The 122794-nt window shown below is 41.7% G+C and overlaps 145 non-coding genes and 35 pseudogenes across 145 annotated transcripts; all 180 read left to right on the forward strand.

Moving 5' to 3' along the window:
* Window positions 1-27575: 27575 nt before the first annotated feature.
* LOC146054877 (5S ribosomal RNA) lies at window positions 27576-27694 on the forward strand. Its single transcript, XR_014468298.1, has one exon. It is a non-coding gene; the product is annotated as a 5S ribosomal RNA (ribosomal RNA).
* Window positions 27695-28040: 346 nt separating this feature from the next.
* LOC146055040 (5S ribosomal RNA) lies at window positions 28041-28159 on the forward strand. Its single transcript, XR_014468411.1, has one exon. It is a non-coding gene; the product is annotated as a 5S ribosomal RNA (ribosomal RNA).
* Window positions 28160-28504: 345 nt separating this feature from the next.
* LOC146055057 (5S ribosomal RNA) lies at window positions 28505-28623 on the forward strand. The gene has a single exon (XR_014468426.1). It is a non-coding gene; the product is annotated as a 5S ribosomal RNA (ribosomal RNA).
* A 345-nt stretch (window positions 28624-28968) lies between these two features.
* Window positions 28969-29087, forward strand: LOC146054933 (5S ribosomal RNA). Its single transcript, XR_014468349.1, has one exon. It is a non-coding gene; the product is annotated as a 5S ribosomal RNA (ribosomal RNA).
* A 346-nt stretch (window positions 29088-29433) lies between these two features.
* On the forward strand, window positions 29434-29552 carry LOC146055016 (5S ribosomal RNA; annotated as a pseudogene).
* Window positions 29553-29897: 345 nt separating this feature from the next.
* Window positions 29898-30016, forward strand: LOC146055041 (5S ribosomal RNA). Its single transcript, XR_014468412.1, has one exon. It is a non-coding gene; the product is annotated as a 5S ribosomal RNA (ribosomal RNA).
* Window positions 30017-30361: 345 nt separating this feature from the next.
* Window positions 30362-30480, forward strand: LOC146054973 (5S ribosomal RNA). Its single transcript, XR_014468385.1, has one exon. It is a non-coding gene; the product is annotated as a 5S ribosomal RNA (ribosomal RNA).
* Window positions 30481-30825: 345 nt separating this feature from the next.
* On the forward strand, window positions 30826-30944 carry LOC146055042 (5S ribosomal RNA). The gene has a single exon (XR_014468413.1). It is a non-coding gene; the product is annotated as a 5S ribosomal RNA (ribosomal RNA).
* Window positions 30945-31289: 345 nt separating this feature from the next.
* On the forward strand, window positions 31290-31408 carry LOC146055019 (5S ribosomal RNA; annotated as a pseudogene).
* A 345-nt stretch (window positions 31409-31753) lies between these two features.
* On the forward strand, window positions 31754-31862 carry LOC146055031 (5S ribosomal RNA; annotated as a pseudogene).
* A 346-nt stretch (window positions 31863-32208) lies between these two features.
* On the forward strand, window positions 32209-32327 carry LOC146054986 (5S ribosomal RNA). The gene has a single exon (XR_014468397.1). It is a non-coding gene; the product is annotated as a 5S ribosomal RNA (ribosomal RNA).
* A 345-nt stretch (window positions 32328-32672) lies between these two features.
* LOC146055043 (5S ribosomal RNA) lies at window positions 32673-32791 on the forward strand. Its single transcript, XR_014468414.1, has one exon. It is a non-coding gene; the product is annotated as a 5S ribosomal RNA (ribosomal RNA).
* Window positions 32792-33137: 346 nt separating this feature from the next.
* Window positions 33138-33256, forward strand: LOC146054893 (5S ribosomal RNA). Its single transcript, XR_014468312.1, has one exon. It is a non-coding gene; the product is annotated as a 5S ribosomal RNA (ribosomal RNA).
* Window positions 33257-33601: 345 nt separating this feature from the next.
* On the forward strand, window positions 33602-33720 carry LOC146055046 (5S ribosomal RNA). The gene has a single exon (XR_014468416.1). It is a non-coding gene; the product is annotated as a 5S ribosomal RNA (ribosomal RNA).
* A 345-nt stretch (window positions 33721-34065) lies between these two features.
* On the forward strand, window positions 34066-34184 carry LOC146055003 (5S ribosomal RNA; annotated as a pseudogene).
* A 346-nt stretch (window positions 34185-34530) lies between these two features.
* On the forward strand, window positions 34531-34649 carry LOC146054891 (5S ribosomal RNA). The gene has a single exon (XR_014468310.1). It is a non-coding gene; the product is annotated as a 5S ribosomal RNA (ribosomal RNA).
* Window positions 34650-34994: 345 nt separating this feature from the next.
* On the forward strand, window positions 34995-35113 carry LOC146055010 (5S ribosomal RNA; annotated as a pseudogene).
* A 346-nt stretch (window positions 35114-35459) lies between these two features.
* LOC146054902 (5S ribosomal RNA) lies at window positions 35460-35578 on the forward strand. Its single transcript, XR_014468320.1, has one exon. It is a non-coding gene; the product is annotated as a 5S ribosomal RNA (ribosomal RNA).
* A 345-nt stretch (window positions 35579-35923) lies between these two features.
* Window positions 35924-36042, forward strand: LOC146054976 (5S ribosomal RNA). The gene has a single exon (XR_014468388.1). It is a non-coding gene; the product is annotated as a 5S ribosomal RNA (ribosomal RNA).
* Window positions 36043-36387: 345 nt separating this feature from the next.
* LOC146055069 (5S ribosomal RNA) lies at window positions 36388-36506 on the forward strand. The gene has a single exon (XR_014468437.1). It is a non-coding gene; the product is annotated as a 5S ribosomal RNA (ribosomal RNA).
* A 346-nt stretch (window positions 36507-36852) lies between these two features.
* LOC146055047 (5S ribosomal RNA) lies at window positions 36853-36971 on the forward strand. The gene has a single exon (XR_014468417.1). It is a non-coding gene; the product is annotated as a 5S ribosomal RNA (ribosomal RNA).
* Window positions 36972-37317: 346 nt separating this feature from the next.
* Window positions 37318-37436, forward strand: LOC146054894 (5S ribosomal RNA). The gene has a single exon (XR_014468313.1). It is a non-coding gene; the product is annotated as a 5S ribosomal RNA (ribosomal RNA).
* A 345-nt stretch (window positions 37437-37781) lies between these two features.
* Window positions 37782-37900, forward strand: LOC146055048 (5S ribosomal RNA). The gene has a single exon (XR_014468418.1). It is a non-coding gene; the product is annotated as a 5S ribosomal RNA (ribosomal RNA).
* A 345-nt stretch (window positions 37901-38245) lies between these two features.
* Window positions 38246-38364, forward strand: LOC146055004 (5S ribosomal RNA; annotated as a pseudogene).
* Window positions 38365-38710: 346 nt separating this feature from the next.
* LOC146054884 (5S ribosomal RNA) lies at window positions 38711-38829 on the forward strand. The gene has a single exon (XR_014468304.1). It is a non-coding gene; the product is annotated as a 5S ribosomal RNA (ribosomal RNA).
* Window positions 38830-39174: 345 nt separating this feature from the next.
* On the forward strand, window positions 39175-39293 carry LOC146055012 (5S ribosomal RNA; annotated as a pseudogene).
* A 346-nt stretch (window positions 39294-39639) lies between these two features.
* On the forward strand, window positions 39640-39758 carry LOC146054903 (5S ribosomal RNA). Its single transcript, XR_014468321.1, has one exon. It is a non-coding gene; the product is annotated as a 5S ribosomal RNA (ribosomal RNA).
* A 345-nt stretch (window positions 39759-40103) lies between these two features.
* On the forward strand, window positions 40104-40222 carry LOC146054977 (5S ribosomal RNA). The gene has a single exon (XR_014468389.1). It is a non-coding gene; the product is annotated as a 5S ribosomal RNA (ribosomal RNA).
* A 345-nt stretch (window positions 40223-40567) lies between these two features.
* LOC146054896 (5S ribosomal RNA) lies at window positions 40568-40686 on the forward strand. Its single transcript, XR_014468315.1, has one exon. It is a non-coding gene; the product is annotated as a 5S ribosomal RNA (ribosomal RNA).
* A 346-nt stretch (window positions 40687-41032) lies between these two features.
* Window positions 41033-41151, forward strand: LOC146054908 (5S ribosomal RNA). The gene has a single exon (XR_014468326.1). It is a non-coding gene; the product is annotated as a 5S ribosomal RNA (ribosomal RNA).
* Window positions 41152-41497: 346 nt separating this feature from the next.
* On the forward strand, window positions 41498-41616 carry LOC146055049 (5S ribosomal RNA). Its single transcript, XR_014468419.1, has one exon. It is a non-coding gene; the product is annotated as a 5S ribosomal RNA (ribosomal RNA).
* Window positions 41617-41961: 345 nt separating this feature from the next.
* On the forward strand, window positions 41962-42080 carry LOC146054904 (5S ribosomal RNA). The gene has a single exon (XR_014468322.1). It is a non-coding gene; the product is annotated as a 5S ribosomal RNA (ribosomal RNA).
* Window positions 42081-42425: 345 nt separating this feature from the next.
* LOC146054979 (5S ribosomal RNA) lies at window positions 42426-42544 on the forward strand. The gene has a single exon (XR_014468390.1). It is a non-coding gene; the product is annotated as a 5S ribosomal RNA (ribosomal RNA).
* A 346-nt stretch (window positions 42545-42890) lies between these two features.
* LOC146054914 (5S ribosomal RNA) lies at window positions 42891-43009 on the forward strand. The gene has a single exon (XR_014468331.1). It is a non-coding gene; the product is annotated as a 5S ribosomal RNA (ribosomal RNA).
* A 345-nt stretch (window positions 43010-43354) lies between these two features.
* LOC146054920 (5S ribosomal RNA) lies at window positions 43355-43473 on the forward strand. Its single transcript, XR_014468337.1, has one exon. It is a non-coding gene; the product is annotated as a 5S ribosomal RNA (ribosomal RNA).
* Window positions 43474-43818: 345 nt separating this feature from the next.
* On the forward strand, window positions 43819-43937 carry LOC146055001 (5S ribosomal RNA; annotated as a pseudogene).
* A 346-nt stretch (window positions 43938-44283) lies between these two features.
* LOC146054895 (5S ribosomal RNA) lies at window positions 44284-44402 on the forward strand. The gene has a single exon (XR_014468314.1). It is a non-coding gene; the product is annotated as a 5S ribosomal RNA (ribosomal RNA).
* Window positions 44403-44747: 345 nt separating this feature from the next.
* On the forward strand, window positions 44748-44866 carry LOC146055050 (5S ribosomal RNA). Its single transcript, XR_014468420.1, has one exon. It is a non-coding gene; the product is annotated as a 5S ribosomal RNA (ribosomal RNA).
* Window positions 44867-45211: 345 nt separating this feature from the next.
* LOC146055005 (5S ribosomal RNA) lies at window positions 45212-45330 on the forward strand (annotated as a pseudogene).
* A 346-nt stretch (window positions 45331-45676) lies between these two features.
* Window positions 45677-45795, forward strand: LOC146054932 (5S ribosomal RNA). The gene has a single exon (XR_014468348.1). It is a non-coding gene; the product is annotated as a 5S ribosomal RNA (ribosomal RNA).
* Window positions 45796-46140: 345 nt separating this feature from the next.
* Window positions 46141-46259, forward strand: LOC146055013 (5S ribosomal RNA; annotated as a pseudogene).
* Window positions 46260-46605: 346 nt separating this feature from the next.
* On the forward strand, window positions 46606-46724 carry LOC146054905 (5S ribosomal RNA). The gene has a single exon (XR_014468323.1). It is a non-coding gene; the product is annotated as a 5S ribosomal RNA (ribosomal RNA).
* A 345-nt stretch (window positions 46725-47069) lies between these two features.
* Window positions 47070-47188, forward strand: LOC146054980 (5S ribosomal RNA). The gene has a single exon (XR_014468391.1). It is a non-coding gene; the product is annotated as a 5S ribosomal RNA (ribosomal RNA).
* A 345-nt stretch (window positions 47189-47533) lies between these two features.
* Window positions 47534-47652, forward strand: LOC146054944 (5S ribosomal RNA). The gene has a single exon (XR_014468359.1). It is a non-coding gene; the product is annotated as a 5S ribosomal RNA (ribosomal RNA).
* Window positions 47653-47998: 346 nt separating this feature from the next.
* Window positions 47999-48117, forward strand: LOC146054957 (5S ribosomal RNA). Its single transcript, XR_014468370.1, has one exon. It is a non-coding gene; the product is annotated as a 5S ribosomal RNA (ribosomal RNA).
* Window positions 48118-48463: 346 nt separating this feature from the next.
* On the forward strand, window positions 48464-48582 carry LOC146055051 (5S ribosomal RNA). Its single transcript, XR_014468421.1, has one exon. It is a non-coding gene; the product is annotated as a 5S ribosomal RNA (ribosomal RNA).
* Window positions 48583-48927: 345 nt separating this feature from the next.
* On the forward strand, window positions 48928-49046 carry LOC146054906 (5S ribosomal RNA). The gene has a single exon (XR_014468324.1). It is a non-coding gene; the product is annotated as a 5S ribosomal RNA (ribosomal RNA).
* A 345-nt stretch (window positions 49047-49391) lies between these two features.
* On the forward strand, window positions 49392-49510 carry LOC146054982 (5S ribosomal RNA). Its single transcript, XR_014468393.1, has one exon. It is a non-coding gene; the product is annotated as a 5S ribosomal RNA (ribosomal RNA).
* Window positions 49511-49856: 346 nt separating this feature from the next.
* Window positions 49857-49975, forward strand: LOC146054915 (5S ribosomal RNA). The gene has a single exon (XR_014468332.1). It is a non-coding gene; the product is annotated as a 5S ribosomal RNA (ribosomal RNA).
* A 345-nt stretch (window positions 49976-50320) lies between these two features.
* LOC146054969 (5S ribosomal RNA) lies at window positions 50321-50439 on the forward strand. Its single transcript, XR_014468381.1, has one exon. It is a non-coding gene; the product is annotated as a 5S ribosomal RNA (ribosomal RNA).
* A 345-nt stretch (window positions 50440-50784) lies between these two features.
* LOC146055002 (5S ribosomal RNA) lies at window positions 50785-50903 on the forward strand (annotated as a pseudogene).
* A 345-nt stretch (window positions 50904-51248) lies between these two features.
* On the forward strand, window positions 51249-51367 carry LOC146054965 (5S ribosomal RNA). Its single transcript, XR_014468378.1, has one exon. It is a non-coding gene; the product is annotated as a 5S ribosomal RNA (ribosomal RNA).
* A 345-nt stretch (window positions 51368-51712) lies between these two features.
* Window positions 51713-51831, forward strand: LOC146055052 (5S ribosomal RNA). Its single transcript, XR_014468422.1, has one exon. It is a non-coding gene; the product is annotated as a 5S ribosomal RNA (ribosomal RNA).
* Window positions 51832-52176: 345 nt separating this feature from the next.
* On the forward strand, window positions 52177-52295 carry LOC146054974 (5S ribosomal RNA). Its single transcript, XR_014468386.1, has one exon. It is a non-coding gene; the product is annotated as a 5S ribosomal RNA (ribosomal RNA).
* Window positions 52296-52640: 345 nt separating this feature from the next.
* Window positions 52641-52759, forward strand: LOC146054935 (5S ribosomal RNA). The gene has a single exon (XR_014468350.1). It is a non-coding gene; the product is annotated as a 5S ribosomal RNA (ribosomal RNA).
* Window positions 52760-53104: 345 nt separating this feature from the next.
* Window positions 53105-53223, forward strand: LOC146054997 (5S ribosomal RNA; annotated as a pseudogene).
* Window positions 53224-53569: 346 nt separating this feature from the next.
* On the forward strand, window positions 53570-53688 carry LOC146054931 (5S ribosomal RNA). Its single transcript, XR_014468347.1, has one exon. It is a non-coding gene; the product is annotated as a 5S ribosomal RNA (ribosomal RNA).
* A 345-nt stretch (window positions 53689-54033) lies between these two features.
* On the forward strand, window positions 54034-54152 carry LOC146055053 (5S ribosomal RNA). Its single transcript, XR_014468423.1, has one exon. It is a non-coding gene; the product is annotated as a 5S ribosomal RNA (ribosomal RNA).
* A 345-nt stretch (window positions 54153-54497) lies between these two features.
* LOC146054975 (5S ribosomal RNA) lies at window positions 54498-54616 on the forward strand. Its single transcript, XR_014468387.1, has one exon. It is a non-coding gene; the product is annotated as a 5S ribosomal RNA (ribosomal RNA).
* A 345-nt stretch (window positions 54617-54961) lies between these two features.
* On the forward strand, window positions 54962-55080 carry LOC146054948 (5S ribosomal RNA). The gene has a single exon (XR_014468362.1). It is a non-coding gene; the product is annotated as a 5S ribosomal RNA (ribosomal RNA).
* A 345-nt stretch (window positions 55081-55425) lies between these two features.
* LOC146054991 (5S ribosomal RNA) lies at window positions 55426-55544 on the forward strand. Its single transcript, XR_014468401.1, has one exon. It is a non-coding gene; the product is annotated as a 5S ribosomal RNA (ribosomal RNA).
* A 345-nt stretch (window positions 55545-55889) lies between these two features.
* Window positions 55890-56008, forward strand: LOC146054963 (5S ribosomal RNA). The gene has a single exon (XR_014468376.1). It is a non-coding gene; the product is annotated as a 5S ribosomal RNA (ribosomal RNA).
* A 345-nt stretch (window positions 56009-56353) lies between these two features.
* Window positions 56354-56472, forward strand: LOC146054998 (5S ribosomal RNA; annotated as a pseudogene).
* A 346-nt stretch (window positions 56473-56818) lies between these two features.
* LOC146054992 (5S ribosomal RNA) lies at window positions 56819-56937 on the forward strand. The gene has a single exon (XR_014468402.1). It is a non-coding gene; the product is annotated as a 5S ribosomal RNA (ribosomal RNA).
* A 345-nt stretch (window positions 56938-57282) lies between these two features.
* On the forward strand, window positions 57283-57401 carry LOC146055054 (5S ribosomal RNA). The gene has a single exon (XR_014468424.1). It is a non-coding gene; the product is annotated as a 5S ribosomal RNA (ribosomal RNA).
* Window positions 57402-57746: 345 nt separating this feature from the next.
* Window positions 57747-57865, forward strand: LOC146055017 (5S ribosomal RNA; annotated as a pseudogene).
* A 346-nt stretch (window positions 57866-58211) lies between these two features.
* On the forward strand, window positions 58212-58330 carry LOC146054981 (5S ribosomal RNA). Its single transcript, XR_014468392.1, has one exon. It is a non-coding gene; the product is annotated as a 5S ribosomal RNA (ribosomal RNA).
* A 345-nt stretch (window positions 58331-58675) lies between these two features.
* On the forward strand, window positions 58676-58794 carry LOC146055056 (5S ribosomal RNA). Its single transcript, XR_014468425.1, has one exon. It is a non-coding gene; the product is annotated as a 5S ribosomal RNA (ribosomal RNA).
* A 345-nt stretch (window positions 58795-59139) lies between these two features.
* On the forward strand, window positions 59140-59258 carry LOC146055007 (5S ribosomal RNA; annotated as a pseudogene).
* A 346-nt stretch (window positions 59259-59604) lies between these two features.
* Window positions 59605-59723, forward strand: LOC146054993 (5S ribosomal RNA). The gene has a single exon (XR_014468403.1). It is a non-coding gene; the product is annotated as a 5S ribosomal RNA (ribosomal RNA).
* Window positions 59724-60067: 344 nt separating this feature from the next.
* LOC146055058 (5S ribosomal RNA) lies at window positions 60068-60186 on the forward strand. Its single transcript, XR_014468427.1, has one exon. It is a non-coding gene; the product is annotated as a 5S ribosomal RNA (ribosomal RNA).
* Window positions 60187-60531: 345 nt separating this feature from the next.
* On the forward strand, window positions 60532-60650 carry LOC146055008 (5S ribosomal RNA; annotated as a pseudogene).
* Window positions 60651-60996: 346 nt separating this feature from the next.
* LOC146055006 (5S ribosomal RNA) lies at window positions 60997-61115 on the forward strand. The gene has a single exon (XR_014468405.1). It is a non-coding gene; the product is annotated as a 5S ribosomal RNA (ribosomal RNA).
* Window positions 61116-61459: 344 nt separating this feature from the next.
* LOC146055014 (5S ribosomal RNA) lies at window positions 61460-61578 on the forward strand (annotated as a pseudogene).
* Window positions 61579-61924: 346 nt separating this feature from the next.
* LOC146054907 (5S ribosomal RNA) lies at window positions 61925-62043 on the forward strand. The gene has a single exon (XR_014468325.1). It is a non-coding gene; the product is annotated as a 5S ribosomal RNA (ribosomal RNA).
* A 342-nt stretch (window positions 62044-62385) lies between these two features.
* LOC146055018 (5S ribosomal RNA) lies at window positions 62386-62504 on the forward strand. The gene has a single exon (XR_014468406.1). It is a non-coding gene; the product is annotated as a 5S ribosomal RNA (ribosomal RNA).
* A 345-nt stretch (window positions 62505-62849) lies between these two features.
* LOC146055030 (5S ribosomal RNA) lies at window positions 62850-62968 on the forward strand. Its single transcript, XR_014468407.1, has one exon. It is a non-coding gene; the product is annotated as a 5S ribosomal RNA (ribosomal RNA).
* Window positions 62969-63314: 346 nt separating this feature from the next.
* Window positions 63315-63433, forward strand: LOC146054964 (5S ribosomal RNA). Its single transcript, XR_014468377.1, has one exon. It is a non-coding gene; the product is annotated as a 5S ribosomal RNA (ribosomal RNA).
* Window positions 63434-63778: 345 nt separating this feature from the next.
* Window positions 63779-63897, forward strand: LOC146055059 (5S ribosomal RNA). Its single transcript, XR_014468428.1, has one exon. It is a non-coding gene; the product is annotated as a 5S ribosomal RNA (ribosomal RNA).
* Window positions 63898-64242: 345 nt separating this feature from the next.
* Window positions 64243-64361, forward strand: LOC146054899 (5S ribosomal RNA). Its single transcript, XR_014468318.1, has one exon. It is a non-coding gene; the product is annotated as a 5S ribosomal RNA (ribosomal RNA).
* A 345-nt stretch (window positions 64362-64706) lies between these two features.
* LOC146055009 (5S ribosomal RNA) lies at window positions 64707-64825 on the forward strand (annotated as a pseudogene).
* A 346-nt stretch (window positions 64826-65171) lies between these two features.
* LOC146054900 (5S ribosomal RNA) lies at window positions 65172-65290 on the forward strand. Its single transcript, XR_014468319.1, has one exon. It is a non-coding gene; the product is annotated as a 5S ribosomal RNA (ribosomal RNA).
* A 345-nt stretch (window positions 65291-65635) lies between these two features.
* On the forward strand, window positions 65636-65754 carry LOC146055015 (5S ribosomal RNA; annotated as a pseudogene).
* A 346-nt stretch (window positions 65755-66100) lies between these two features.
* On the forward strand, window positions 66101-66219 carry LOC146054909 (5S ribosomal RNA). Its single transcript, XR_014468327.1, has one exon. It is a non-coding gene; the product is annotated as a 5S ribosomal RNA (ribosomal RNA).
* A 345-nt stretch (window positions 66220-66564) lies between these two features.
* On the forward strand, window positions 66565-66683 carry LOC146054983 (5S ribosomal RNA). The gene has a single exon (XR_014468394.1). It is a non-coding gene; the product is annotated as a 5S ribosomal RNA (ribosomal RNA).
* A 345-nt stretch (window positions 66684-67028) lies between these two features.
* On the forward strand, window positions 67029-67147 carry LOC146055037 (5S ribosomal RNA). Its single transcript, XR_014468408.1, has one exon. It is a non-coding gene; the product is annotated as a 5S ribosomal RNA (ribosomal RNA).
* A 345-nt stretch (window positions 67148-67492) lies between these two features.
* LOC146054929 (5S ribosomal RNA) lies at window positions 67493-67611 on the forward strand. The gene has a single exon (XR_014468345.1). It is a non-coding gene; the product is annotated as a 5S ribosomal RNA (ribosomal RNA).
* A 346-nt stretch (window positions 67612-67957) lies between these two features.
* LOC146054889 (5S ribosomal RNA) lies at window positions 67958-68076 on the forward strand. Its single transcript, XR_014468309.1, has one exon. It is a non-coding gene; the product is annotated as a 5S ribosomal RNA (ribosomal RNA).
* Window positions 68077-68421: 345 nt separating this feature from the next.
* LOC146054910 (5S ribosomal RNA) lies at window positions 68422-68540 on the forward strand. Its single transcript, XR_014468328.1, has one exon. It is a non-coding gene; the product is annotated as a 5S ribosomal RNA (ribosomal RNA).
* Window positions 68541-68886: 346 nt separating this feature from the next.
* Window positions 68887-69005, forward strand: LOC146054911 (5S ribosomal RNA). The gene has a single exon (XR_014468329.1). It is a non-coding gene; the product is annotated as a 5S ribosomal RNA (ribosomal RNA).
* A 346-nt stretch (window positions 69006-69351) lies between these two features.
* Window positions 69352-69470, forward strand: LOC146055038 (5S ribosomal RNA). Its single transcript, XR_014468409.1, has one exon. It is a non-coding gene; the product is annotated as a 5S ribosomal RNA (ribosomal RNA).
* Window positions 69471-69815: 345 nt separating this feature from the next.
* LOC146055039 (5S ribosomal RNA) lies at window positions 69816-69934 on the forward strand. Its single transcript, XR_014468410.1, has one exon. It is a non-coding gene; the product is annotated as a 5S ribosomal RNA (ribosomal RNA).
* A 345-nt stretch (window positions 69935-70279) lies between these two features.
* On the forward strand, window positions 70280-70398 carry LOC146054996 (5S ribosomal RNA; annotated as a pseudogene).
* Window positions 70399-70743: 345 nt separating this feature from the next.
* LOC146054892 (5S ribosomal RNA) lies at window positions 70744-70862 on the forward strand. The gene has a single exon (XR_014468311.1). It is a non-coding gene; the product is annotated as a 5S ribosomal RNA (ribosomal RNA).
* A 345-nt stretch (window positions 70863-71207) lies between these two features.
* Window positions 71208-71326, forward strand: LOC146055060 (5S ribosomal RNA). The gene has a single exon (XR_014468429.1). It is a non-coding gene; the product is annotated as a 5S ribosomal RNA (ribosomal RNA).
* A 345-nt stretch (window positions 71327-71671) lies between these two features.
* On the forward strand, window positions 71672-71790 carry LOC146055061 (5S ribosomal RNA). The gene has a single exon (XR_014468430.1). It is a non-coding gene; the product is annotated as a 5S ribosomal RNA (ribosomal RNA).
* Window positions 71791-72135: 345 nt separating this feature from the next.
* LOC146055062 (5S ribosomal RNA) lies at window positions 72136-72254 on the forward strand. The gene has a single exon (XR_014468431.1). It is a non-coding gene; the product is annotated as a 5S ribosomal RNA (ribosomal RNA).
* A 345-nt stretch (window positions 72255-72599) lies between these two features.
* Window positions 72600-72718, forward strand: LOC146054924 (5S ribosomal RNA). Its single transcript, XR_014468340.1, has one exon. It is a non-coding gene; the product is annotated as a 5S ribosomal RNA (ribosomal RNA).
* Window positions 72719-73063: 345 nt separating this feature from the next.
* LOC146055063 (5S ribosomal RNA) lies at window positions 73064-73182 on the forward strand. The gene has a single exon (XR_014468432.1). It is a non-coding gene; the product is annotated as a 5S ribosomal RNA (ribosomal RNA).
* Window positions 73183-73527: 345 nt separating this feature from the next.
* Window positions 73528-73646, forward strand: LOC146054952 (5S ribosomal RNA). Its single transcript, XR_014468366.1, has one exon. It is a non-coding gene; the product is annotated as a 5S ribosomal RNA (ribosomal RNA).
* Window positions 73647-73991: 345 nt separating this feature from the next.
* On the forward strand, window positions 73992-74110 carry LOC146055064 (5S ribosomal RNA). Its single transcript, XR_014468433.1, has one exon. It is a non-coding gene; the product is annotated as a 5S ribosomal RNA (ribosomal RNA).
* Window positions 74111-74455: 345 nt separating this feature from the next.
* Window positions 74456-74574, forward strand: LOC146054970 (5S ribosomal RNA). Its single transcript, XR_014468382.1, has one exon. It is a non-coding gene; the product is annotated as a 5S ribosomal RNA (ribosomal RNA).
* A 345-nt stretch (window positions 74575-74919) lies between these two features.
* Window positions 74920-75038, forward strand: LOC146054939 (5S ribosomal RNA). The gene has a single exon (XR_014468354.1). It is a non-coding gene; the product is annotated as a 5S ribosomal RNA (ribosomal RNA).
* A 345-nt stretch (window positions 75039-75383) lies between these two features.
* On the forward strand, window positions 75384-75502 carry LOC146055065 (5S ribosomal RNA). Its single transcript, XR_014468434.1, has one exon. It is a non-coding gene; the product is annotated as a 5S ribosomal RNA (ribosomal RNA).
* Window positions 75503-75847: 345 nt separating this feature from the next.
* Window positions 75848-75966, forward strand: LOC146055067 (5S ribosomal RNA). Its single transcript, XR_014468435.1, has one exon. It is a non-coding gene; the product is annotated as a 5S ribosomal RNA (ribosomal RNA).
* Window positions 75967-76311: 345 nt separating this feature from the next.
* On the forward strand, window positions 76312-76430 carry LOC146054953 (5S ribosomal RNA). The gene has a single exon (XR_014468367.1). It is a non-coding gene; the product is annotated as a 5S ribosomal RNA (ribosomal RNA).
* Window positions 76431-76777: 347 nt separating this feature from the next.
* LOC146054916 (5S ribosomal RNA) lies at window positions 76778-76896 on the forward strand. Its single transcript, XR_014468333.1, has one exon. It is a non-coding gene; the product is annotated as a 5S ribosomal RNA (ribosomal RNA).
* Window positions 76897-77241: 345 nt separating this feature from the next.
* LOC146055023 (5S ribosomal RNA) lies at window positions 77242-77350 on the forward strand (annotated as a pseudogene).
* Window positions 77351-77695: 345 nt separating this feature from the next.
* LOC146054940 (5S ribosomal RNA) lies at window positions 77696-77814 on the forward strand. Its single transcript, XR_014468355.1, has one exon. It is a non-coding gene; the product is annotated as a 5S ribosomal RNA (ribosomal RNA).
* A 345-nt stretch (window positions 77815-78159) lies between these two features.
* LOC146054941 (5S ribosomal RNA) lies at window positions 78160-78278 on the forward strand. Its single transcript, XR_014468356.1, has one exon. It is a non-coding gene; the product is annotated as a 5S ribosomal RNA (ribosomal RNA).
* A 345-nt stretch (window positions 78279-78623) lies between these two features.
* On the forward strand, window positions 78624-78742 carry LOC146054961 (5S ribosomal RNA). Its single transcript, XR_014468374.1, has one exon. It is a non-coding gene; the product is annotated as a 5S ribosomal RNA (ribosomal RNA).
* A 345-nt stretch (window positions 78743-79087) lies between these two features.
* LOC146054917 (5S ribosomal RNA) lies at window positions 79088-79206 on the forward strand. The gene has a single exon (XR_014468334.1). It is a non-coding gene; the product is annotated as a 5S ribosomal RNA (ribosomal RNA).
* A 345-nt stretch (window positions 79207-79551) lies between these two features.
* Window positions 79552-79660, forward strand: LOC146055024 (5S ribosomal RNA; annotated as a pseudogene).
* A 345-nt stretch (window positions 79661-80005) lies between these two features.
* On the forward strand, window positions 80006-80114 carry LOC146055025 (5S ribosomal RNA; annotated as a pseudogene).
* A 345-nt stretch (window positions 80115-80459) lies between these two features.
* LOC146054942 (5S ribosomal RNA) lies at window positions 80460-80578 on the forward strand. Its single transcript, XR_014468357.1, has one exon. It is a non-coding gene; the product is annotated as a 5S ribosomal RNA (ribosomal RNA).
* Window positions 80579-80923: 345 nt separating this feature from the next.
* On the forward strand, window positions 80924-81042 carry LOC146055068 (5S ribosomal RNA). Its single transcript, XR_014468436.1, has one exon. It is a non-coding gene; the product is annotated as a 5S ribosomal RNA (ribosomal RNA).
* Window positions 81043-81387: 345 nt separating this feature from the next.
* Window positions 81388-81506, forward strand: LOC146055070 (5S ribosomal RNA). Its single transcript, XR_014468438.1, has one exon. It is a non-coding gene; the product is annotated as a 5S ribosomal RNA (ribosomal RNA).
* Window positions 81507-81851: 345 nt separating this feature from the next.
* Window positions 81852-81970, forward strand: LOC146054943 (5S ribosomal RNA). Its single transcript, XR_014468358.1, has one exon. It is a non-coding gene; the product is annotated as a 5S ribosomal RNA (ribosomal RNA).
* A 346-nt stretch (window positions 81971-82316) lies between these two features.
* Window positions 82317-82435, forward strand: LOC146054994 (5S ribosomal RNA; annotated as a pseudogene).
* Window positions 82436-82780: 345 nt separating this feature from the next.
* Window positions 82781-82899, forward strand: LOC146055071 (5S ribosomal RNA). The gene has a single exon (XR_014468439.1). It is a non-coding gene; the product is annotated as a 5S ribosomal RNA (ribosomal RNA).
* Window positions 82900-83244: 345 nt separating this feature from the next.
* On the forward strand, window positions 83245-83363 carry LOC146054925 (5S ribosomal RNA). The gene has a single exon (XR_014468341.1). It is a non-coding gene; the product is annotated as a 5S ribosomal RNA (ribosomal RNA).
* A 345-nt stretch (window positions 83364-83708) lies between these two features.
* On the forward strand, window positions 83709-83827 carry LOC146054962 (5S ribosomal RNA). Its single transcript, XR_014468375.1, has one exon. It is a non-coding gene; the product is annotated as a 5S ribosomal RNA (ribosomal RNA).
* A 345-nt stretch (window positions 83828-84172) lies between these two features.
* Window positions 84173-84291, forward strand: LOC146054918 (5S ribosomal RNA). The gene has a single exon (XR_014468335.1). It is a non-coding gene; the product is annotated as a 5S ribosomal RNA (ribosomal RNA).
* Window positions 84292-84636: 345 nt separating this feature from the next.
* On the forward strand, window positions 84637-84745 carry LOC146055026 (5S ribosomal RNA; annotated as a pseudogene).
* Window positions 84746-85090: 345 nt separating this feature from the next.
* LOC146055027 (5S ribosomal RNA) lies at window positions 85091-85199 on the forward strand (annotated as a pseudogene).
* Window positions 85200-85544: 345 nt separating this feature from the next.
* LOC146054946 (5S ribosomal RNA) lies at window positions 85545-85663 on the forward strand. The gene has a single exon (XR_014468360.1). It is a non-coding gene; the product is annotated as a 5S ribosomal RNA (ribosomal RNA).
* Window positions 85664-86008: 345 nt separating this feature from the next.
* Window positions 86009-86127, forward strand: LOC146055072 (5S ribosomal RNA). The gene has a single exon (XR_014468440.1). It is a non-coding gene; the product is annotated as a 5S ribosomal RNA (ribosomal RNA).
* A 345-nt stretch (window positions 86128-86472) lies between these two features.
* LOC146055073 (5S ribosomal RNA) lies at window positions 86473-86591 on the forward strand. Its single transcript, XR_014468441.1, has one exon. It is a non-coding gene; the product is annotated as a 5S ribosomal RNA (ribosomal RNA).
* Window positions 86592-86936: 345 nt separating this feature from the next.
* Window positions 86937-87055, forward strand: LOC146054947 (5S ribosomal RNA). Its single transcript, XR_014468361.1, has one exon. It is a non-coding gene; the product is annotated as a 5S ribosomal RNA (ribosomal RNA).
* Window positions 87056-87401: 346 nt separating this feature from the next.
* LOC146054930 (5S ribosomal RNA) lies at window positions 87402-87520 on the forward strand. Its single transcript, XR_014468346.1, has one exon. It is a non-coding gene; the product is annotated as a 5S ribosomal RNA (ribosomal RNA).
* A 345-nt stretch (window positions 87521-87865) lies between these two features.
* Window positions 87866-87984, forward strand: LOC146055074 (5S ribosomal RNA). The gene has a single exon (XR_014468442.1). It is a non-coding gene; the product is annotated as a 5S ribosomal RNA (ribosomal RNA).
* A 345-nt stretch (window positions 87985-88329) lies between these two features.
* LOC146054926 (5S ribosomal RNA) lies at window positions 88330-88448 on the forward strand. The gene has a single exon (XR_014468342.1). It is a non-coding gene; the product is annotated as a 5S ribosomal RNA (ribosomal RNA).
* A 345-nt stretch (window positions 88449-88793) lies between these two features.
* Window positions 88794-88912, forward strand: LOC146054878 (5S ribosomal RNA). The gene has a single exon (XR_014468299.1). It is a non-coding gene; the product is annotated as a 5S ribosomal RNA (ribosomal RNA).
* Window positions 88913-89257: 345 nt separating this feature from the next.
* LOC146054954 (5S ribosomal RNA) lies at window positions 89258-89376 on the forward strand. The gene has a single exon (XR_014468368.1). It is a non-coding gene; the product is annotated as a 5S ribosomal RNA (ribosomal RNA).
* Window positions 89377-89721: 345 nt separating this feature from the next.
* LOC146054880 (5S ribosomal RNA) lies at window positions 89722-89840 on the forward strand. Its single transcript, XR_014468300.1, has one exon. It is a non-coding gene; the product is annotated as a 5S ribosomal RNA (ribosomal RNA).
* Window positions 89841-90185: 345 nt separating this feature from the next.
* Window positions 90186-90304, forward strand: LOC146054949 (5S ribosomal RNA). Its single transcript, XR_014468363.1, has one exon. It is a non-coding gene; the product is annotated as a 5S ribosomal RNA (ribosomal RNA).
* Window positions 90305-90650: 346 nt separating this feature from the next.
* On the forward strand, window positions 90651-90769 carry LOC146054990 (5S ribosomal RNA). Its single transcript, XR_014468400.1, has one exon. It is a non-coding gene; the product is annotated as a 5S ribosomal RNA (ribosomal RNA).
* A 345-nt stretch (window positions 90770-91114) lies between these two features.
* LOC146054984 (5S ribosomal RNA) lies at window positions 91115-91233 on the forward strand. Its single transcript, XR_014468395.1, has one exon. It is a non-coding gene; the product is annotated as a 5S ribosomal RNA (ribosomal RNA).
* A 345-nt stretch (window positions 91234-91578) lies between these two features.
* LOC146054971 (5S ribosomal RNA) lies at window positions 91579-91697 on the forward strand. The gene has a single exon (XR_014468383.1). It is a non-coding gene; the product is annotated as a 5S ribosomal RNA (ribosomal RNA).
* A 346-nt stretch (window positions 91698-92043) lies between these two features.
* Window positions 92044-92162, forward strand: LOC146054960 (5S ribosomal RNA). Its single transcript, XR_014468373.1, has one exon. It is a non-coding gene; the product is annotated as a 5S ribosomal RNA (ribosomal RNA).
* A 344-nt stretch (window positions 92163-92506) lies between these two features.
* Window positions 92507-92625, forward strand: LOC146054881 (5S ribosomal RNA). The gene has a single exon (XR_014468301.1). It is a non-coding gene; the product is annotated as a 5S ribosomal RNA (ribosomal RNA).
* A 345-nt stretch (window positions 92626-92970) lies between these two features.
* Window positions 92971-93089, forward strand: LOC146054898 (5S ribosomal RNA). Its single transcript, XR_014468317.1, has one exon. It is a non-coding gene; the product is annotated as a 5S ribosomal RNA (ribosomal RNA).
* A 345-nt stretch (window positions 93090-93434) lies between these two features.
* LOC146054988 (5S ribosomal RNA) lies at window positions 93435-93553 on the forward strand. The gene has a single exon (XR_014468399.1). It is a non-coding gene; the product is annotated as a 5S ribosomal RNA (ribosomal RNA).
* A 345-nt stretch (window positions 93554-93898) lies between these two features.
* Window positions 93899-94017, forward strand: LOC146054999 (5S ribosomal RNA). Its single transcript, XR_014468404.1, has one exon. It is a non-coding gene; the product is annotated as a 5S ribosomal RNA (ribosomal RNA).
* A 346-nt stretch (window positions 94018-94363) lies between these two features.
* LOC146054919 (5S ribosomal RNA) lies at window positions 94364-94482 on the forward strand. The gene has a single exon (XR_014468336.1). It is a non-coding gene; the product is annotated as a 5S ribosomal RNA (ribosomal RNA).
* A 345-nt stretch (window positions 94483-94827) lies between these two features.
* LOC146055021 (5S ribosomal RNA) lies at window positions 94828-94936 on the forward strand (annotated as a pseudogene).
* A 345-nt stretch (window positions 94937-95281) lies between these two features.
* LOC146054882 (5S ribosomal RNA) lies at window positions 95282-95400 on the forward strand. Its single transcript, XR_014468302.1, has one exon. It is a non-coding gene; the product is annotated as a 5S ribosomal RNA (ribosomal RNA).
* Window positions 95401-95745: 345 nt separating this feature from the next.
* LOC146054968 (5S ribosomal RNA) lies at window positions 95746-95864 on the forward strand. Its single transcript, XR_014468380.1, has one exon. It is a non-coding gene; the product is annotated as a 5S ribosomal RNA (ribosomal RNA).
* Window positions 95865-96209: 345 nt separating this feature from the next.
* On the forward strand, window positions 96210-96328 carry LOC146054927 (5S ribosomal RNA). The gene has a single exon (XR_014468343.1). It is a non-coding gene; the product is annotated as a 5S ribosomal RNA (ribosomal RNA).
* Window positions 96329-96673: 345 nt separating this feature from the next.
* On the forward strand, window positions 96674-96792 carry LOC146054937 (5S ribosomal RNA). The gene has a single exon (XR_014468352.1). It is a non-coding gene; the product is annotated as a 5S ribosomal RNA (ribosomal RNA).
* A 346-nt stretch (window positions 96793-97138) lies between these two features.
* LOC146054951 (5S ribosomal RNA) lies at window positions 97139-97257 on the forward strand. Its single transcript, XR_014468365.1, has one exon. It is a non-coding gene; the product is annotated as a 5S ribosomal RNA (ribosomal RNA).
* A 345-nt stretch (window positions 97258-97602) lies between these two features.
* Window positions 97603-97721, forward strand: LOC146054883 (5S ribosomal RNA). The gene has a single exon (XR_014468303.1). It is a non-coding gene; the product is annotated as a 5S ribosomal RNA (ribosomal RNA).
* Window positions 97722-98066: 345 nt separating this feature from the next.
* LOC146054950 (5S ribosomal RNA) lies at window positions 98067-98185 on the forward strand. The gene has a single exon (XR_014468364.1). It is a non-coding gene; the product is annotated as a 5S ribosomal RNA (ribosomal RNA).
* A 345-nt stretch (window positions 98186-98530) lies between these two features.
* On the forward strand, window positions 98531-98649 carry LOC146054913 (5S ribosomal RNA). The gene has a single exon (XR_014468330.1). It is a non-coding gene; the product is annotated as a 5S ribosomal RNA (ribosomal RNA).
* Window positions 98650-98994: 345 nt separating this feature from the next.
* LOC146054885 (5S ribosomal RNA) lies at window positions 98995-99113 on the forward strand. Its single transcript, XR_014468305.1, has one exon. It is a non-coding gene; the product is annotated as a 5S ribosomal RNA (ribosomal RNA).
* Window positions 99114-99458: 345 nt separating this feature from the next.
* On the forward strand, window positions 99459-99577 carry LOC146054955 (5S ribosomal RNA). Its single transcript, XR_014468369.1, has one exon. It is a non-coding gene; the product is annotated as a 5S ribosomal RNA (ribosomal RNA).
* A 345-nt stretch (window positions 99578-99922) lies between these two features.
* On the forward strand, window positions 99923-100041 carry LOC146054972 (5S ribosomal RNA). Its single transcript, XR_014468384.1, has one exon. It is a non-coding gene; the product is annotated as a 5S ribosomal RNA (ribosomal RNA).
* A 346-nt stretch (window positions 100042-100387) lies between these two features.
* On the forward strand, window positions 100388-100506 carry LOC146054886 (5S ribosomal RNA). The gene has a single exon (XR_014468306.1). It is a non-coding gene; the product is annotated as a 5S ribosomal RNA (ribosomal RNA).
* A 346-nt stretch (window positions 100507-100852) lies between these two features.
* Window positions 100853-100971, forward strand: LOC146054921 (5S ribosomal RNA). The gene has a single exon (XR_014468338.1). It is a non-coding gene; the product is annotated as a 5S ribosomal RNA (ribosomal RNA).
* Window positions 100972-101316: 345 nt separating this feature from the next.
* Window positions 101317-101425, forward strand: LOC146055028 (5S ribosomal RNA; annotated as a pseudogene).
* Window positions 101426-101770: 345 nt separating this feature from the next.
* On the forward strand, window positions 101771-101889 carry LOC146054987 (5S ribosomal RNA). The gene has a single exon (XR_014468398.1). It is a non-coding gene; the product is annotated as a 5S ribosomal RNA (ribosomal RNA).
* A 346-nt stretch (window positions 101890-102235) lies between these two features.
* LOC146054887 (5S ribosomal RNA) lies at window positions 102236-102354 on the forward strand. The gene has a single exon (XR_014468307.1). It is a non-coding gene; the product is annotated as a 5S ribosomal RNA (ribosomal RNA).
* Window positions 102355-102700: 346 nt separating this feature from the next.
* Window positions 102701-102819, forward strand: LOC146054922 (5S ribosomal RNA). Its single transcript, XR_014468339.1, has one exon. It is a non-coding gene; the product is annotated as a 5S ribosomal RNA (ribosomal RNA).
* A 345-nt stretch (window positions 102820-103164) lies between these two features.
* On the forward strand, window positions 103165-103273 carry LOC146055029 (5S ribosomal RNA; annotated as a pseudogene).
* Window positions 103274-103618: 345 nt separating this feature from the next.
* LOC146054985 (5S ribosomal RNA) lies at window positions 103619-103737 on the forward strand. Its single transcript, XR_014468396.1, has one exon. It is a non-coding gene; the product is annotated as a 5S ribosomal RNA (ribosomal RNA).
* A 345-nt stretch (window positions 103738-104082) lies between these two features.
* LOC146054928 (5S ribosomal RNA) lies at window positions 104083-104201 on the forward strand. The gene has a single exon (XR_014468344.1). It is a non-coding gene; the product is annotated as a 5S ribosomal RNA (ribosomal RNA).
* Window positions 104202-104546: 345 nt separating this feature from the next.
* On the forward strand, window positions 104547-104665 carry LOC146054938 (5S ribosomal RNA). Its single transcript, XR_014468353.1, has one exon. It is a non-coding gene; the product is annotated as a 5S ribosomal RNA (ribosomal RNA).
* Window positions 104666-105011: 346 nt separating this feature from the next.
* On the forward strand, window positions 105012-105120 carry LOC146055034 (5S ribosomal RNA; annotated as a pseudogene).
* A 344-nt stretch (window positions 105121-105464) lies between these two features.
* LOC146054966 (5S ribosomal RNA) lies at window positions 105465-105583 on the forward strand. Its single transcript, XR_014468379.1, has one exon. It is a non-coding gene; the product is annotated as a 5S ribosomal RNA (ribosomal RNA).
* A 345-nt stretch (window positions 105584-105928) lies between these two features.
* On the forward strand, window positions 105929-106037 carry LOC146055035 (5S ribosomal RNA; annotated as a pseudogene).
* Window positions 106038-106381: 344 nt separating this feature from the next.
* On the forward strand, window positions 106382-106500 carry LOC146054959 (5S ribosomal RNA). Its single transcript, XR_014468372.1, has one exon. It is a non-coding gene; the product is annotated as a 5S ribosomal RNA (ribosomal RNA).
* Window positions 106501-106845: 345 nt separating this feature from the next.
* Window positions 106846-106954, forward strand: LOC146055032 (5S ribosomal RNA; annotated as a pseudogene).
* A 344-nt stretch (window positions 106955-107298) lies between these two features.
* Window positions 107299-107417, forward strand: LOC146054888 (5S ribosomal RNA). The gene has a single exon (XR_014468308.1). It is a non-coding gene; the product is annotated as a 5S ribosomal RNA (ribosomal RNA).
* Window positions 107418-107762: 345 nt separating this feature from the next.
* On the forward strand, window positions 107763-107881 carry LOC146054995 (5S ribosomal RNA; annotated as a pseudogene).
* A 346-nt stretch (window positions 107882-108227) lies between these two features.
* LOC146054958 (5S ribosomal RNA) lies at window positions 108228-108346 on the forward strand. The gene has a single exon (XR_014468371.1). It is a non-coding gene; the product is annotated as a 5S ribosomal RNA (ribosomal RNA).
* Window positions 108347-108691: 345 nt separating this feature from the next.
* On the forward strand, window positions 108692-108810 carry LOC146054936 (5S ribosomal RNA). Its single transcript, XR_014468351.1, has one exon. It is a non-coding gene; the product is annotated as a 5S ribosomal RNA (ribosomal RNA).
* Window positions 108811-109154: 344 nt separating this feature from the next.
* Window positions 109155-109273, forward strand: LOC146055045 (5S ribosomal RNA). Its single transcript, XR_014468415.1, has one exon. It is a non-coding gene; the product is annotated as a 5S ribosomal RNA (ribosomal RNA).
* A 345-nt stretch (window positions 109274-109618) lies between these two features.
* On the forward strand, window positions 109619-109725 carry LOC146055036 (5S ribosomal RNA; annotated as a pseudogene).
* Window positions 109726-110070: 345 nt separating this feature from the next.
* Window positions 110071-110189, forward strand: LOC146054897 (5S ribosomal RNA). The gene has a single exon (XR_014468316.1). It is a non-coding gene; the product is annotated as a 5S ribosomal RNA (ribosomal RNA).
* A 345-nt stretch (window positions 110190-110534) lies between these two features.
* LOC146055020 (5S ribosomal RNA) lies at window positions 110535-110653 on the forward strand (annotated as a pseudogene).
* The last annotated feature ends 12141 nt before the right edge of the window (window positions 110654-122794 follow it).

Raw genomic sequence — 122794 nt, forward strand, 5'->3', positions numbered from 1 at the left:
GTTGCCCCTGCAACCTCCAAAAATATTAGGACTTACTTCCACAATAACCTGCTAACTCACCCCTAAAATACATACTTATTCACCCTATTTTGTTCATTGGACTTATTTCTCATTTGAAATGCCCATTTTTGGGGGGCCAGAAATGTGCGTCTTTAAAAGGTGATTTCTACGATACCCCACTTTTGCGCGTCGGACCTCAACTTTTCCCGTAAACGCAGAAAAAACGCAATTTACAGGAGAAACGAGACAGACATCCCCTCCCTCTGCCACCCACCCGCCCAACTGAAAGCCAGCCATTAGACATGCACAGATAGTTCTGAGGGTCTGTCTGTGATGTCATAAAGGGCCCTCTAATCAATGGGCAGCTTTCTGATTGGCTGCTTTATTTGATTGACAGATGGAAGCTGGCAGCTGATTGGCTGTCTAGCCTAAAGTACTTTACACACCTCCCTGATGGTACCACTGGCTAAGACTCCACCTCAGCTCATTGGGTAATGAAAAATTTAGAACAATTGATGGATGAAAGCAGGCAGGCCATTTTGGGACGCTCAGTGGACTTGTTTAATGCAATGCACCTTTGTATATTCACATGCATTCGCTTCATGCTGTAACCACTGTGCATAAAAATTTGGAAACATGGCATACAGTGTATCATTTGGTGTCTAAGTCATGTTTCCCATATTTTCCCTTCCCAGATACAAGCCCGTTGGAGTGTTTGGGGCACTTTTTAGCTAAAATCCTCCTACGGGGCCTAACTGCATATGCTAAAGCCTGCCTATTTTGAATGGTGTAGTGGCCCCTGCAACCTCCAAAAATATCAGGACTTACTTCCCCAATAACCTGCTAACTCACCCCTGAATTACATACTTATTCACCCTATTTTGTTCATTGGACTCATTTCTCATTTGAAATGCCCATTTTTGGGGAGCCAGAAATGTGCGTCTTTAAAAGGTGATTTCTACGATACCCCACTTTTGCCCATCGGATCTCAACTTTTCCCGTAAACGCAGAAAAACCGCAATTTTCAGGAGAAACGAGACAGACATCCCCTCCCTCTGCCACCCACCCGCCCAACTGAAAGCCAGCCATTAGACATGCACAGATAGTTCTGAGGGTCTGTCTGTGATGTCATAAAGGGCCTGCTGATCAATGGGCAGCTTTCTGATTGGCTGCTGTATTTGATTGACAGATGGAAGCTGGCAGCTGATTGGCTGTCTAGCCTAAAGTGCTTTACACACCTCCCTGATGGTACCACTGGCTAAGACTCCACCTCAGCTCATTGGGTAATGAAAAATTTAGAACAATTGATGGATGAAAGCAGGCAGGCCGGCCATTTTGGGACGCTCAGTGGACTTGTTTAATGCAATGCACCTTTGTATATTCACATGCATTCGCTTCATGCTGTAACCACTGTGCATAAAAATTTGGAAACATGGCATACAGCGTATCATTTGGTGTTTAAGTAATGTTTCCCATATTTTCCCTTCCCAGATACAAGCCCGTTTGAGTGTTTGGGACACTTTTTAGCTAAAATCATCCTACAGGGCCTAACTGCATATGCTAAAGCCTGCCTATTTTGAATGGTGTAGTGGCCACTGCAACCTCCAAAAATATCAGGACTTACTTCCCCAATAACCTGCTAACTCACCCCTGAAATACATACTTATTCACCCTATTTTGTTCATTGGACTAATTTCTCATTTGAAATGCCCATTTTTGGGGAGCCAGAAATGTGCGTCTGTAAAAGGTGATTTCTACGATACCCCACTTTTGCGCGTCGGATCTCAACTTTTCCCGTAAACGCAGAAAAAACGCAATTTTCAGGAGAAACGAGACAGACATCCCCTCCCTCTGCCACCCACCCGCCCAACTGACAGCCAGCCATTAGACATGCACAGATAGTTCTGAGGGTCTGTCTGTGATGTCATAAAGGGCCTGCTGATCAATGGGCAGCTTTCTGATTGGCTGCTGTATTTGATTGACAGATGGAAGCTGGCAGCTGATTGGCTATCTAGCCTAAAGTGCTTTACACACCTCCCTGATGGTACCACTGGCTAAGACTCCACCTCAGCTCATTGGGTAATGAAAAATTTAGAACAATTGATGGATGAAAGCAGGCAGGCCGGCCATTTTGGGACGCTCAGTGGACTTGTTTAATGCAATACACCTTTGTATATTCACATGCATTCGCTTCATGCTGTAACCACTGTGCATAAAAATTTGGAAACATGGCATACAGCGTATCATTTGGTGTCTAAGTCATGTTTCCCATATTTTCCCTTCCCAGATACAAGCCCGTTTGAGTGTTTGGGACACTTTTTAGCTAAAATCATCCTACAGGGCCTAACTGCATATGCTAAAGCCTGCCTATTTTGAATGGTGTAGTGGCCCCTGCAACCTCCAAAAATATCAGGACTTACTTCCCCAATAACCTGCTAACTCACCCCTGAAATACATACTTATTCACCCTATTTGTTCATTGGACTCATTTCTCATTTGAAATGCCCATTTTTGGGGGGCCAGAAATGTGCGTCTTTAAAAGGTGATTTCTACGATACCCCACTTTTGCGCGTCAGACCTCAACTTTTCCCGTAAACGCAGAAAAAACGCAATTTTCAGGAGAAACGAGACAGACATCCCCTCCCTCTGCCACCCACCCGCCCAACTGACAGCCAGCCATTAGACATGCACAGATAGTTCTGAGGGTCTGTCTGTGATGTCATAAAGGGCCTGCTGATCAATGGGCAGCTTTCTGATTGGCTGCTGTATTTGATTGACAGATGGAAGCTGGCAGCTGATTGGCTGTCTAGCCTAAAGTGCTTTACACACCTCCCTGATGGTACCACTGGCTAAGACTCCACCTCAGCTCATTGAGTAATGAAAAATTTAGAACAATTGATGGATGAAAGCAGGCAGGCCGGCCATTTTGGGATGGTCAGTGGACTTGTTTAATGCAATGCACCTTTGTATATTCACATGCATTCGCTTCATGCTGTAACCACTGTGCATAAAAATTTGGAAACATGGCATACAGTGTATCATTTGGTGTCTAAGTCATGTTTCCCATATTTTCCCTTTCCAGATACAAGCCCGTTTGAGTGTTTGGGGCACTTTTTAGCTAAAATCATCCTACGGGGCCTAACTGCATATGCTAAAGCCTGCCTATTTTGAATGGTCTAGTGGCCCCTGCAACCTCCAAAAATATCAGGACTTACTTCCCCAATAACCTGCTAACTCACCCCTGAAATACATACTTATTCACCCTATTTTGTTAATTGGACTCATTTCTCATTTGAAATGCCCATTTTTGGGGGGCCAGAAATGTGCGTCTTTAAAAGGTGATTTCTACGATACCCCACTTTTGCGCGTCGGACCTCAACTTTTCCCGTAAACGCAGAAAAAACGCAATTTTCAGGAAAAACGAGACAGATATCCCCTCCCTCTGCCACCCACCCGCCCAACTGACAGCCAGCCATTAGACATGCACAGATAGTTCTGAGGGTCTGTCTGTGATGTCATAAAGGGCCTGCTGATCAATGGGCAGCTTTCTGATTGGCTGCTGTATTTGATTGACAGATGGAAGCTGGCAGCTGATTGGCTGTCTAGCCTAAAGTGGTTTACACACCTCCCTGATGGTACCACTGGCTAAGACTCCACCTCAGCTCATTGGGTAATGAAAAATTTAGAACAATTGATGGATGATAGCAGGCAGGCCGGCCATTTTGGGACGCTCATTGGACTTGTTTAATGCAATGCACCTTTGTATATTCACATGCATTCGCTTAATGCTGTAACCACTGTGCATAAAAATTTGGAAACATGGCATACAGTGTATCATTTGGTGTCTAAGTCATGTTTCCCATATTTTCCCTTCCCAGATACAAGCCCGTTTGAGTGTTTGGGACACTTTTTAGCTAAAATCATCCTACAGGGCCTAACTGCATATGCTAAAGCCTGCCTATTTTGAATGGTCTAGTGGCCCCTGCAACCTCCAAAAATATCAGGACTTACTTCCCCAATAACCTGCTAACTCACCCCTGAAATACATACTTATTCACCCTATTTTGTTCATTGGACTCATTTCTCATTTGAAATGCCCATTTTTGGGGAGCCAGAAATGTGCGTCTGTAAAACGTGATTTCTACGATACCCCACTTTTGCGCGTCGGATCTCAACTTTTCCCGTAAACGCAGAAAAACCGCAATTTTCAGGAGAAGCGAGACAGACATCCCCTCCCTCTGCCACCCACCCGCCCAACTGACAGCCAGCCATTAGACATGCACAGATAGTTCTGAGGGTCTGTCTGTGATGTCATAAAGGGCCTGCTGATCATTTGGCAGCTTTCTGATTGGCTGCTGTATTTGATTGACAGATGGAAGCTGGCAGCTGATTGGCTGTCTAGCCTAAAGTGCTTTACACACCTCCCTGATGGTACCACTGGCTAAGACTCCACCTCAGCTCATTGGGTAATGAAAAATTTAGAACAATTGATGGATGAAAGCAGGAAGGCCGGCCATTTTGGGACGCTCAGTGGACTTGTTTAATGCAATGCACCTTTGTATATTCACATGCATTCGCTTCATGCTGTAACCACTGTGCATACAAATTTGGAAACATGGCATACAGCGTATCATTTGGTGTCTAAGTCATGTTTCCCATATTTTCCCTTCCCAGATACAAGCCCGTTTGAGTGTTTGGGATACTTTTTAGCTAAAATCATCCTACAGGGCCTAACTGCATATGCTAAAGCCTGCCTATTTTGAATAGTCTAGTGGCCCCTGCAACCTCCAAAAATATCAGGACTTATATCCCCAATAACCTGCTAACTCACCCCTGAAATACATACTTATTCACCCTATTTGTTCATTGGACTCATTTCTCATTTGAAATGCCCATTTTTGGGGGGCCAGAAATGTGCGTCTTTAAAAGGTGATTTCTACGATACCCCACTTTTGCGCGTCAGACCTCAACTTTTCCCGTAAACGCAGAAAAAACGCAATTTTCAGGAGAAACGAGACAGACATCCCCTCCCTCTGCCACCCACCCGCCCAACTGACAGCCAGCCATTAGACATGCACAGATAGTTCTGAGGGTCTGTCTGTGATGTCATAAAGGGCCTGCTGATCAATGGGCAGCTTTCTGATTGGCTGCTGTATTTGATTGACAGATGGAAGCTGGCAGCTGATTGGCTGTCTAGCCTAAAGTGCTTTACACACCTCCCTGATGGTACCACTGGCTAAGACTCCACCTCAGCTCATTGGGTAATAAAAAATTTAGAACAATTGATGGATGAAAGCAGGCAGGCCGGCCATTTTGGGATGGTCAGTGGACTTGTTTAATGCAATGCACCTTTGTATATTCACATGCATTCGCTTCATGCTGTAACCACTGTGCATAAAAATTTGGAAACATGGCATACAGTGTATCATTTGGTGTCTAAGTCATGTTTCCCATATTTTCCCTTTCCAGATACAAGCCCGTTTGAGTGTTTGGGGCACTTTTTAGCTAAAATCATCCTACGGGGCCTAACTGCATATGCTAAAGCCTGCCTATTTTGAATGGTCTAGTGGCCCCTGCAACCTCCAAAAATATCAGGACTTACTTCCCCAATAACCTGCTAACTCACCCCTGAAATACATACTTATTCACCCTATTTTGTTAATTGGACTCATTTCTCATTTGAAATGCCCATTTTTGGGGGGCCAGAAATGTGCGTCTTTAAAAGGTGATTTCTACGATACCCCACTTTTGCGCGTCGGACCTCAACTTTTCCCGTAAACGCAGAAAAAACGCAATTTTCAGGAGAAACGAGACAGACATCCCCTCCCTCTACCACCCACCCGCCCAACTGACAGCCAGCCATTAGACATGCACAGATAGTTCTGAGGGTCTGTCTGTGATGTCATAAAGGGCCTGCTGATCAATGGGCAGCTTTCTGATTGGCTGCTGTATTTGATTGACAGATGGAAGCTGGCAGCTGATTGGCTGTCTAGCCTAAAGTGGTTTACACACCTCCCTGATGGTACCACTGGCTAAGACTCCACCTCAGCTCATTGGGTAATGAAAAATGTAGAACAATTGATGGATGAAAGCAGGCAGGCCGGCCATTTTGGGACGCTCATTGGACTTGTTTAATGCAATGCACCTTTGTATATTCACATGCATTCGCTTAATGCTGTAACCACTGTGCATAAAAATTTGGAAACATGGCATACAGTGTATCATTTGGTGTCTAAGTCATGTTTCCCATATTTTCCCTTTCCAGATACAAGCCCGTTTGAGTGTTTGGGACACTTTTTAGCTAAAATCATCCTACAGGGCCTAACTGCATATGCTAAAGCCTGCCTATTTTGAATGGTGTAGTGGCCACTGCAACCTCCAAAAATATCAGGACTTACTTCCCCAATAACCTGCTAACTCACCCCTGAAATACATACTTATTCACCCTATTTTGTTCATTGGACTAATTTCTCATTTGAAATGCCCATTTTTGGGGAGCCAGAAATGTGCGTCTGTAAAAGGTGATTTCTACGATACCCCACTTTTGCGCGTCGGATCTCAACTTTTCCCGTAAACGCAGAAAAACCGCAATTTTCAGGAGAAGCGAGACAGACATCCCCTCCCTCTGCCACCCACCCGCCCAACTGACAGCCAGCCATTAGACATGCACAGATAGTTCTGAGGGTCTGTCTGTGATGTCATAAAGGGCCTGCTGATCATTTGGCAGCTTTCTGATTGGCTGCTGTATTTGATTGACAGATGGAAGCTGGCAGCTGATTGGCTGTCAAGCCTAAAGTGCTTTACACACCTCCCTGATGGTACCACTGGCTAAGACTCCACCTCAGCTCATTGGGTAATGAAAAATTTAGAACAATTGATGGATGAAAGCAGGAAGGCCGGCCATTTTGGGACGCTCAGTGGACTTGTTTAATGCAATGCACCTTTGTATATTCACATGCATTCGCTTCATGCTGTAACCACTGTGCATACAAATTTGGAAACATGGCATACAGCGTATCATTTGGTGTCTAAGTCATGTTTCCCATATTTTCCCTTCCCAGATACAAGCCCGTTTGAGTGTTTGGGACACTTTTTAGCTAAAATCATCCTACAGGGCCTAACTGCATATGCTAAAGCCTGCCTATTTTGAATGGTCTAGTGGCCCCTGCAACCTCCAAAAATATCAGGACTTATATCCCCAATAACCTGCTAACTCACCCCTGAAATACATACTTATTCACCCTATTTGTTCATTGGACTCATTTCTCATTTGAAATGCCCATTTTTGGGGGGCAAGAAATGTGCGTCTTTAAAAGGTGATTTCTACGATACCCCACTTTTGCGCGTCAGACCTCAACTTTTCCCGTAAACGCAGAAAAACCGCAATTTTCAGGAGAAACGAGACAGACATCCCCTCCCTCTGCCACCCACCCGCCCAACTGACAGCCAGCCATTAGACATGCACAGATAGTTCTGAGGGTCTGTCTGTGATGTCATAAAGGGCCTGCTGATCAATGGGCAGCTTTCTGATTGGCTGCTGTATTTGATTGACAGATGGAAGCTGGCAGCTGATTGGCTGTCTAGCCTAAAGTGCTTTACACACCTCCCTGATGGTACCACTGGCTAAGACTCCACCTCAGCTCATTGGGTAATGAAAAATTTAGAACAATTGATGGATGAAAGCAGGCAGGCCGGCCATTTTGGGACACTCATTGGACTTGTTTAATGCAATGCACCTTTGTATATTCACATGCATTCGCTTCATGCTGTTACCACTGTGCATAAAAATTTGGAAACATGGCATACAGTGTATCATTTGGTGTCTAAGTTATGTTTCCCATATTTTCCCTTCCCAGATACAAGCCCGTTGGAGTGTTTGGGGCACTTTTTAGCTAAAATCATCCTACGGGGCCTAACTGCATATGCTAAAGCCTGCCTATTTTGAATGGTGTAGTGGCCCCTGCAACCTCCAAAAATATCAGGACTTACTTCCCCAATAACCTGCTAACTCACCCCTGAAATACATACTTAATCACCCTATTTTGTTCATTGGACTCATTTCTCATTTGAAATGCCCATTTTTGAGGCGCCAGAAATGTGCGTCTTTAAAAGGTGATTTCTACGATACCCCACTTTTGCGCGTCGGACCTCAACTTTTCCCGTAAACGCAGAAAAACCGCAATTTTCAGGAGAAACGAGACAGACATCCCCTCCCTCTGCCACCCACCCGCCCAACTGAAAGCCAGCCATTAGACATGCACAGATAGTTCTGAGAGTCTGTCTGTGATGTCATAAAGGGCCTGCTGATCAATGGGCAGCTTTCTGATTGGCTGCTGTATTTGATTGACAGATGGAAGCTGGCAGCTGATTGGCTGTCTAGCCTAAAGTGCTTTACACACCTCCCTGATGGTACCACTGGCTAAGACTCCACCTCAGCTCATTGGGTAATGAAAAATTTAGAACAATTGATGGATGAAAGCAGGCAGGCCGGCCATTTTGGGACGCTCAGTGGGCTTGTTTAATGCAATGCACCTTTGTATATTCACATGCATTTGCTTCATGCTGTAACCACTGTGCATAAAAATTTGGAAACATGGCATACAGTGTATCATTTGGTGTCAAAGTCATGTTTCCCATATTTTCCCTTCCCAGATACAAGCCCGTTTGGGACACTTTTTAGCTAAAATCATCCTACAGGGCCTAACTGCATATGCTAAAGCCTGCCTATTTTGAATGGTGTAGTGGCCCCTGCAACCTCCACAAATATCAGGACTTACTTCCCCAATAACCTGCTAACTCACCCCTGAAATACATACTTATTCACCTTATTTTGTTAATTGGACTCATTTCTCATTTGAAATGCCCATTTTTGGGGGGCCAGAAATGTGCGTCTTTAAAAGGTGATTTCTACGATACCCCACTTTTGCGCGTCGGACCTCAACTTTTCCCGTAAACGCAGAAAAAACGCAATTTTCAGGAGAAACGAGACAGACATCCCCTCCCTCTGCCACCCACCCGCCCAACTGACAGCCAGCCATTAGACATGCACAGATAGTTCTGAGGGTCTGTCTGTGATGTCATAAAGGGCCTGCTGATCAATGGGCAGCTTTCTGATTGGCTGCTGTATTTGATTGACAGATGGAAGCTGGCAGCTGATTGGCTGTCTAGCCTAAAGTGGTTTACACACCTCCCTGATGGTACCACTGGCTAAGACTCCACCTCAGCTCATTGGGTAATGAAAAATTTAGAACAATTGATGGATGAAAGCAGGCAGGCCGGCCATTTTGGGACGCTCATTGGACTTGTTTAATGCAATGCACCTTTGTATATTCACATGCATTCGCTTAATGCTGTAACCACTGTGCATAAAAATTTGGAAACATGGCATACAGTGTATCATTTGGTGTCTAAGTCATGTTTCCCATATTTTCCCTTTCCAGATACAAGCCCGTTTGAGTGTTTGGGACACTTTTTAGCTAAAATCATCCTACAGGGCCTAACTGCATATGCTAAAGCCTGCCTATTTTGAATGGTGTAGTGGCCACTGCAACCTCCAAAAATATCAGGACTTACTTCCCCAATAACCTGCTAACTCACCCCTGAAATACATACTTATTCACCCTATTTTGTTCATTGGACTAATTTCTCATTTGAAATGCCCATTTTTGGGGAGCCAGAAATGTGCGTCTGTAAAAGGTGATTTCTACGATACCCCACTTTTGCGCGTCGGATCTCAACTTTTCCCGTAAACGCAGAAAAACCGCAATTTCAGGAGAAGCGAGACAGACATCCCCTCCCTCTGCCACCCACCCGCCCAACTGACAGCCAGCCATTAGACATGCACAGATAGTTCTGAGGGTCTGTCTGTGATGTCATAAAGGGCCTGCTGATCATTTGGCAGCTTTCTGATTGGCTGCTGTATTTGATTGACAGATGGAAGCTGGCAGCTGATTGGCTGTCTAGCCTAAAGTGCTTTACACACCTCCCTGATGGTACCACTGGCTAAGACTCCACCTCAGCTCATTGGGTAATGAAAAATTTAGAACAATTGATGGATGAAAGCAGGAAGGCCGGCCATTTTGGGACGCTCAGTGGACTTGTTTAATGCAATGCACCTTTGTATATTCACATGCATTCGCTTCATGCTGTAACCACTGTGCATACAAATTTGGAAACATGGCATACAGCGTATCATTTGGTGTCTAAGTCATGTTTCCCATATTTTCCCTTCCCAGATACAAGCCCGTTTGAGTGTTTGGGACACTTTTTAGCTAAAATCATCCTACAGGGCCTAACTGCATATGCTAAAGCCTGCCTATTTTGAATGGTCTAGTGGCCCCTGCAACCTCCAAAAATATCAGGACTTATATCCCCAATAACCTGCTAACTCACCCCTGAAATACATACTTATTCACCCTATTTGTTCATTGGACTCATTTCTCATTTGAAATGCCCATTTTTGGGGGGCCAGAAATGTGCGTCTTTAAAAGGTGATTTCTACGATACCCCACTTTTGCGCGTCAGACCTCAACTTTTCCCGTAAACGCAGAAAAAACGCAATTTTCAGGAGAAACGAGACAGACATCCCCTCCCTCTGCCACCCACCCGCCCAACTGACAGCCAGCCATTAGACATGCACAGATAGTTCTGAGGGTCTGTCTGTGATGTCATAAAGGGCCTGCTGATCAATGGGCAGCTTTCTGATTGGCTGCTGTATTTGATTGACAGATGGAAGCTGGCAGCTGATTGGCTGTCTAGCCTAAAGTGCTTTACACACCTCCCTGATGGTACCACTGGCTAAGACTCCACCTCAGCTCATTGGGTAATAAAAAATTTAGAACAATTGATGGATGAAAGCAGGCAGGCCGGCCATTTTGGGATGGTCAGTGGACTTGTTTAATGCAATGCACCTTTGTATATTCACATGCATTCGCTTCATGCTGTAACCACTGTGCATAAAAATTTGGAAACATGGCATACAGTGTATCATTTGGTGTCTAAGTCATGTTTCCCATATTTTCCCTTTCCAGATACAAGCCCGTTTGAGTGTTTGGGGCACTTTTTAGCTAAAATCATCCTACGGGGCCTAACTGCATATGCTAAAGCCTGCCTATTTTGAATGGTCTAGTGGCCCCTGCAACCTCCAAAAATATCAGGACTTACTTCCCCAATAACCTGCTAACTCACCCCTGAAATACATACTTATTCACCCTATTTTGTTAATTGGACTCATTTCTCATTTGAAATGCCCATTTTTGGGGGGCCAGAAATGTGCGTCTTTAAAAGGTGATTTCTACGATACCCCACTTTTGCGCGTCGGACCTCAACTTTTCCCGTAAACGCAGAAAAAACGCAATTTTCAGGAGAAACGAGACAGACATCCCCTCCCTCTGCCACCCACCCGCCCAACTGACAGCCAGCCATTAGACATGCACAGATAGTTCTGAGGGTCTGTCTGTGATGTCATAAAGGGCCTGCTGATCAATGGGCAGCTTTCTGATTGGCTGCTGTATTTGATTGACAGATGGAAGCTGGCAGCTGATTGGCTGTCTAGCCTAAAGTGGTTTACACACCTCCCTGATGGTACCACTGGCTAAGACTCCACCTCAGCTCATTGGGTAATGAAAAATTTAGAACAATTGATGGATGAAAGCAGGCAGGCCGGCCATTTTGGGACGCTCATTGGACTTGTTTAATGCAATGCACCTTTGTATATTCACATGCATTCGCTTAATGCTGTAACCACTGTGCATAAAAATTTGGAAACATGGCATACAGTGTATCATTTGGTGTCTAAGTCATGTTTCCCATATTTTCCCTTTCCAGATACAAGCCCGTTTGAGTGTTTGGGACACTTTTTAGCTAAAATCATCCTACAGGGCCTAACTGCATATGCTAAAGCCTGCCTATTTTGAATGGTGTAGTGGCCACTGCAACCTCCAAAAATATCAGGACTTACTTCCCCAATAACCTGCTAACTCACCCCTGAAATACATACTTATTCACCCTATTTTGTTCATTGGACTAATTTCTCATTTGAAATGCCCATTTTTGGGGAGCCAGAAATGTGCGTCTGTAAAAGGTGATTTCTACGATACCCCACTTTTGCGCGTCGGATCTCAACTTTTCCCGTAAACGCAGAAAAACCGCAATTTTCAGGAGAAGCGAGACAGACATCCCCTCCCTCTGCCACCCACCCGCCCAACTGACAGCCAGCCATTAGACATGCACAGATAGTTCTGAGGGTCTGTCTGTGATGTCATAAAGGGCCTGCTGATCAATGGGCAGCTTTCTGATTGGCTACTGTATTTGATTGACAGATGGAAGCTGGCAGCTGATTGGCTGTTTAGCCTTTAGTGCGTTACACACCTCCCTGATGGTACCACTGGCTAAGACTCCACCTCAGCTCATTGGATAATGAAAAATTTAGAACAATTGATGGATGAAAGCAGGAAGGCCGGCCATTTTGGGACGCTCAGTGGACTTGTTTAATGCAATGCACCTTTGTATATTCACATGCATTCGCTTCATGCTGTAACCACTGTGCATACAAATTTGGAAACATGGCATACAGCGTATCATTTGGTGTCTAAGTCATGTTTCCCATATTTTCCCTTCCCAGATACAAGCCCGTTTGAGTGTTTGGGACACTTTTTAGCTAAAATCATCCTACAGGGCCTAACTGCATATGCTAAAGCCTGCCTATTTTGAATGGTCTAGTGGCCCCTGCAACCTCCAAAAATATCAGGACTTATATCCCCAATAACCTGCTAACTCACCCCTGAAATACATACTTATTCACCCTATTTGTTCATTGGACTCATTTCTCATTTGAAATGCCCATTTTTGGGGGGCCAGAAATGTGCGTCTTTAAAAGGTGATTTCTACGATACCCCACTTTTGCGCGTCAGACCTCAACTTTTCCCGTAAACGCAGAAAAACCGCAATTTTCAGGAGAAACAAGACAGACATCCCCTCCCTCTGCCACCCACCCGCCCAACTGACAGCCAGCCATTAGACATGCACAGATAGTTCTGAGGGTCTGTCTGTGATGTCATAAAGGGCCTGCTGATCAATGGGCAGCTTTCTAATTGGCTGCTGTATTTGATTGACAGATGGAAGCTGGCAGCTGATTGGCTGTCTAGCCTAAAGTGCTTTACACACCTCCCTGATGGTACCACTGGCTAAGACTCCACCTCAGCTCATTGAGTAATGAAAAATTTAGAACAATTGATGGATGAAAGCAGGCAGGCCGGCCATTTTGGGATGGTCAGTGGACTTGTTTAATGCAATGAAGCTTTGTATATTCACATGCATTCGCTTCATGCTGTAACCACTGTGCATAAAAATTTGGAAACATGGCATACAGTGTATCATTTGGTGTCTAAGTCATGTTTCCCATGTTTTTCCTTCCCAGATACTAGCCCGTTTGAGTGTTTGGGGCACTTTTTAGCTAAAATCATCCTACGGGGCCTAACTGCATATGGTAAAGCCTGCCTATTTTGAATGGTCTAGTGGCCCCCGCAACCTCCAAAAATATCAGGACTTACTTCCCCAATAACCTGCTAACTCACCCCTGAAATACATACTTATTCACCCTATTTTGTTCTTTGTACTCATTTCTCATTTGAAATGCCCATTTTTGGGGGGCCAGAAATGTGCGTCTTTAAAAGGTGGTTTCTACGATACCCCACTTTTGCGCGTCGGACCTCAACTTTTCCCATAAACGCAGAAAAACCGCAATTTTCAGGAGAAACGAGACAGACATCCCCTCCCTCTGCCACCCACCCGCCCAACTGACAGCCAGCCATTAGACATGCACAGATAGTTCTGAGGGTCTGTCTGTGATGTCATAAAGGGCCTGCTGATCAATGGGCAGCTTTCTGATTGGCTGCTGTATTTGATTGACAGATGGAAGCTGGCAGCTGATTGGCTGTCTAGCCTAAAGTGCTTTACACACCTCCCTGATGGTACCACTGGCTAAGACTCCACCTCAGCTCATTGGGTAATGAAAAATTTAGAACAATTGATGGATGAAAGCAGGCAGGCCGGCCATTTTGGGACACTCATTGGACTTGTTTAATGCAATGCACCTTTGTATATTCACATGCATTCGCTTCATGCTGTTACCATTGTGCATAAAAATTTGGAAACATGGCATACAGTGTATCATTTGGTGTCTAAGTCATGTTTCCCATATTTTCCCTTCCCAGATACAAGCCCGTTGGAGTGTTTGGGGCACTTTTTAGCTAAAATCATCCTACGGGGCCTAACTGCATATGCTAAAGCCTGCCTATTTTGAATGGTGTAGTGGCCCCTGCAACCTCCACAAATATCAGGACTTACTTCCCCAATAACCTGCTAACTCACCCCTGAAATACATACTTATTCACCCTATTTTGTTCATTGGACTAATTTCTCATTTGAAATGCCCATTTTTGGGGAGCCAGAAATGTGCGTCTTTAAAAGGTGATTTCTACGATACCCCACTTTTGCGCGACGGACCTCAACTTTTCCCGTAAACGCAGAAAAACCGCAATTTTCAGGAGAAACGAGACAGACATCCCCTCCCTCTGCCACCCACCCGCCCAACTGAAAGCCAGCCATTAGACATGCACAGATAGTTCTGAGGGTCTGTCTGTGATGTCATTAAGGGCCTGCTGATCAATGGGCAGCTTTCTGATTGGCTGCTGTATTTGATTGACAGATGGAAGCTGGCAGCTGATTGGCTGTCTAGCCTAAAGTGCTTTACACACCTCCCTGATGGTACCACTGGCTAAGACTCCACCTCAGCTCATTGGGTAATGAAAAATTTAGAACAATTGATGGATGAAAGCAGGCAGGCCGGCCATTTTGGGACGCTCAGTGGACTTGTTTAATGCAATGCACCTTTGTATATTCACATGCATTTGCTTCATGCTGTAACCACTGTGCATAAAAATTTGGAAACATGGCATACAGTGTATCATTTGGTGTCTAAGTCATGTTTCCCATATTTTCCCTTCCCAGATACAAGCCCGTTTGGGACACTTTTTAGCTAAAATCATCCTACAGGGCCTAACTGCATATGCTAAAGCCTGCCTATTTTGAATGGTGTAGTGGCCCCTGCAACCTCCAAAAATATCAGGACTTACTTCCCCAATAACCTGCTAACTCACCCCTGAAATACATACTTATTCACCCTATTTTGTTCATTGGACTAATTTCTCATTTGAAATGCCCATTTTTGGGGAGCCAGAAATGTGCGTCTTTAAAAGGTGATTTCTACGATACCCCACTTTTGCCCGTCGGATCTCAACTTTTCCCGTAAACGCAGAAAAAACGCAATTTTCAGGAGAAACGAGACAGACATCCCCTCCCTCTGCCACCCACCCGCCCAACTGAAAGCCAGCCATTAGACATGCACAGATAGTTCTGAGGGTCTGTCTGTGATGTCATAAAGGGCCTGCTGATCAATGGGCAGCTTTCTGATTGGCTGCTGTATTTGATTGACAGATGGAAGCTGGCAGCTGATTGGCTGTCTAGCCTAAAGTGCTTTACACACCTCCCTGATGGTACCACTGGCTAAGACTCCACCTCAGCTCATTGGGTAATGAAAAATTTAGAACAATTGATGGATGAAAGCAGGCAAGCCGGCCATTTTGGGACGCTCATTGGACTTGTTTCATGCAATGCACCTTTGTATTTTCACATGCATTCGCTTCATGCTGTAACCACTGTGCATAAAAATTTGGAAACATGGCATACAGTGTATCATTTGGTGTCTAAGTCATGTTTCCCATGTTTTTCCTTCCCAGATACAGTACTAGCCATTTGAGTGTTTGGGGCACTTTTTAGCTAAAATCATCCTACGGGGCCTAACTGCATATGCTAAAGCCTGCCTATTTTGAATGGTCTAGTGGCCCCTGCAACCTCCAAAAATATCAGGACTTACTTCCCCAATAACCTGCTAACTCACCCCTGAAATACATACTTATTCACCCTATTTTGTTAATTGGACTCATTTCTCATTTAAAATGCCAGTTTTTGGGGGGCCAGAAATGTGCGTCTTTAACCCCTTCCTGACACAGCCAGTTTTTGCCTTCCTGACAGAGCCCCTTTTTTTCAAATCTGACATGTATCACTTAAGTGGGGATAACTTTTTTTTGCTTTTACTTATCCCAGTGATTTTGAGATTATTTTCTCGTGACACATTGTACTTCAAGTTAGTGGTAAATTTGGGTCGATACAGTCTGTGTTTTTTTGTGAAAAATACCAAAATTTCGCAAAAAAATGGAAAATTTTGCAATTTGCAAAATGTTAAATTTTCTGCTTGTGAGACAAATAATCATACCACTCAAAATAGTTAATAACTAACATAGACCATATGTCTACTTTATGTTTCCATCATTATTTCAACTTCCTTTTAAATTTTTTGGACACTAGTAGGCTTAAAATATGAATAGCAAATTCTCAAATTTTCAAGAAAATTTTAAACACTGATTTTTTTAGGGACCAGTTCAGTTCTGATGAGACTTTGAGGGACTTGTATGTGAGACACCCCCATAAATGATGCCATTTCAAAAACTGCACCCCTCACAGTATTCAAAACAGCATTTTGGAAGTTTGTTAACCCTTTAGGTGTTTCACAGGAATTAAAACAAAGTGTAGGTGAAATTTCAAAATTTCATTTTTTTTGCAGATTTGCAATTTTAATACATTTTTCTAAGGAACACAATACATTTTACTAGAGAAATGTGACTAAAAATTGATTCCCCCAATTCTTTTGTTTTCATAAATATCCTATATGTGGCCCTAGTGTGCACGTTGACCAAACCACAGGCTTCATAATAGAAGGAGCACCTACTTGATTTTGGAGCCTCCTTTTTATGAGATTATTTTTTAGGCACCATGTAGGTTTCTAGGCACCATAAGATGCTAAAAGTTAGGAACCCCCCCACAAGTGACCCCATTTTGCAAACTACACCCCTCAGGGAATTCATCTAGGGGTATAATGTACATTTCAAATCCCCAGGGGTTTCACCAATTGTGGTACAACTGGGCAGTGAAAATGAAAAATTAAATTTTTTACACAAAAATGCAGTTCTGGCTCAAAATTTTTCATTTTCACAAGGAATGAAGGAGACAAAGCACCCCAAAATCTGTGCCAAAATTTCTACCGAGAACGGCAATGCCTCACATGTGACCAAAAAATACCATTTGGGTGCATGGCAGGACTCAGAAGGGAAGGAGTGATTTTTGTATTTTGCAGCTCAGATTCTGGTGGAATTTTGGTGGGTGCTATGTCGCATTAGCAAGACTCCCAAAGCACCAATACAGTGGAAGCCCCCCACAAGTGACCCCATTTTGCAAACTACACCCCTCAGGGAATTCATCTAGGGGTATAGTGTACATTTCAAACCCCCAGGGGTTTCACCAATTTTGATACAACTGGGCTGTGCAAATGAAAAATTACATTTTTTACACAAAAATGCAGTTCTGGCTCCAAATTTGTCATTTTCACAAGGAATGAAGGAGACAAAGCACCCCAAAATCTGTGCCCCAATTTCTCCCGAGTACGGCAATGCCTCACATGTGACCAAAAAATACCATTTGGGTGCATGGCAGGACTCAGAAGGGAAGGAGTGATTTTTGTATTTTGCAGCTCAGATTCTGGTGGAATTTTGGTGGGTGCTATGTCGCATTAGCAAGACCCCCAAAGCACCAATACAGTGGAAGCCCCCCACAAGTGACCCCATTTTGCAAACTACACCCCTCAGGGAATTCATCTAGGGGTATAGTGTACATTTCAAACCCCCAGGGGTTTCACCAATTTTGATACAACTGGGCTGTGCAAATGAAAAATTACATTTTTTTACACAAAAATGCAGTTCTGGCTCAAAATTTTTCATTTTCACAAGGAATGAAGGAGACAAAGCACCCCAAAATCTGTGCCCCAATTTCTCCCGAGTACGGCAATGCCTCACATGTGACCAAAAAATACCATTTGGGTGCATGGCAGGACTCAGAAGGGAAGGAGTGATTTTTGTATTTTGCAGCTCAGATTCTGGTGGAATTTTGGTGGGTGCTATGTCGCATTAGCAAGACCCCCAAAGCACCAATACAGTGGAAGCCCCCCACAAGTGACCCCATTTTGCAAACTACACCCCTCTGGGAATTCATCTAGGGGTATAATGTACATTTCAGACCCCCAGGGGTTTCACCAATTGTGGTACAACTGGGCAGTGAAAATGAAAAATTAAATTTTTTACACAAAAATGCAGTTCTGGCTCAAAATTTTTCATTTTCACAATTAATGAAGGAAACAAAGCACCCCAAAATCTGTGCCACAATTTCTCCCGAGTACGGCAATGCCTCACATGTGACCAAAAAATACCATTTGGGTGCATGGCAGGACTCAGAATGGAAGGAGTGATTTTTGTATTTTGCAGCTCAGATTCTGGTGGAATTTTGGTGGGTGCTATGTCGCATTAGCAAGACCCCCAAAGCACCAATACAGTGGAACCCCCCCACAAGTGACCCCATTTTGCAAACTACACCCCTCAGGGAATTCATCTAGGGGTATAGTGTACATTTCAAACCCCCAGGGGTTTCACCAATTTTGATACAACTGGGCTGTGCAAATAAAAAATTACATTTTTTTACGCAAAAATGCAGTTCTGGCTCAAAATTTTTCATTTTTATAAGGTATGAAGGAGAAAAAGCTCCCCTAAATCTGTGCCCCAATTTCTCCCGAGTACGGCAATGCTTCATGTGTGACCAAAAAATGGCAGGACTCAGAAGGGAAGGAGTGATATTTGGATTTTGCAGCACAGATTCTGGTGGAATTTTGGTGGGTGCTATGTCGCATTAGCAAGACCCCCAAAGCACCAATACAGTGGAACCCCCCCACAAGTGACCCCATTTTGCAAACTACACCCCTCAGGGAATTCATCTAGGGGTATAGTGTACATTTCAAACCCCCAGGGGTTTCACCAATTTTGATACAACTGGGCTGTGCAAATGAAAAATTACATTTTTTTACACAAAAATGCAGTTCTGGCTCAAAATTTTTCATTTTCATAAGGTATGAAGGAGAAAAAGCACCCCAAAATCTGTGCCCCAATTTCTCCCGAGTACGGCAATGTCTCACATGTGACCAAAAAATACCAGTTGGGTGCATGGCAGGACTCAGAAGGGAAGGAGTGATTTTTGGATTTTGCGGCTCAGATTCTGGTGGAATGAATGGTGGGTGCTATGTGGCATTAGCAAGACCCCCGAAGCACGGTGAAATGATGAACCTAATAATCCATAGAAGTGTGGTATATTTTAAAACACTCCTTTATACATAGGCCGGGTTTGTCGGGGCAAGTGTCACACTGGAAAATAGTTTGCTTTCTTATTCCCTTTTTATAGCAAACTTTGCACCTTTTTTGTGTCCTGCCCTTTTTTCCAGTGGAGGGGATTTCATCAGGAAAATGCTGCCCTGGTACAATACGGGGGCCAGTACTAGAAGTACTGGGGCCCTCTGCCTGCTGGTTCCCAAATATTAGGCTCTTTATGACTTCCTCTTGAAAGTGCATAAATGTCCCCCTCTGGCTGGTAGAACGGAATAGCACGTAAGCGTTATACAGTGCCATCTGGATGATATACACGGCCAGCTTCTTGTACCAGATTTTTGTTTTCCGCAGGGCACTGTACGGCTTCAGTACCTGATCTGAAAGATCCACTCCGCCCATGTACTTATTGTAATCCAGGATACAATTAGGTTTTGAGGTGTGGGTACTGGTACCTCGTACAGGGACGGAGGTGGTACTGTCTCCGTGAATTGTTGTCAGTATAAGGACATCCCTCTTGTCCTTATATTTGACCAACAACATATTTTCGGTGCATATTCCCCTGCTTTCACCCCTTCTCATTACTTGGGCAATGTGCGTTTTTGGGAGGCCTCTTTGGTTCTTGCGCACAGTACCGCAAGCTGCTGTACCTCTTGAACCAAGGGCCTTAAACAGGGGGATGCTAGTGTAAAAGTTATCCACATAGAGGTGATAACCTTTATCCAGGAAGGGGTGCACTAAATCCCAGACAATTTTTCCACTAACACCTACGAGGGAGGGGGGGCATTCTGGCGGTTCAATTCTTGAATCCTTCCCTTTATATACCCTAAACCTGTGAGTGTACCCTGAGGTGCTTTCACACAGCTTATACATTTTTATGCCATACCTTGCCCTCTTACTGGGAAGGTACTGGCGGAATTTAACCCTTCCTTTAAAATGTATAAGGGACTCGTCTATGCAAATGAATTTATCTGGGATGTACGTCTCTGGAAATTTGGCACTGAAATGATCAATGACCGGCCTGACTTTGAATAGCCGGTCAAAGGTGGGATCATCTCTGGGTGGGCACTGTGCATTATCGTTGTAATGCAAAAATTTAAGGATTAACTCAAAACGAGTCCGGGTCATGGCCATACGGTAGAGTGGGGTGCTGTACAGAACATCTGTACTCCAATATTGCCTAATTTCTGGCTTTTTTACTATGCCCATATGAAACACCAGACCCCAAAACGTCATCATCTCTACTGCATCTACAGGGGTCCACCTAGCAAATGATGACGTGGGGTTTTGAGCAATAAACTGCTGTGCATATAAATTAGTTTGGTCCACCATTAAATTTATAAAATCATCAGAGAAAAATAATTTGAAAAAGTCAATTTCTCTGAGACCTGTGGAATCAAATTGGATTCCTGGGATGGCCAAAAACTCAGGAACCTGGGGCTCAAAATTGTCTGGTGGTGGGGTCCATACGAGATCAATTATTGGGGGGGGGTCTCAGCTGCTCTACGGAGGCGTCTTTGAGGGGGTCCCTCATCACTAGAGGAGGAAGAGGAGCTTAAGATGAATCCTTCAAATTCCCCGCTTGCCTCACTGGCTGTGTCAGAGTCAGAGGCAAGCATGGCATATGCCTCCTCCGCTGAATACATTCTTCTGGATGACTGGGATGACATTTGGGATGACATTTGGGATGCCATTTTTATTTTTGTGTTTCTGGTAGTTAAATGTTTCAACACGTGTATAGTGTAGGGGGGGTACAAACTTTATTTCAACCCGGGGGGGTATGTAGTGTGTAGTGTGTATGTAGTGCAGAAAAAAAAAAAAAAAAAAGGTCCTGCGCCAAAAATTGAGCACAGATGTTGGTCAGTAACGTCCGTCACTGAACAGTGCTCAAAGGCAACAGGAAGTTGATAAAAAAAAAAAAAAAAATAGATCAACCCTGTGCCGAAAAAGCTGATCAGTGATGTACGTCACTGATCAGCGCACAGTGGCCACAGGACACCCACAAAATCACAGTGTGTGTAAAAAAAAAAATTAAAAAAAGACCCCACAGCACCCTCAAAAAAAAAAAAAAAGGTGATCAGTGATGCGACACTGATTACCAGTGAGGGGCAGCAGGTGCACAACCTTTGGTGCAACTGACAGTGCAACTGGCAGCAACTGACAGGTATATATAAAAAAAAAAAACCTGCACCCCCAAAAAGTTGCTGATCAGCACAGATATACTGATCAGCACAAAAGGGGGGGTAGCAGACACAAAATATAGCATTCTCTATCACTCTCTGTCACTATCTCTCTCTATCTCTCTATCTCTCACTATCTATCACTATCTATTACTCTATGACACTGCAGCAGCAGCACTGACAGTTATATATATATATAAAAAAAGCCCTTGCACCCCCAAAAAGTTGCTGTTCAGCACAGATATACTGATCAGCACAAAAGGGGGGTAGCAGACACAAAATATAGCACTCTCTATCACTCTCTGTCACTATCTCTCTCTATCTCTCTATCTCTCACTATCTATCACTCTATGGCACTGCAGCAGCAGCACTGCACCCCCAAAAAGTTGCTGATCAGTTCATTTATACTGATCAGCACAAAAGGGGGGGCAGCAGACACAAAATATAGCACTCTCTGTCACTATCTCTCTCTATCTCTCTCTATCTCTCTCTATCTCTCTATCTATAACTCTATCACAATGCAGCAGCAGCAGCACAACACAGGAAGTCACAAGAAGTCAGATCCAGGAAGCATCCAGCACGCTACAAGCAGTGATCAGGTGATCAGGTAAGTATTTGCAAGGATCAGGTCAGTATATCACGGCAGATAGGCACGGTGACCGCACTGCACGCAATTCCAGACCGGAATGGCGTCTGCAGTGCAGTCACCGTTAGTTTAAATCACCCTCCATGGCTGTGATTGGTCCGTCGGTCCGACAGACCAATCACGGCCTTTGGGGGCGGGTGGGGTGAGGTGGGGTGACACCAGTGTCACCCTTACACCCCGTGGTGATTGGTGCTGTACTTTACAGCACCAATCACCACCGATCCCTGTGTCACCGGCGAACGTTATTCGCCGGTACACAGAAAACGCTGTAATTGGCTGTTCACATTTGAACAGCCAATCACAGCGATCGCCGACGGGGGGGAGGCATCGCCACCCCCCCTGGGCATGCAGGGACATGTCTGCTGTCAGGGACAGCAGACATGTTTAAACTGTCACCGCGTCTATAGACGCGGTGACAGTTTAAAGCCATGACGTACATTTATGCCATGCGTCGGGAAGTACAACCCGGCCATGACGTAAATGTACGTCAAATGTCGGGAAGGGGTTAAAAGGTGATTTCTACGATACCCCACTTTTGCGCGTCGGACCTCAACTTTTCCCGTAAACGCAGAAAAAACGCAATTTTCAGGAGAAACGAGACAGACATCCCCTCCCTCTGCCACCCACCCGCCCAACTTACAGCCAGCCATTAGACATGCACAGATAGTTCTGAGGGTCTGTCTGTGATGTCATAAAGGGCCTGCTGATCAATGGGCAGCTTTCAAATTGGCTGCTGTATTTGATTGACAGATGGAAGCTGGCAGCTGATTGGCTGTCTAGCCTAAAGTGCTTTACACACCTCCCTGATGGTACCACTGGCTAAGACTCCACCTCAGCTCATTGGGTAATGAAAAATTTAGAACAATTGATGGATGAAAGCAGGCAGGCCGGCCATTTTGGGACGCTCATTGGACTTGTTTAATGCAATGCACCTTTGTATTTTCACATGCATTCGCTTCATGCTGTAACCACTGTGCATAAAAATTTGGAAACATGGCATACAGTGTATCATTTGGTGTCTAAATCATGTTTCCCATGTTTTTCCTTCCCAGATACTAGCCATTTGAGTGTTTGGAGCACTTTTTAGCTAAAATCCTCCTACGGGGCCTAACTGCATATGCTAAAGCCTGCCTATTTTGAATGGTCTAGTGGCCCCTGCAACCTCCAAAAATATCAGGACTTACTTCCCCAATAACCTGCTAACTCACCCCTGAAATACATACTTATTCACCCTATTTTGTTAATTGGACTCATTTCTCATTTAAAATGCCAGTTTTTGGGGGGCCAGAAATCTGCGTCTTTAAAAGGTGATTTCTACGATACCCCACTTTTGCGCGTTGGACCTCAACTTTTCCCGTAAACGCAGAAAAGCCGCAATTTTCAGGAGAAACGAGACAGACATCCCCTCCCTCTGCCACCCACCCGCCCACTTGACAGCCAGCCAATAGACATGCACAGATAGTTCTGAGGGTCTGTCTGTGATGTCATAAAGGGCCTGCTGATCAATGGCAGCTTTCTGATTGGCTGCTGTATTTGATTGACAGATGGAAGCTGGCAGCTGATTGGCTGTCTAGCCTAAAGTGCTTTACACACCTCCCTGATGGTACCACTGGCTAAGACTCCACCTCAGCTCATTGGGTAATGAAAAATTTAGAACAATTGATGGATGAAAGCAGGCAGGCCGGCCATTTTGGGACGCTCATTGGACTTGTTTAATGCAATGCACCTTTGTATATTCACATGCATTCGCTTCATGCTGTAACTACTGTGCATACAAATTTGGAAACATGGCATACAGTGTATCATTTGGTGTCTAAGTCATGTTTCCCATATTTTCCCTTCCCAGATACTAGCCCGTTTGAGTGTTTAGGGCACTTTTTAGCTAAAATCATCCTACGGGGCCTAACTGCATATGCTAAAGCCTGCCTATTTTGAATGGTGTAGTGGCCCCTGCAACCTCCAAAAATATCAGGACTTACTTCCCCAATAACCTGCTAACTCACCCCTGAAATACATACTTATTCACCCTATTTTGTTCATTGGACTCATTTCTCATTTGAAATGCCCATATTTGGGGGGCCAAAAATGTGCGTCTTTAAAAGGTGATTTCTACGATACCCCACTTTTGCGCGTCGGACCTCAACTTTTCCCGTAAACGCAGAAAAACCGCAATTTTCAGGAGAAACGAGACAGACATCCCCTCCCTCTGCCACCCACCCGCCCAACTGACAGCCAGCCATTAGACATGCACAGATAGTTCTGAGGGTCTGTCTGTGATGTCATAAAGGGCCTGCTGATCAATGGGCAGCTTTCAAATTGGCTGCTGTATTTGATTGACAGATGGAAGCTGGCAGCTGATTGGCTGTCTAGCCTAAAGTGCTTTACACACCTCCCTGATGATACCACTGGCTAAGACTCCACCTCAGCTCATTGGGTAATGAAAAATATAGAACAATTGATAGATGAAAGAAGGCAGGCCGGCCATTTTGGGACGCTCATTGGACTTGTTTAATGCAATGCACCTTTGTATTTTCACATGCATTCGCTTCATGCTGTAACCACTGTGCATAAAAATTTGGAAACATGGCATACAGTGTATCATTTGGTGTCTAAGTCATGTTTCCCATATTTTCCCTTCCCAGATACAAGCCCGTTTGAGTGTTTGGGGCACTTTTTAGCTAAAATCATTCTACGGGGCCTAACTGCATATGCTAAAGCCTTCCTTTTTTTGAATGGTGTAGTTGCCCCTGCAACCTCCAAAAATATTAGGACTTACTTCCACAATAACCTGCTAACTCACCCCTAAAATACATACTTATTCACCCTATTTTGTTCATTGGACTTATTTCTCATTTGAAATGCCCTTTTTTGGGGGGCCAGAAATGTGCGTCTTTAAAAGGTGATTTCTACGATACCCCACTTTTGCGCGTCGGACCTCAACTTTTCCCATAAACGCAGAAAAAACGCAATTTACAGGAGAAACGAGACAGACATCCCCTCCCTCTGCCACCCACCCGCCCAACTGAAAGCCAGCCATTAGACATGCACAGATAGTTCTGAGGGTCTGTCTGTGATGTCATAAAGGGCCCTCTAATCAATGGGCAGCTTTCTGATTGGCTGCTGTATTTGATTGACAGATGGAAGCTGGCAGCTGATTGGCTGTCTAGCCTAAAGTGCTTTACACACCTCCCTGATGGTACCACTGGCTAAGACTCCACCTCAGCTCATTGGGTAATGAAAAATTTAGAACAATTGATGGATGAAAGCAGGCAGGCCGGCCATTTTGGGACGCTCAGTGGACTTGTTTAATGCAATGCACCTTTGTATATTCACATGCATTCGCTTCATGCTGTAACCACTGTGCATAAAAATTTGGAAACATGGCATACAGCGTATCATTTGGTGTCTAAGTCATGTTTCCCATATTTTCCCTTCCCAGATACAAGCCCGTTTGAGTGTTTGGGACACTTTTTAGCTAAAATCATCCTACAGGGCCTAACTGCATATGCTAAAGCCTGCCTATTTTGAATGGTGTAGTGGCCCCTGCAACCTCCAAAAATATTAGGACTTACTTCCCCAATAACCTGCTAACTCACCCCTGAAATACATACTTATTCACCCTATTTGTTCATTGGACTCATTTCTCATTTGAAATGCCCATTTTTGGGGGGCCAGAAATGTGCGTCTTTAAAAGGTGATTTCTACGATACCCCACTTTTGCGCGTCAGACCTCAACTTTTCCCGTAAACGCAGAAAAAACGCAATTTTCAGGAGAAACGAGACAGACATCCCCTCCCTCTGCCACCCACCCGCCCAACTGACAGCCAGCCATTAGACATGCACAGATAGTTCTGAGGGTCTGTCTGTGATGTCATAAAGGGCCTGCTGATCAATGGGCAGCTTTCTGATTGGCTGCTGTATTCGATTGACAGATGGAAGCTGGCAGCTGATTGGCTGTCTAGCCTAAAGTGCTTTACACACCTCCCTGATGGTACCACTGGCTAAGACTCCACCTCAGCTCATTGAGTAATGAAAAATTTAGAACAATTGATGGATGAAAGCAGGAAGGCCATTTTGGGATGGTCAGTGGACTTGTTTAATGAAATGCACCTTTGTATATTCACATGCATTCGCTTCATGCTGTAACCACTGTGCATAAAAATTTGGAAACATGGCATACAGTGTATCATTTGGTGTCTAAGTCATGTTTCCCATGTTTTTCCTTCCCAGATACTAGCCCGTTTGAGTGTTTGGGGCACTTTTTAGCTAAAATCATCCTACGGGGCCTAACTGCATATGGTAAAGCCTGCCTATTTTGAATGGTCTAGTGGCCCCTGCAACCTCCAAAAATATCAGGACTTACTTCCCCAATAACCTGCTAACTCACCCCTGAATTACATACTTATTCACCCTATTTTGTTCATTGGACTCATTTCTCATTTGAAATGCCCATTTTTGGGGCGCCAGAAATGTGCGTCTTTAAAAGGTGATTTCTACGATACCCCAGTTTTGCGCGTCGGACCTCAACTTTTCCCGTAAACGCAGAAAAAACGCAATTTTCAGGAGAACGAGACAGACATCCCCTCCCTCTGCCACCCACCCGCCCAACTGACAGCCAGCCATTAGACATGCACAGATAGTTCTGAGGGTCTGTCTGTGATGTCATAAAGGGCCTGCTGATCAATGGGCAGCTTTCAAATTGCTGCTGTATTTGATTGACAGATGGAAGCTGGCAGCTGATTTGCTGTCTAGCCTAAAGTGCTTTACACACCTCCCTGATGGTACCACTGGCTAAGATTCCACCTCAGCTCATTGGGTAATGAAAAATATAGAACAATTGATGGATGAAAGCAGGCAGGCCGGCCATTTTGGGACGCTCATTGGACTTGTTTAATGCAATGTACTTTTGTTTATTCATATGCATTCGCTTCATGCTGTAACCACTGTGCATAAAAATTTGGAAACATGGCATACAGTGCTTTATTTGGTGTCTAAGTCATGTTTGCCATATTTTCCCTTCCCAGATACAAGCCTGTTTGAGTGTTTGGGGCACTTTTTAGCTAAAATCAACCTACAGGGCCTAACTGCATATGCTAAAGCCTGCCTATTTTGAATGGTGTAGTGGCCCCTGCAACCTCCAAAAATATCAGGACTTACTTCCCCAATAACCTGCTAACTCATGGAAGCTAAGCAGTGTTGGGCCTGGTTAGTACTTGGGTGGGAGACCACATGGAAACACCAGGTGCTGTAGGTTTTTTCACATTACTTGCAAATTGTTAATATCATGCTAATATCATGCTAATATCATGTCCTGTAGGTCTTTTTACATTACCAACACTTGATTTTTTTTAGTAATCCAATACAGTTAGGAAACTTTTTTATTAGCTTACCTGGTGATAGAAGCAGAAGAGGGCAAAAAAGTGCCTGTATCTCACCTACAGCCATACCACATTGGATAGGCCCAATCTCGTCTGATCTTGGAAGTTAAGCAGTGTTGGGCCTGGTTAGTACTTGGGTGGGAGACCACATGGGAACACCAGGTGCTGTAGGTTTTTTCACATTACTGGCAAATTGTTTTTATTCTCTAGCTATTTAAATTGGAAACTTTTTCTTTTTATTGCCAGCACTGACATTTGGAAGAGGTCAAACAGACACAATAGCCATCACCTAAAGACTTACCACACTGTTTAGGCCCAATTCCAACTGCTTTTGGCAGCTAAACAGTGTTGAGCCTCTTTAGTAGTTTAATTTAAGACCCCCTGCTAATATAATGTCCTGTAGGTCTTTTTACATTACCAACACATGATTTTTTTCATTAAGCCAATACAGTTAGGAAACTTTTTTAATTAGCTTACCTGGTGATAGAAGTAGAAGAGGGCAAAAAATTGCCTGTATCTCACCTACAGCCATACCACATTGGATAGGCCCAATCTCGTCTGATCTTGGAAGCTAAGCAGTGTTGGGCCTGGTTAGTACTTGGGTGGGAGACCACATGGGAACACCAGGTGCTGTAGGTTTTTTCACATTACAGGCAAATTGTTTTTATTCTCTAGCTATTTAAATTGGAAACTTTTTCTTTTTATTGCCAGTACAGACATTTGGAAGAGGTCAAACAGACACAATAGCCATCACCTAAAGACTTACCACACTGTTTAGGCCCAATTCCAACTGCTTTTGGCAGCTAAACAGTGTTGAGCCTGTTTAGTAGTTTAATTTAAGACCCCCTGCTAATATCATGTCCTGTAGGTCTTTTTACATTACCAACACATGATTTTTTTCAGTAAGCCAATACAGTTAGGAAACTTTTTTATTAGCTTACCTGGTGATAGAAGTAGAAGAGGGCAAAAAAGTGCCTGTATCTCACCTACAGCCATACCACATTGGATAGGCCCAATCTCGTCTGATCTTGGAAGCTAAGCAGTGTTGGGCCTGGTTAGTACTTGGGTGGGAGACCACCTGGGAACACCAGGTGCTGTAGGTTTTTTCACATTACTGGCAAATTGTTTTTATTCTCTAGCTATTTAAATTGGAAACTTTTTCTTTTTATTGCCAGCACAGACATTTGGAAGAGGTCAAACAGACACAATAGCCATCACCTAAAGACTTACCACACTGTTTAGGCTCAATTCCAACTGCTTTTGGCAGCTAAACAGTGTTGAGCCTCTTTTGTAGTTTCATTTAAGACCCCCTGCTAATATCATGTCCTGTAGGTCTTTTTACATTACCAACACATGATTTTTTTTAGTAAGCCAATACAGTTAGGAAACTTTTATATTAGCTTACCTGGTGATAGAAGTAGAAGAGGGCAAAAAAGTGCCTGTATCTCACCTACAGCCCTACCACATTGGATAGGCCCAATCTCGTCTGATCTTGGAAGCTAAGCAGTGTTGGGCCTGGTTAGTACTTGGGTGGGAGACCACATGGGAACACCAGGTGCTGTAGGTTTTTTCACATTACAGGCAAATTGTTTTTATTCTCTAGCTATTTATATTGGAAACTTTTTCGTTTTATTGCCAGCACAGACATTTGGAAGAGGTCAAACAGACACAATAGCCATAACCTAAAGACTTACCACACTGTTTAGGCTCAATTCCAACTGCTTTTGGCAGCTAAACAGTGTTGAGCCTGTTTAGTAGTTTAATTTAAGACCCCCTGCTAATATCATGTCCTGTAGGTCTTTTTACATTACCAACACATGATTTTTTTTAAGTAAGCCAATACAGTTAGGAAACTTTTTTATTAGCTTACCTTGTGATAGAAGTAGAAGAGGGCAAAAAAGTGCCTGTATCTCACCTACAGCCCTACCACATTGGATAGGCCCAATCTCGTCTGATCTTGGAAGCTAAGCAGTGTTGGGCCTGGTTAGTATTTGGGTGGCAGACCAACTGGGAACACCAGGTGCTGTAGGTTTTTTCACATTACTGGCAAATTGTTTTTATTCTCTAGCTATTTATATTGGACACTTTTTCTTTTTATTGCCAGCACAGACATTTGGAAGAGGTCAAACAGACACAATAGCCATCACCTAAAGACTTACCACACTGTTTAGGCTCAATTCCAACTGCTTTTGGCAGCTAAACAGTGTTGAGCCTCTTTTGTAGTTTAATTTAAGACCCCCTGCTAATATCATGTCCTGTAGGTCTTTTTACATTACCAACACATGATTTTTTTCAGTAAGCCAATACAGTTAGGAAACTTTTGTATTAGCTTACCTGGTGATAGAAGTAGAAGAGGGCAAAAAAGTGCCTGTATCTCACCTACAGCCATACCACATTGGATAGGCCCAATCTCGTCTGATCTTGGAAGCTAAGCAGTGTTGGGCCTGGTTAGTACTTGGGTGGGAGACCACATGGGAACACCAGGTGCTGTAGGTTTTTTCACATTATTGGCAAATTGTTTTTATTCTCTAGCTATTTATATTGGAAACTTTTTCTTTTTATTGCCAGCACAGACATTTGGAAGAGGTCAAACAGACACAATAGCCATCACCTAAAGACTTACCACACTGTTTAGGCTCAATTCCAACTGCTTTTGGCAGCTAAACAGTGTTGAGCCTCTTTTGTAGTTTAATTTAAGACCCCCTGCTAATATAATGTCCTGTAGGTCTTTTTACATTACCAACACATGATTTTTTTCAGTAAGCCAATACAGTTAGGAAACTTTTGTATTAGCTTAGCTGGTGATAGAAGTAGAAGAGGGCAAAAAAAAGCTTTTAACTCACCTACAGCCATACCACATTGGATAGGCCCAATCTCGTCTGATCTTGGAAGCTAAGCAGTGTTGGGCCTGGTTAGTACTTGGGTGGGAGAACACATGGGAACACCAGGTGCTGTAGGTTTTTTCACATTACTGGCAAATTGTTTTTATTCTCTAGCTATTTAAATTGGAAACGTTTTCTTTTTATTGCCAGTACAGACATTTGGAAGAGGTCAAACAGACACAATAGCCATCACCTTAAGACTTACCACACTGTTTAGGCCCAATTCCAACTGCTTTTGGCAGCTAAACAGTGTTGAGCCTCTTTAGTAGTTTAATTTAAGACCCCCTGCTAATATCATGTCCTGTAGGTCTTTTTACATTACCAACACATGATTTTTTTCAGTAAGCCAATACAGTTAGGAAACTTTTTTATTAGCTTACCTGGTGATAGAAGTAGAAGAGGGCAAAAAAGTGCCTATATCTCACCTACAGCCATACCACATTGGATAGGCCCAATCTCGTCTGATCTTGGAAGCTAAGCAGTGTTGGGCCTGGTTAGTACTTGGGTGGGAGACCACATGGGAACACCAGGTGCTGTAGGTTTTTTCACATTACAGGCAAATTGTTTTTATTCTCTAGCTATTTAAATTGGAAACTTTTTCTTTTTATTGCCAGTACAGACATTTGGAAGAGGTCAAACAGACACAATAGCCATCACCTAAAGACTTACCACACTGTTTAGGCCCAATTCCAACTGCTTTTGGCAGCTAAACAGTGTTGAGCCTGTTTAGTAGTTTAATTTAAGACCCCCTGCTAATATCATGTCCTGTAGGTCTTTTTACATTACCAACACATGATTTTTTTTAGTAAGCCAATACAGTTAGGAAACTTTTATATTAGCTTACCTGGTGATAGAAGTAGAAGAGGGCAAAAAAGTGCCTGTATCTCACCTACAGCCATACCTTATTGAATAGGCCCAATCTCGTCTGATCTTGGATGCTAAGCAGTGTTGGGCCTGGTTAGCACTTGGGTGGGAGACCAACTGGGAACACCAGGTGCTGTAGGTTTTTTCACATTACTGGCAAATTGTTTTTATTCTCTAGCTATTTATATTGGAAACTTTTTCTTTTTATTGCCAGCACAGACATTTGGAAGAGGTCAAACAGACACAATAGCCATCACCTAAAGACTTACCACACTGTTTAGGCTCAATTCCAACTGCTTTTGGCAGCTAAACAGTGTTGAGCCTCTTTTGTAGTTTAATTTAAGACCCCCTGCTAATATCATGTCATGTAGGTCTTTTTACATTACCAACACATGATTTTTTTCAGTAAGCCAATATAGTTAGGAAACTTTTGTATTAGCTTACCTGGTGATAGAAGTAGAAGAGGGCAAAAAAGTGCCTGTATCTCACCTACAGCCATACCACATTGGATAGGCCTGATCTTGGAAGCTAAGCAGTGTTGGGCCTGGTTAGTACTTGGGTGGAAGACCACATGGGAACACCAGGTGCTGTAGGTTTTTTCACATTACTGGCAAATTGTTTTTATTCTCTAGCTATTTAAATTGGAAACTTTTTCTTTTTATTGCCAGTACAGACATTTGGAAGAGGTCAAACAGACACAATAGCCATCACCTAAAGACTTACCACACTGTTTAGGCCCAATTCCAACTGCTTTTGGCAGCTAAACAGTGTTGAGCCTGTTTAGTAGTTTAATTTAAGACCCCCTGCTAATATCATGTCCTGTAGGTCTTTTTACATTACCAACACATGATTTTTTTTAAGTAAGCCAATACAGTTAGGAAACTTTTTTTTTAGCTTACCTTGTGATAGAAGTAGAAGAGGGCAAAAAAGTGCCTGTATCTCACCGACAGCCATACCACATTGGATAGGCCCAATCTCGTCTGATCTTGGAAGCTAAGCAGTGTTGGGCCTGGTTAGTACATGGGTGGGAGACCACCTGGGAACACCAGGTGCTGTAGGTTTTTTCACATTACTGGCAAATTGTTTTTATTCTCTAGCTATTTAAATTGGAAACTTTTTCTTTTTATTGCCAGCACAGACATTTGGAAGAGGTCAAACAGACACAATAGCCATCACCTAAAGACTTACCACACTGTTTAGGCTCAATTCCAACTGCTTTTGGCAGCTAAACAGTGTTGAGCCTCTTTTGTAGTTTAATTTAAGACCCCCTGCTAATATCATGTCCTGTAGGTCTTTTTACATTACCAACACATGATTTTTTTCAGTAAGCCAATACAGTTAGGAAACTTTTGTATTAGCTTACCTGGTGATAGAAGTAGAAGAGGGCAAAAAAGTGCCTTTAACTCACCTACAGCCATACCACATTGGATAGGCCCAATCTCGTCTGATCTTGGAAGCTAAGCAGTGTTGGGCCTGGTTAGTACTTGGGTGGGAGACCACATGGGAACACCAGGTGCTGTAGGTTTTTTCACATTACAGGCAAATTGTTTTTATTCTCTAGCTATTTAAATTGGAAAAATTTTCTTTTTATTGCCAGTACAGACATTTGGAAGAGGTCAAACAGACACAATAGCCATCACCTAAAGACTTACCACACTGTTTAGGCCCAATTCCAACTGCTTTTGGCAGCTAAACAGTGTTGAGCCTGTTTAGTAGTTTAATTTTAGACCCCCTGCTAATATCATGTCCTGTAGGTCTTTTTACATTACCAACACATGATTTTTTTTAAGTAAGCCAATACAGTTAGGAAACTTTTTTTTTAGCTTACCTTGTGATAGAAGTAGAAGAGGGCAAAAAAGTGCCTGTATCTCACCTACAGCAATACCACATTGGATAGGCCCAATCTCGTCTGATCTTGGAAGCTAAGCAGTGTTGGGCCTGGTTAGTACTTGGGTGGGAGACCACCTGGGAACACCAGGTGCTGTAGGTTTTTTCACATTACTGGCAAATTGTTTTTATTCTCTAGCTATTTAAATTGGAAACTTTTTCTTTTTATTGCCAGCACAGACATTTGGAAGAGGTCAAACAGACACAATAGCCATCACCTAAAGACTTACCACACTGTTTAGGCTCAATTCCAACTGCTTTTGGCAGCTAAACAGTGTTGAGCCTCTTTTGTAGTTTAATTTAAGACCCCCTGCTAATATCATGTCCTGTAGGTCTTTTTACATTACCAACACATGATTTTTTTCAGTAAGCCAATACAGTTAGGAAACTTTTGTATTAGCTTACCTGGTGATAGAAGTAGAAGAGGGCAAAAAAGTGCCTTTAACTCACCTACAGCCATACCACATTGGATAGGCCCAATCTCGTCTGATCTTGGAAGCTAAGCAGTGTTGGGCCTGGTTAGTACTTGGGTGGGAGACCACATGGGAACACCAGGTGCTGTAGGTTTTTTCATATTACAGGCAAATTGTTTTTATTCTCTAGCTATTTAAATTGGAAAAATTTTCTTTTTATTGCCAGTACAGACATTTGGAAGAGGTCAAACAGACACAATAGCCATCACCTAAAGACTTACCACACTGTTTAGGCCCAATTCCAACTGCTTTTGGCAGCTAAACAGTGTTGAGCCTCTTTAGTAGTTTAATTTAAGACCCCCTGCTAATATCATGTCCTGTAGGTCTTTTTACATTACCAACACATGATTTTTTTCAGTAAGCCAATACAGTTAGGAAACTTTTTTATTAGCTTACCTGGTGATAGAAGTAGAAGAGGGCAAAAAAGTGCCTGTATCTCACCTACAGCCATACCACATTGGATAGGCCCAATCTCGTCTGATCTTGGAAGCTAAGCAGTGTTGGGCCTGGTTAATACTTGGGTGGGAGACCACATGGGAACACCAGGTGCTGTAATTTTTTTCACATTACAGGCAAATTGTTTTTATTCTCTAGCTATTTAAATTGGAAACTTTTTCTTTTTCTTGCCAGTACAGACATTTGGAAGAGGTCAAACAGACACAATAGCCATCACCTAAAGACTTACCACACTGTTTAGGCCAAATTCCAACTGCTTTTGGCAGCTAAACAGTGTTAAGCCTGTTTAGTAGTTTAATTTAAGACCCCCTGCTAATATCATGTCCTGTAGGTCTTTTTACATTACCAACACATGATTTTTTTTAAGTAAGCCAATACAGTTAGGAAACTTTTTTATTAGCTTACCTGGTGATAGAAGTAGAAGAGGGCAAAAAAGTGCCTGTATCTCACCTACAGCCATACCACATTGGATAGGCCCAATCTCTTCTGATCTTGGAAGCTAAGCAGTGTTGGGCCTGGTTAGTACTTGGGTGGGAGACCACCTGGGAACACCAGGTGCTGTAGGTTTTTTCACATTACTGGCAAATTGTTTTTATTCTCTAGCTATTTATATTGGAAACTTTTTATTTTTATTGCCAGCACAGACATTTGGAAGAGGTCAAACAGACACAATAGCCATCACCTAAAGACTTACCACACTGTTTAGGCTCAATTCCAACTGCTTTTGGCAGCTAAACAGTGTTGAGCCTCTTTTGTAGTTTAATTTAAGACCCCCTGCTAATATCATGTACTGTAGGTCTTTTTACATTACCAACACATGATTTTTTTCAGTAAGCCAATACAGTTAGGAAACTTTTGTATTAGCTTACCTGGTGATAGAAGTAGAAGAGGGCAAAAAAGTGCCTTTAACTCACCTACATCCATACCACATTGGATAGGCCCAATCTCGTCTGATCTTGGAAGCTAAGCAGTGTTGGGCCTGGTTAGTACTTGGGTGGGAGACCACATGGGATCACCAGGTGCTGTAGGTTTTTTCACATTACTGGCAAATTGTTTTTATTCTCTAGCTATTTAAATTGGAAGCTTTTTCTTTTTATTGCCAGTACAGACATTTGGAAGAGGTCAAACAGACACAATAGCCATCACCTAAAGACTTACCACACTGTTTAGGCCCAATTCCAACTGCTTTTGGCAGCTAAACAGTGTTGAGCCTCTTTAGTAGTTTAATTTAAGACCCCCTGCTAATATCATGTCCTGTAGGTCTTTTTACATTACCAACACATGATTTTTTTTAAGTAAGCCAATACAGTTAGGAAACTTTTTTATTAGCTTACCTGGTGATAGAAGTAGAAGAGGGCAAAAAAGTGCCTGTATCTCACCTACAGCCATACCACATTGGATAGTCCCAATCTCGTCTGATCTTGGAAGCTAAGCAGTGTTGGGCTTGGTTAGTACTTGGGTGGGAGACCACATGGGAACACCAGGTGCTGTAGGTTTTTTCACATTACAGGCAAATTGTTTTTATTCTCTAGCTATTTAAATTGTAAACTTTTTCTTTTTATTGCCAGTACAGACATTTGGAAGAGGTCAAACAGACACAATAGCCATCACCTAAAGACTTACCACACTGTTTAGGCCCAATTCCAACTGCTTCTGGCAGCTAAACAGTATTGAGCCTCTTTAGTAGTTTAATTTAAGACCCCCTGCTAATATCATGTCCTGTAGGTCTTTTTACATTACCAACACATGATTTTTTTCAGTAAGCCAATACAGTTAGGAAACTTTTTTATTAGCTTACCTGGTGATAGAAGTAGAAGAGGGCAAAAAAGTGCCTGTATCTCACCTACAGCCATACCACATTGGATAGGCCCAATCTCGTCTGATCTTGGAAGCTAAGCAGTGTTGGGACTGGTTAGTACTTGGGTGGGAGACCACATGGGAACACCAGGTGCTGTAGGTTTTTTCACATTACAGGCAAATTGTTTTTATTCTCTAGCTATTTAAATTGGAAACTTTTTCTTTTTATTGCCAGTACAGACATTTGGAAGAGGTCAAACAGACACAATAGCCATCACCTAAAGACTTACCACACTGTTTAGGCCCAATTCCAACTGCTTTTGGCAGCTAAACAGTGTTGAGCCTCTTTTGTAGTTTAATTTAAGCCCCCCTGCTAATATCATGTCCTGTAGGTCTTTTTACATTACCAACACATGATTTTTTTTAGTAAGCCAATACAGTTAGGAAACTTTTGTATTAGCTTACCTGGTGATAGAAGTAGAAGAGGGCAAAAAAGTGCCTGTATCTCACCTACAGCCATACCACATTGGATAGGCCCAATCTCGTCTGATCTTGGAAGCTAAGCAGTGTTGGGCCTGGTTAGTACTTGGGTGGGAGACCACCTGGGAACACCAGGTGCTGTAGGTTTTTTCACATTACTGGAAAAATTGTTTTTATTCTCTAGCTATTTAAATTGGAAACTTTTTCTTTTTATTGCCAGCACAGACATTTGGAAGAGGTCAAACAGACACAATAGCCATCACCTAAAGACTTACCACACTGTTTAGGCTCAATTCCAACTGCTTTTGGCAGCTAAACAGTGTTGAGCCTCTTTTGTAGTTTAATTTAAGACCCCCTGCTAATATCATGTCCTGTAGGTCTTTTTACATTACCAACACATGATTTTTTTCAGTAAGCCAATACAGTTAGGAAACTTTTGTATTAGCTTACCTGGTGATAGAAGTAGAAGAGGGCAAAAAAGTGCCTTTAACTCACCTACAGCCATACCACATTGGATAGGCCCAATCTCGTCTGATCTTGGAAGCTAAGCAGTGTTGGGCCTGGTTAGTACTTGGGTGGGAGACCACATGGGAACACCAGGTGCTGTAGGTTTTTTCACATTACAGGCAAATTGTTTTTATTCTCTAGCTATTTAAATTGGAAAAATTTTCTTTTTATTGCCAGTACAGACATTTGGAAGAGGTCAAACAGACACAATAGCCATCACCTAAAGACTTACCACACTGTTTAGGCCCAATTCCAACTGCTTTTGGCAGCTAAACAGTGTTGAGCCTGTTTAGTAGTTTAATTTTAGACCCCCTGCTAATATCATGTCCTGTAGGTCTTTTTACATTACCAACACATGATTTTTTTTAAGTAAGCCAATACAGTTAGGAAACTTTTTTTTTAGCTTACCTTGTGATAGAAGTAGAAGAGGGCAAAAAAGTGCCTGTATCTCACCTACAGCAATACCACATTGGATAGGCCCAATCTCGTCTGATCTTGGAAGCTAAGCAGTGTTGGGCCTGGTTAGTACTTGGGTGGGAGACCACCTGGGAACACCAGGTGCTGTAGGTTTTTTCACATTACTGGCAAATTGTTTTTATTCTCTAGCTATTTAAATTGGAAACTTTTTCTTTTTATTGCCAGCACAGACATTTGGAAGAGGTCAAACAGACACAATAGCCATCACCTAAAGACTTACCACACTGTTTAGGCTCAATTCCAACTGCTTTTGGCAGCTAAACAGTGTTGAGCCTCTTTTGTAGTTTAATTTAAGACCCCCTGCTAATATCATGTCCTGTAGGTCTTTTTACATTACCAACACATGATTTTTTTCAGTAAGCCAATACAGTTAGGAAACTTTTGTATTAGCTTACCTGGTGATAGAAGTAGAAGAGGGCAAAAAAGTGCCTTTAACTCACCTACAGCCATACCACATTGGATAGGCCCAATCTCGTCTGATCTTGGAAGCTAAGCAGTGTTGGGCCTGGTTAGTACTTGGGTGGGAGACCACATGGGAACACCAGGTGCTGTAGGTTTTTTCATATTACAGGCAAATTGTTTTTATTCTCTAGCTATTTAAATTGGAAAAATTTTCTTTTTATTGCCAGTACAGACATTTGGAAGAGGTCAAACAGACACAATAGCCATCACCTAAAGACTTACCACACTGTTTAGGCCCAATTCCAACTGCTTTTGGCAGCTAAACAGTGTTGAGCCTCTTTAGTAGTTTAATTTAAGACCCCCTGCTAATATCATGTCCTGTAGGTCTTTTTACATTACCAACACATGATTTTTTTCAGTAAGCCAATACAGTTAGGAAACTTTTTTATTAGCTTACCTGGTGATAGAAGTAGAAGAGGGCAAAAAAGTGCCTGTATCTCACCTACAGCCATACCACATTGGATAGGCCCAATCTCGTCTGATCTTGGAAGCTAAGCAGTGTTGGGCCTGGTTAATACTTGGGTGGGAGACCACATGGGAACACCAGGTGCTGTAATTTTTTTCACATTACAGGCAAATTGTTTTTATTCTCTAGCTATTTAAATTGGAAACTTTTTCTTTTTCTTGCCAGTACAGACATTTGGAAGAGGTCAAACAGACACAATAGCCATCACCTAAAGACTTACCACACTGTTTAGGCCAAATTCCAACTGCTTTTGGCAGCTAAACAGTGTTAAGCCTGTTTAGTAGTTTAATTTAAGACCCCCTGCTAATATCATGTCCTGTAGGTCTTTTTACATTACCAACACATGATTTTTTTTAAGTAAGCCAATACAGTTAGGAAACTTTTTTATTAGCTTACCTGGTGATAGAAGTAGAAGAGGGCAAAAAAGTGCCTGTATCTCACCTACAGCCATACCACATTGGATAGGCCCAATCTCGTCTGATCTTGGAAGCTAAGCAGTGTTGGGCCTGGTTAGTACTTGGGTGGGAGACCACCTGGGAACACCAGGTGCTGTAGGTTTTTTCACATTACTGGCAAATTGTTTTTATTCTCTAGCTATTTATATTGGAAACTTTTTATTTTTATTGCCAGCACAGACATTTGGAAGAGGTCAAACAGACACAATAGCCATCACCTAAAGACTTACCACACTGTTTAGGCTCAATTCCAACTGCTTTTGGCAGCTAAACAGTGTTGAGCCTCTTTTGTAGTTTAATTTAAGACCCCCTGCTAATATCATGTACTGTAGGTCTTTTTACATTACCAACACATGATTTTTTTCAGTAAGCCAATACAGTTAGGAAACTTTTGTATTAGCTTACCTGGTGATAGAAGTAGAAGAGGGCAAAAAAGTGCCTTTAACTCACCTACATCCATACCACATTGGATAGGCCCAATCTCGTCTGATCTTGGAAGCTAAGCAGTGTTGGGCCTGGTTAGTACTTGGGTGGGAGACCACATGGGATCACCAGGTGCTGTAGGTTTTTTCACATTACTGGCAAATTGTTTTTATTCTCTAGCTATTTAAATTGGAAGCTTTTTCTTTTTATTGCCAGTACAGACATTTGGAAGAGGTCAAACAGACACAATAGCCATCACCTAAAGACTTACCACACTGTTTAGGCCCAATTCCAACTGCTTTTGGCAGCTAAACAGTGTTGAGCCTCTTTAGTAGTTTAATTTAAGACCCCCTGCTAATATCATGTCCTGTAGGTCTTTTTACATTACCAACACATGATTTTTTTTAAGTAAGCCAATACAGTTAGGAAACTTTTTTATTAGCTTACCTGGTGATAGAAGTAGAAGAGGGCAAAAAAGTGCCTGTATCTCACCTACAGCCATACCACATTGGATAGTCCCAATCTCGTCTGATCTTGGAAGCTAAGCAGTGTTGGGCTTGGTTAGTACTTGGGTGGGAGACCACATGGGAACACCAGGTGCTGTAGGTTTTTTCACATTACAGGCAAATTGTTTTTATTCTCTAGCTATTTAAATTGTAAACTTTTTCTTTTTATTGCCAGTACAGACATTTGGAAGAGGTCAAACAGACACAATAGCCATCACCTAAAGACTTACCACACTGTTTAGGCCCAATTCCAACTGCTTCTGGCAGCTAAACAGTGTTGAGCCTCTTTAGTAGTTTAATTTAAGACCCCCTGCTAATATCATGTCCTGTAGGTCTTTTTACATTACCAACACATGATTTTTTTCAGTAAGCCAATACAGTTAGGAAACTTTTTTATTAGCTTACCTGGTGATAGAAGTAGAAGAGGGCAAAAAAGTGCCTGTATCTCACCTACAGCCATACCACATTGGATAGGCCCAATCTCGTCTGATCTTGGAAGCTAAGCAGTGTTGGGACTGGTTAGTACTTGGGTGGGAGACCACATGGGAACACCAGGTGCTGTAGGTTTTTTCACATTACAGGCAAATTGTTTTTATTCTCTAGCTATTTAAATTGGAAACTTTTTCTTTTTATTGCCAGTACAGACATTTGGAAGAGGTCAAACAGACACAATAGCCATCACCTAAAGACTTACCACACTGTTTAGGCCCAATTCCAACTGCTTTTGGCAGCTAAACAGTGTTGAGCCTCTTTTGTAGTTTAATTTAAGCCCCCCTGCTAATATCATGTCCTGTAGGTCTTTTTACATTACCAACACATGATTTTTTTTAGTAAGCCAATACAGTTAGGAAACTTTTGTATTAGCTTACCTGGTGATAGAAGTAGAAGAGGGCAAAAAAGTGCCTGTATCTCACCTACAGCCATACCACATTGGATAGGCCCAATCTCGTCTGATCTTGGAAGCTAAGCAGTGTTGGGCCTGGTTAGTACTTGGGTGGGAGACCACCTGGGAACACCAGGTGCTGTAGGTTTTTTCACATTACTGGAAAAATTGTTTTTATTCTCTAGCTATTTATATTGGAAACTTTTTCTTTTTATTGCCAGCACAGACATTTGGAAGAGGTCAAACAGACACAATAGCCATCACCTAAAGACTTACCACACTGTTTAGGCTCAATTCCAACTGCTTTTGGCAGCTAAACAGTGTTGAGCCTCTTTTGTAGTTTAATTTAAGCCCCCCTGCTAATATCATGTCCTGTAGGTCTTTTTACATTACCAACACATGATTTTTTTTAGTAAGCCAATACAGTTAGGAAACTTTTGTATTAGTTTACCTGGTGATAGAAGTAGAAGAGGGCAAAAAAGTGCCTGTATCTCACCTACAGCCATACCACATTGGATAGGCCCAATCTCGTCTGATCTTGGAAGCTAAGCAGTGTTGGGCCTGGTTAGTACTTGGGTGGGAGACCACCTGGGAACACCAGGTGCTGTAGGTTTTTTCACATTACTGGAAAAATTGTTTTTATTCTCTAGCTATTTATATTGGAAACTTTTTCTTTTTATTGCCAGCACAGACATTTGGAAGAGGTCAAACAGACACAATAGCCATCACCTAAAGACTTACCACACTGTTTAGGCCCAATTCCAACTGCTTTTGGCAGCTAAACAGTGTTGAGCCTCTTTAGTAGTTTAATTTAAGACCCCCTGCTAATATCATGTCCTGTAGGTCTTTTTACATTACCAACACATGATTTTTTTCAGTAAGCCAATACAGTTAGGAAACTTTTTTATTAGCTTACCTGGTGATAGAAGTAGAAGAGGGCAAAAAAGTGCCTGTGTCTCACCTACAGCCATACCACATTGGATAGGCCCAATCTCGTCTGATCTTGGAAGCTAAGCAGTGTTGGGCCTGGTTAGTACTTGGGTGGGAGACCACATGGGAACACCAGGTGCTGTAGGTTTTTTCACATTACAGGCAAATTGTTTTTATTCTCTAGCTATTTAAATTGGAAACTTTTTCTTTTTATTGCCAGTACAGACATTTGGAAGAGGTCAAACAGACATAATAGCAATCACCTAAAGACTTACCACACTGTTTAGGCCCAATTCCAACTGCTTTTGGCAGCTAAACAGTGTTGAGCCTCTTTAGTAGTTTAATTTAAGACCCCCTGCTAATATCATGTCCTGTAGGTCTTTTTACATTACCAACACATGATTTTTTTCAGTAAGCCAATACAGTTAGGAAACTTTTTTATTAGCTTACCTGGTGATAGAAGTAGAAGAGGGCAAAAAAGTGCCTGTATCTCACCTACAGCCATACCACATTGGATAGTCCCAATCTCGTCTGATCTTGGAAGCTAAGCAGTGTTGGGCTTGGTTAGTACTTGGGTGGGAGACCACATGGGAACACCAGGTGCTGTAGGTTTTTTCACATTACAGGCAAATTGTTTTTATTCTCTAGCTATTTAAATTGGAAACTTTTTCTTTTTATTGCCAGTACAGACATTTGGATGAGGTCAAACAGACACAATAGCCATCACCTAAAGACTTACCACACTGTTTAGGCCCAATTCCAACTGCTTCTGGCAGCTAAACAGTGTTGAGCCTCTTTAGTAGTTTAATTTAAGACCCCCTGCTAATATCATGTCCTGTAGGTCTTTTTACATTACCAACACATGATTTTTTTCAGTAAGCCAATACAGTTAGGAAACTTTTTTATTAGCTTACCTGGTGATAGAAGTAGAAGAGGGCAAAAAAGTGCCTGTATCTCACCTACAGCCATACCACATTGGATAGGCCCAATCTCGTCTGATCTTGGAAGCTAAGCAGTGTTGGGACTGGTTAGTACTTGGGTGGGAGACCACATGGGAACACCAGGTGCTGTAGGTTTTTTCACATTACAGGCAAATTGTTTTTATTCTCTAGCTATTTAAATTGGAAATTTTTTCTTTTTATTGCCAGTACAGACATTTGGAAGAGGTCAAACAGACACAATAGCCATCACCTAAAGACTTACCACACTGTTTAGGCCCAATTCCAACTGCTTTTGGCAGCTAAACAGTGTTGAGCCTGTTTAGTAGTTTAATTTAAGACCCCCTGCTAAGATCATGTCCTGTAGGTCTTTTTACATTACCAACACATGATTTTTTTTAAGTAAGCCAATACAGTTAGGAAACTTTTTTATTAGCTTACCTGGTGATAGAAGTAGAAGAGGGCAAAAAAGTGCCTGTATCTCACCTACAGCCATACCACATTGGATAGGCCCAATCTCGTCTGATCTTGGAAGCTAAGCAGTGTTGGGCCTGGTTAGTACTTGGGTGGGAGACCACCTGGGAACACCAGGTGCTGTATGTTTTTTCACATTACTGGCAAATTGTTTTTATTCTCTAGCTATTTAAATTGGAAACTTTTTCTTTTTATTGCCAGCACAGACATTTGGAAGAGGTCAAACAGACACAATAGCCATCACCTAAAGACTTACCACACTGTTTAGGCTCAATTCCAACTGCTTTTGGCAGCTAAACAGTGTTGAGCCTCTTTTGTAGTTTAATTTAAGCCCCCCTGCTAATATCATGTCCTGTAGGTCTTTTTACATTACCAACACATGATTTTTTTTAGTAAGCCAATACAGTTAGGAAACTTTTGTATTAGCTTACCTGGTGATAGAAGTAGAAGAGGGCAAAAAAGTGCCTGTATCTCACCTACAGCCATACCACATTGGATAGGCCCAATCTCGTCTGATCTTGGAAGCTAAGCAGTGTTGGGCCTGGTTAGTACTTGGGTGGGAGACCACCTGGGAACACCAGGTGCTGTAGGTTTTTTCACATTACTGGCAAATTGTTTTTATTCTCTAGCTATTTATATTGGAAATTTTTTCTTTTTATTGCCAGCACAGACATTTGGAAGAGGTCAAACAGACACAATAGCCATCACCTAAAGACTTACCACACTGTTTAGGCTCAATTCCAACTGCTTTTGGCAGCTAAACAGTGTTGAGCCTCTTTTGTAGTTTAATTTAAGCCCCCCTGCTAATATCATGTCCTGTAGGTCTTTTTACATTACCAACACATGATTTTTTTTAGTAAGCAAATACAGTTAGGAAACTTTTGTATTAGCTTACCTGGTGATAGAAGTAGAAGAGGGCAAAAAAGTGCCTGTATCTCACCTACAGCCATACCACATTGGATAGGCCCAATCTCGTCTGATCTTTGAAGCTTAGCAGTGTTGGGCCTGGTTAGTACTTGGGTGGGAGACCACATGGGAACACCAGGTGCTGTAGGTTTTTTCACATTACAGGAAAATTGTTTTTATTCTCTAGCTATTTAAATTGGAAACTTTTTCTTTTTATTGCCAGCACAGACATTTGGAAGAGGTCAAACAGACACAATAGCCATCACCTAAAGACTTACCACACTGTTTAGGCTCAATTCCAACTGCTTTTGGCAGCTAAACAGTGTTGAGCCTGTTTAGTAGTTTAATTTTAGACCCCCTGCTAATATCATGTCCTGTAGGTCTTTTTACATTACCAACACATGATTTTTTTTAAGTAAGCCAATACAGTTAGGAAACTTTTTTTTTAGCTTACCTTGTGATAGAAGTAGAAGAGGGCAAAAAAGTGCCTGTATCTCACCTACAGCAATACCACATTGGATAGGCCCAATCTCGTCTGATCTTGGAAGCTAAGCAGTGTTGGGCCTGGTTAGTACTTGGGTGGGAGACCACCTGGGAACACCAGGTGCTGTAGGTTTTTTCACATTACTGGCAAATTGTTTTTATTCTCTAGCTATTTAAATTGGAAACTTTTTCTTTTTATTGCCAGCACAGACATTTGGAAGAGGTCAAACAGACACAATAGCCATCACCTAAAGACTTACCACACTGTTTAGGCTCAATTCCAACTGCTTTTGGCAGCTAAACAGTGTTGAGCCTCTTTTGTAGTTTAATTTAAGACCCCCTGCTAATATCATGTCCTGTAGGTCTTTTTACATTACCAACACATGATTTTTTTCAGTAAGCCAATACAGTTAGGAAACTTTTGTATTAGCTTACCTGGTGATAGAAGTAGAAGAGGGCAAAAAAGTGCCTTTAACTCACCTACAGCCATACCACATTGGATAGGCCCAATCTCGTCTGATCTTGGAAGCTAAGCAGTGTTGGGCCTGGTTAGTACTTGGGTGGGAGACCACATGGGAACACCAGGTGCTGTAGGTTTTTTCATATTACAGGCAAATTGTTTTTATTCTCTAGCTATTTAAATTGGAAAAATTTTCTTTTTATTGCCAGTACAGACATTTGGAAGAGGTCAAACAGACACAATAGCCATCACCTAAAGACTTACCACACTGTTTAGGCCCAATTCCAACTGCTTTTGGCAGCTAAACAGTGTTGAGCCTCTTTAGTAGTTTAATTTAAGACCCCCTGCTAATATCATGTCCTGTAGGTCTTTTTACATTACCAACACATGATTTTTTTCAGTAAGCCAATACAGTTAGGAAACTTTTTTATTAGCTTACCTGGTGATAGAAGTAGAAGAGGGCAAAAAAGTGCCTGTATCTCACCTACAGCCATACCACATTGGATAGGCCCAATCTCGTCTGATCTTGGAAGCTAAGCAGTGTTGGGCCTGGTTAATACTTGGGTGGGAGACCACATGGGAACACCAGGTGCTGTAATTTTTTTCACATTACAGGCAAATTGTTTTTATTCTCTAGCTATTTAAATTGGAAACTTTTTCTTTTTCTTGCCAGTACAGACATTTGGAAGAGGTCAAACAGACACAATAGCCATCACCTAAAGACTTACCACACTGTTTAGGCCAAATTCCAACTGCTTTTGGCAGCTAAACAGTGTTAAGCCTGTTTAGTAGTTTAATTTAAGACCCCCTGCTAATATCATGTCCTGTAGGTCTTTTTACATTACCAACACATGATTTTTTTTAAGTAAGCCAATACAGTTAGGAAACTTTTTTATTAGCTTACCTGGTGATAGAAGTAGAAGAGGGCAAAAAAGTGCCTGTATCTCACCTACAGCCATACCACATTGGATAGGCCCAATCTCGTCTGATCTTGGAAGCTAAGCAGTGTTGGGCCTGGTTAGTACTTGGGTGGGAGACCACCTGGGAACACCAGGTGCTGTAGGTTTTTTCACATTACTGGCAAATTGTTTTTATTCTCTAGCTATTTATATTGGAAACTTTTTATTTTTATTGCCAGCACAGACATTTGGAAGAGGTCAAACAGACACAATAGCCATCACCTAAAGACTTACCACACTGTTTAGGCTCAATTCCAACTGCTTTTGGCAGCTAAACAGTGTTGAGCCTCTTTTGTAGTTTAATTTAAGACCCCCTGCTAATATCATGTACTGTAGGTCTTTTTACATTACCAACACATGATTTTTTTCAGTAAGCCAATACAGTTAGGAAACTTTTGTATTAGCTTACCTGGTGATAGAAGTAGAAGAGGGCAAAAAAGTGCCTTTAACTCACCTACATCCATACCACATTGGATAGGCCCAATCTCGTCTGATCTTGGAAGCTAAGCAGTGTTGGGCCTGGTTAGTACTTGGGTGGGAGACCACATGGGATCACCAGGTGCTGTAGGTTTTTTCACATTACTGGCAAATTGTTTTTATTCTCTAGCTATTTAAATTGGAAGCTTTTTCTTTTTATTGCCAGTACAGACATTTGGAAGAGGTCAAACAGACACAATAGCCATCACCTAAAGACTTACCACACTGTTTAGGCCCAATTCCAACTGCTTTTGGCAGCTAAACAGTGTTGAGCCTCTTTAGTAGTTTAATTTAAGACCCCCTGCTAATATCATGTCCTGTAGGTCTTTTTACATTACCAACACATGATTTTTTTTAAGTAAGCCAATACAGTTAGGAAACTTTTTTATTAGCTTACCTGGTGATAGAAGTAGAAGAGGGCAAAAAAGTGCCTGTATCTCACCTACAGCCATACCACATTGGATAGTCCCAATCTCGTCTGATCTTGGAAGCTAAGCAGTGTTGGGCTTGGTTAGTACTTGGGTGGGAGACCACATGGGAACACCAGGTGCTGTAGGTTTTTTCACATTACAGGCAAATTGTTTTTATTCTCTAGCTATTTAAATTGTAAACTTTTTCTTTTTATTGCCAGTACAGACATTTGGAAGAGGTCAAACAGACACAATAGCCATCACCTAAAGACTTACCACACTGTTTAGGCCCAATTCCAACTGCTTCTGGCAGCTAAACAGTGTTGAGCCTCTTTAGTAGTTTAATTTAAGACCCCCTGCTAATATCATGTCCTGTAGGTCTTTTTACATTACCAACACATGATTTTTTTCAGTAAGCCAATACAGTTAGGAAACTTTTTTATTAGCTTACCTGGTGATAGAAGTAGAAGAGGGCAAAAAAGTGCCTGTATCTCACCTACAGCCATACCACATTGGATAGGCCCAATCTCGTCTGATCTTGGAAGCTAAGCAGTGTTGGGACTGGTTAGTACTTGGGTGGGAGACCACATGGGAACACCAGGTGCTGTAGGTTTTTTCACATTACAGGCAAATTGTTTTTATTCTCTAGCTATTTAAATTGGAAACTTTTTCTTTTTATTGCCAGTACAGACATTTGGAAGAGGTCAAACAGACACAATAGCCATCACCTAAAGACTTACCACACTGTTTAGGCCCAATTCCAACTGCTTTTGGCAGCTAAACAGTGTTGAGCCTCTTTTGTAGTTTAATTTAAGCCCCCCTGCTAATATCATGTCCTGTAGGTCTTTTTACATTACCAACACATGATTTTTTTTAGTAAGCCAATACAGTTAGGAAACTTTTGTATTAGCTTACCTGGTGATAGAAGTAGAAGAGGGCAAAAAAGTGCCTGTATCTCACCTACAGCCATACCACATTGGATAGGCCCAATCTCGTCTGATCTTGGAAGCTAAGCAGTGTTGGGCCTGGTTAGTACTTGGGTGGGAGACCACCTGGGAACACCAGGTGCTGTAGGTTTTTTCACATTACTGGAAAAATTGTTTTTATTCTCTAGCTATTTATATTGGAAACTTTTTCTTTTTATTGCCAGCACAGACATTTGGAAGAGGTCAAACAGACACAATAGCCATCACCTAAAGACTTACCACACTGTTTAGGCTCAATTCCAACTGCTTTTGGCAGCTAAACAGTGTTGAGCCTCTTTTGTAGTTTAATTTAAGCCCCCCTGCTAATATCATGTCCTGTAGGTCTTTTTACATTACCAACACATGATTTTTTTTAGTAAGCCAATACAGTTAGGAAACTTTTGTATTAGTTTACCTGGTGATAGAAGTAGAAGAGGGCAAAAAAGTGCCTGTATCTCACCTACAGCCATACCACATTGGATAGGCCCAATCTCGTCTGATCTTGGAAGCTAAGCAGTGTTGGGCCTGGTTAGTACTTGGGTGGGAGACCACCTGGGAACACCAGGTGCTGTAGGTTTTTTCACATTACTGGAAAAATTGTTTTTATTCTCTAGCTATTTATATTGGAAACTTTTTCTTTTTATTGCCAGCACAGACATTTGGAAGAGGTCAAACAGACACAATAGCCATCACCTAAAGACTTACCACACTGTTTAGGCCCAATTCCAACTGCTTTTGGCAGCTAAACAGTGTTGAGCCTCTTTAGTAGTTTAATTTAAGACCCCCTGCTAATATCATGTCCTGTAGGTCTTTTTACATTACCAACACATGATTTTTTTCAGTAAGCCAATACAGTTAGGAAACTTTTTTATTAGCTTACCTGGTGATAGAAGTAGAAGAGGGCAAAAAAGTGCCTGTGTCTCACCTACAGCCATACCACATTGGATAGGCCCAATCTCGTCTGATCTTGGAAGCTAAGCAGTGTTGGGCCTGGTTAGTACTTGGGTGGGAGACCACATGGGAACACCAGGTGCTGTAGGTTTTTTCACATTACAGGCAAATTGTTTTTATTCTCTAGCTATTTAAATTGGAAACTTTTTCTTTTTATTGCCAGTACAGACATTTGGAAGAGGTCAAACAGACATAATAGCAATCACCTAAAGACTTACCACACTGTTTAGGCCCAATTCCAACTGCTTTTGGCAGCTAAACAGTGTTGAGCCTCTTTAGTAGTTTAATTTAAGACCCCCTGCTAATATCATGTCCTGTAGGTCTTTTTACATTACCAACACATGATTTTTTTCAGTAAGCCAATACAGTTAGGAAACTTTTTTATTAGCTTACCTGGTGATAGAAGTAGAAGAGGGCAAAAAAGTGCCTGTATCTCACCTACAGCCATACCACATTGGATAGTCCCAATCTCGTCTGATCTTGGAAGCTAAGCAGTGTTGGGCTTGGTTAGTACTTGGGTGGGAGACCACATGGGAACACCAGGTGCTGTAGGTTTTTTCACATTACAGGCAAATTGTTTTTATTCTCTAGCTATTTAAATTGGAAACTTTTTCTTTTTATTGCCAGTACAGACATTTGGATGAGGTCAAACAGACACAATAGCCATCACCTAAAGACTTACCACACTGTTTAGGCCCAATTCCAACTGCTTCTGGCAGCTAAACAGTGTTGAGCCTCTTTAGTAGTTTAATTTAAGACCCCCTGCTAATATCATGTCCTGTAGGTCTTTTTACATTACCAACACATGATTTTTTTCAGTAAGCCAATACAGTTAGGAAACTTTTTTATTAGCTTACCTGGTGATAGAAGTAGAAGAGGGCAAAAAAGTGCCTGTATCTCACCTACAGCCATACCACATTGGATAGGCCCAATCTCGTCTGATCTTGGAAGCTAAGCAGTGTTGGGACTGGTTAGTACTTGGGTGGGAGACCACATGGGAACACCAGGTGCTGTAGGTTTTTTCACATTACAGGCAAATTGTTTTTATTCTCTAGCTATTTAAATTGGAAATTTTTTCTTTTTATTGCCAGTACAGACATTTGGAAGAGGTCAAACAGACACAATAGCCATCACCTAAAGACTTACCACACTGTTTAGGCCCAATTCCAACTGCTTTTGGCAGCTAAACAGTGTTGAGCCTGTTTAGTAGTTTAATTTAAGACCCCCTGCTAAGATCATGTCCTGTAGGTCTTTTTACATTACCAACACATGATTTTTTTTAAGTAAGCCAATACAGTTAGGAAACTTTTTTATTAGCTTACCTGGTGATAGAAGTAGAAGAGGGCAAAAAAGTGCCTGTATCTCACCTACAGCCATACCACATTGGATAGGCCCAATCTCGTCTGATCTTGGAAGCTAAGCAGTGTTGGGCCTGGTTAGTACTTGGGTGGGAGACCACCTGGGAACACCAGGTGCTGTATGTTTTTTCACATTACTGGCAAATTGTTTTTATTCTCTAGCTATTTAAATTGGAAACTTTTTCTTTTTATTGCCAGCACAGACATTTGGAAGAGGTCAAACAGACACAATAGCCATCACCTAAAGACTTACCACACTGTTTAGGCTCAATTCCAACTGCTTTTGGCAGCTAAACAGTGTTGAGCCTCTTTTGTAGTTTAATTTAAGCCCCCCTGCTAATATCATGTCCTGTAGGTCTTTTTACATTACCAACACATGATTTTTTTTAGTAAGCCAATACAGTTAGGAAACTTTTGTATTAGCTTACCTGGTGATAGAAGTAGAAGAGGGCAAAAAAGTGCCTGTATCTCACCTACAGCCATACCACATTGGATAGGCCCAATCTCGTCTGATCTTGGAAGCTAAGCAGTGTTGGGCCTGGTTAGTACTTGGGTGGGAGACCACCTGGGAACACCAGGTGCTGTAGGTTTTTTCACATTACTGGCAAATTGTTTTTATTCTCTAGCTATTTATATTGGAAATTTTTTCTTTTTATTGCCAGCACAGACATTTGGAAGAGGTCAAACAGACACAATAGCCATCACCTAAAGACTTACCACACTGTTTAGGCTCAATTCCAACTGCTTTTGGCAGCTAAACAGTGTTGAGCCTCTTTTGTAGTTTAATTTAAGCCCCCCTGCTAATATCATGTCCTGTAGGTCTTTTTACATTACCAACACATGATTTTTTTTAGTAAGCAAATACAGTTAGGAAACTTTTGTATTAGCTTACCTGGTGATAGAAGTAGAAGAGGGCAAAAAAGTGCCTGTATCTCACCTACAGCCATACCACATTGGATAGGCCCAATCTCGTCTGATCTTTGAAGCTTAGCAGTGTTGGGCCTGGTTAGTACTTGGGTGGGAGACCACATGGGAACACCAGGTGCTGTAGGTTTTTTCACATTACAGGAAAATTGTTTTTATTCTCTAGCTATTTAAATTGGAAACTTTTTCTTTTTATTGCCAGCACAGACATTTGGAAGAGGTCAAACAGACACAATAGCCATCACCTAAAGACTTACCACACTGTTTAGGCTCAATTCCAACTGCTTTTGGCAGCTAAACAGTGTTGAGCCTCTTTTGTAGTTTCATTTAAGACCCCCTGCTAATATCATGTCCTGTAGGTCTTTTTACATTACCAACACATGATTTTTTTTAGTAAGCCAATACAGTTAGGAAACTTTTATATTAGCTTACCTGGTGATAGAAGTAGAAGAGGGCAAAAAAGTGCCTGTATCTCACCTACAGCCCTACCACATTGGATAGGCCCAATCTCGTCTGATCTTGGAAGCTAAGCAGTGTTGGGCCTGGTTAGTACTTGGGTGGGAGACCAACTGGGAACACCAGGTGCTGTAGGTTTTTTCACATTACTGGCAAATTGTTTTTATTCTCTAGCTATTTATATTGGAAACTTTTTCTTTTTATTGCCAGCACAGACATTTGGAAGAGGTCAAACAGACACAATAGCCATCACCTAAAGACTTACCACACTGTTTAGGCTCAATTCCAACTGCTTTTGGCAGCTAAACAGTGTTGAGCCTCTTTTGTAGTTTAATTTAAGACCCCCTGCTAATATCATGTCCTGTAGGTCTTTTTACATTACCAACACATGATTTTTTTCAGTAAGCCAATACAGTTAGGAAACTTTTGTATTAGCTTACCTGGTGATAGAAGTAGAAGAGGGCAAAAAAGTGCCTGTATCTCACCTACAGCCATACCACATTGGATAGGCCCAATCTCGTCTGATCTTGGAAGCTAAGCAGTGTTGGGCCTGGTTAGTACTTGGGTGGGAGACCACATGGGAACACCAGGTGCTGTAGGTTTTTTCACATTATTGGCAAATTGTTTTTATTCTCTAGCTATTTATATTGGAAACTTTTTCTTTTTATTGCCAGCACAGACATTTGGAAGAGGTCAAACAGACACAATAGCCATCACCTAAAGACTTACCACACTGTTTAGGCTCAATTCCAACTGCTTTTGGCAGCTAAACAGTGTTGAGCCTCTTTTGTAGTTTAATTTAAGACCCCCTGCTAATATCATGTCCTGTAGGTCTTTTTACATTACCAACACATGATTTTTTTCAGTAAGCCAATACAGTTAGGAAACTTTTGTATTAGCTTAGCTGGTGATAGAAGTAGAAGAGGGCAAAAAAAAGCTTTTAACTCACCTACAGCCATACCACATTGGATAGGCCCAATCTCGTCTGATCTTGGAAGCTAAGCAGTGTTGGGCCTGGTTAGTACTTGGGTGGGAGAACACATGGGAACACCAGGTGCTGTAGGTTATTTCACATTACTGGCAAATTGTTTTTATTCTCTAGCTATTTAAATTGGAAACGTTTTCTTTTTATTGCCAGTACAGACATTTGGAAGAGGTCAAACAGACACAATAGCCATCACCTTAAGACTTACCACACTGTTTAGGCCCAATTCCAACTGCTTTTGGCAGCTAAACAGTGTTGAGCCTCTTTAGTAGTTTAATTTAAGACCCCCTGCTAATATCATGTCCTGTAGGTCTTTTTACATTACCAACACATGATTTTTTTCAGTAAGCCAATACAGTTAGGAAACTTTTTTATTAGCTTACCTGGTGATAGAAGTAGAAGAGGGCAAAAAAGTGCCTATATCTCACCTACAGCCCTACCACATTGGATAGGCCCAATCTCGTCTGATCTTGGAAGCTAAGCAGTGTTGGGCCTGGTTAGTACTTGGGTGGGAGACCACATGGGAACACCAGGTGCTGTAGGTTTTTTCACATTACAGGCAAATTGTTTTTATTCTCTAGCTATTTAAATTGGAAACTTTTTCTTTTTATTGCCAGTACAGACATTTGGAAGAGGTCAAACAGACACAATAGCCATCACCTAAAGACTTACCACACTGTTTAGGCCCAATTCCAACTGCTTTTGGCAGCTAAACAGTGTTGAGCCTCTTTAGTAGTTTAATTTAAGACCCCCTGCTAATATCATGTCCTGTAGGTCTTTTTACATTACCAACACATGATTTTTTTCAGTAAGCCAATACAGTTAGGAAACGTTTTTATTAGCTTACCTGGTGATAGAAGTAGAAGAGGGCAAAAAAGTGCCTGTGTCTCACCTACAGCCCTACCACATTGGATAGGCCCAATCTCTTCTGATCTTGGAAGCTAAGCAGTGTTGGGCCTGGTTAGTACTTGGGTGGGAGACCACATGGAAACACCAGGTGCTGTAGGTTTTTTCACATTACAGGCAAATTGTTTTTATTCTCTAGCTATTTAAATTGGAAACTTTTTCTTTTTATTGCCAGTACAGACATTTGGAAGAGGTCAAACAGACACAATAGCCATCACCTAAAGACTTACCACACTGTTTAGGCCCAATTCCAACTGCTTTTGGCAGCTAAACAGTGTTGAGCCTGTTTAGTAGTTTAATTTAAGACCCCCTGCTAATATCATGTCCTGTAGGTCTTTTTACATTACCAACACATGATTTTTTTTAAGTAAGCCAATACAGTTAGGAAACTTTTTTTTTAGCTTACCTTGTGATAGAAGTAGAAGAGGGCAAAAAAGTGCCTGTATCTCACCTACAGCCATACCACATTGGATAGGCCCAATCTTGTCTGATCTTGGAAGCTAAGCAGTGTTGGGCCTGGTTAGTACTTGGGTGGGAGACCACCTGGGAACACCAGGTGCTGTAGGTTTTTTCACATTACTGGCAAATTGTTTTTATTCTCTAGCTATTTAAATTGGAAACTTTTTCTTTTTATTGCCAGCACAGACATTTGGAAGAGGTCAAACAGACACAATAGCCATCACCTAAAGACTTACCACACTGTTTAGGCTCAATTACAACTGCTTTTGGCAGCTAAACAGTGTTGAGCCTCTTTTGTAGTTTAATTTAAGACCCCCTGCTAATATCATGTCCTGTAGGTCTTTTTACATTACCAACACATGATTTTTTTCAGTAAGCCAATACAGTTAGGAAACTTTTGTATTAGCTTACCTGGTGATAGAAGTAGAAGAGGGCAAAAAAGTGCCTGTATCTCACCTACAGCCATACCACATTGGATAGGCCCAATCTCGTCTGATCTTGGAAGCTAAGCAGTGTTGGGCCTGGTTAGTACTTGGGTGGGAGACCACATGGGAACACCAGGTGCTGTAGGTTTTTTCACATTATTGGCAAATTGTTTTTATTCTCTAGCTATTTATATTGGAAACTTTTTCTTTTTATTGCCAGCACAGACATTTGGAAGAGGTCAAACAGACACAATAGCCATCACCTAAAGACTTACCACACTGTTTAGGCTCAATTCCAACTGCTTTTGGCAGCTAAACAGTGTTGAGCCTCTTTTGTAGTTTAATTTAAGACCCCCTGCTAATATCATGTCCTGTAGGTCTTTTTACATTACCAACACATGATTTTTTTCAGTAAGCCAATACAGTTAGGAAACTTTTGTATTAGCTTAGCTGGTGATAGAAGTAGAAGAGGGCAAAAAAAAGCTTTTAACTCACCTACAGCCATACCACATTGGATAGGCCCAATCTCGTCTGATCTTGGAAGCTAAGCAGTGTTGGGCCTGGTTAGTACTTGGGTGGGAGAACACATGGGAACACCAGGTGCTGTAGGTTATTTCACATTACTGGCAAATTGTTTTTATTCTCTAGCTATTTAAATTGGAAACGTTTTCTTTTTATTGCCAGTACAGACATTTGGAAGAGGTCAAACAGACACAATAGCATTCACCTTAAGACTTACCACACTGTTTAGGCCCAATTCCAACTGCTTTTGGCAGCTAAACAGTGTTGAGCCTCTTTAGTAGTTTAATTTAAGACCCCCTGCTAATATCATGTCCTGTAGGTCTTTTTACATTACCAACACATGATTTTTTTCAGTAAGCCAATACAGTTAGGAAACTTTTTTATTAGCTTACCTGGTGATAGAAGTAGAAGAGGGCAAAAAAGTGCCTATATCTCACCTACAGCCCTACCACATTGGATAGGCCCAATCTCGTCTGATCTTGGAAGCTAAGCAGTGTTGGGCCTGGTTAGTACTTGGGTGGGAGACCCCATGGGAACACCAGGTGCTGTAGGTTTTTTCACATTACAGGCAAATTGTTTTTATTCTCTAGCTATTTAAATTGGAAACTTTTTCTTTTTATTGCCAGTACAGACATTTGGAAGAGGTCAAACAGACACAATAGCCATCACCTAAAGACTTACCACACTGTTTAGGCCCAATTCCAACTGCTTTTGGCAGCTAAACAGTGTTGAGCCTGTTTAGTAGTTTAATTTAAGACCCCCTGCTAATATCATGTCCTGTAGGTCTTTTTACATTACCAACACATGATTTTTTTTAGTAAGCCAATACAGTTAGGAAACTTTTATATTAGCTTACCTGGTGATAGAAGTAGAAGAGGGCAAAAAAGTGCCTGTATCTCACCTACAGCCATACCACATTGGATAGGCCCAATCTCGTCTGATCTTGGAAGCTAAGCAGTGTTGGGCCTGGTTAGCACTTGGGTGGGAGACCAACTGGGAACACCAGGTGCTGTAGGTTTTTTCACATTACTGGCAAATTGTTTTTATTCTCTAGCTATTTATATTGGAAACTTTTTCTTTTTATTGCCAGCACAGACATTTGGAAGAGGTCAAACAGACACAATAGCCATCACCTAAAGACTTACCACACTGTTTAGGCTCAATTCCAACTGCTTTTGGCAGCTAAACAGTGTTGAGCCTCTTTTGTAGTTTAATTTAAGACCCCCTGCTAATATCATGTCATGTAGGTCTTTTTACATTACCAACACATGATTTTTTTCAGTAAGCCAATATAGTTAGGAAACTTTTGTATTAGCTTACCTGGTGATAGAAGTAGAAGAGGGCAAAAAAGTGCCTGTATCTCACCTACAGCCATACCACATTGGATAGGCCCAATCTCGTATGATCTTGGAAGCTAAGCAGTGTTGGGCCTGGTTAGTACTTGGGTGGAAGACCACATGGGAACACCAGGTGCTGTAGGTTTTTTCACATTACTGGCAAATTGTTTTTATTCTCTAGCTATTTAAATTGGAAACTTTTTCTTTTTATTGCCAGTACAGACATTTGGAAGAGGTCAAACAGACACAATAGCCATCACCTAAAGACTTACCACACTGTTTAGGCCCAATTCCAACTGCTTTTGGCAGCTAAACAGTGTTGAGCCTCTTTAGTAGTTTAATTTAAGACCCCCTGCTAATATCATGTCCTGTAGGTCTTTTTACATTACCAACACATGATTTTTTTCAGTAAGCCAATACAGTTAGGAAACGTTTTTATTAGCTTACCTGGTGATAGAAGTAGAAGAGGGCAAAAAAGTGCCTGTGTCTCACCTACAGCCCTACCACATTGGATAGGCCCAATCTCTTCTGATCTTGGAAGCTAAGCAGTGTTGGGCCTGGTTAGTACTTGGGTGGGAGACCACATGGAAACACCAGGTGCTGTAGGTTTTTTCACATTACAGGCAAATTGTTTTTATTCTCTAGCTATTTAAATTGGAAACTTTTTCTTTTTATTGCCAGTACAGACATTTGGAAGAGGTCAAACAGACACAATAGCCATCACCTAAAGACTTACCACACTGTTTAGGCCCAATTCCAACTGCTTTTGGCAGCTAAACAGTGTTGAGCCTGTTTAGTAGTTTAATTTAAGACCCCCTGCTAATATCATGTCCTGTAGGTCTTTTTACATTACCAACACATGATTTTTTTTAAGTAAGCCAATACAGTTAGGAAACTTTTTTTTTAGCTTACCTTGTGATAGAAGTAGAAGAGGGCAAAAAAGTGCCTGTATCTCACCTACAGCCATACCACATTGGATAGGCCCAATCTTGTCTGATCTTGGAAGCTAAGCAGTGTTGGGCCTGGTTAGTTCTTGGGTGGGAGACCACCTGGGAACACCAGGTGCTGTAGGTTTTTTCACATTACTGGCAAATTGTTTTTATTCTCTAGCTATTTAAATTGGAAACTTTTTCTTTTTATTGCCAGCACAGACATTTGGAAGAGGTCAAACAGACACAATAGCCATCACCTAAAGACTTACCACACTGTTTAGGCTCAATTCCAACTGCTTTTGGCAGCTAAACAGTGTTGAGCCTCTTTTGTAGTTTAATTTAAGACCCCCTGCTAATATCATGTCCTGTAGGTCTTTTTACATTACCAACACATGATTTTTTTCAGTAAGCCAATACAGTTAGGAAACTTTTGTATTAGCTTACCTGGTGATAGAAGTAGAAGAGGGCAAAAAAGTGCCTTTAACTCACCTACAGCCATACCACATTGGATAGGCCCAATCTCGTCTGATCTTGGAAGCTAAGCAGTGTTGGGCCTGGTTAGTACTTGGGTGGGAGACCACATGGGAACACCAGGTGCTGTAGGTTTTTTCACATTACAGGCAAATTGTTTTTATTCTCTAGCTATTTAAATTGGAAAAATTTTCTTTTTATTGCCAGTACAGACATTTGGAAGAGGTCAAACAGACACAATAGCCATCACCTAAAGACTTACCACACTGTTTAGGCCCAATTCCAACTGCTTTTGGCAGCTAAACAGTGTTGAGCCTCTTTAGTAGTTTAATTTAAGACCCCCTGCTAATATCATGTCCTGTAGGTCTTTTTACATTACCAACACATGATTTTTTTCAGTAAGCCAATACAGTTAGGAAACGTTTTTATTAGCTTACCTGGTGATAGAAGTAGAAGAGGGCAAAAAAGTGCCTGTGTCTCACCTACAGTCCTACCAAATTGGATAGGCCCAATCTCTTCTGATCTTGGAAGCTAAGCAGTGTTGGGCCTGGTTAGTACTTGGGTGGGAGACCACATGGAAACACCAGGTGCTGTAGGTTTTTTCACATTACAGGCAAATTGTTTTTATTCTCTAGCTATTTAAATTGGAAACTTTTTCTTTTTATTGCCAGTACAGAAATTTGGAAGAGGTCAAACAGACACAATAGCCATCACCTAAAGACTTACCACACTGTTTAGGCCCAATTCCAACTGCTTTTGGCAGCTAAACAGTGTTGAGCCTGTTTAGTAGTTTAATTTAAGACCCCCTGCTAATATCATGTCCTGTAGGTCTTTTTACATTACCAACACATGATTTTTTTTAAGTAAGCCAATACAGTTAGGAAACTTTTTTTTTAGCTTACCTTGTGATAGAAGTAGAAGAGGGCAAAAAAGTGTCTGTATCTCACCTACAGCCATACCACATTGGATAGGCCCAATCTCGTCTGATCTTGGAAGCTAAGCAGTGTTGGGCCTGGTTAGTACTTGGGTGGGAGACCACCTGGGAACACCAGGTGCTGTAGGTTTTTTCACATTACTGGCAAATTGTTTTTATTCTCTAGCTATTTAAATTGGAAACTTTTTCTTTTTATTGCCAGCACAGACATTTGGAAGAGGTCAAACAGACACAATAGCCATCACCTAAAGACTTACCACACTGTTTAGGCTCAATTCCAACTGCTTTTGGCAGCTAAACAGTGTTGAGCCTCTTTTGTAGTTTAATTTAAGACCCCCTGCTAATATCATGTCCTGTAGGTCTTTTTACATTACCAACACATGATTTTTTTCAGTAAGCCAATACAGTTAGGAAACTTTTGTATTAGCTTACCTGGTGATAGAAGTAGAAGAGGGCAAAAAAGTGCCTTTAACTCACCTACAGCCATACCACATTGGATAGGCCCAATCTCGTCTGATCTTGGAAGCTAAGCAGTGTTGGGCCTGGTTAGTACTTGGGTGGGAGACCACATGGGAACACCAGGTGCTGTAGGTTTTTTCACATTACAGGCAAATTGTTTTTATTCTCTAGCTATTTAAATTGGAAAAATTTTCTTTTTATTGCCAGTACAGACATTTGGAAGAGGTCAAACAGACACAATAGCCATCACCTAAAGACTTACCACACTGTTTAGGCCCAATTCCAACTGCTTTTGGCAGCTAAACAGTGTTGAGCCTCTTTAGTAGTTTAATTTAAGACCCCCTGCTAATATCATGTCCTGTAGGTCTTTTTACATTACCAACACATGATTTTTTTCAGTAAGCCAATACAGTTAGGAAACTTTTGTATTAGCTTACCTGGTGATAGAAGTAGAAGAGGGCAAAAAAGTGCCTGTATCTCACCTACAGCCATACCACATTGGATAGGCCCAATCTCGTCTGATCTTGGAAGCTAAGCAGTGTTGGGCCTGGTTAATACTTGGGTGGGAGACCACATGGGAACACCAGGTGCTGTAATTTTTTTCACATTACAGGCAAATTGTTTTTATTCTCTAGCTATTTAAATTGGAAACTTTTTCTTTTTCTTGCCAGTACAGACATTTGGAAGAGGTCAAACAGACACAATAGCCATCACCTAAAGACTTACCACACTGTTTAGGCCAAATTCCAACTGCTTTTGGCAGCTAAACAGTGTTAAGCCTGTTTAGTAGTTTAATTTAAGACCCCCTGCTAATATCATGTCCTGTAGGTCTTTTTACATTACCAACACATGATTTTTTTTAAGTAAGCCAATACAGTTAGGAAACTTTTTTATTAGCTTACCTGGTGATAGAAGTAGAAGAGGGCAAAAAAGTGCCTGTATCTCACCTACAGCCATACCACATTGGATAGGCCCAATCTCGTCTGATCTTGGAAGCTAAGCAGTGTTGGGCCTGGTTAGTACTTGGGTGGGAGACCACCTGGGAACACCAGGTGCTGTAGGTTTTTCACATTACTGGCAAATTGTTTTTATTCTCTAGCTATTTAAATTGGAAACTTTTTCTTTTTATTGCCAGCACAGACATTTGGAAGAGGTCAAACAGACACAATAGCCATCACCTAAAGACTTACCACACTGTTTAGGCTCAATTCCAACTGCTTTTGGCAGCTAAACAGTGTTGAGCCTCTTTTGTAGTTTAATTTAAGACCCCCTGCTAATATCATGTCCTGTAGGTCTTTTTACATTACCAACACATGATTTTTTTCAGTAAGCCAATACAGTTAGGAAACTTTTGTATTAGCTTACCTGGTGATAGAAGTAGAAGAGGGCAAAAAAGTGCCTTTAACTCACCTACAGCCATACCACATTGGATAGGCCCAATCTCGTCTGATCTTGGAAGCTAAGCAGTGTTGGGCCTGGTTAGTACTTGGGTGGGAGACCACATGGGAACACCAGGTGCTGTAGGTTTTTTCACATTACAGGCAAATTGTTTTTATTCTCTAGCTATTTAAATTGGAAAAATTTTCTTTTTATTGCCAGTACAGACATTTGGAAGAGGTCAAACAGACACAATAGCCATCACCTAAAGACTTACCACACTGTTTAGGCCCAATTCCAACTGCTTTTGGCAGCTAAACAGTGTTGAGCCTCTTTAGTAGTTTAATTTAAGACCCCCTGCTAATATCATGTCCTGTAGGTCTTTTTACATTACCAACACATGATTTTTTTCAGTAAGCCAATACAGTTAGGAAACTTTTGTATTAGCTTACCTGGTGATAGAAGTAGAAGAGGGCAAAAAAGTGCCTGTATCTCACCTACAGCCATACCACATTGGATAGGCCCAATCTCGTCTGATCTTGGAAGCTAAGCAGTGTTGGGCCTGGTTAATACTTGGGTGGGAGACCACATGGGAACACCAGGTGCTGTAATTTTTTTCACATTACAGGCAAATTGTTTTTATTCTCTAGCTATTTAAATTGGAAACTTTTTCTTTTTCTTGCCAGTACAGACATTTGGAAGAGGTCAAACAGACACAATAGCCATCACCTAAAGACTTACCACACTGTTTAGGCCAAATTCCAACTGCTTTTGGCAGCTAAACAGTGTTAAGCCTGTTTAGTAGTTTAATTTAAGACCCCCTGCTAATATCATGTCCTGTAGGTCTTTTTACATTACCAACACATGATTTTTTTTAAGTAAGCCAATACAGTTAGGAAACTTTTTTATTAGCTTACCTGGTGATAGAAGTAGAAGAGGGCAAAAAAGTGCCTGTATCTCACCTACAGCCATACCACATTGGATAGGCCCAATCTCGTCTGATCTTGGAAGCTAAGCAGTGTTGGGCCTGGTTAGTACTTGGGTGGGAGACCACCTGGGAACACCAGGTGCTGTAGGTTTTTCACATTACTGGCAAATTGTTTTTATTCTCTAGCTATTTATATTGGAAACTTTTTCTTTTTATTGCCAGCACAGACATTTGGAAGAGGTCAAACAGACACAATAGCCATCACCTAAAGACTTACCACACTGTTTAGGCTCAATTCCAACTGCTTTTGGCAGCTAAACAGTGTTGAGCCTCTTTTGTAGTTTAATTTAAGACCCCCTGCTAATATCATGTACTGTAGGTCTTTTTACATTACCAACACATGATTTTTTTCAGTAAGCCAATACAGTTAGGAAACTTTTGTATTAGCTTACCTGGTGATAGAAGTAGAAGAGGGCAAAAAAGTGCCTTTAACTCACCTACATCCATACCACATTGGATAGGCCCAATCTCGTCTGATCTTGGAAGCTAAGCAGTGTTGGGCCTGGTTAGTACTTGGGTGGGAGACCACATGGGATCACCAGGTGCTGTAGGTTTTTTCACATTACTGGCAAATTGTTTTTATTCTCTAGCTATTTAAATTGGAAGCTTTTTCTTTTTATTGCCAGTACAGACATTTGGAAGAGGTCAAACAGACACAATAGCCATCACCTAAAGACTTACCACACTGTTTAGGCCCAATTCCAACTGCTTTTGGCAGCTAAACAGTGTTGAGCCTCTTTAGTAGTTTAATTTAAGACCCCCTGCTAATATCATGTCCTGTAGGTCTTTTTACATTACCAACACATGATTTTTTTTAAGTAAGCCAATACAGTTAGGAAACTTTTTTATTAGCTTACCTGGTGATAGAAGTAGAAGAGGGCAAAAAAGTGCCTGTATCTCACCTACAGCCATACCACATTGGATAGTCCCAATCTCGTCTGATCTTGGAAGCTAAGCAGTGTTGGGCTTGGTTAGTACTTGGGTGGGAGACCACATGGGAACACCAGGTGCTGTAGGTTTTTTCACATTACAGGCAAATTGTTTTTATTCTCTAGCTATTTAAATTGGAAACTTTTTCTTTTTATTGCCAGTACAGACATTTGGAAGAGGTCACAGACACAATAGCCATCACCTAAAGACTTACCACACTGTTTAGGCTCAATTCCAACTGCTTTTGGCAGCTAAACAGTGTTGAGCCTCTTTTGTAGTTTAATTTAAGACCCCTGCTAAGATCATGTCCTGTAGGTCTTTTTACATTACCAACACATGATTTATTTTAAGTAAGCCAATACAGTTAGGAAACTTTTTTATTAGCTTACCTGGTGATAGAAGTAGAAAGTGCAAAAAAGTGCCTGTATCTCACCTACAGCCATACCACATTGGATAGGCCCAATCTCGTCTGATCTTGGAAGCTAAGCAGTGTTGGGCCTGGTTAGTACTTGGGTGGGAGACCACCTGGGAACACCAGGTGCTGTAGGTTTTTTCACATTACTGGCAAATTGTTTTTATTCTCTAGCTATTTAAATTGGAAACTTTTTCTTTTTATTGCCAGCACAGACATTTGGAAGAGGTCAAACAGACACAATAGCCATCACCTAAAGACTTACCACACTGTTTAGGCTCAATTCCAACTGCTTTTGGCAGCTAAACAGTGTTGAGCCTCTTTTGTAGTTTAATTTAAGCCCCCCTGCTAATATCATGTCCTGTAGGTCTTTTTACATTACCAACACATGATTTTTTTTAGTAAGCCAATACAGTTAGGAAACTTTTGTATTAGCTTACCTGGTGATAGAAGTAGAAGAGGGCAAAAAAGTGCCTGTATCTCACCTACAGCCATACCACATTGGATAGGCCCAATCTCGTCTGATCTTGGAAGCTAAGCAGTGTTGGGCCTGGTTAGTACTTGGGTGGGAGACCACCTGGGAACACCAGGTGCTGTAGGTTTTTTCACATTACTGGAAAAATTGTTTTTATTCTCTAGCTATTTATATTGGAAACTTTTTCTTTTTATTGCCAGCACAGACATTTGGAAGAGGTCAAACAGACACAATAGCCATCACCTAAAGACTTACCACACTGTTTAGGCTCAATTCCAACTGCTTTTGGCAGCTAAACAGTGTTGAGCCTCTTTTGTAGTTTAATTTAAGACCCCCTGCTAATATCATGTCCTGTAGGTCTTTTTACATTACCAACACATGATTTTTTTCAGTAAGCCAATACAGTTAGGAAACTTTTGTATTAGCTTACCTGGTGATAGAAGTAGAAGAGGGCAAAAAAGTGCCTGTATCTCACCTACAGCCATACCACATTGGATAGGCCCAATCTCGTCTGATCTTGGAAGCTAAGCAGTGTTGGGCCTGGTTAGTACTTGGGTGGGAGACCACATGGGAACACCAGGTGCTGTGTGTTTTTTCACATTACTGGCAAATTGTTTTTATTCTCTAGCTATTTAAATTGGAAACTTTTTCTTTTTATTGCCAGTACAGACATTTGGAAGAGGTCAAACAGACACAATAGCCATCACCTAAAGACTTACCACACTGTTTAGGCCCAATTCCAACTGCTTTTGGCAGCTAAACAGTGTTGAGCCTCTTTAGTAGTTTAATTTAAGACCCCCTGCTAATATCATGTCCTGTAGGTCTTTTTACATTACCAACACATGATTTTTTTCAGTAAGCCAATACAGTTAGGAAACTTTTTTATTAGCTTACCTGGTGATAGAAGTAGAAGAGGGCAAAAAAGTGCATGTATCTCACCTACAGCCATACCACATTGGATAGGCCCAATCTCGTCTGATCTTGGAAGCTAAGCAGTGTTGGGCCTGGTTAGTACTTGGGTGGGAGACCACATGGGAACACCAGGTGCTGTAGGTTTTTTCACATTACAGGCAAATTGTTTTTATTCTCTAGCTATTTAAATTGGAAACTTTTTCTTTTTATTGCCAGTACAGACATTTGGAAGAGGTCAAACAGACACAATAGCCATCACCTAAAGACTTACCACACTGTTTAGGCCCAATTCCAACTGCTTTTGGCAGCTAAACAGTGTTGAGCCTCTTTAGTAGTTTAATTTAAGACCCCCTGCTAATATCATGTCCTGTAGGTCTTTTTACATTACCAACACATGATTTTTTTCAGTAAGCCAATACAGTTAGGAAACTTTTTTATTAGCTTACCTGGTGATAGAAGTAGAAGAGGGCAAAAAAGTGCCTGTATCTCACCTACAGCCATACTACATTGGATAGGCCCAATCTCGTCTGATCTTGGAAGCTAAGCAGTGTTGGGCCTGGTTAGTACTTGGGTGGGAGACCACCTGGGAACACCAGGTGCTGTAGGTTTTTTCACATTACTGGCAAATTGTTTTTATTCTCTAGCTATTTATATTGGAAACTTTTTCTTTTTATTGCCAGCACAGACATTTGGAAGAGGTCAAACAGACACAATAGCCATCACCTAAAGACTTACCACACTGTTTAGGCCCAATTCCAACTGCTTTTGGCAGCTAAACAGTGTTGAGCCTCTTTAGTAGTTTAATTTAAGACCCCCTGCTAATATCATGTCCTGTAGGTCTTTTTACATTACCAACACATGATTTTTTTCAGTAAGCCAATACAGTTAGGAAACTTTTTTATTAGCTTACCTGGTGATAGAAGTAGAAGAGGGCAAAAAAGTGCCTGTATCTCACCTACAGCCATACCACATTGGATAGGCCCAATCTCGTCTGATCTTGGAAGCTAAGCAGTGTTGGGCCTGGTTAATACTTGGGTGGGAGACCACATGGGAACACCAGGTGCTGTAATTTTTTTCACATTACAGGCAAATTGTTTTTATTCTCTAGCTATTTAAATTGGAAACTTTTTCTTTTTCTTGCCAGTACAGACATTTGGAAGAGGTCAAACAGACACAATAGCCATCACCTAAAGACTTACCACACTGTTTAGGCCAAATTCCAACTGCTTTTGGCAGCTAAACAGTGTTAAGCCTGTTTAGTAGTTTAATTTAAGACCCCCTGCTAATATCATGTCCTGTAGGTCTTTTTACATTACCAACACATGATTTTTTTTAAGTAAGCCAATACAGTTAGGAAACTTTTTTATTAGCTTACCTGGTGATAGAAGTAGAAGAGGGCAAAAAAGTGCCTGTATCTCACCTACAGCCATACTACATTGGATAGGCCCAATCTCGTCTGATCTTGGAAGCTAAGCAGTGTTGGGCCTGGTTAGTACTTGGGTGGGAGACCACCTGGGAACACCAGGTGCTGTAGGTTTTTTCACATTACTGGCAAATTGTTTTTATTCTCTAGCTATTTATATTGGAAACTTTTTCTTTTTATTGCCAGCACAGACATTTGGAAGAGGTCAAACAGACACAATAGCCATCACCTAAAGACTTACCACACTGTTTAGGCTCAATTCCAACTGCTTTTGGCAGCTAAACAGTGTTGAGCCTCTTTTGTAGTTTAATTTAAGACCCCCTGCTAATATCATGTACTGTAGGTCTTTTTACATTACCAACACATGATTTTTTTCAGTAAGCCAATACAGTTAGGAAACTTTTGTATTAGCTTACCTGGTGATAGAAGTAGAAGAGGGCAAAAAAGTGCCTTTAACTCACCTACATCCATACCACATTGGATAGGCCCAATCTCGTCTGATCTTGGAAGCTAAGCAGTGTTGGGCCTGGTTAGTACTTGGGTGGGAGACCACATGGGATCACCAGGTGCTGTAGGTTTTTTCACATTACTGGCAAATTGTTTTTATTCTCTAGCTATTTAAATTGGAAGCTTTTTCTTTTTATTGCCAGTACAGACATTTGGAAGAGGTCAAACAGACACAATAGCCATCACCTAAAGACTTACCACACTGTTTAGGCCCAATTCCAACTGCTTTTGGCAGCTAAACAGTGTTGAGCCTCTTTAGTAGTTTAATTTAAGACCCCCTGCTAATATCATGTCCTGTAGGTCTTTTTACATTACCAACACATGATTTTTTTTAAGTAAGCCAATACAGTTAGGAAACTTTTTTATTAGCTTACCTGGTGATAGAAGTAGAAGAGGGCAAAAAAGTGCCTGTATCTCACCTACAGCCATACCACATTGGATAGTCCCAATCTCGTCTGATCTTGGAAGCTAAGCAGTGTTGGGCTTGGTTAGTACTTGGGTGGGAGACCACATGGGAACACCAGGTGCTGTAGGTTTTTTCACATTACAGGCAAATTGTTTTTATTCTCTAGCTATTTAAATTGGAAACTTTTTCTTTTTATTGCCAGTACAGACATTTGGAAGAGGTCAAACAGACACAATAGCCATCACCTAAAGACTTACCACACTGTTTAGGCCCAATTCCAACTGCTTCTGGCAGCTAAACAGTGTTGAGCCTCTTTAGTAGTTTAATTTAAGACCCCCTGCTAATATCATGTCCTGTAGGTCTTTTTACATTACCAACACATGATTTTTTTCAGTAAGCCAATACAGTTAGGAAACTTTTTTATTAGCTTACCTGGTGATAGAAGTAGAAGAGGGCAAAAAAGTGCCTGTATCTCACCTACAGCCATACCACATTGGATAGGCCCAATCTCGTCTGATCTTGGAAGCTAAGCAGTGTTGGGACTGGTTAGTACTTGGGTGGGAGACCACATGGGAACACCAGGTGCTGTAGGTTTTTTCACATTACAGGCAAATTGTTTTTATTCTCTAGCTATTTAAATTGGAAACTTTTTCTTTTTATTGCCAGTACAGACATTTGGAAGAGGTCAAACAGACACAATAGCCATCACCTAAAGACTTACCACACTGTTTAGGCCCAATTCCAACTGCTTTTGGCAGCTAAACAGTGTTGAGCCTGTTTAGTAGTTTAATTTAAGACCCCCTGCTAAGATCATGTCCTGTAGGTCTTTTTACATTACCAACACATGATTTTTTTTAAGTAAGCCAATACAGTTAGGAAACTTTTTTATTAGCTTACCTGGTGATAGAAGTAGAAAGTGCAAAAAAGTGCCTGTATCTCACCTACAGCCATACCACATTGGATAGGCCCAATCTCGTCTGATCTTGGAAGCTAAGCAGTGTTGGGCCTGGTTAGTACTTGGGTGGGAGACCACCTGGGAACACCAGGTGCTGTAGGTTTTTTCACATTACTGGCAAATTGTTTTTATTCTCTAGCTATTTAAATTGGAAACTTTTTCTTTTTATTGCCAGCACAGACATTTGGAAGAGGTCAAACAGACACAATAGCCATCACCTAAAGACTTACCACACTGTTTAGGCTCAATTCCAACTGCTTTTGGCAGCTAAACAGTGTTGAGCCTCTTTTGTAGTTTAATTTAAGCCCCCCTGCTAATATCATGTCCTGTAGGTCTTTTTACATTACCAACACATGATTTTTTTTAGTAAGCCAATACAGTTAGGAAACTTTTGTATTAGCTTACCTGGTGATAGAAGTAGAAGAGGGCAAAAAAGTGCCTGTATCTCACCTACAGCCATACCACATTGGATAGGCCCAATCTCGTCTGATCTTGGAAGTTAAGCAGTGTTGGGCCTGGTTAGTACTTGGGTGGGAGACCACCTGGGAACACCAGGTGCTGTTGTTTTTTTCACATTACTGGAAAAATTGTTTTTATTCTCTAGCTATTTATATTGGAAACTTTTTCTTTTTATTGCCAGCACAGACATTTGGAAGAGGTCAAACAGACACAATAGCCATCACCTAAAGACTTACCACACTGTTTAGGCTCAATTCCAACTGCTTTTGGCAGCTAAACAGTGTTGAGCCTCTTTTGTAGTTTAATTTAAGACCCCCTGCTAATATCATGTCCTGTAGGTCTTTTTACATTACCAACACATGATTTTTTTCAGTAAGCCAATACAGTTAGGAAACTTTTGTATTAGCTTACCTGGTGATAGAAGTAGAAGAGGGCAAAAAAGTGCCTGTATCTCACCTACAGCCATACCACATTGGACAGGCCCAATCTCGTCTGATCTTGGAAGCTAAGCAGTGTTGGGCCTGGTTAGTACTTGGGTGGGAGACCACATGGGAACACCAGGTGCTGTAGGTTTTTTCACATTACAGGTAAATTGTTTTTATTCTCTAGCTATTTAAATTGGAAACTTTTTCTTTTTATTGCCAGTACAGACATTTGGAAGAGGTCAAACAGACACAATAGCAATCACCTAAAGACTTACCACACTGTTTAGGCCCAATTCCAACTGCTTTTGGCAGCTAAACAGTGTTGAGCCTCTTTAGTAGTTTAATTTAAGACCCCCTGCTAATATCATGTCCTGTAGGTCTTTTTACATTACCAACACATGATTTTTTTCAGTAAGCCAATACAGTTAGGAAACTTTTTTATTAGCTTACCTGGTGATAGAAGTAGAAGAGGGCAAAAAAGTGCCTGTATCTCACCTACAGCCATACCACATTGGATAGTCCCAATCTCGTCTGATCTTGGAAGCTAAGCAGTGTTGGGCTTGGTTAGTACTTGGGTGGGAGACCACATGGGAACACCAGGTGCTGTAGGTTTTTTCACATTACAGGCAAATTGTTTTTATTCTCTAGCTATTTAAATTGGAAACTTTTTCTTTTTATTGCCAGTACAGACATTTGGAAGAGGTCAAACAGACACAATAGCCATCACCTAAAGACTTACCACACTGTTAAGGCCCAATTCCAACTGCTTTTGGCAGCTAAACAGTGTTGAGCCTGTTTAGTAGTTTAATTTAAGACCCCCTGCTAAGATCATGTCCTGTAGGTCTTTTTACATTACCAACACATGATTTTTTTTAAGTAAGCCAATACAGTTAGGAAACTTTTTTATTAGCTTACCTGGTGATAGAAGTAGAAGAGGGCAAAAAAGTGCCTGTATCTCACCTACAGCCATACCACATTGGATAGTCCCAATCTCGTCTGATCTTGGAAGCTAAGCAGTGTTGGGCTTGGTTAGTACTTGGGTGGGAGACCACATGGGAACACCAGGTGCTGTAGGTTTTTTCACATTACAGGCAAATTGTTTTTATTCTCTAGCTATTTAAATTGGAAACTTTTTCTTTTTATTGCCAGTACAGACATTTGGAAGAGGTCAAACAGACACAATAGCCATCACCTAAAGACTTACCACACTGTTTAGGCCCAATTCCAACTGCTTTTGGCAGCTAAACAGTGTTGAGCCTGTTTAGTAGTTTAATTTAAGACCCCCTGCTAAGATCATGTCCTGTAGGTCTTTTTACATTACCAACACATGATTTTTTTTAAGTAAGCCAATACAGTTAGGAAACTTTTTTATTAGCTTACCTGGTGATAGAAGTAGAAGAGGGCAAAAAAGTGCCTGTGTCTCACCTACAGCCATACCACATTGGATAGGCCCAATCTCGTCTGATCTTGGAAGCTAAGCAGTGTTGGGCCTGGTTAGTACTTGGGTGGGAGACCACCTGGGAACACCAGGTGCTGTAGGTTTTTTCACATTACTGGCAAATTGTTTTTATTCTCTAGCTATTTAAATTGGAAACTTTTTCTTTTTATTGCCAGCACAGACATTTGGAAGAGGTCAAACAGACACAATAGCCATCACCTAAAGACTTACCACACTGTTTAGGCTCAATTCCAACTGCTTTTGGCAGCTAAACAGTGTTGAGCCTCTTTTGTAGTTTAATTTAAGCCCCCCTGCTAATATCATGTCCTGTAGGTCTTTTTACATTATCAACACATGATTTTTTTTAGTAAGCCAATACAGTTAGGAAACTTTTGTATTAGCTTACCTGGTGATAGAAGTAGAAGAGGGCAAAAAAGTGCCTGTATCTCACCTACAGCCATACCACATTGGATAGGCCCAATCTCGTCTGATCTTGGAAGCTAAGCAGTGTTGGGCCTGGTTAGTACTTGGGTGGGAGACCACCTGGGAACACCAGGTGCTGTAGGTTTTTTCACATTACTGGCAAATTGTTTTTATTCTCTAGCTATTTATATTGGAAACTTTTTCTTTTTATTGCCAGCACAGACATTTGGAAGAGGTCAAACAGACACAATAGCCATCACCTAAAGACTTACCACACTGTTTAGGCTCAATTCCAACTGCTTTTGGCAGCTAAACAGTGTTGAGCCTCTTTTGTAGTTTAATTTAAGACCCCCTGCTAATATCATGTCCTGTAGGTCTTTTTACATTACCAACACATGATTTTTTTCAGTAAGCCAATACAGTTAGGAAACTTTTGTATTAGCTTACCTGGTGATAGAAGTAGAAGAGGGCAAAAAAGTGCCTGTATCTCACCTACAGCCATACCACATTGGATAGGCCCAACCTCGTCTGATCTTGGAAGCTAAGCAGTGTTGGGCCTGGTTAGTACTTGGGTGGGAGACCACATATGAACACCAGGTGCTGTAGGTTTTTTCACATTACTGGCAAATTGTTTTTATTCTCTAGCTATTTAAATTGGAAACTTTTTCTTTTTATTGCCAGTACAGACATTTGGAAGAGGTCAAACAGACACAATAGCCATCACCTAAAGACTTACCACACTGTTTAGGCCCAATTCCAACTGCTTTTGGCAGCTAAACAGTGTTGAGCCTCTTTAGTAGTTTAATTTAAGACCCCCTGCTAATATCATGTCCTGTAGGTCTTTTTACATTACCAACACATGATTTTTTTCAGTAAGCCAATACAGTTAGGAAACTTTTTTATTAGCTTACCTGGTGATAGAAGTAGAAGAGGGCAAAAAAGTGCATGTATCTCACCTACAGCCATACCACATTGGATAGGCCCAATCTCGTCTGATCTTGGAAGCTAAGCAGTGTTGGGCCTGGTTAGTACTCGGGTGGGAGACCACATGGGAACACCAGGTGCTGTAGGTTTTTTCACATTACAGGCAAATTGTTTTTATTCTCTAGCTATTTAAATTGGAAACTTTTTCTTTTTATTGCCAGTACAGACATTTGGAAGAGGTCAAACAGACACAATAGCCATCACCTAAAGACTTACCACACTGTTAAGGCCCAATTCCAACTGCTTTTGGCAGCTAAACAGTGTTGAGCCTCTTTAGTAGTTTAATTTAAGACCCCCTGCTAATATCATGTCCTGTAGGTCTTTTTACATTACCAACACATGATTTTTTTCAGTAAGCCAATACAGTTAGGAAACTTTTGTATTAGCTTACCTGGTGATAGAAGTAGAAGAGGGCAAAAAAGTGCCATTAACTCACCTACAGCCATACCACATTGGATAGGCCCAATCTCGTCTGATCTTGGAAGCTAAGCAGTGTTGGGCCTGGTTAGTACTTGGGTGGGAGACCACATGGGAACACCAGGTGCTGTAGGTTTTTTCACATTACTGGCAAATTGTTTTTATTCTCTAGCTATTTAAATAGGAAACTTTATCTTTTTATTGCCAGCACAGACATTTGGAAGAGGTCAAACAGACACAATAGCCATCACCTAAAGACTTACCAAACTGTTTAGGCCCAATTCCAACTGCTTTTGGCAGCTAAACAGTGTTGAGCCTCTTTAGTAGTTTAATTTAAGACCCCCTGCTAATATCATGTCCTGTAGGTCTTTTTACATTACCAACACATGATTTTTTTCAGTAAGCCAATACAGTTAGGAAACTTTTTTATTAGCTTACCTGGTGATAGAAGTAGAAGAGGGCAAAAAAGTGCATGTATCTCACCTACAGCCATACCACATTGGATAGGCCCAATCTCGTCTGATCTTGGAAGCTAAGCAGTGTTGGGCCTGGTTAGTACTTGGGTGGGAGACCACATGGGAACACCAGGTGCTGTAGGTTTTTTCACATTACAGGCAAATTGTTTTTATTCTCTAGCTATTTAAATTGGAAACTTTTTCTTTTTATTGCCAGTACAGACATTTGGAAGAGGTCAAACAGACACAATAGCCATCACCTAAAGACTTACCACACTGTTTAGGCCCAATTCCAACTGCTTTTGGCAGCTAAACAGTGTTGAGCCTCTTTAGTAGTTTAATTTAAGACCCCCTGCTAATATCATGTCCTGTAGGTCTTTTTACATTACCAACACATGATTTTTTTCAGTAAGCCAATACAGTTAGGAAACTTTTGTATTAGCTTACCTGGTGATAGAAGTAGAAGAGGGCAAAAAAGTGCCATTAACTCACCTACAGCCATACCACATTGGATAGGCCCAATCTCGTCTGATCTTGGAAGCTAAGCAGTGTTGGGCCTGGTTAGTACTTGGGTGGGAGACCACATGGGAACACCAGGTGCTGTAGGTTTTTTCACATTACTGGCAAATTGTTTTTATTCTCTAGCTATTTAAATAGGAAACTTTATCTTTTTATTGCCAGCACAGACATTTGGAAGAGGTCAAACAGACACAATAGCCATCACCTAAAGACTTACCAAACTGTTTAGGCCCAATTCCAACTGCTTTTGGCAGCTAAACAGTGTTGAGCCTCTTTAGTAGTTTAATTTAAGACCCCCTGCTAATATCATGTCCTGTAGGTCTTTTTACATTACCAACACATGATTTTTTTCAGTAAGCCAATACAGTTAGGAAACTTTTTTATTAGCTTACCTGGTGATAGAAGTAGAAGAGGGCAAAAAAGTGCCTGTATCTCAACTACAGCCATACCACATTGGATAGGCCCAATCTCGTCTGATCTTGGAAGCTAAGCAGTGTTGGGCCTGGTTAGTACTTGGGTGGGAGACCACATGGGAACACCAGGTGCTGTAGGTTTTTTCACATTACTGGCAAATTGTTTTTATTCTCTAGCTATTTAAATTGGAAACTTTTTCTTTTTATTGCCAGCACAGACATTTGGAAGAGGTCAAACAGACACAATAGCCATCACCTAAAGACTTACCACACTGTTTAGGCCCAATTCCAACTGCTTTTGGCAGCTAAACAGTGTTGGGCCTCTTTAGTAGTTTAATTTAAGACTCCCTGCTAATATCATGTCCTGTAGGTCTTTTTACATTACCAATACATGATTTTTTTCAGTAAGCCAATACAGTTAGGAAACTTTTTTATTAGCTTACCTGGTGATAGAAGTAGAAGAGGGCAAAAAAGTGCCTGTATCTCACCTACAGCCATACCACATTGGATAGGCCCAATCTCGTCTGATCTTGGAAGCTAAGCAGTGTTGGGCCTGGTTAGTACTTGGGTGGGAGACCACATGGGAACACCAGGTGCTGTAGGTTTTTTCACATTACAGGCAAATTGTTTTTATTCTCTAGCTATTTAAATTGGAAACTTTTTCTTTTTATTGCCAGTACAGACATTTGGAAGAGGTCAAACAGACACAATAGCCATCACCTAAAGACTTACCACACTGTTTAGGCCCAATTCCAACTGCTGTTGGCAGCTAAACAGTGTTGAGCCTGTTTAGTAGTTTAATTTAAGACCCCCTGCTAATATCATGTCCTGTAGGTCTTTTTACATTACCAACACATGATTTTTTTCAGTAAGCCAATACAGTTAGGAAACTTTTTTTTTAGCTTACCTGGTGATAGAAGTAGAAGAGGGCAAAAAAGTGCCTATATCTCACCTACAGCCATACCACATTGGATAGGCCCAATCTTGTCTGATCTTGGAAGCTAAGCAGTGTTGGGCCTGGTTAGTACTTGGGTGGGAGACCACATGGGAACACCAGGTGCTGTAGGTTTTTTCACATTACAGGCAAATTGTTTTTATTCTCTAGCTATTTAAATTGGAAACTTTTTCTTTTTATTGCCAGTACAGACATTTGGAAGAGGTCAAACAGACACAATAGCCATCTCCTAAAGACTTACCACACTGTTTAGGCCCAATTCCAACTACTTTTGGCAGCTAAACAGTGTTGAGCCTCTTTAGTAGTTTAATTTAAGACCCCCTGCTAATATCATGTCCTGTAGGTCTTTTTACATTACCAACACATGATTTTTTTCAGTAAGCCAATACAGTTAGGGAACTTTTTTATTAGCTTACCTGGTGATAGAAGTAGAAGAGGGCAAAAAAGTGAATTTAACTCACCTACAGCCATACCACATTGGATAGGCCCAATCTCGTCTGATCTTGGAAGCTAAGCAGTGTTGGGCCTGGTTAGTACTTGGGTGGGAGACCACATGGGAACACCAGGTGCTGTAGGTTTTTTCACATCACTGGCAAATTGTTTTTATTCTCTAGCTATTTATATTGGAAACTTTTTCATTTTATTGCCAGCACAGACATTTGGAAGAGGTCAAACAGACACAATAGCCATCAGCTAAAGACTTACCACACTGTTTAGGCTCAATTCCAACTGCTTTTGGCAGCTAAACAGTGTTGAGCCTCTTTTGTAGTTTAATTTAAGACCCCCTGCTAATATCATGTCCTGTAGGTCTTTTTACATTACCAACACATGATTTTTTTCCGTAAGCCAATACAGTTAGGGAACTTTTGTATTAGCTTACCTGGTGATAGAAGTAGAAGAGGGCAAAAAAGTGCCTGTATCTCACCTGCAGCCATACCACATTGGATAGGCCCAATCTCGTCTGATCTTGGAAGCTAAGCAGTGTTGGGCCTGGTTAGTACTTTGGTGGGAGACCACATGGGAACACCAGGTGCTGTAGGGTTTTTCACATTACAGGCAAATTGTTTTTATTCTCTAGCTATTTAAATTGGAAACTTTTTCTTTTTATTGCCAGTACAGACATTTGGAAGAGGTCAAACAGACACAATAGCCATCACATAAAGACTTACCACACTGTTTAGGCCCAATTCCAACTGCTTTTGGCAGCTAAACAGTGTTGAGCCTCTTTAGTAGTTTAATTTAAGACCCCCTGCTAATATCATGTCCTGTAGGTCTTTTTACATTACCAACACATGATTTTTTTCAGTAAGCCAATACAGTTAGGAAACTTTTTTATTAGCTTACCTGGTGATAGAAGTAGAAGAGGGCTAAAAAGTGCCTGTATTTCACCTACAGCCATACCACATTGGATAGGCCCAATCTCGTCTGTTCTTGGAAGCTAAGCAGTGTTGGGCCTGGTTAGTACTTGGGTGGGAGACCACATGGGAACACCAGGTGCTGTAGGTTTTTTCACATTACAGGCAAATTGTTTTTATTCTCTAGCTATTTAAATTGGAAACTTTTTCTTTTTATTGCCAGTACAGGCATTTGGAAGAGGTCAAACAGACACAATAGCCATCACCTAAAGACTTACCACACTGTTTAGGCCCAATTCCATCTGCTTTTGGCAGCTAAACAGTGTTGATCCTCTTTAGTAGTTTAATTTAAGACCCCCTGCTAATATCATGTCCTGTAGGTCGTTTTACATTACCAACACATGATTTTTTTCAGTAAGCCAATACAGTTAGGAAACTTTTTTATTAGCTTACCTGGTGATAGAAGTAGAAGAGGGCAAAAAAGTGCATGTATCTCACCTACAGCCATACCACATTGGATAGGCCCAATCTCGTCTGATCTTGGAAGCTAAGCAGTGTTGGGCCTGGTTAGTACTTGGGTGGGAGACCACATGGGAACACCAGGTGCTGTAGGTTTTTTCACATTACAGGCAAATTGTTTTTATTCTCTAGCTATTTAAATTGGAAACTTTTTCTTTTTATTGCCAGTACAGACATTTGGAAGAGGTCAAACAGACACAATAGCCATCACCTAAAGACTTACCACACTGTTTAGGCCCAATTCCAACTGCTTTTGGCAGCTAAACAGTGTTGAGCCTCTTTAGTAGTTTAATTTAAGACCCCCTGCTAATATCATGTCCTGTAGGTCTTTTTACATTACCAACACATGATTTTTTTCAGTAAGCCAATACAGTTAGGAAACTTTTTTATTAGCTTACCTGGTGATAAAAGTAGAAGAGGGCAAAAAAGTGAATTTAACTCACCTACAGCCATACCACATTGGATAGGCCCAATCTCGTCTGATCTTGGAAGCTAAGCAGTGTTGGGCCTGGTTAGTACTTGGGTGGGAGACCACATGGGAACACCAGGTGCTGTAGGTTTTTTCACATCACTGGCAAATTGTTTTTATTCTCTAGCTATTTATATTGGAAACTTTTTCATTTTATTGCCAGCACAGACATTTGGAAGAGGTCAAACAGACACAATAGCCATCAGCTAAAGACTTACCACACTGTTTAGGCTCAATTCCAACTGCTTTTGGCAGCTAAACAGTGTTGAGCCTGTTTAGTAGTTTAATTTAAGACCCCCTGCTTATATCATGTCCTGTAGGTCTTTTTACATTACCAACACATGATTTTTTTCAGTAAGCCAATACAGTTAGGAAACTTTTTTATTAGCTTACCTGGTGATAGAAGTAGAAGAGGGCAAAAAAGTGCCTGTATCTCACCTACAGCCATACCACATTGGATAGGCCCAATCTTGTCTGATCTTGGAAGCTAAGCAGTGTTGGGCCTGGTTAGTACTTGGGTGGGAGACCACATGGGAACACCAGGTGCTGTAGGTTTTTTTCACATTACAGGCAAATTGTTTTTATTCTCTAGCTATTTAAATTGGAAACTTTTTCTTTTTATTGCCAGTACAGACATTTGGAAGAGGTCAAACAGACACAATAGCCATCACCTAAAGAATTACCACACTGTTTAGGCCCAATTCCAACTGCTTTTGGCAGCTAAACAGTGTTGAGCCTCTTTAGTAGTTTAATTTAAGACCCCCTGCTAATATCATGTCCTGTAGGTCTTTTTACATTACCAACACATGATTTTTTTTAAGTAAGCCAATACAGTTAGGAAACTTTTTTATTAGCTTACCTGGTGATAGAAGTAGAAGAGGGCAAAAAAGTGCTTGTATCTCACCTACAGCCATACCACATTGGATAGGCCCAACCTCGTCTGATCTTGGAAGTTAAGCAGTGTTGGGCCTGGTTAGTACTTGGGTGGGAGACCACATGGGAACACCAGGTGCTGTAGGTTTTTTCACATTACTGGCAAATTGTTTTTATTCTCTAGCTATTTAGATTGGAAACTTTTTCTTTTTATTGCCAGCACAGACATTTGGAAGAGTTCAAACAGACACAATAGCCATCACCTAAAGACTTACCACACTGTTTAGGCCCAATTCCAACTGCTTTTGGCAGCTAAACAGTGTTGATCCTCTTTAGTAGTTTAATTTAAGACCCCCTGCTAATATCATGTCCTGTAGGTCTTTTTACATTACCAACACATGATTTTTTTCAGTAAGCCAATACAGTTAGGAAACTTTTGTATTAGCTTACCTGGTGATAGAAGTAGAAGAGGGCAAAAAAGTACCTGTATCTCACCTACAGCCATACCACATTGGATAGGCCTGATCTTGGAAGCAAAGCAGTGTTGGGCCTGGATAGTACTTGGGTGGGAGACCACATGGGAACACCAGGTGCTGTAGGTTTTTTCACATTACTGGCAAATTGTTTTTATTCTCTAGATATTTAAATTGGAAACTTTTTCTTTTTATTGCCAGCACTGACATTTGGAAGAGGTAAAACAGACACAATATCCATCACCTAAAGACTTACCACACTGTTTAGGCCCAATTCCAACTGCTTTTGGCAGGTAAACAGTGTTAAGGCTATTTAGTAGTTTAATTTAAGACCCCCTGATAATATCATGTCCTGTAGGTCTTTTTACATTACCAACACATGATTTTTTTCAGTAAGCCAATACAGTTAGGAAACTTTTTTATTAGCTTACCTGGTGATAGAAGTAGAAGAGGGCAAAAAAGTGCCTGTATTTCACCTACAGCCATACCACATTGGATAGGCCCAATCTCGTCTGTTCTTGGAAGCTAAGCAGTGTTGGGCCTGGTTAGTACTTGGGTGGGAGACCACATGGGAACACCAGGTGCTGTAGGTTTTTTCACATTACAGGCAAATTGTTTTTATTCTCTAGCTATTTAAATTGGAAACTTTTTCTTTTTATTGCCAGTACAGACATTTGGAAGAGGTCAAACAGACACAATAGCCATCACCTAAAGACTTACCACACTGTTTAGGCCCAATTCCAACTGCTTTTGGCAGCTAAACAGTGTTGAGCCTCTTTAGTAGTTTAATTTAAGACCCCCTGCTAATATCATGTCCTGTAGGTCTTTTTACATTACCAACACATGATTTTTTTCAGTAAGCCAATACAGTTAGGAAACTTTTTTATTAGCTTACCTGGTGATAGAAGTAGAAGAGGGCTAAAAAGTGCCTGTATTTCACCTACAGCCATACCACATTGGATAGGCCCAATCTCGTCTGTTCTTGGAAGCTAAGCAGTGTTGGGCCTGGTTAGTACTTGGGTGGGAGACCACATGGGAACACCAGGTGCTGTAGGTTTTTTCACATTACAGGCAAATTGTTTTTATTCTCTAGCTATTTAAATTGGAAACTTTTTCTTTTTATTGCCAGTACAGGCATTTGGAAGAGGTCAAACAGACACAATAGCCATCACCTAAAGACTTACCACACTGTTTAGGCCCAATTCCATCTGCTTTTGGCAGCTAAACAGTGTTGATCCTCTTTAGTAGTTTAATTTAAGACCCCCTGCTAATATCATGTCCTGTAGGTCGTTTTACATTACCAACACATGATTTTTTTCAGTAAGCCAATACAGTTAGGAAACTTTTTTATTAGCTTACCTGGTGATAGAAGTAGAAGAGGGCAAAAAAGTGCTTGTATCTCACCTACAGCCATACCACATTGGATAGGCCCAACCTCGTCTGTTCTTGGAAGCTAAGCAGTGTTGGGCCTGGTTAGTACTTGGGTGGGAGACCACATGGGAACACCAGGTGCTGTAGGTTTTTTCACATTACAGGCAAATTGTTTTTATTCTCTAGCTATTTAAATTGGAAACTTTTTCTTTTTATTGCCAGTACAGGCATTTGGAAGAGGTCAAACAGACACAATAGCCATCACCTAAAGACTTACCACACTGTTTAGGCCCAATTCCATCTGCTTTTGGCAGCTAAACAGTGTTGATCCTCTTTAGTAGTTTAATTTAAGACCCCCTGCTAATATCATGTCCTGTAGGTCGTTTTACATTACCAACACATGATTTTTTTCAGTAAGCCAATACAGTTAGGAAACTTTTTTATTAGCTTACCTGGTGATAGAAGTAGAAGAGGGCAAAAAAGTGCTTGTATCTCACCTACAGCCATACCACATTGGATAGGCCCAACCTCGTCTGATCTTGGAAGTTAAGCAGTGTTGGGCCTGGTTAGTACTTGGGTGGGAGACCACATGGGAACACCAGGTGCTGTAGGTTTTTTCACATTACTGGCAAATTGTTTTTATTCTCTAGCTATTTAGATTGGAAACTTTTTCTTTTTATTGCCAGCACAGACATTTGGAAGAGTTCAAACAGACACAATAGCCATCACCTAAAGACTTACCACACTGTTTAGGCCCAATTCCAACTGCTTTTGGCAGCTAAACAGTGTTGAGCCTCTTTAGTAGTTTAATTTAAGACCCCCTGCTAATATCATGTCCTGTAGGTCTTTTTACATTACCAACACATGATTTTTTTCAGTAAGCCAATACAGTTAGGAAACTTTTGTATTAGCTTACCTGGTGATAGAAGTAGAAGAGGGCAAAAAAGTACCTGTATCTCACCTACAGCCATACCACATTGGATAGGCCTGATCTTGGAAGCAAAGCAGTGTTGGGCCTGGATAGTACTTGGGTGGGAGACCACATGGGAACACCAGGTGCTGTAGGTTTTTTCACATTACTGGCAAATTGTTTTTATTCTCTAGCTATTTAGATTGGAAACTTTTTCTTTTTATTGCCAGCACAGACATTTGGAAGAGTTCAAACAGACACAATAGCCATCACCTAAAGACTTACCACACTGTTTAGGCCCAATTCCAACTGCTTTTGGCAGCTAAACAGTGTTGAGCCTCTTTAGTAGTTTAATTTAAGACCCCCTGCTAATATCATGTCCTGTAGGTCTTTTTACATTACCAACACATGATTTTTTTCAGTAAGCCAATACAGTTAGGAAACTTTTGTATTAGCTTACCTGGTGATAGAAGTAGAAGAGGGCAAAAAAGTACCTGTATCTCACCTACAGCCATACCACATTGGATAGGCCTGATCTTGGAAGCAAAGCAGTGTTGGGCCTGGATAGTACTTGGGTGGGAGACCACATGGGAACACCAGGTGCTGTAGGTTTTTTCACATTACTGGCAAATTGTTTTTATTCTCTAGATATTTAAATTGGAAACTTTTTCTTTTTATTGCCAGCACTGACATTTGGAAGAGGTAAAACAGACACAATATCCATCACCTAAAGACTTACCACACTGTTTAGGCCCAATTCCAACTGCTTTTGGCAGGTAAACAGTGTTGAGGCTATTTAGTAGTTTAATTTAAGACCCCCTGATAATATCATGTCCTGTAGGTCTTTTTACATTACCAACACATGATTTTTTTCAGTAAGCCAATACAGTTAGGAAACTTTTTTATTAGCTTACCTGGTGATAGAAGTAGAAGAGGGCAAAAAAGTGCCTGTATTTCACCTACAGCCATACCACATTGGATAGGCCCAATCTCGTCTGTTCTTGGAAGCTAAGCAGTGTTGGGCCTGGTTAGTACTTGGGTGGGAGACCACATGGGAACACCAGGTGCTGTAGGTTTTTTCACATTACAGGCAAATTGTTTTTATTCTCTAGCTATTTAAATTGGAAACTTTTTCTTTTTATTGCCAGTACAGACATTTGGAAGAGGTCAAACAGACACAATAGCCATCACCTAAAGACTTACCACACTGTTTAGGCCCAATTCCAACTGCTTTTGGCAGCTAAACAGTGTTGATCCTCTTTAGTAGTTTAATTTAAGACCCCCTGCTAATATCATGTCCTGTAGGTCGTTTTACATTACCAACACATGATTTTTTTCAGTAAGCCAATACAGTTAGGAAACTTTTTTATTAGCTTACCTGGTGATAGAAGTAGAAGAGGGCAAAAAAGTGCATGTATCTCACCTACAGCCATACCACATTGGATAGGCCCAATCTCGTCTGATCTTGGAAGCTAAGCAGTGTTGGGCCTGGTTAGTACTTGGGTGGGAGACCACATGGGAACACCAGGTGCTGTAGGTTTTTTCACATTACAGGCAAATTGTTTTTATTCTCTAGCTATTTAAATTGGAAACTTTTTCTTTTTATTGCCAGTACAGACATTTGGAAGAGGTCAAACAGACACAATAGCCATCACCTAAAGACTTACCACACTGTTTAGGCCCAATTCCAACTGCTTTTGGCAGCTAAACAGTGTTGAGCCTCTTTAGTAGTTTAATTTAAGACCCCCTGCTAATATCATGTCCTGTAGGTCTTTTTACATTACCAACACATGATTTTTTTCAGTAAGCCAATACAGTTAGGAAACTTTTGTATTAGCTTACCTGGTGATCGAAGTAGAAGAGGGCAAAAAAGTGCCTTTAACTCACCTACAGCCATACCACATTGGATAGGCCCAATCTCGTCTGATCTTGGAAGCTAAGCAGTGTTGGGCCTGGTTAGTACTTGGGTGGGAGACCACATGGGAACACCAGGTGCTGTAGGTTTTTTCACATTACTGGCAAATTGTTTTTATTCTCTAGCTATTTAAATAGGAAACTTTATCTTTTTATTGCCAGCACAGACATTTGGAAGAGGTCAAACAGACACAATAGCCATCACCTAAAGACTTACCAAACTGTTTAGGCCCAATTCCAACTGCTTTTGGCAGCTAAACAGTGTTGAGCCTCTTTAGTAGTTTAATTTAAGACCCCCTGCTAATATCATGTCCTGTAGGTCTTTTTACATTACCAACACATGATTTTTTTCAGTAAGCCAATACAGTTAGGAAACTTTTTTATTAGCTTACCTGGTGATAGAAGTAGAAGAGGGCTAAAAAGTGCCTGTATTTCACCTACAGCCATACCACATTGGATAGGCCCAATCTCGTCTGTTCTTGGAAGCTAAGCAGTGTTGGGCCTGGTTAGTACTTGGGTGGGAGACCACATGGGAACACCAGGTGCTGTAGGTTTTTTTCACATTACAGGCAAATTGTTTTTATTCTCTAGCTATTTAAATTGGAAACTTTTTCTTTTTATTGCCAGTACAGGCATTTGGAAGAGGTCAAACAGACACAATAGCCATCACCTAAAGACTTACCACACTGTTTAGGCCCAATTCCAACTGCTTTTGGCAGCTAAACAGTGTTGATCCTCTTTAGTAGTTTAATTTAAGACCCCCTGCTAATATCATGTCCTGTAGGTCGTTTTACATTACCAACACATGATTTTTTTCAGTAAGCCAATACAGTTAGGAAACTTTTTTATTAGCTTACCTGGTGATAGAAGTAGAAGAGGGCAAAAAAGTGCATGTATCTCACCTACAGCCATACCACATTGGATAGGCCCAATCTCGTCTAATCTTGGAAGCTAAGCAGTGTTGGGTCTGGTTAGTACTTGGGTGGGAGACCACATGGGAACACCAGGTGCTGTAGGTTTTTTCACATTACAGGCAAATTGTTTTTATTCTCTAGCTATTTAAATTGGAAACTTTTTCTTTTTATTGCCAGTACAGACATTTGGAAGCGGTCAAACAGACACAATAGCCATCACCTAAAGAATTACCACACTGTTTAGGCCCAATTCCAACTGCTTTTGGCAGCTAAACAGTGTTGAGCCTCTTTAGTAGTTTAATTTAAGACCCCCTGCTAATATCATGTCCTGTAGGTCTTTTTACATTACCAACACATGATTTTTTTCAGTAAGCCAATACAGTTAGGAAACTTTTGTATTAGCTTACCTGGTGATAGAAGTAGAAGAGGGCAAAAAAGTGCCTTTAACTCACCTACAGCCATACCACATTGGATAGGCCCAATCTCGTCTGATCTTGGAAGCTAAGCAGTGTTGGGCCTGGTTAGTACTTGGGTGGGAGACCACATGGGAACACCAGGTGCTGTAGGTTTTTTCACATTACTGGCAAATTGTTTTTATTCTCTAGCTATTTAAATAGGAAACTTTATCTTTTTATTGCCAGCACAGACATTTGGAAGAGGTCAAACAGACACAATAGCCATCACCTAAAGACTTACCAAACTGTTTAGGCCCAATTCCAACTGCTTTTGGCAGCTAAACAGTGTTGAGCCTCTTTAGTAGTTTAATTTAAGACCCCCTGCTAATATCATGTCCTGTAGGTCTTTTTACATTACCAACACATGATTTTTTTCAGTAAGCCAATACAGTTAGGAAACTTTTTTATTAGCTTACCTGGTGATAGAAGTAGAAGAGGGCAAAAAAGTGCCTGTATCTCAACTACAGCCATACCACATTGGATAGGCCCAATCTCGTCTGATCTTGGAAGCTAAGCAGTGTTGGGCCTGGTTAGTACTTGGGTGGGAGACCACATGGGAACACCAGGTGCTGTAGGTTTTTTCACATTACTGGCAAATTGTTTTTATTCTCTAGCTATTTAAATTGGAAACTTTTTCTTTTTATTGCCAGCACAGACATTTGGAAGAGGTCAAACAGACACAATAGCCATCACCTAAAGACTTACCACACTGTTTAGGCCCAATTCCAACTGCTGTTGGCAGCTAAACAGTGTTGAGCCTGTTTAGTAGTTTAATTTAAGACCCCCTGCTAATATCATGTCCTGTAGGTCGTTTTACATTACCAACACATGATTTTTTTCAGTAAGCCAATACAGTTAGGAAACTTTTTTATTAGCTTACCTGGTGATAGAAGTAGAAGAGGGCAAAAAAGTGCTTGTATCTCACCTACAGCCATACCACATTGGATAGGCCCAACCTCGTCTGTTCTTGGAAGCTAAGCAGTGTTGGGCCTGGTTAGTACTTGGGTGGGAGACCACATGGGAACACCAGGTGCTGTAGGTTTTTTCACATTACAGGCAAATTGTTTTTATTCTCTAGCTATTTAAATTGGAAACTTTTTCTTTTTATTGCCAGTACAGGCATTTGGAAGAGGTCAAACAGACACAATAGCCATCACCTAAAGACTTACCACACTGTTTAGGCCCAATTCCATCTGCTTTTGGCAGCTAAACAGTGTTGATCCTCTTTAGTAGTTTAATTTAAGACCCCCTGCTAATATCATGTCCTGTAGGTCGTTTTACATTACCAACACATGATTTTTTTCAGTAAGCCAATACAGTTAGGAAACTTTTTTATTAGCTTACCTGGTGATAGAAGTAGAAGAGGGCAAAAAAGTGCTTGTATCTCACCTACAGCCATACCACATTGGATAGGCCCAACCTCGTCTGATCTTGGAAGTTAAGCAGTGTTGGGCCTGGTTAGTACTTGGGTGGGAGACCACATGGGAACACCAGGTGCTGTAGGTTTTTTCACATTACTGGCAAATTGTTTTTATTCTCTAGCTATTTAGATTGGAAACTTTTTCTTTTTATTGCCAGCACAGACATTTGGAAGAGTTCAAACAGACACAATAGCCATCACCTAAAGACTTACCACACTGTTTAGGCCCAATTCCAACTGCTTTTGGCAGCTAAACAGTGTTGAGCCTCTTTAGTAGTTTAATTTAAGACCCCCTGCTAATATCATGTCCTGTAGGTCTTTTTACATTACCAACACATGATTTTTTTCAGTAAGCCAATACAGTTAGGAAACTTTTGTATTAGCTTACCTGGTGATAGAAGTAGAAGAGGGCAAAAAAGTACCTGTATCTCACCTACAGCCATACCACATTGGATAGGCCTGATCTTGGAAGCAAAGCAGTGTTGGGCCTGGATAGTACTTGGGTGGGAGACCACATGGGAACACCAGGTGCTGTAGGTTTTTTCACATTACTGGCAAATTGTTTTTATTCTCTAGCTATTTAGATTGGAAACTTTTTCTTTTTATTGCCAGCACAGACATTTGGAAGAGTTCAAACAGACACAATAGCCATCACCTAAAGACTTACCACACTGTTTAGGCCCAATTCCAACTGCTTTTGGCAGCTAAACAGTGTTGAGCCTCTTTAGTAGTTTAATTTAAGACCCCCTGCTAATATCATGTCCTGTAGGTCTTTTTACATTACCAACACATGATTTTTTTCAGTAAGCCAATACAGTTAGGAAACTTTTGTATTAGCTTACCTGGTGATAGAAGTAGAAGAGGGCAAAAAAGTACCTGTATCTCACCTACAGCCATACCACATTGGATAGGCCTGATCTTGGAAGCAAAGCAGTGTTGGGCCTGGATAGTACTTGGGTGGGAGACCACATGGGAACACCAGGTGCTGTAGGTTTTTTCACATTACTGGCAAATTGTTTTTATTCTCTAGATATTTAAATTGGAAACTTTTTCTTTTTATTGCCAGCACTGACATTTGGAAGAGGTAAAACAGACACAATATCCATCACCTAAAGACTTACCACACTGTTTAGGCCCAATTCCAACTGCTTTTGGCAGGTAAACAGTGTTGAGGCTATTTAGTAGTTTAATTTAAGACCCCCTGATAATATCATGTCCTGTAGGTCTTTTTACATTACCAACACATGATTTTTTTCAGTAAGCCAATACAGTTAGGAAACTTTTTTATTAGCTTACCTGGTGATAGAAGTAGAAGAGGGCAAAAAAGTGCCTGTATTTCACCTACAGCCATACCACATTGGATAGGCCCAATCTCGTCTGTTCTTGGAAGCTAAGCAGTGTTGGGCCTGGTTAGTACTTGGGTGGGAGACCACATGGGAACACCAGGTGCTGTAGGTTTTTTCACATTACAGGCAAATTGTTTTTATTCTCTAGCTATTTAAATTGGAAACTTTTTCTTTTTATTGCCAGTACAGACATTTGGAAGAGGTCAAACAGACACAATAGCCATCACCTAAAGACTTACCACACTGTTTAGGCCCAATTCCAACTGCTTTTGGCAGCTAAACAGTGTTGATCCTCTTTAGTAGTTTAATTTAAGACCCCCTGCTAATATCATGTCCTGTAGGTCGTTTTACATTACCAACACATGATTTTTTTCAGTAAGCCAATACAGTTAGGAAACTTTTTTATTAGCTTACCTGGTGATAGAAGTAGAAGAGGGCAAAAAAGTGCATGTATCTCACCTACAGCCATACCACATTGGATAGGCCCAATCTCGTCTGATCTTGGAAGCTAAGCAGTGTTGGGCCTGGTTAGTACTTGGGTGGGAGACCACATGGGAACACCAGGTGCTGTAGGTTTTTTCACATTACAGGCAAATTGTTTTTATTCTCTAGCTATTTAAATTGGAAACTTTTTCTTTTTATTGCCAGTACAGACATTTGGAAGAGGTCAAACAGACACAATAGCCATCACCTAAAGACTTACCACACTGTTTAGGCCCAATTCCAACTGCTTTTGGCAGCTAAACAGTGTTGAGCCTCTTTAGTAGTTTAATTTAAGACCCCCTGCTAATATCATGTCCTGTAGGTCTTTTTACATTACCAACACATGATTTTTTTCAGTAAGCCAATACAGTTAGGAAACTTTTGTATTAGCTTACCTGGTGATAGAAGTAGAAGAGGGCAAAAAAGTGCCTTTAACTCACCTACAGCCATACCACATTGGATAGGCCCAATCTCGTCTGATCTTGGAAGCTAAGCAGTGTTGGGCCTGGTTAGTACTTGGGTGGGAGACCACATGGGAACACCAGGTGCTGTAGGTTTTTTCACATTACTGGCAAATTGTTTTTATTCTCTAGCTATTTAAATAGGAAACTTTATCTTTTTATTGCCAGCACAGACATTTGGAAGAGGTCAAACAGACACAATAGCCATCACCTAAAGACTTACCAAACTGTTTAGGCCCAATTCCAACTGCTTTTGGCAGCTAAACAGTGTTGAGCCTCTTTAGTAGTTTAATTTAAGACCCCCTGCTAATATCATGTCCTGTAGGTCTTTTTACATTACCAACACATGATTTTTTTCAGTAAGCCAATACAGTTAGGAAACTTTTTTATTAGCTTACCTGGTGATAGAAGTAGAAGAGGGCTAAAAAGTGCCTGTATTTCACCTACAGCCATACCACATTGGATAGGCCCAATCTCGTCTGTTCTTGGAAGCTAAGCAGTGTTGGGCCTGGTTAGTACTTGGGTGGGAGACCACATGGGAACACCAGGTGCTGTAGGTTTTTTTCACATTACAGGCAAATTGTTTTTATTCTCTAGCTATTTAAATTGGAAACTTTTTCTTTTTATTGCCAGTACAGGCATTTGGAAGAGGTCAAACAGACACAATAGCCATCACCTAAAGACTTACCACACTGTTTAGGCCCAATTCCAACTGCTTTTGGCAGCTAAACAGTGTTGATCCTCTTTAGTAGTTTAATTTAAGACCCCCTGCTAATATCATGTCCTGTAGGTCGTTTTACATTACCAACACATGATTTTTTTCAGTAAGCCAATACAGTTAGGAAACTTTTTTATTAGCTTACCTGGTGATAGAAGTAGAAGAGGGCAAAAAAGTGCATGTATCTCACCTACAGCCATACCACATTGGATAGGCCCAATCTCGTCTGATCTTGGAAGCTAAGCAGTGTTGGGTCTGGTTAGTACTTGGGTGGGAGACCACATGGGAACACCAGGTGCTGTAGGTTTTTTCACATTACAGGCAAATTGTTTTTATTCTCTAGCTATTTAAATTGGAAACTTTTTCTTTTTATTGCCAGTACAGACATTTGGAAGCGGTCAAACAGACACAATAGCCATCACCTAAAGAATTACCACACTGTTTAGGCCCAATTCCAACTGCTTTTGGCAGCTAAACAGTGTTGAGCCTCTTTAGTAGTTTAATTTAAGACCCCCTGCTAATATCATGTCCTGTAGGTCTTTTTACATTACCAACACATGATTTTTTTCAGTAAGCCAATACAGTTAGGAAACTTTTGTATTAGCTTACCTGGTGATAGAAGTAGAAGAGGGCAAAAAAGTGCCTTTAACTCACCTACAGCCATACCACATTGGATAGGCCCAATCTCGTCTGATCTTGGAAGCTAAGCAGTGTTGGGCCTGGTTAGTACTTGGGTGGGAGACCACATGGGAACACCAGGTGCTGTAGGTTTTTTCACATTACTGGCAAATTGTTTTTATTCTCTAGTTATTTAAATAGGAAACTTTATCTTTTTATTGCCAGCACAGACATTTGGAAGAGGTCAAACAGACACAATAGCCATCACCTAAAGACTTACCAAACTGTTTAGGCCCAATTCCAACTGCTTTTGGCAGCTAAACAGTGTTGAGCCTCTTTAGTAGTTTAATTTAAGACCCCCTGCTAATATCATGTCCTGTAGGTCTTTTTACATTACCAACACATGATTTTTTTCAGTAAGCCAATACAGTTAGGAAACTTTTTTATTAGCTTACCTGGTGATAGAAGTAGAAGAGGGCAAAAAAGTGCCTGTATCTCAACTACAGCCATACCACATTGGATAGGCCCAATCTCGTCTGATCTTGGAAGCTAAGCAGTGTTGGGCCTGGTTAGTACTTGGGTGGGAGACCACATGGGAACACCAGGTGCTGTAGGTTTTTTCACATTACTGGCAAATTGTTTTTATTCTCTAGCTATTTAAATTGGAAACTTTTTCTTTTTATTGCCAGCACAGACATTTGGAAGAGGTCAAACAGACACAATAGCCATCACCTAAAGACTTACCACACTGTTTAGGCCCAATTCCAACTGCTTTTGGCAGCTAAACAGTGTTGGGCCTCTTTAGTAGTTTAATTTAAGACTCCCTGCTAATATCATGTCCTGTAGGTCTTTTTACATTACCAACACATGATTTTTTTCAGTAAGCCAATACAGTTAGGAAACTTTTTTATTAGCTTACCTGGTGATAGAAGTAGAAGAGGGCAAAAAAGTGCCTGTATCTCACCTACAGCCATACCACATTGGATAGGCCCAATCTCGTCTGATCTTGGAAGCTAAGCAGTGTTGGGCCTGGTTAGTACTTGGGTGGGAGACCACATGGGAACACCAGGTGCTGTAGGTTTTTTCACATTACAGGCAAATTGTTTTTATTCTCTAGCTATTTAAATTGGAAACTTTTTCTTTTTATTGCCAGTACAGACATTTGGAAGAGGTCAAACAGACACAATAGCCATCACCTAAAGACTTACCACACTGTTTAGGCCCAATTCCAACTGCTTTTGGCAGCTAAACAGTGTTGAGCCTGTTTAGTAGTTTAATTTAAGACCCCCTGCTAATATCATGTCCTGTAGGTCTTTTTACATTACCAACACATGATTTTTTTCAGTAAGCCAATACAGTTAGGAAACTTTTTTATTAGCTTACCTGGTGATAGAAGTAGAAGAGGGCAAAAAAGTGCCTATATCTCACCTACAGCCATACCACATTGGATAGGCCCAATCTTGTCTGATCTTGGAAGCTAAGCAGTGTTGGGCCTGGTTAGTACTTGGGTGGGAGACCACATGGGAACACCAGGTGCTGTAGGTTTTTTCACATTACAGGCAAATTGTTTTTATTCTCTAGCTATTTAAATTGGAAACTTTTTCTTTTTATTGCCAGTACAGACATTTGGAAGAGGTCAAACAGACACAATAGCCATCTCCTAAAGACTTACCACACTGTTTAGGCCCAATTCCAACTACTTTTGGCAGCTAAACAGTGTTGAGCCTCTTTAGTAGTTTAATTTAAGACCCCCTGCTAATATCATGTCCTGTAGGTCTTTTTACATTACCAACACATGATTTTTTTCAGTAAGCCAATACAGTTAGGAAACTTTTTTATTAGCTTACCTGGTGATAGAAGTAGAAGAGGGCAAAAAAGTGAATTTAACTCACCTACAGCCATACCACATTGGATAGGCCCAATCTCGTCTGATCTTGGAAGCTAAGCAGTGTTGGGCCTGGTTAGTACTTGGGTGGGAGACCACATGGGAACACCAGGTGCTGTAGGTTTTTTCACATCACTGGCAAATTGTTTTTATTCTCTAGCTATTTATATTGGAAACTTTTTCATTTTATTGCCAGCACAGACATTTGGAAGAGGTCAAACAGACACAATAGCCATCAGCTAAAGACTTACCACACTGTTTAGGCTCAATTCCAACTGCTTTTGGCAGCTAAACAGTGTTAAGCCTCTTTTGTAGTTTAATTTAAGCCCCCCTGCTAATATCATGTCCTGTAGTTCTTTTTACATTACCAACACATGATTTTTTTTAGTAAGCCAATACAGTTAGGAAACTTTTGTATTAGCTTACCTGGTGATAGAAGTAGAAGAGGGCTAAAAAGTGCCTGTATCTCACCTACAGCCATACCACATTGGATAGGCCCAATCTCGTCTGATCTTGGAAGCTAAGCAGTGTTGGGCCTGGTTAGTACTTTGGTGGGAGACCACATGGGAACACCAGGTGCTGTAGGGTTTTTCACATTACAGGCAAATTTATTTTTATTCTCTAGCTATTTAAATTGGAAACTTTTTCTTTTTATTGCCAGTACAGACATTTGGAAGAGGTCAAACAGACACAATAGCCATCACATAAAGACTTACCACACTGTTTAGGCCCAATTCCAACTGCTTTTGGCAGCTAAACAGTGTTGAGCCTCTTTAGTAGTTTAATTTAAGACCCCCTGCTAATATCATGTCCTGTAGGTCTTTTTACATTACCAACACATGATTTTTTTCAGTAAGCCAATACAGTTAGGAAACTTTTTTATTAGCTTACCTGGTGATAGAAGTAGAAGAGGGCTAAAAAGTGCCTGTATTTCAGCTACAGCCATACCACATTGGATAGGCCCAATCTCGTCTGTTCTTGGAAGCTAAGCAGTGTTGGGCCTGGTTAGTACTTGGGTGGGAGACCACATGGGAACACCAGGTGCTGTAGGTTTTTTCACATTACAGGCAAATTGTTTTTATTCTCTAGCTATTTAAATTGGAAACTTTTTCTTTTTATTGCCAGTACAGGCATTTGGAAGAGGTCAAACAGACACAATAGCCATCACCTAAAGACTTACCACACTGTTTAGGCCCAATTCCATCTGCTTTTGGCAGCTAAACAGTGTTGATCCTCTTTAGTAGTTTAATTTAAGACCCCCTGCTAATATCATGTCCTGTAGGTCGTTTTACATTACCAACACATGATTTTTTTCAGTAAGCCAATACAGTTAGGAAACTTTTTTATTAGCTTACCTGGTGATAGAAGTAGAAGAGGGCAAAAAAGTGCCTGTATCTCACCTACAGCCATACCATATTGGATAGGCCCAATCTTGTCTGATCTTGGAAGCTAAGCAGTGTTGGGCCTGGTTAGTACTTGGGTGGGAGACCACATGGGAACACCAGGTGCTGTAGGTTTTTTGACATTACAGGCAAATTGTTTTTATTCTCTAGCTATTTAAATTGGAAACTTTTTCTTTTTATTGCCAGTACAGACATTTGGAAGAGGTCAAACAAACACAATAGCCATCTCCTAAAGACTTACCACACTGTTTAGGCCCAATTCCAACTACTTGTGGCAGCTAAACAGTGTTGAGCCTCTTTAGTAGTTTAATTTAAGACCCCCTGCTAATATCATGTCCTGTAGGTCTTTTTACATTACCAACACATGATTTTTTTCAGTAAGCCAATACAGTTAGGAAACTTTTTTATTAGCTTACCTGGTGATAGAAGTAGAAGAGGGCAAAAAAGTGCCTGTATCACAACTACAGCCATACCACATTGGATAGGCCCAATCTCGTCTGAACTTGGAAGCTAAGCAGTGTTGGGCCTGGTTAGTACTTTGGTGGGAGACCACATGGGAACACCAGGTGCTGTCGGTTTTTTCACATTACAGGCAATTTTTTTTTTATTCTCTAGCTATTTAAATTGGAAACTTTTTATTTTTATTGCCAGTACAGACATTTGGAAGAGGTCAAACAGACACAATAGCCATCACCTAAAGACTTACCACACTGTTTAGGCCCAATTCCAACTGATTTTGGCAGCTAAACAGTGTTGGGCCCCTTTAGTAGTTTAATTTAAGACTCCCTGCTAATATCATGTCCTGTAGGTCTTTTTACATTACCAACACATGATTTTTTTCAGTAAGCCAATACAGTTAGGAAACTTTTTTATTAGCTTACCTGGTGATAGAAGTAGAAGAGGGCAAAAAAGTGCCTGTATCTCACCTACAGCCATACCACATTGGATAGGCCCAATCTCGTCTGATCTTGGAAGCTAAGCAGTGTTGGGCATGGTTAGTACTTGGGTGGGAGACCACATGGGAACACCAGGTGCTGTAGGTTTTTTCACATTACAGGCAAATTGTTTTTATTCTCTAGCTATTTAAATTGGAAACTTTTTCTTTTTATTGCCAGTACAGACATTTGGAAGGGTCAAACAGACACAATATCCATCACCTAAAGACTTACCACACTGTTTAGGCCCAATTCCAACTGCTTTTGGCAGCTAAACAGTGTTGAGCCTCTTTAGTAGTTTAATTTAAGACCCCCTGCTAATATCATGTCCTGTAGGTCTTTTTACATTACCAACACATGATTTTTTTCAGTAAGCCAATACAGTTAGGAAACTTTTGTATTAGCTTACCTGGTGATAGAAGTAGAAGAGGGCAAAAAAGTGCCTTTAACTCACCTACAGCCATACCACATTGGATAGGCCCAATCTCGTCTGATCTTGGAAGCTAAGCAGTGTTGGGCCTGGTTAGTACTTGGGTGGGAGACCACATGGGAACACCAGGTGCTGTAGGTTTTTTCACATTACTGGCAAATTGTTTTTATTCTCTAGCTATTTAAAAAGGAAACTTTATCTTTTTATTGCCAGCACAGACATTTGGAAGAGGTCAAACAGACACAATAGCCATCACCTAAAGACTTACCAAACTGTTTAGGCCCAATTCCAACTGCTTTTGGCAGCTAAATAGTGTTGAGCCTCTTTAGTAGTTTAATTTAAGACCCCCTGCTAATATCATGTCCTGTAGGTCTTTTTACATTACCAACACATGATTTTTTTCAGTAAGCCAATACAGTTAGGAAACTTTTTTATTAGCTTACCTGGTGATAGAAGTAGAAGAGGGCAAAAAAGTGCCTGTATCTCAACTACAGCCATACCACATTGGATAGGCCCAATCTCGTCTGAACTTGGAAGCTAAGCAGTGTTGGGCCTGGTTAGTACTTGGGTGGGAGACCACATGGGAACACCAGGTGCTGTAGGTTTTTTCACATTACTGGCAAATTGTTTTTATTCTCTAGCTATTTAAATTGGAAACTTTTTCTTTTTATTGCCAGCACAGACATTTGGAAGAGGTCAAACAGACACAATAGCCATCACCTAAAGACTTACCACACTGTTTAGGCCCAATTCCAACTGCTTTTGGCAGCTAAACAGTGTTGGGCCTCTTTAGTAGTTTAATTTAAGACTCCCTGCTAATATCATGTCCTGTAGGTCTTTTTACATTACCAACACATGATTTTTTTCAGTAAGCCAATACAGTTAGGAAACTTTTTTATTAGCTTACCTGGTGATAGAAGTAGAAGAGGGCAAAAAAGTGCCTGTATCTCACCTACAGCCATACCACATTGGATAGGCCCAATCTCGTCTGATCTTGGAAGCTAAGCAGTGTTGGGCCTGGTTAGTACTTGGGTGGGAGACAACATGGGAACACCAGGTGCTGTAGGTTTTTTCACATTACAGGCAAATTGTTTTTATTATCTAGCTATTTAAATTGGAAACTTTTTCTTTTTATTGCCAGTACAGACATTTGGAAGAGGTCAAACAGACACAATAGCCATCACCTAAAGACTTACCACACTGTTTAGGCCCAATTCCAACTGCTTTTGGCAGCTAAACAGTGTTGAGCCTGTTTAGTAGTTTAATTTAAGACCCCCTGCTAATATCATGTCCTGTAGGTCTTTTTACATTACCAACACATGATTTTTTTCAGTAAGCCAATACAGTTAGGAAACTTTTTTATCAGCTTACCTGGTGATAGAAGTAGAAGAGGGCAAAAAAGTGCCTGTATCTCACCTACAGCCATACCACATTGGATAGGCCCAATCTCATCTGATCTTGGAAGCTAAGCAGTGTTGGGCCTGGTTAGTACTTGGGTGGGAGACCACATGGGAACACCAGGTGCTGTAGGTTTTTTCACATTACAGGCAAATTGTTTTTATTCTCTAGCTATTTAAATTGGAAACTTTTTCTTTTTATTGCCAGTACAGACATTTGGAAGAGGTCAAACAGACACAATAGCCATCACCTAAAGAATTACCACACTGTTTAGGCCCAATTCCAACTGCTTTTGGCAGCTAAACAGTGTTGAGCCTCTTTAGTAGTTTAATTTAAGACCCCCTGCTAATATCATGTCCTGTAGGTCTTTTTACATTACCAACACATGATTTTTTTTAAGTAAGCCAATACAGTTAGGAAACTTTTTTATTAGCTTACCTGGTGATAGAAGTAGAAGAGGGCAAAAAAGTGCTTGTATCTCACCTACAGCCATACCACATTGGATAGGCCCAACCTCGTCTGATCTTGGAAGTTAAGCAGTGTTGGGCCTGGTTAGTACTTGGGTGGGAGACCACATGGGAACACCAGGTGCTGTAGGTTTTTTCACATTACTGGCAAATTGTTTTTATTCTCTAGCTATTTAGATTGGAAACTTTTTCTTTTTATTGCCAGCACAGACATTTGGAAGAGTTCAAACAGACACAATAGCCATCACCTAAAGACTTACCACACTGTTTAGGCCCAATTCCAACTGCTTTTGGCAGCTAAACAGTGTTGAGCCTCTTTAGTAGTTTAATTTAAGACCCCCTGCTAATATCATGTCCTGTAGGTCTTTTTACATTACCAACACATGATTTTTTTCAGTAAGCCAATACAGTTAGGAAACTTTTGTATTAGCTTACCTGGTGATAGAAGTAGAAGAGGGCAAAAAAGTACCTGTATCTCACCTACAGCCATACCACATTGGATACGCCTGATCTTGGAAGCAAAGCAGTGTTGGGCCTGGATAGTACTTAGGTGGGAGACCACATGGGAACACCAGGTGCTGTAGGTTTTTTCACATTACTGGCAAATTGTTTTTATTCTCTAGATATTTAAATTGGAAACTTTTTCTTTTTATTGCCAGCACTGACATTTGGAAGAGGTAAAACAGACACAATATCCATCACCTAAAGACTTACCACACTGTTTAGGCCCAATTCCAACTGCTTTTGGCAGCTAAACAGTGTTGGGCCTCTTTAGTAGTTTAATTTAAGACTCCCTGCTAATATCATGTCCTGTAGGTCTTTTTACATTACCAACACATGATTTTTTTCAGTAAGCCAATACAGTTTTAAAACTTTTTTATTAGCTTACCTGGTGATAGAAGTAGAAGAGGGCAAAAAAGTGCCTGTATCTCACCTACAGCCATACCACATTGGATAGGCCCAATCTCGTCTGATCTTGGAAGCTAAGCAGTGTTGGGCCTGGTTAGTACTTGGGTGGGAGACCACATGGGAACACCAGGTGCTGTAGGTTTTTTCACATTACAGGCAAATTGTTTTTATTCTCTAGCTATTTAAATTGGAAACTTTTTCTTTTTATTGCCAGTACAGACATTTGGAAGAGGTCAAACAGACACAATAGCCATCACCTAAAGACTTACCACACTGTTTAGGCCCAATTCCAACTGCTTTTGGCAGCTAAACAGTGTTGAGCCTCTTTAGTAGTTTAATTTAAGACCCCCTGCTAATATCATGTCCTGTAGGTCTTTTTACATTATCAACACATGATTTTTTTCAGTAAGCCAATACAGTTAGGAAACTTTTGTATTAGCTTACCTGGTGATAGAAGTAGAAGAGGGCAAAAAAGTGCCTTTAACTCACCTACAGCCATACCACATTGGATAGGCCCACTCTCGTCTGATCTTGGAAGCTAAGCAGTGTTGGGCCTGGTTAGTACTTGGGTGGGAGACCACATGGGAACACCAGGTGCTGTAGGTTTTTTCACATTACTGGCAAATTGTTTTTATTCTCTAGCTATTTAAATAGGAAACTTTATCTTTTTATTGCCAGCACAGACATTTGGAAGAGGTCAAACAGACACAATAGCCATCACCTAAAGACTTACCAAACTGTTTAGGCCCAATTCCAACTGCTTTTGGCAGCTAAACAGTGTTGAGCCTCTATAGTAGTTTAATTTAAGACCCCCTGCTAATATAATGTCCTGTAGGTCTTTTTACATTACCAACACATGATTTTTTTCAGTAAGCCAATACAGTTAGGAAACTTTTTTATTAGCTTACCTGGTGATAGAAGTAGAAGAGGGCAAAAAAGTGCCTGTATCTCAACTACAGCCATACCACATTGGATAGGCCCAATCTCGTCTGATCTTGGAAGCTAAGCAGTGTTGGGCCTGGTTAGTACTTGGGTGGGAGACCACATGGGAACACCAGGTGCTGTAGGTTTTTTCACATTACAGGCAAATTGTTTTTATTCTCTAGCTATTTAAATTGGAAACTTTTTCTTTTTATTGCCAGTACAGACATTTGGAATAGGTCAAACAGACACAATAGCCATCACCTAAAGACTTACCACACTGTTTAGGCCCAATTCCAACTGCTTTTGGCAGCTAAACAGTGTTGAGCTGGTTTAGTAGTTTAATTTAAGACCCCCTGCTAATATCATGTCCTGTAGGTCTTTTTACATTACCAACACATGATTTTTTTCAGTAAGCCAATACAGTTAGGAAACTTTTTTATTAGCTTACCTGGTGATAGAAGTAGAAGAGGGCAAAAAAGTGCCTGTATCTCACCTACAGCCATACCACATTGGATAGGCCCAATCTCGTCTGATTTTGGAAGCTAAGCAGTGTTGGGCCTGGTTAGTACTTGGGTGGGAGACCACATGGGAACACCAGGTGCTGTAGGTTTTTTCACATTACAGGCAAATTGTTTTTATTCTCTAGCTATTTAAATTGGAAACTTTTTCTTTTTATTGCCAGTACAGACATTTGGAAGAGGTCAAACAGACACAATAGCCATCACCTAAAGACTTACCACACTGTTTAGGCCCAATTCCAACTGCTTTTGGCAGCTAAACAGTGTTGAGCCGCATTAGTAGTTTAATTTAAGACCCCCTGCTAATATCATGTCCTGTAGGTCTTTTTACATTACCAACACATGATTTTTTTTAAGTAAGCCAATACAGTTAGGAAACTTTTTTATTAGCTTACCTGGTGATAGAAGTAGAAGAGGGCAAAAAAGTGCTTGTATCTCACCTACAGCCATACCACATTGGATAGGCCCAACCTCGTCTGATCTTGGAAGCTAAGCAGTGTTGGGCCTGGTTAGTACTTGGGTGGGAGACCACATGGGAACACCAGGTGCTGTAGGTTTTTTCACATTACTGGCAAATTGTTTTTATTCTCTAGCTATTTAGATTGGAAACTTTTTCTTTTTATTGCCAGCACAGACATTTGGAAGAGTTCAAACAGACACAATAGCCATCACCTAAAGACTTACCACACTGTTTAGGCCCAATTCCAACTGCTTTTGGCAGCTAAACAGTGTTGAGCCTCTTTAGTAGTTTAATTTAAGACCCCCTGCTAATATCATGTCCTGTAGGTCTTTTTACATTACCAACACATGATTTTTTTCAGTAAGCCAATACAGTTAGGAAACTTTTTTATTAGCTTACCTGGTGATAGAAGTAGAAGAGGGCAAAAAAGTGAATTTAACTCACCTACAGCCATACCACATTGGATAGGCCCAATCTCGTCTGATCTTGGAAGCTAAGCAGTGTTGGGCCTGGTTAGTACTTGGGTGGGAGACCACATGGGAACACCAGGTGCTGTAGGTTTTTTCACATCACTGGCAAATTGTTTTTATTCTCTAGCTATTTATATTGGAAACTTTTTCATTTTATTGCCAGCACAGACATTTGGAAGAGGTCAAACAGACACAATAGCCATCAGCTAAAGACTTACCACACTGTTTAGGCTCAATTCCAACTGCTTTTGGCAGCTAAACAGTGTTGAGCCTCTTTTGTAGTTTAATTTAAGACCCCCTGCTAATATCATGTCCTGTAGGTCTTTTTACATTACCAACACATGATTTTTTTCCGTAAGCCAATACAGTTAGGGAACTTTTGTATTAGCTTACCTGGTGATAGAAGTAGAAGAGGGCAAAAAAGTGCCAGTATCTCACCTACAGCCATACCACATTGGATAGGCCCAATCTCGTCTGATCTTGGAAGCTAAGCAGTGTTGGGCCTGGTTAGTACTTTGGTGGGAGACCACATGGGAACACCAGGTGCTGTAGGGTTTTTCACATTACAGGCAAATTGTTTTTATTCTCTAGCTATTTAAATTGGAAACTTTTTCTTTTTATTGCCAGTACAGACATTTGGAAGAGGTCAAACAGACACAATAGCCATCACATAAAGACTTACCACACTGTTTAGGCCCAATTCCAACTGCTTTTGGCAGCTAAACAGTGTTGAGCCTCTTTAGTAGTTTAATTTAAGACCCCCTGCTAATATCATGTCCTGTAGGTCTTTTTACATTACCAACACATGATTTTTTTCAGTAAGCCAATACAGTTAGGAAACTTTTTTATTAGCTTACCTGGTGATAGAAGTAGAAGAGGGCTAAAAAGTGCCTGTATTTCACCTACAGCCATACCACATTGGATAGGCCCAATCTCATCTGTTCTTGGAAGCTAAGCAGTGTTGGGCCTGGTTAGTACTTGGGTGGGAGACCACATGGGAACACCAGGTGCTGTAGGTTTTTTCACATTACAGGCAAATTGTTTTTATTCTCTAGCTATTTAAATTGGAAACTTTTTCTTTTTATTGCCAGTACAGACATTTGGAAGAGGTCAAACAGACACAATAGCCATCACCTAAAGACTTACCACACTGTTTAGGCCCAATTCCATCTGCTTTTGGCAGCTAAACAGTGTTGATCCTCTTTAGTAGTTTAATTTAAGACCCCCTGCTAATATCATGTCCTGTAGGTCGTTTTACATTACCAAAACATGATTTTTTTCAGTAAGCCAATACAGTTAGGAAACTTTTTTATTAGCTTACCTGGTGATAGAAGTAGAAGAGGGCAAAAAAGTGCATGTATCTCACCTACAGCCATACCACATTGGATAGGCCCAATCTCGTCTGATCTTGGAAGCTAAGCAGTGTTGGGCCTGGTTAGTACTTGGGTGGGAGACCACATGGGAACACCAGGTGCTGTAGGTTTTTTCACATTACAGGCCAATTGTTTTTATTCTCTAGCTATTTAAATTGGAAACTTTTTCTTTTTATTGCCAGTACAGACATTTGGAAGAGGTCAAACAGACACAATAGCCATCACCTAAAGACTTACCACACTGTTTAGGCCCAATTCCAACTGCTTTTGGCAGCTAAACAGTGTTGAGCCTCTTTAGTAGTTTAATTTAAGACCCCCTGCTAATATCATGTCCTGTAGGTCTTTTTACATTACCAACACATGATTTTTTTCAGTAAGCCAATACAGTTAGGAAACTTTTTTATTAGCTTACCTGGTGATAGAAGTAGAAGAGGGCAAAAAAGTGCCTGTATCTCACCTACAGCCATACCACATTGGATAGGCCCAATCTTGTCTGATCTTGGAAGCTAAGCAGTGTTGGGCCTGGTTAGTACTTGGGTGGGAGACCACATGGGAACACCAGGTGCTGTAGGTTTTTTGACATTACAGGCAAATTGTTTTTATTCTCTAGCTATTTAAATTGGAAACTTTTTCTTTTTATTGCCAGTACAGACATTTGGAAGAGGTCAAACAGACACAATAGCCATCTCCTAAAGACTTACCACACTGTTTAGGCCCAATTCCAACTACTTGTGGCAGCTAAACAGTGTTGAGCCTCTTTAGTAGTTTAATTTAAGACCCCCTGCTAATATCATGTCCTGTAGGTCTTTTTACATTACCAACACATGATTTTTTTCAGTAAGCCAATACAGTTAGGAAACTTTTTTATTAGCTTACCTGGTGATAGAAGTAGAAGAGGGCAAAAAAGTGCCTGTATCTCAACTACAGCCATACCACATTGGATAGGCCCAATCTCGTCTGAACTTGGAAGCTAAGCAGTGTTGGGCCTGGTTAGTACTTTGGTGGGAGACCACATGGGAACACCAGGTGCTGTCGGTTTTTTCACATTACAGGCAATTTTTTTTTTATTCTCTAGCTATTTAAATTGGAAACTTTTTATTTTTATTGCCAGTACAGACATTTGGAAGAGGTCAAACAGACACAATAGCCATCACCTAAAGACTTACCACACTGTTTAGGCCCAATTCCAACTGCTTTTGGCAGCTAAACAGTGTTGGGCCTCTTTAGTAGTTTAATTTAAGACTCCCTGCTAATATCATGTCCTGTAGGTCTTTTTACATTACCAACACATGATTTTTTTCAGTAAGCCAATACAGTTAGGAAACTTTTTTATTAGCTTACCTGGTGATAGAAGTAGAAGAGGGCAAAAAAGTGCTTGTATCTCACCTACAGCCATACCACATTGGATAGGCCCAATCTCGTCTGATCTTGGAAGCTAAGCAGTGTTGGGCCTGGTTAGTACTTGGGTGGGAGACCACATGGGAACACCAGGTGCTGTAGGTTTTTTCACATTACTGGCAAATTGTTTTTATTCTCTAGCTATTTAAATTGGAAACTTTTTCTTTTTATTGCCAGTACAGACATTTGGAAGAGGTCAAACAGACACAATAGCCATCACCTAAAGAATTACCACACTGTTTAGGCCCAATTCCAACTGCTTTTGGCAGCTAAACAGTGTTGAGCCTCTTTAGTAGTTTAATTTAAGACCCCCTGCTAATATCATGTCCTGTAGGTCTTTTTACATTACCAACACATGATTTTTTTTAAGTAAGCCAATACAGTTAGGAAACTTTTGTATTAGCTTACCTGGTGATAGAAGTAGAAGAGGGCAAAAAAGTGCTTGTATCTCACCTACAGCCATACCACATTGGATAGGCCCAACCTCGTCTGATCTTGGAAGTTAAGCAGTGTTGGGCCTGGTTAGTACTTGGGTGGGAGACCACATGGGAACACCAGGTGCTGTAGGTTTTTTCACATTACTGGCAAATTGTTTTTATTCTCTAGCTATTTAGATTGGAAACTTTTTCTTTTTATTGCCAGCACAGACATTTGGAAGAGTTCAAACAGACACAATAGCCATCACCTAAAGACTTACCACACTGTTTCGGCCCAATTCCAACTGCTTTTGGCAGCTAAACAGTGTTGAGCCTCTTTAGTAGTTTAATTTAAGACCCCCTGCTAATATCATGTCCTGTAGGTCTTTTTACATTACCAACACATGATTTTTTTCAGTAAGCCAATACAGTTAGGAAACTTTTGTATTAGCTTACCTGGTGATAGAAGTAGAAGAGGGCAAAAAAGTACCTGTATCTCACCTACAGCCATACCACATTGGATAGGCCTGATCTTGGAAGCAAAGCAGTGTTGGGCCTGGATAGTACTTGGGTGGGAGACCACATGGGAACACCAGGTGCTGTAGGTTTTTTCACATTACTGGCAAATTGTTTTTATTCTCTAGCTATTTAAATAGGAAACTTTATCTTTTTATTGCCAGCACAGACATTTGGAAGAGGTCAAACAGACACAATAGCCATCACCTAAAGACTTACCACACTGTTTAGGCCCAATTCCAACTACTTGTGGCAGCTAAACAGTGTTGAGCCTCTTTAGTAGTTTAATTTAAGACCCCCTGCTAATATCATGTCCTGTAGGTCTTTTTACATTACCAACACATGATTTTTTTCAGTAAGCCAATACAGTTAGGAAACTTTTTTATTAGCTTACCTGGTGATAGAAGTAGAAGAGGGCAAAAAAGTGCCTGTATCTCAACTACAGCCATACCACATTGGATAGGCCCAATCTCGTCTGAACTTGGAAGCTAAGCAGTGTTGGGCCTGGTTAGTACTTTGGTGGGAGACCACATGGGAACACCAGGTGCTGTCGGTATTTTCACATTACAGGCAATTTTTTTTTTATTCTCTAGCTATTTAAATTGGAAACTTTTTATTTTTATTGCCAGTACAGACATTTGGAAGAGGTCAAACAGACACAATAGCCATCACCTAAAGACTTACCACACTGTTTAGGCCCAATTCCAACTGCTTTTGGCAGCTAAACAGTGTTGGGCCTCTTTAGTAGTTTAATTTAAGACTCCCTGCTAATATCATGTCCTGTAGGTCTTTTTACATTACCAACACATGATTTTTTTCAGTAAGCCAATACAGTTAGGAAACTTTTTTATTAGCTTACCTGGTGATAGAAGTAGAAGAGGGCAAAAAAGTGCTTGTATCTCACCTACAGCCATACCACATTGGATAGGCCCAATCTCGTCTGATCTTGGAAGCTAAGCAGTGTTGGGCCTGGTTAGTACTTGGGTGGGAGACCACATGGGAACACCAGGTGCTGTAGGTTTTTTCACATTACTGGCAAATTGTTTTTATTCTCTAGCTATTTAAATTGGAAACTTTTTCTTTTTATTGCCAGTACAGACATTTGGAAGAGGTCAAACAGACACAATAGCCATCACCTAAAGAATTACCACACTGTTTAGGCCCAATTCCAACTGCTTTTGGCAGCTAAACAGTGTTGAGCCTCTTTAGTAGTTTAATTTAAGACCCCCTGCTAATATCATGTCCTGTAGGTCTTTTTACATTACCAACACATGATTTTTTTTAAGTAAGCCAATACAGTTAGGAAACTTTTGTATTAGCTTACCTGGTGATAGAAGTAGAAGAGGGCAAAAAAGTGCTTGTATCTCACCTACAGCCATACCACATTGGATAGGCCCAACCTCGTCTGATCTTGGAAGTTAAGCAGTGTTGGGCCTGGTTAGTACTTGGGTGGGAGACCACATGGGAACACCAGGTGCTGTAGGTTTTTTCACATTACTGGCAAATTGTTTTTATTCTCTAGCTATTTAGATTGGAAACTTTTTCTTTTTATTGCCAGCACAGACATTTGGAAGAGTTCAAACAGACACAATAGCCATCACCTAAAGACTTACCACACTGTTTCGGCCCAATTCCAACTGCTTTTGGCAGCTAAACAGTGTTGAGCCTCTTTAGTAGTTTAATTTAAGACCCCCTGCTAATATCATGTCCTGTAGGTCTTTTTACATTACCAACACATGATTTTTTTCAGTAAGCCAATACAGTTAGGAAACTTTTGTATTAGCTTACCTGGTGATAGAAGTAGATTTTTGCAAAAAAGTACCTGTATCTCACCTACAGCCATACCACATTGGATAGGCCTGATCTTGGAAGCAAAGCAGTGTTGGGCCTGGATAGTACTTGGGTGGGAGACCACATGGGAACACCAGGTGCTGTAGGTTTTTTCACATTACTGGCAAATTGTTTTTATTCTCTAGCTATTTAAATAGGAAACTTTATCTTTTTATTGCCAGCACAGACATTTGGAAGAGGTCAAACAGACACAATAGCCATCACCTAAAGACTTACCAAACTGTTTAGGCCCAATTCCAACTGCTTTTGGCAGCTAAACAGTGTTGAGCCTCTTTAGTAGTTTAATTTAAGACCCCCTGCTAATATAATGTCCTGTAGGTCTTTTTACATTACCAACACATGATTTTTTTCAGTAAGCCAATACAGTTAGGAAACTTTTTTATTAGCTTACCTGGTGATAGAAGTAGAAGAGGGCAAAAAAGTGCCTGTATCTCAACTACAGCCATACCACATTGGATAGGCCCAATCTCGTCTGAACTAGGAAGCTAAGCAGTGTTGGGCCTGGTTAGTACTTGGGTGGGAGACCACATGGGAACACCAGGTGCTGTAGGTTTTTTCACATTACTGGCAAATTATTTTTATTCTCTAGCTATTTAAATTGGAAACTTTTTCTTTTTATTGCCAGCACAGACATTTGGAAGAGGTCAAACAGACACAATAGCCATCACCTAAAGACTTACCACACTGTTTAGGCCCAATTCCAACTGCTTTTGGCAGCTAAACAGTGTTGGGCCTCTTTAGTAGTTTAATTTAAGACCCCCTGCTAATATCATGTCCTGTAGGTCTTTTTACATTACCAACACATGATTTTTTTCAGTAAGCCAATACAGTTAGGAAACTTTTTTATTAGCTTACCTGGTGATAAAAGTAGAAGAGGGCAAAAAAGTGCCTGTATCTCACCTACAGCCATACCACATTGGATAGGCCCAATCTCGTCTGATCTTGGAAGCTAAGCTGTGTTGGGCCTGGTTAGTACTTGGGTGGGAGACCACATGGGAACACCAGGTGCTGTAGGTTTTTTCACATTACAGGCAAATTGTTTTTATTCTCTAGCTATTTAAATTGGAAACTTTTTCTTTTTATTGCCAGTACAGACATTTGGAATAGGTCAAACAGACACAATAGCCATCACCTAAAGACTTACCACACTGTTTAGGCCCAATTCCAACTGCTTTTGGCAGCTAAACAGTGTTGAGCTGGTTTAGTAGTTTAATTTAAGACCCCCTGCTAATATCATGTCCTGTAGGTCTTTTTACATTACCAACACATGATTTTTTTCAGTAAGCCAATACAGTTAGGAAACTTTTTTATTAGCTTACCTGGTGATAGAAGTAGAAGAGGGCAAAAAAGTGCCTGTATCTCACCTACAGCCATACCACATTGGATAGGCCCAATCTCGTCTGATTTTGGAAGCTAAGCAGTGTTGGGCCTGGTTAGTACTTGGGTGGGAGACCACATGGGAACACCAGGTGCTGTAGGTTTTTTCACATTACAGGCAAATTGTTTTTATTCTCTAGCTATTTAAATTGGAAACTTTTTCTTTTTATTGCCAGTACAGACATTTGGAAGAGGTCAAACAGACACAATAGCCATCACCTAAAGACTTACCATACTGTTTAGGCCCAATTCCAACTGCTTTTGGCAGCTAAACAGTGTTGAGCCGCTTTAGTAGTTTAATTTAAGACCCCCTGCTAATATCATGTCCTGTAGGTCTTTTTACATTACCAACACATGATTTTTTTTAAGTAAGCCAATACAGTTAGGAAACTTTTGTATTAGCTTACCTGGTGATAGAAGTAGAAGAGGGCTAAAAAGTACCTGTATCTCACCTACAGCCATACCACATTGGATAGGCCTGATCTTGGAAGCAAAGCAGTGTTGGGCCTAGATAGTACTTGGGTGGGAGACCACATGGGAACACCAGGTGCTGTAGGTTTTTTCACATTACTGGCAAATTGTTTTTATTCTCTAGATATTTAAATTGGAAACTTTTTCTTTTTATTGCCAGCACTGACATTTGGAAGAGGTAAAACAGACACAATATCCATCACCTAAAGACTTACCACACTGTTTAGGCCCAATTCCAACTGCTTTTGGCAGCTAAACAGTGTTGAGGCTATTTAGTAGTTTAATTTAAGACCCCCTGATAATATCATGTCCTGTAGGTCTTTTTACATTACCAACACATGATTTTTTTCAGTAAGCCAATACAGTTAGGTAACTTTTTTATAACTTACCTGGTGATAGAAGTAGAAGAGGGCAAAAAAGTGCCTGTATCTCACCTACAGCCATACCACATTGGATAGGCCCAATCTCATCTGATCTTGGAAGCTAAGCAGTGTTGGGCCTGGTTAGTACTTGGGTGGGAGACCACATGGGAACACCAGCTGCTGTAGGTTTTTTCACATTACTGGCAAATTGTTTTTATTCTCTAGCTATTTAAATTGGAAACTTTTTCTTTTTATTGCCAGCACAGACATTTGGAAGAGGTCAAACAGACACAATAGCCATCACCTAAAGACTTACCACACTGTTTAGGCCCAATTCCAACTGCTTTTGGCAGCTAAACAGTGTTGAGCCTCTTTAGTAGTTTAATTTAAGACCCCCTGCTAATATCATGTCCTGTAGGTCTTTTTACATTACCAACACATGATTTTTTTCAGTAAGCCAATACAGTTAGGAAACTTTTGTATTAGCTTACCTGGTGATAGAAGTAGAAGAGGGCTAAAAAGTACCTGTATCTCACCTACAGCCATACCACATTGGATAGGCCTGATCTTGGAAGCAAAGCAGTGTTGGGCCTAGATAGTACTTGGGTGGGAGACCACATGGGAAAATCAGGTGCTGTAGGTTTTTTCACATTACAGGCAAATTGTTTTTATTCTCTAGATATTTAAATTGGAAACTTTTTCTTTTTATTGCCAGCACTGACATTTGGAAGAGGTAAAACAGACACAATATCCATCACCTAAAGACTTACCACACTGTTTAGGCCCAATTCCAACTGCTTTTGGCAGGTAAACAGTGTTGAGGCTATTTAGTAGTTTAATTTAAGACCCCCTGATAATATCATGTCCTGTAGGTCTTTTTACATTACCAACACATGATTTTTTTCAGTAAGCCAATACAGTTAGGTAACTTTTTTATAACTTACCTGGTGATAGAAGTAGAAGAGGGCAAAAAAGTGCCTGTATCTCACCTACAGCCATACCACATTGGATAGGCCCAATCTCGTCTGATCTTGGAAGCTAAGCAGTCTTGGGCCTGGTTAGTACTTGGGTGGGAGACCACATGGGAACACCAGGTGCTGTAGGTTTTTTCACTTTACTGGCAAATTGTTTTTATTCTCTAGCTATTTAAATTGGAAACTTTTTCTTTTTATTGCCAGCACAGACATTTGGAAGAGGTCAAACAGACACAATAGCCATCACCTAAAGACTTACCACACTGTTTAGGCCCAATTCCAACTGCTTTTGGCAGCTAAACAGTGTTGAGCCTCTTTAGTAGTTTAATTTAAGACCCCCTGCTAATATCATGTCCTGTAGGTCTTTTTACATTACCAACACATGATTTTTTTCAGAAAGCCAATACAGTTAGGAAACTTTTGTATTAGCTTACCTGGTGATAGAAGTAGAAGAGGGCTAAAAAGTACCTGTATCTCACCTACAGCCATGCCACATTGGATAGGCCTGATCTTGGAAGCAAAGCAGTGTTGGGCCTGGATAGTACTTGGGTGGGAGACCACATGGGAACACCAGGTGCTGTAGGTTTTTTCACATTACTGGCAAATTGTTTTTATTCTCTAGATATTTAAATTGGAAACTTTTTCTTTTTTCTGCCAGCACTGACATTTGGAAGAGGTAAAACAGACACAATATCCATCACCTAAAGACTTACCACACTGTTTAGGCCCAATTCCAACTGCTTTTGGCAGGTAAACAGTGTTGAGGCTATTTAGTAGTTTAATTTAAGACCCCCTGATAATATCATGTCCTGTAGGTCTTTTTACATTACCAACACATGATTTTTTTCAGTAAGCCAATACAGTTAGGTAACTTTTTTATAACTTACCTGGTGATAGAAGTAGAAGAGGGCAAAAAAGTGCCTGTATCTCACCTACAGCCATACCACATTGGATAGGCCCAATCTCGTCTGATCTTGGAAGCTAAGCAGTGTTGGGCCTGGTTAGTACTTGGGTGGGAGACCACATGGGAACACCAGGTGCTGTAGGTTTTTTCACATTACTGGCAAATTGTTTTTATTCTCTAGCTATTTAAATTGGAAACTTTTTCTTTTTATTGCCAGCACAGACATTTGGAAGAGGTCAAACAGACACAATAGCCATCACCTAAAGACTTACCACACTGTTTAGGCCCAATTCCAACTGCTTTTGGCAGCTAAACAGTGTTGAGCCTCTTTAGTAGTTTAATTTAAGACCCCCTGCTAATATCATGTCCTGTAGGTCTTTTTACGTTACCAACACATGATTTTTTTCAGTAAGCCAATACAGTTAGGAAACTTTTTTATTAGCTTACCTGGTGATAGAAGTAGAAGAGGGCAAATAAGTGCCTGTATCTCACCTACAGCCATACCACATTGGATAGGCCCAATTTTGTCTGATCTTGGAAGCTAAGCAGTGTTGGGCCTGGATAGTACTTAGGTGGGAGACCACATGGGAACACCAGGTGCTGTAGGTTTTTTCACATTACTGGCAAATTGTTTTTATTCTCTGGCTATTTAAATTGGAAACTTTTTCTTTTAATTGCCAGCACAGACATTTGGAAGAGGTCAAACAGACACAATAGCCATCACCTAAAGACTTACCACACTGTTTAGGCACAATTCCAACTGCTTTTGGCAGCTAAACAGTATTGAGCCTCTTTAGTAGTTTAATTTAAGACCCCCTGCTAATATCATGTCCTGTAGGTCTTTTTACATTACCAACACATGATTTTTTTTCAGTAAGCCAATACAGTTAGGAAACTTTTGTATTACCTTACCTGGTGATAGAAGTAGAAGAGGGCAAAAAAGTGCCTGTATCTCACCTACAGCCATACCACATTGGATAGGCCCAATCTTGTCTGATCTTGGAAGCTAAGCAGTGTTGGGCCTGGTTAGTACTTGGGTGGGAGACCACATGGGAACACCAGGTGCTGTAGGTTTTTTCACATTACTGGCAAATTGTTTTTATTCTCTAGCTATTTAAATTGGAAACTTTTTCTTTTTATTGCCAACACTGACATTTGGAAGAGGTAAAACAGACACAATATCCATCACCTAAAGACTTACCACATTGTTTAGGCCCAATTCCAACTGCTTTTGGCAGCTAAACAGTGTTGAGGCTCTTTAGTAGTTTAATTTAAGACCCCCTGCTAATATCATGTCCTGTAGGTCTTTTTACATTACCAACACATGATTTTTTTCAGTAAGCCAATACAGTTAGGTAACTTTTTTATTAGCTTACCTGGTGATAGAAGTAGAAGAGGGCAAAAAAGTGCCTGGATCTCACCTACAGCCATACCTCATTGGATAGGCCCAATCTCGTCTGATCTTGGAAGCAAAGCAGTGTTGGGCCTGGTTAGTACTTGGGTGGGAGACCACATGGGAACACCAGGTGCTGTAGGTTTTTTCACATTACTGGCAAATTGTTTTTATTCTCTAGCTATTTAAATTGGAAACTTTTTCTTTTTATTGCCAGCACTGACATTTGGAAGAGGTAAAACAGACACAATATCCATCACCTAAAGACTTACCACACTGTTTAGGCTCAATTCCAACTGCTTTGGCAGCTAAACAGTGTTGAGCCTCTTTTGTAGTTTATTTTAAAACCCCCTGCTAATATCATGTCCTGTAGGTCTTTTTACATTACCAACACATGATTTTTTTCAGTAAGCCAATACAGTTAGGAAACTTTTGTATTAGCTTACCTGGTGATAAAAGTAGAAGAGGGCAAAAAAGTGCCTATGTCTCACCTACAGCCATACCACATTGGATAAGCCCAATCTCGTCTGATCTTGGAAGCTAAGCAGTGTTGGGCCTGGTTAGTACTTGGGTGGGAGACCACATGGGAACACCAGGTGCTGTAGGTTTTTTCACATTACTGGCAAATTGTTTTTATTCTCTAGCTATTTAAATTGGAAACTTTTTCTTTTTATTGCCAGCACAAACATTTGGAAGAGTTCAAACAGACACAATAGCCATCACCTAAAGACTTACCACACTGTTTAGGCCCAATTCCAACTGCTTTTGGCAGCTAAACAGTGTTGAGCCTCTTTAGTAGTTTAATTTAAGACCCCCTGCTAATATCATGTCCTGTAGGTATTTTTACATTACCAACACATGATTTTTTTCAGTAAGCCAATACAGTTAGGAAACTTTTTTATTAGCTTACCTGGTGATAGAAGTAGAAGAGGGCAAAAAAGTGCCTGTATCTCACCTACAGCCATACCACATTGGATAGGCCCAATCTCATCTGATCTTATAAGCTAAGCAGTGTTGGGCCTGGCTAGTACTTGGATGGGAAATCCAGGTGCTGTAGGTTTTTTCACATTACTGGCAAATTGTTTTTATTCTCTAGCTATTTAAATTGGAAACTTTTTCTTTTTATTGCCAGCACTAACATTTGGAAGAGGTAAAACAGACACAATAGTCATCACCTAAAGACTTACCACACTGTTTAGGCCCAATTCCAACTGCTTTTGGCAGCTAAACAGTGTTGAGGCTCTTTAGTAGTTTAATTTAAGACCCCCTGCTAATATCATGTCCTGTAGGTCTTTTTACATTACCAACACATGATTTTTTTCAGTAAGCCAATACAGTTAGGAAACTTTTGTATTAGCTTACCTGGTGATAGAAGTAGAAGAGGGCAAAAAAGTGCCCGTATCTCCCCTACAGCCATACCACATTGGATAGGCCCAATCTCGTCTGATCTTGGAAGCTAAGCAATGTTGGGCCTGGTTAGTACTTGGGTGGGAGACCACATGGGAACACCAGGTGCTGTAGGTTTTTTCACATTACTGGCAAATTGTTTTTATTCTCTAGCTATTTAAATTGGAAACTTTTTCTTTTTATTGCCAGCACAGACATTTGGAAGAGGTAAAACAGACACAATAGCAATCACCTAAAGACTTACCACACTGTTTAGGCCCAATTCCAACTGCTTTTGGCAGCTAAACAGTGTTGAGGCTCTTTAGTAGTTTAATTTAAGACCCCCTGCTAATATCATGTCCTGTAGGTCTTTTTACATTACCAACACATGTTTTTTTTCAGTAAGCCAATACAGTTAGGAAACTTTTTTATTAGCTTACCTGGTGATAGAAGTAGAAGAGGGCAAAAAAGTGCATGTATCTCACCCATATCCATACCACATTGGATAGGCCCAATCTCGTCTCATCTTGGAAGCTAAGCAGTGTTGGGCCTGGTTAGTACTTGGGTGGGAGACCACATGGGAACACCAGGTGCTGTAGGTTTTTTCACATTACTGGCAAATTGTTTTTATTCTCTAGCTATTTAACCCCTTCCCGACATTTGACCTACATGGTCATGGTCGGGATGTACTTCCCGACGCATGGCATAAATGTACGTCATGCATTTAAAGTGTCACCGCCTCTATAGACGCGGTGACAGAGGGGAGATGGCTGCTGTCCCCCCCCATCGGCGATCGCTGCGATTGGCTGTTCAAATGTGAACAACCAATTGCAGCGTTTTCTGTGTACCGGCGAATAACGGCGCTCGTTGACACAGGGATCGGTGGTGATTGGTGCTGTTAAGTACAGCACCAATCACCACCGGGTGTAAAGGGGTCACTGGTGGTCACCCCACCTCACCCCACCTGCCCCCAAGGCTGTGATTGGTCCGTCCGACCGACGGACCAATCACAGCCATTGCACCTCAGTGAAAGTAACGGAGACCGCCCTGCCGCCGCCATTCCGGTCAGGAACAGCGTGCAGAGCGGTCTCCGTGCCCATCTGTCCCCCTATCTGACCTATCTGACCTCGATCAGCGTTGGTGGTGTGGTGGCATCCGTGCTGCCTGCTGCCTGCTTCTGCTGCTGCAGCATCATAGTAAAATATAATTTTGTCTCTCCTGCCCCCTGTGGCTGATTGCAGTGCAGACGGGCTTAACCCTCTGCACTGCTTTTTTTCCTGCCCCCCATTTGTGCTGATCAGTATTAACTGTCCCCCTATCTGACCTATCTGACCTCGATCAGCGTTGGTGGTGTGGTGGCATCCATGCTGCCTGCTGCCTGCTTCTGCTGCTGCAGCATCATAGTAAAATATAATTCTGTCTCTCCTGCCCCCTGTGGCTGATTGCAGTGCAGACGGGCTTAACCCTCTGCACTGCTTTTTTTCCTGCCCCCCATTTGTGCTGATCAGTATTAACTGCCCCCCTATGTGACCTATCTGACCTCGATCAGCGTTGGTGGTGTGGTGGCATCCGTGCTGCCTGCTGCCTGCTTCTGCTGCTGCAGCATCATAGTAAAATATAATTTTGTCTCTCCTGCCCCCTGTGGCTGATTGCAGTGCAGACGGGCTTAACCCTCTGCATTGCTTTTTTTCCTGCCCCCCATTTGTGCTGATCAGTATTAACTGATCAGCAACTTTTTTGGGGTGCAGGTTTTTTTTTTTATATATACCCCGCCTGCTGCCCCTCACTGCTAATCAGTGTTGCATCACTGATCAGCAGTTTTTTTTTTTTTTTTTTTTTTTAGGGTGCTGTGGGGTCTTTTTTTTAATTTTTTTTTTACACCCACGGTGATTTTGTGGGTGTCCTGTGGCCGCTGAGCGCTGATCAGTGACGTACATCACTGATCAGCATTTTTGGCACAGGGTTGATCTAATTTTTTTTTTGGATCAAATTCCTGTTGCCTTTGACTGATCAGCAGTTTTTTTAAAAAATTTTTTTTTGAGGGTGCTGTGGGGTCTTTTTTTTAAATTTGTTTACACCCACGGTGATTTTGTGGGTGTCCTGTGGCCGCTGAGCGCTGGGGGCCGGGGATGGTCGCATGCTTGCGAGCTCCTGTCCACCGGAGCCTCCATCCTCGGCCCCCGGAGAAAGAGCCCCGTGGACGGCGGGTGGACGATGGGTGGACGATGGGGAGAGGGCAGGGAAGAAGCCCCCCCCCGCCCGGGAGAGGGCACCGCCGCAGCACCCGCACCGCAGAGACGCTGACGAACGGGACGTGAGTCAGCCCAGCCCCCGGCGCACAGCAGTCGGCCACGAGATCACCGCCACGGCCCCCGCAATTGAGGAGACGGAAGCGGCGAGGAGGAGGGGGACCCGGCCCGGCACTGGACGGCTGCACGTGTCAGCTCAGTCCCCCGGCGCCCAGAACGCAGCACAAGACCCGGCCGCAGGAGCACAGCTCGCTCCCCCTCCCCCTCCCCCCATCGGCACCATCAGCCATCACAGTCGGCCACAAGGACACCGCACTGTGGAGACGGAAGCGGTGAGAAGGAGGGGGACCCGGCCCGGCTCTGGACGGCTGCACGTGCCAGCTCAGCCCCCAGCGTCCAGAATGCGGCACAGGACCCGGACACAGCTCGCCCCCCCCCCATCGGCACCATCGGCATCGGGCGGCGTTACCCACCAAATGCTGCGGCACCGCACCCACCTATGTTACGTTGAAGTGGAGGTGAGATCATACCATCGGAGGCAGCGGCACGAAACTCAGCCCAGGGAGGGCTCAACTCCAGCCCCAGGCCTCACTATCTCTCCCCAGGCCCAGTGACTCTCTCTGCCCCCCCCCCCCCCAAACTCCCCCACACCACTCCATCCCCCACGCTGGCTTCTCCTTCAGGAAGATGGCGCCGCAAATGGCTGCCAAGGAACTGTGCATCTCAGCTATGTAACCCCCTCTGTGTTACCTGCCCGGCTGGTGCAGCGACCAGTGGCGCCGCGGATGGCTGCCTAGGCGCTGTGCTGCTCGGCGGGTAGGTTTTTCCATGTGTTCCCTGTATGACAAACTGTTCTGTCCGTGCTTATATTGTCACCCACCGACTGCTGCATCGACCAGTGGCGCCGCTGATGGCTGCCTAGGCGATGTGCTGCTTGGCGGGTATGTGTTCCCTGTTGATAAATTGTACTGTCCCTGCTCATACTGTCACCTACCGACTGCTGCAACGACCAGTGGCGCCGCTGATGGCTGCCTAGGCGCTGCACAGCTCGGCGGGCATGTGTTCCCCTACATGTAATGTGTAATGTCCTCAATGTAATGTATGCAATGTCCTCTCTCTCCCCTTCCCCCCCCCCATCCCTGCTTGATGATGCACTGTAAAATCCGCAAAAAATTCCTAGTGTGCGCAAGCACACATGGCCAATAAAGTTGATTCTGATTCTGATTCTGATTCTGATCAGTGACGGACGTTACTGACCAACATCTGTGCTCAATTTTTGGCGCAGGAGCTTTTTTTTTTTTTCTTTTAACCCCTTCAAGGTTGTACCAAAAGCTGCCTTGAAGCTGCTGCCCCTTAAGTGCACTTACACGTGTTAAAGCAACTACATACACACTACATACCCCCCGTGTTGAAATAAAGTTTGTACCCCCCCTACACTATACACGTGTTGAAACACTACAATTACACAAACACAAAAATAATAAAAATGTCCCAATCATCCCAAAGACTGTTTTCAGCGGAGGAGGCATATGCCCTTATTGCCTCTGACACAGCCAGTGATGTAAGCGATGAATTTGCATTCGTCTTAAGCTCCTCTTCCTCCTCTAGTGATGAGGGACCCCCTCAAAGACGCCCCCGTAGAGCAGCTGAGACCCCCCCCCAAATGATTGTTCCCGTATGGACCCCACCACCAGACAATTTTGAGCCCCAGGTTCCTGAGTTTTTGGCCAACCCAGGAACCCAATTTGATACTACAGGCCTCAAAGAAATTGACTTTTTAAAAGTATTTTTCTCTGATGATTTTATAAATTTAATGGTGGACCAAAGTAATTTATATGCCCAGCAGTTTATTGCTCAAAACCCCACGTCATCATTTGCTAGGTGGACCCCTGTAGATGCAGTAGAGATGATGACGTTTTGGGGTCTGGTGTTACATATGGGCATAGTTAAAAAGCCAGAAATTAGACAATATTGGAGTACAGATGTTCTGTACAGCACCCCACTTCATCGTATGGCCATGACCCGGACTCGTTTTGAGACGATCCTTAAATTTTTGCATTACAACGATAATGCACAGTGCCCACCCAGAGATGATCCCACCTTTGACCGGCTATTCAAAGTCAGGCCGGTCATTGATCATTTCAGCGCCAAATTTGCTGAGATGTACATCCCCGAAAAATTCATTTGTGTAGACGAGTCACTTATACATTTTAAAGGAAGGGTTAAATTCCGCCAGTACCTTCCCAATAAGAGGGCAAGGTATGGCATAAAAATGTATAAGCTGTGCGAAAGTACCTCAGGGTACACCCACAGGTTTAGGGTATATGAAGGGAAGGACACAAGAATTGAACCGCCAGAATGCCCCCCCTCCCTCGTAGGTGTTAGTGGAAAGATTGTCTGGGATTTAGTGCACCCCTTCCTGGATAAGGGTTATCACCTCTATGTGGATAACTTTTACACCAGCATCCCCCTGTTTAAGGCCCTTGGTTCAAGAGGTACAGCAGCTTGCGGTACTGTGCGCAAGAACCAAAGAGGCCTCCCAAAAACGCACGTTGCCCAATTACTGAGAAAGGGTGAAAGCAGGGCACAATCCACCGAAAATATGTTGTTGGTCAAATATAAGGACAAGAGGGATGTCCTTATACTGACAACAATTCACGGAGACAGTACCACCTCCGTCCCTGTACGAGGTACCAGTACCCACACCTCAAAACCTATTTGTATCCTAGATTACAATAAGTACATGGGCGGAGTGGATCTTTCAGATCAGGTACTGAAGCCGTACAGTGCCCTGCGGAAAACAAAAATATGGTATAAGAAGCTGGCCGTGTATATCATCCAGATGGCACTGTATAATGCTTACGTACTATTCCGTTCTACCAGCCAGACGGGGACATTTATGCACTTTCAAGAGGAAGTCATAAAGGGCCTAATATTTGGGAACCAGCAGGCAGAGGGCCCCAGTACTTCTAGTACTGGCCCCCGTATTGTATCAGGGCAGCATTTTCCTAACGAAATCCCCTCCACTGGAAAAAAGGGCAGGACACAAAAAAGGTGCAAAGTTTGCTATAAAAAGGGAATAAGAAAGCAAACTATTTTCCACTGTGAAACTTGCCCCGACAAACCCGGCCTATGTATGAAGGAGTGTTTTAAAATATACCACACATCTATGGATTATTAGGTTCATCATTTCACCGTGCTTCGGGGGTCTTGCTAATGCGACATAGCACCCACTATTCATTCCACCAGAATCTGTGCTGCAAAATCCAAATATCACTCCTTCCCTTCTGAGTCCTGCCATGCACCCAAATGGTATTTTTTGGTCACATATGAGGCATTGCTGTACTCGGGAAAAATTGCGGCACAGATTTTGGGGTGCTTTGTCTCCTTCATTCCTTGTGAAAATTAAAAATTTTGAGCCAGAACTGCATTTTTGTGTAAAAAAATGTAATTTTTCATTTTCACAGCCCAGTTGTACCAAAATTGGTAAAACCCCTGGGGGTTTGAAATGTACACTATACCCCTAGATGAATTCCCTGAGGGGTGTAGTTTGCAAAATGGGGTCACTTGTGGGGGGGTTCCACTGTATTGGTGCTTCGGGGGTCTTGCTAATGCGACATAGCACCCACCATTCATTCCACCAGAATCTGTGCTGCAAAATCCAAATATCACTCCTTCCCTTCTGAGTCCTGCCATGCACCCAAATGGTATTTTTTGGTCACATATGAGGCATTGCCGTACTCGGGAGAAATTGCGGCACAGATTTTGGGGTGCTTAGTCTCCTTCATTCCTTGTGAAAATGAAAAATTTTGAGCCAGAACTGCATTTTTGTGTAAAAAAATGTAATTTTTCATTTTCACAGCCCAGTTGTACCAAAATTGGTGAAACCCCTGGGGGTTTGAAATGTACACTATACCCCTAGATGAATTCCCTGAGGGGTGTAGTTTGCAAAATGGGATCACTTGTGGGGGAGGTTCCTAACTTTTAGCATCTTATGGTGCCTAGAAACCTACATGGTGCCTAAAAAAAAATCTCATAAAAAGGAGGCTCCAAAATCAAGTAGGTGCTCCTTCTATTATGAAGCCTGTGGTTTGGTCAACGTGCACACTAGGGCCACATATAGGATATTTATGAAAACAAAAGAATTGGGGGAATCAATTTTTAGTCACATTTCTATAGTAAAATCTACTGTGTTCCTTAGAAAAATGTATTAAAATTGAAAATCTGCTAAAAAAATGAAATTTTGAAATTTCACCTACACTTTGTTTTTATTCCTGTGAAACATTAAAGGGTTAACAAACTTCCAAAATGCTGTTTTGAATACTGTGAGGGGTGCAGTTTTTGAAATGGCATCATTTATGGGGGTGTCTCACATACAAGTCCCTCAAAGTCACATCAGAACTGAACTGGTCCCTAAAAAAATCAGTGTTTGAAATTTTCTTGAAAATATGAGAATTTGCTATTCATATTTTAAGCCTCCTAGTGTCCAAAAAAATTAAAAGGAGGTTGAAATTATGATGGCAACATAAAGTAGACATATGGTCTTTGTTAGTTATTAACTATTTTGAGTGGTATGATTATTTGTCTCACAAGCAGAAAATTTAACATTTTGCAAATTGCAAAATTTTCAATTTTTTTATGACATTTTGGTATTTTTCACAAATAAACACAGACTGTATCGACCAAAATTTACCACTAACTTAAAGTACAATGTGTCACGAGAAAACAATCTCAAAATCACTGGTATAAGTAAAAGCAAAAAAAAGTTATCCCCACATAAAGTGATACATGTCAGATTTGAAAAAAAGGGCTCTGACAGGAAGGCAAAAACAGGCTGCGGCAGTAAGGGGTTAAAGACGCACATTTCTGGCCCCCCAAAAATGGGCATTTCAAATGAGAAATGAGTCCAATGAACAAAATTGGGTGAATAAGTATGTATTTCAGGGGTGAGTTAGCAGGTTATTGGGGAAGTAAGTCCTGATATTTTTGGAGGTTGCAGGGGCCACTACACCATTCAAAATAGGCAAGCTTTAGCATATGCAGTTAGGCCCTGTAGGATGATTTTAGCTAAAAATTGCCCCAAACACTCAAACGGGCTTGTATCTGGGAAGGGAAAATATGGGAAACATGACTTAGACACCAAATGATACACTGTATGCCATGTTTCCAAATTTTTATGCACAGTGGTTACAGCATGAAGCGAATGCATGTGAATATACAAAGGTGCATTGCATTAAACAAGTCCAATGAGCGTCCCAAAATGGCCGGCCTGCCTGCTTTCATCCTTCAATTGTTCTAAATTTTTCATTACCCAATGAGCTGAGGTGTAGTCTTAGCCAGTGGTACCATCAGGGAGGTGTGTAAAGCACTTTAGGCTAGACAGCCAATCAGCTGCCAGCTTCCATCTGTCAATCAAATACAGCAGCCAATCAGAAAGCTGCCCATTGATCAGCAGGCCCTTTATGACATCACAGACAGACCCTCAGAACTATCTGTGCATGTCTAATGGCTGGCTGTCAGTTGGGCGGGTGGGTGGCAGAGGGAGGGGATGTCTGTCTCGTTTCTCCTGAAAATTGCGTTTTTTCTGCGTTTACGGGAAAAGTTGAGGTCCGACGCGCGAAAGTGGGGTATCGTAGAAATCACCTTTTAAAGACGCACATTTCTGTCCCCCAAAAATCGGCATTTCAAATGAGAAATGAGTCCAATTAACAAAATAGGGTCAATAAGTATGTATTTCAGGGGTGAGTTAGCAGGTTATTGGGGAAGTAAGTCCTGATATTTTTGGAGGTTGCAGGGGCCACTACACCATTCAAAATAGGCAGGCTTTAGCATATGCAGTTAGGCCCCGTAGGATGATTTTAGCTAAAAAGTGCCCCAAACACTCAAACGGGCTAGTATCTGGGAAGGGAAAATATGGGAAACATGACTTAGACACCAAATGATACACTGTATGCCATGTTTCCAAATTTTTATGCACAGTGGTTACAGCATGAAGCGAATGCATGTGAAAATACAAAGGTGCATTGCATTAAACAAGTCCAATGAGCATCCCAAAATGGCCGGCCTGCCTGCTTTCATCCATCAATTGTTCTAAATTTTTCATTACCCAATGAGCTGAGGTGGAGTCTTAGCCAGTGGTACCATCAGGGAGGTGTGTAAAGCACTTTAGGCTAGACAGCCAATCAGCTGCCAGCTTCCATCTGTCAATCAAATACAGCAGCCAATCAGAAAGCTGCCCAATGATCAGCAGGCCCTTTATGACATCACAGACAGACCCTCAGAACTATCTGTGCATGTCTAATGGCTGGCTGTCAGTTGGGCGGGTGGGTGGCAGAGGGAGGTAATGTCTGTCTCGTTTCTCCTGAAAATTGCGTTTTTTCTGCGTTTACGGGAAAAGTTGAGGTCCGACGCGCAAAAGTGGGGTATCGTAGAAATCACCTTTTAAAGACGCACATTTCTGGCCACCCAAAAATCGGCATTTCAAATGAGAAATGAGTCCACTTAACAAAATAGGGTGAATAAGTATGTATTTCAGGGGTGAGTTAGCAGGTTATGGGGAAGTAAGTCCTGATATTTTTGGAGGTTGCAGGGGCCACTACACCATTCAAAATAGGCAGGCTTTAGCTTATGCAGTTAGGCCCTGTAGGATGATTTTAGCTAAAAAGTGCCCCAAACACTCAAACGGGCTTGTATCTGGGAAGGGAAAATATGGGAAACATGACTTAGACACCAAATGATACACTGTATGACATGTTTCCAAATTTTTATGCACAGTGGTTACAGCATGAAGCGAATGCATGTGAATATACAAAGGTGCATTGCATTAAACAAGTCCAATGAGCGTCCCAAAATGGCCGGCCTGCCTGCTTTCATCCATCAATTGTTCTAAATTTTTCATTACCCAATGAGCTGAGGTGGAGTCTTAGCCAGTGGTACCATCAGGGAGGTGTGTAAAGCACTTAAGGCTAGACAGCCAATCAGCTGCCAGCTTCCATCTGTCAATCAAATACAGCAGCCAATCAGAAAGCTGCCCATTGATCAGCAGGCCCTTTATGACATCACAGACAGACCCTCAGAACCAGGGCCGGCAACAGAATTCTTGGGGCCCCATACACTGATATCTCTGCGGGCCCCCACCCCCTATGCTGGAACACATACTGGCAGCGCCCTGTGCCCATTACTGGATTGCTGCGGAGCAGGGAGGGAGGTAAACTGCCTGGGAGCAGCCCTATTTCTGAAGCCTGCGCTCTATCACATGACGCTCTACCTCACCCTGTGGCCTGGGTTCTATCACACTGACATAATCCCTCACCCTGTGACCTGGGTTCTATCACACTGACATAATCCCTCACCCTGCGGCCTGGGTTCTATCACACTGACATAATCCCTCACCCTGCGGCCTGCGTTCTGTCACACTGGCGCAATACCTCACCCTGCGTTCTATCACACTGACATAATCCCTCACCCTGCGGCCTGGGTTCTGTCACACTGACATAATCCCTCACCCTGCGGCCTGGGTTCTGTCACACTGACATAATACCTCACCCTGCGGCCTGCGTTCTGTCACACTGGTGCAATACCTCACCCTGCGTTCTATCACACTGACATAATCCCTCACCCTGCGGCCTGGGTTCTGTCACACTGACATAATCCCTCACCCTGCGGCCTGGGTTCTGTCACACTGGTGCAATACCTCACCATGTGTTCTATCACACTGACATAATCCCTCACCCTGCGGCCTGCGTTCTGTCACACTGGCGCAATACCTCACCCTGCGTTCTATCACACTGACATAATCCCTCACCCTGCGGCCTGCGTTCTGTCACACTGACATAATCCCTCACCCTGCGGCCTGGGTTCTATCACACTGATATAATCCCTCACCCTGCGGCCTGGGTTCTATCACACTGACATAATCCCTCAACCTGCGGCCTGCGTTCTATCACACTGACATAATCCCTCACCCTGCGGCCTGCGTTCTGTCACACTGGCGCAATATCTCACCCTGCGGTCTATCACACTGACATAATCCCTCACCCTGCGGCCTGCGTTCTATCACACTGACATAATCCCTCACCCTGCAGCCTGCGTTCTGTCACACTTGCGCAATACCTCACCCTGCGGTATATCACACTGACATAATCCCTCACCCTGCGGCCTGCGTTCTATCCCACTGGTGCAATATCTCACCCTGCAGTCTATCACACTGACATAATACCTCACCCTGCGGCCTGCGTTCTGTCACACTGGTGCAATACCTCACCCTGCGTTCTATCACACTGACCTAATCCCTCACCCTGCGGCCTGCGTTCTGTCACACTGACATAATCCCTCACCCTGCGGCCTGGGTTCTATCACACTGACATAATCCCTCAACCTGCGGCCTATCACACTGACATAATCCCTCACCCTGCGGCCTGGGTTCTATCACACTGACATAATCCCTCAACCTGTGGCCTGCGTTCTATCACACTGACATAATCCCTCACCCTGCGGCCTGCGTTCTGTCACACTGGCGCAATATCTCACCCTGCAGTCTATCACACTGACATAATCCCTCACCCTGCGGCCTGCGTTCTATCACACTGACATAATCCCTCACCCTGCGGCCTGCGTTCTATCACACTGACATAATCCCTCACCCTGCGGCCTGCGTTCTATCACACTGACATAATCCCTCACCCTGCGGCCTGCGTTCTGTCACACTGGCGAAATACCTCACCCTGCGGTATATCACACTGACATAATCCCTCACCCTGCAGCCTGCGTTCTGTCACACTGTCACAATCCCTCACCCTGTGGTCTGCATTCTATCACACTGACTCGCTTCCTAACCCTGCGGCCTGTGCTCTATAACACTGACGCGCTTCCTAACCCCCCACAGCCTAATCCTGACCCTCCTTGCTATTGCCTAACGCTTGTACCCTGTGACTTAACCCACCCCCCTCTGCCCTCAGCCTAACCCACTATATATAGTCACTCTTACCTTTAAAATAACAGTGCAGTCTGGCTGGGTGGGTGGGCCTGGAAACGCAGCAGCCTCTCCAGTCCTCTCACTTTGCAGACAGCAGCAGCTCTTCTGAAGCTGCCTGAGTCATCTCTAGCTCCGCCTCCCGAGCCCTGTGTAGCCCCGCCCCCAAACGAGTCCCATGAAGCTCCGCCCCCATGAAGCCCCATGCTGTAGCTCCATCCAGTTAATCCAAACCCTGCATCATGATGTTCCGGCCGGGCAGCTGAGGACCCGGTGAGGAAGTGGAATGTCCACCTGAGGTACTGAGCGGCAGGGGGGCCTGCTTAACTCATCTGTTCAGGTTGCGGGGTGGGTAGTCACACAGGCGGGGGCGGGGCAGCACGCACAGACTGTGCACTCCACACACACTAGACGGCAGTGGTGTTAACATAGATTATAGACGGGCCCCGGCCACGGCAGGGCTCTGGGGCCCTTCAGAACGCCGGGGCCCGTCACACATGTCCCCCTTGACCCTCCCTGTCGCCGGCCCTGCTCAGAACTATCTGTGCATGTCTAATGGCTGGCTGTCAGTTGGGCGGGTGGGTGGCAGAGGGAGGGGATGTCTGTCTCGTTTCTCCTGAAAATTGTGGTTTTTCTGCGTTTACGGGAAAAGTTGAGGTCCGACGCGCAAAAGTGGGGTATCGTAGAAATCACCTTTTAAAGACGCACATTTATGGCCCCCCAAAAATGGGCATTTCAAATGAGAAATGAGTCCAATGAACAAAATAGGGTGAATAAGTATGTATTTCAGGGGTGAGATAGCAGGTTATTGGGGAAGTAAATCCTGATATTTTTGGAGGTTGCAGGGGCCACTACACCATTCAAAATAGGCAGGCTTTAGCATATGCAGTTAGGCCCTGTAGGATGATTTTAGCTAAAAAGTGCCCCAAACACTCAAACAGGCTTGTATCTGGGAAGGGAAAATATGGGAAACATGACTTAGACACCAAATGATACACTGTATGCCATGTTTCCAAATTTTTATGCACAGTAGTTACAGCATGAAGCGAATGCATGTGAAAATACAAAGGTGCATTGCATTAAACAAGTCCAATGAGCGTCCCAAAATGGCCGGCCTGCCTGCTTTCATCCATCAATTGTTCTAAATTTTTCATTACTCAAAGAGCTGAGGTGGAGTCTTAGCCAATGGTACCATCAGGGAGGTGTGTAAAGCACTTTAGGCTAGACAGCCAATCAGCTGCCATCTTCCATCTGTCAATCAAATACAGCAGCCAATTTGAAAGCTGCTCATTGATCAGCAGCCCTTTATGACATCACAGACAGACCCTCAGAACTATCTGTGCATGTCTAATGGCTGGCTGTCAGTTGGGCGGGTGGGTGGCAGAGGGAGGGGATGTCTGTCTCGTTTCTCCTGAAAATTGCGGTTTTTCTGCGTTTACAGGAAAAGTTGAGGTCCGACGCGCAAAAGTGGGGTATCGTAGAAATCACCTTTTAAAGACGCACATTTCTGGCCCCCCAAAAAT

Source organism: Crinia signifera, unplaced genomic scaffold (genome assembly GCF_055691185.1).
Source record: "Crinia signifera unplaced genomic scaffold, ASM5569118v1 HAP2_SCAFFOLD_287, whole genome shotgun sequence".
Lineage (NCBI taxonomy): Eukaryota > Metazoa > Chordata > Amphibia > Anura > Myobatrachidae > Crinia > Crinia signifera.